Here is a 144,179-nt window from a genome sequence, read left to right on the forward strand (position 1 = left end):
ATCGTTATTGTCGCCGGCTATTGTTAATTAATGAAATTGCACTTGAAATTTTAGAAAACAAATCCACTAAGAACCTTGTACCTCACCAAAAAAAAAAAAAAAAAGAAATTCTTTTGAAAATAAATTTATGTGAATCAAGCAAAACTGGTTAAATAAATATTCCAAAATTTTGAATACTCACGATATTGCATATCTTATTAACAAGTTTCAAATGAATACATTAGAGCCATGTGTTGCCGGCATTTCAAATAAAAAATTATGCATTTAATCCATATGTCCCAGCTTTGCAGTTAGAGCTAATGCTAATATATTATCCGTTAATTCTGTAATAAAATTACCTGAGAGTCCCGCCTGAAATCTTTTTGAAAACATCTCATAATATACAATGAAACAAGTATGAAAGGTCTAAAGTCGGCCGGAGCCGACTATATTATACCCTGCACCACTTTGTATGTCAACATTTTCGATACCATAACAAATCAATTAAATGTGTTGCATGCTATATATAAAGGTTTTTGGTCCCATATACATACATTCAAATCTGGCTCGATCTGGACAAAATTTGTTAGACTTCTGAAGACTTAAAATTTAATTTGGCTATTGTCCTGAGGTGGAACACAATGTTAGTAACAAATATGGGAAACATTTAAATCTAAAACAATTTTTTTGCAACTTCGCAAAAGTGTATTTATAATTTATCGGTCGATAGATATGCATTAGAAGTATAGGAAAATTGGAGTCATTTTCTACTACTCCGGCTCCGACTCCACAGCATTGGTTTTAACAACGCTTTGTGGAAATCTCAAAATGTGGAGTTAAATTTTCGTGTGTGGTAGTTCATTCTTCCTATCAAACAGTTCACTTTTTTTTCGGTGTAGCTGCAATATTAATTCTACTTCCTGTGCAAAATTTGAAGCCATTTAGGGCAAAATACTGGCTTCTGGGCCCATATGAGCTGCAATATTAATTCTACTTCCTGTGCAAAATTTGAAGCCATTTAGGGCAAAATACTGGCTTCTGGGTCCATATGAGTTGATATCGGGCGAAAGATATGTATGGGAGCTATATCTAAATCGATTTCAACCAAATTCGGCATAGTTTACGACATTATTAATTGCAAAATTTAAAGTAAATCAAGCTGAAATTCTTGTTTCTGGCGATATATTAGTAGATATCGGGCGAAATATATATATATATATATATATATATATATATATATATATATATATATATATATATATATATATATATATATATATATATATATATATATATATATATATATATATATATATATATATATATATATATATATATATATATATATATATATAGGGTTCCATACAAAAAAACATACTTGTGGCAAACTTGAAGTCGATTGGACTAAAATTGCGAACTAGACTTTGATTACAAAAATGTGTTCACACGGACATGTCTAGATTTGGGTTCCTTTTTTACATTCCCGGTATAAAAATTGTTTTTTGCCTAATTTCCGGGATTTTCTAAAAATTTACAAAATTGTCTTTTTAAGGTTTATAAATAATAAAAAAAAATACACAAAACACTTGAAATAATAAAAATAAACTCTCTTCTTTAATTCATAAGAAAAAAAAACATTTTATAAAACTGCTTACAGTAATTGCATTAATTGTGATTCGGTCTAAAGCAGCCATTCGAGAAACTATATTTTCCATGGACTGGTTTGGTTGTAAAAATTGTTTTATACTTAAATCTGGTTTGCTCTTTTTTGAAGGAATCACATCACCAACATCCGGCTTGACTTTATGAATATTTTCCAAATGACTCGGACTCCCAGTGTCTTAGGGTACAGGGAACAGTGCGCAAAATCATTTTTCGTGGTGAAGTACTTCCAAGCTGGAGATTGTACACGATCAATGGCAATCTAAAAATGATAGCTTGTTAAAAAAGTGGCATATGTATTATTTTAAACAATTATTAATATTTACATTTATTTTTGGAAATCAATAATTTATTTTATAAGAGAACACCTATCCACTTGCTATGAAGAGAAAAACGTATTTGTATTTACAATTATAGAATAATACAAAATAATAAAAGGCAGTCAGCTGTGTTACAGTGTTGTTTTTTTTTTGCAATGAACGGAGTTGCCAATAAAAGTATATTCCTAATATTTAAAACAAAAACTCCCGAAAATTACCGATGAAAATTTCCCGGGATTATCGGCAAAAATATTGTCGGGAAAAAAATCCCGGGATTTTTTAGTCTTTCTATATTGCCAAAAACGAAATATATACATAAGAACCAATTTCGACCAAATTTTGCATGCATATCTCGAACGTTAATTCAAATTTCATCCGATCCGGCTGAAATTTGGTACATGGTGTTAGTATATGGTATCTAACAACTATTGGTCCATATCGGTCAATAATTATATATAGCCCCCATATAAACCGATCCCCCGATTTGGCTTGCGGAGCCTCTAAGAGAAGCAAATTTCATCCGATCCGGCTGAAATTTGGTACTTGGTGTTAGTATATGGTCTCTAACAACCATGCAAAAATTGGTCAACAGCGGTCCATAATTATATATAGCCCCCATATAAACCGATCACCAGATTTGACCTCCGGAGCCTCTTGGAGGACTAAAATTCATCTGATTCAGTTGATATTTGGTACGTGGTGTTAATATATGGCCTCAAACACACATGCAAAAATTGGTCGAAATCGGTCCATAATTATATATAGCCCCCATATAAACCGATCCCCATGGAACAGCAAAATTCATCCGATTCGGTTGAAATTTGGTACGTGATGTTAGTATATGGTATCCAACAACCATACAGGAATTGGTTCAGATCAGTCCATAATTATATATAACCCCCATATAAACCGATCCCCAGATTTGACCTCCGGTGCCTTTTGGAGAAGCAAAATTTATCCGATCTGGTTGAAATTTGGTTCGTGGTGGTAGTATATGATATTTAACAACCATGCCAAAAGTGGTCCGATCCCGAGATTTGGTTTTGGAGCCTCGTGGAGGAGCAAATTTCATCCGAGTCAGTTGAAATTTGGTACATTGTGCTAGTGTATGGCCGTTAACAACCATGCCTAACTGGGTCCATATCGGTCTATAGTTATATATAGCCCTCAGATACCTACACATACCTTTTTTGTCTAATATATACCACGTATGGACTAACTCACAATTTAGAAAACGATTTAAGATACCACAACCCACGTAATTCGATTGTGTCTTTCGTAAAAGTTTCTACGCTATCCATGGTGGAGGGTACTTAAGATTCGGCCTGGTCGAACTTACGGTCATATATACTTGTTATTATTGGCATAAGCGTAGGAAGGCCTCTGGGAGATTAATTATAAAATTAATCTGTGGTTGAACTTTTGATTTAGTTGAATAACTAAAGCTCCTTTATTATTTTGTTTAGTCTGGTTTAGTCAATTTAATTAAAACAAGTATATACAGCAGTAAGTTCGGCCGGGCCGAATCTTAAATACCCACCACCATGAACCAAATATTAGGGTTTCCTTTGAAATTTCAGGAGGGCTTGAGGACTTGAGGACAATTCCCGAAGATAAATTTATAGATTTCACCTATGAAGACTATATCAGATTCTGGATTTATAAGAACCATTTTTGTTTGACTTTTAGAGGAATCATTAACATCTCTTGTAAGTGTGCAAGAAAATTATAAAATAACGTCTTGATTTGAAATCTTAACTCTGTAGAAGTAAAATCTGGAAATTTTACATTGAGTTTCAAGCAATTTTCATGACCAGTGCGCCTTCTACACCCTCAAGAAGTGAAGTTGGTCTATGTTATATGGAGGCATTACCAAATGGACCGATAAAAACTTAATCCGATACACGTTTTTGTGAGCCTAAAATACCAGAATATTTAAAATTTCAGGCAAATCAGATAAAACTACGGTTTCTAGAAACCCAAGGAGTTAAACGGGAGATCGTTCATATGGGGGCTATACTAAAATATGGACCGATACTCACCGTTTCCGGCACACCTCTTAATGACCCGAAAATACCTCTAGATTTCCAATTTAAGGGAAATAGGATAAAAACTTGGGATTCTAGAAACGCAAGAAGTAAAATCGGGAAATCGGTCTATATCGGGGCTATACCAAAATATGGACCGATACTCTATAAGCCCAAGACCCCAAATCGGGAGGTCGTTTTATATGGGGACCATACCAAAACAAGGACCGATACTCACAATTTTTGGCACACGTATTTGTGGTCCTACAATACCTCTAGATTTCCAATTTCAGGTATATTGAATAAAAACTGCGGTTTCTATAAGGCCAAGAAGTAAAATCGGGAGATCGGTCTATATGGGGGCTATACCAAAATATGGACCGATACTCACAATTTTTGGCACACGTATTTGTGGTCCTACAATACCTCTAGATTTCCAATTTCAGGTAAATTGAATAAAAACTGTGATTTCTATAAGCCCAAGAAGTAAAATCGGGAGATCGGTCTATATGGGGGCTATATCAAAACGTGGACCGATACTCACCAATTTTGGCACACCTCTTTACGGTCATAAAATACCTCCAGATTTTAAATTTCAGGCAAACTGGTAAAAACTTCGATTTCTATAAGCCCAAGACCCCAAATCGGGAGGTCGGTTTATATGGGGACTATATGAAAACCTGGACCGATAAAGCCCATCTTCGAACTTGACCTGCCTGCAGACAAAAGACGAGTTTGTGCAAAATTTTAGCACGATTGCTTCATTATTTAAGACTGTAGAGTGATTACAACAGACAGACAGACAGACAGACAGACAGACGGACAGACGGACATCATTATATCGTCTTAGAATTTCTCCCTGATCAAGAATATATATACTTTATATAGTCGGAAATCGATATTTCGATGTGTTACAAACGGAATGACAAACTTATTATACCCCCGTCACCATTCTATGGTGGTGGGTATAAAAATAGTAATTGATACTATTCTTTCATAAATTAATATCTTAATAATGCTGCAAAAAAGCATAGCCAAAAAGAAGTGAAAATCTTCTTTTTGGGTCCGGAAGTGGTGCAAAATTGGCGGAGATGCGATGAATGTAATATGAAATTGTCATACAACGAATGTCCACCGTTTCAACAGCCGTTGCAATGAATTTGCATCACTTCTTAAGTTGTGATCCAAATTCAGTGTTTCGAATGTGAATTAAAAAATGTTGTTTTGTTTACCCAAATAATTAATTTTTATATTTTTTATGATTTTTAATGCATTCTAACGCTTGTTTGAAACGTTTTCCCTCGAATATTTTCAAAAATTCTATAAAAATTTCTATAATGAATTTAGCATATTTGTGGCAATTTGAATAATTTGTACCATTTTATTTATTCTTACCTTTTTTTAAAAGAAAAAAAAATTACGCATTAAAATATGAAAAATTGAAGTAAAAAAACTTCCTGTGCAGTTAAAATAATTAACTTCTTTGTGAGGTCATTTTTGGAAGTGCTTTTAAAGTTGTGACATTAGAACAACTCCCAATTTTTTTGCTGGAAAAGTGTGGAACTACTTTTAGTTGATTTATTATAAATTAATTGTCGAGTTATTTTGATGCCTATATTGTTATTCATTTTTGTGAAATAAAACATTAATTGAACCTATAAGTTCAGTCTATAAATTTTCAGCTAGGGGGCTATAGCCCCCCCTAGGAAAATTGTCTAGCTACGCTAATGATTATTGGGCTTCTATAAACTGTATTTATTACCCGATTTGCCTGAAATTGGAAGATATTTTGGGACCCCAAATATGTGTGCCGAAAATTTAAATATACTGGAATTTTAGACCCTCAAAAATCTGTATCGCATTTATTTTTACCATCCATCGATATAGACCGATTTAACTTGGACAAACGAAATTCCCCTTACGTGTAAGGTAACAGGTTGGCTGATAAGTCCCCGGTTGGACACATAGATGGCGTTGCTAGTATTAAATGCATATTATTTTTATATGGTACCAACTTTCAAATGATTCGTGTCAAAATTTGACGTCTGTAAGTCAATTACTTTGTGAGATAGAGAGTCTTTTGTGAAGCAACTTTTGTTATTGTGAAAAAAAAAATGGAAAAAAGGAATTTCGTGTATTGATAAAATACTGTTTCCTGAAGGGGAAAAATACGGTGGAAGCAAAAACTTGGCTTGATAATGAGTTTCCGGACTCTGCCCCACTGAAATCAACAATAATTGATTGGTATGCAAAATTCAAGCGTGGTGAAATGAGCACGGAGGACGGTGAACGCAGTGGACGCCCGAAAGAGGTGGTTACCGACGAAAACATCAAAAAAATCCACAAAATAATTTCGAATGACCGTAAAATGAAGTTGATCGAGGTCATATTATTCATCACTATTTGGATATGCGGAAGCTCTGTGCAAAATGGGTGCCGCGCGAGCTCACATTTGACCAAAAACAACAACGTGTTGATGATTCTGAGCGGTGTTTGCAGCTGTTAACTCGTAATACACCTGAGTTTTTCCGTCGATATGTAACAATGGATGAAACATGGCTCCATCGCTACACTCCTGAGTCCAGTCGACAGTCGGCTGAGTGGACAGCGTCCGGTGAACCGTCTCCGAAACGTGGAAAGACTCAAAGTCCGCTAGCAAAGTAATGGTCTCTATTTTTTGGGATGCGCATGGAATATTTTTTATCGATTATCTGGAGAAGGGAAAAACCATCAACAGTGACTATTATATGGCGTTATTGGAGCGTTTGGATGTCGAAATCGCGGCAAAATGGCCCCATATGAAGAAGAAAAAAGTGTTGTTCCACCAAGACAACGCACCGTGCCACAAGTCATTGAGAACGATGGCAAAAATTCATGAATTGGGCTTCGAATTGCTTCCCCACCCACCGTATTCTCCAGATATGGCCCCCAGCGACTTTTTCTTGTTCTCAGACCTCCAAAGGATGCTCGCAGGGAAAAAATTTGACTGCAATGAAGAGGTGATCGCCGAAACTGAGGCCTATTTTGAGGCAAAACCGAAGGAGTACTACCAAAATGGTATGAAAAAATTGGAAGGTCATTATAACCGTTGTATCGCTCTGAATAATAAAAACGAATTTTGACAAAAAAATGTGTTTTTCTTTGTTAGACCGGGGACTTATCAGCCAACCTGTTATCCTCCTTTTCGCTCTAGGACGCTTAGTTTAGGAGATATGAGCAAAAGAACTGTTTTATATAAAAATTTATTTGTTTTTAGTATTTGGGTGGAATTTTTGATTTTTTGTGGGTGGTCACGAATTAACCTCCTTTTCGCTCTAGGACGATTAGTTTAGGAGATATGAGTAAAAGAAGTTTTTCATTTAAAAATTTGATTTTTTTTAAGATATCGATGGAATTTTTGATATTTTTTTGGTGGTCACGAATTAACCTCCTTTTCGCTCTAGGACGCTTAGTTTAGGAGACATGAGCAAAAGAAGTTTTTCATATAAAAATTTCATTTTTTAGGATTTGAGTAGAATTTTTGATTTTTTGGACTTTGATTAGAAAAATGTTATCACAGATAGACGGACGGACATGGCTAGATCGTCTCAGGGGCTGACCCTGAGTATTATTGCCAAAGACACCCTGTGTATATTTCGCCTCCTTGTGGGTGCTGCCATAAAAGCGTAGATAGGCCTCTGAGGGGAGGGCTTAGACTCCCAGGATGTGAAAACCTTATTTATTTATTACTTTATTTATTATAATTACAAATTATAATAAACTTATTTATACGGGCACTAGAGGCTATCGGCCTAAACCTAGATAGGGGCTATAGCTCGCGATAAACCCCCCCCCCCCCACCAGCTAACTTTTATAGAAACGCCAATGGGTGCTGCAAACATATGCACTAACTTATAATACCATGTGACCAAAATTGACTAATCGAACTTTTGTATTTATTTCTAACACTATGAGACGGATTGCATCTAAGGAAGATTGTAGACGAGTTCCTACTCTCGAATAGGTTTTTCAAAAAACAAAATCTCTTCCTTATCAAATCAAATATCAAACTACCATATTTAAAGAGATAATTCTTGGCCCATGATCAAGGCGATTAATTGAACACGTGCTTGTTTATCCGCATTGCATGTGCTTGTGTTGAAGTCAATTTAAAATTTGCGTCTTGCGAATTTTATGACAATAAATGATAGTATTTCTTTTCTTCCCGATGAATTTAGAATATCGTCTCTGAAATGATGCAACAACTTTCTCATTGGCCAGTAATTTGGGAGACCTTGAAATTATTTCGTTGCGTTATTATGTTGATTGAATTAAAAAATGTCCAAAAAACGAATTCATTTGATAATGAAACCAAACGACGTATCGTCTGGAAGTCATATTGCTAAACACAATTGAGAAAAACAATTTGGCACACTACAAACAGGAATGATCGAAGATAATGATGAAGATATACGAGTATGAATGGACAAATATTACCATGAGAAATTTTGTACTAATGGGATTAAAACCCGGTTTGGATATTTCATGATTTTTAAGAGATATAAAAAATATATTTTCATCAACTTGGTTGATTGCTGTCAATAGCGAAAATGTTATGATTCCTTAACTAAAAATGGTTTTCATAAAATGTTGTGTGGTTATATAGAGCCACACAATTTCGGTCATCCGCGGAGATCAAAATTAATAACTTCTTTCATGCATATATAGAATATTTCATAAAAATTGAGCCAAGAAAACGTTTTGATTGACATATCGAAATTTTTCCATTAAGAAAATGAAAATGTTCATTAATAGCATGAACATTTTCATTACAAAATAAAAAATTCATAACAATAACGAAACATTTCATTATAACATATTTATGCAATTGTTTTATTGGTTCAATTTTAATGAAAAATTTCGTTGATACTACGAATTGGTAGAAACCATTGAAGGACACGTTTTGTCGTAGTTTAAGTTTGTGACATTTTAACGTTTAACATTTTCCTTCAAATTTAACTCTTAGTAATTCCTGTGACGTCATTTCTCTATGTGTAAAATTTCTTCTGTGCATTCAAATAAATTCATTGTGAATTTGTATTATTCAGTCATAAGAGTATTGTGCAAATAATTATTGCCGAAATTTTTAGTCACGCATTTGACCATGATCTATTCCGTTTTTTTTTGTAGGTCATATGAGTTTTATCACTTATCTTTTATTGAAAGACAGAACCTAGATAAAATATGTGGTTCAAGGTAGTGCAATTTTTTAATCTATAAAATTTTAGTATGTTAATTTACACCTAAATTTCTACACAAGTAGAGTGCAAGAGACACTTAAAATAAATTGAATAAAAAATATTTCTATTGTAATTGGTTATCAGGAAGGCATTTAATTGCAATTATAATAATAGATTATGTACAAGGTGTGATCACAAATAATCGTCATATTATTATTTTATACACTAAACCACACAATGGTCAGAGTGTATTAACTTTGATCTGCCAAAAAATGTGCCTAACAGAAATATTGATTCTAGACCCCATAAAATATAAACCAATCGACTCAGAATAACATTCTGAGGTGATCTAGCCCTTGGTGTCCGGCGACCTAGCCCTTGAGATCCCGGTCGCAATTATATACCGATTTTGATGAAATTTGGTGCAGGGTCTTTTTTGGCATACGAACGCAATTGAATTTGGAAAATGTCGGATCAAATTTGGATATAGCTCCCATATATTTGTATAGATTTTTTTTGTATATAAAATATTGTAAAAATTTTATTTCTATAGAAAAGTTTGTCAAATTTTTATTTCTTTAGAAAATTTTCTCAAATTTTATATTTATAGAAAATTTTCTCAAAATTTTATTTCCATTGAAAACTTTGTCCACAATTTTTTTCTATACAAAATATTTCTATAGAAAATGTTCTCAAAATTGTATTTCTATTGAACATTTCCTCACAATGTTATTGCTATAGAAAAAATAAAAAGTTTTCTCAAAATTCAATTTCTTTAAACAAATTTCTGAAAATCTCATTTCTATAGAAAATTAAAAAAAAATATTTCTATAGAAAATTTGTCAAAATGTCATTTCTATAAAAAATTTTCTTAAATTTGCATTTCTATGGAAAATTATATCGAAATTTTATTCCTATAGAAAATAGTCTCAAGATTTTATTTCTATAGAAAATTGTGTCAAAATTTTATTTTTTTAAAAAATTGTCTCAAATTTAATTTCTTTAAACAAATTTCTGAAAATTTCATTTCTATAGATAATTAAAAAAAAAAATTGTTTCTATAGAAAATTTGTCAAAATGTCATTTCTATAAAAAATTTTCTTAAATTTGCCTTTCTATGGAAAATTATATCGAAATTATTTTTGTATAGAAAATAGTCTCAAAATTTTATTTCTATAGAAAATTGTGTCAAAATTTTATTTCTTTAGAAAATTGTCTCAAATTTTTTTTTTCTATAGAAAATTGTCTCAAAATTTTATTTCTTTAGAATATTTGCTCAAAATTTTATTTCTATAGAAAATTTTCTCAAAATTTTATTTCTATATATACTTTTATAAAAATTCTATAGAACATTTTTTCAAAGTTTTATTTCTATAGAAATTTTTTTCCAACAGAAAATTTTATCAAAATTTTATTTCTATAGAAAATTTTATCAAAATTTTATTTCTATAGAAAATTTTATTTTTATAGCAAAATTTATCAAAATTTTATTTCTATATATACTTTTATAAAAATTCTATAGAACATTTTTTCAAAGTTTTATTTCTATAGAAATTTTTTCCAACAGAAAATTTTATCAAAATTTTATTTTTATAGAAAATTGTCTCAAAATTTTATTTCTATAGAAGTTTTTATCAAAATTTTATTTCTATAGAAAATTTTATTTTTATAGCAAATTTTATCAAAATTTTATTTCTATAGAAAATTTTATTTTTATAGCAAATTTTATCAAAATTTTATTTTCATAGAAAATTTACTTAAAATTTTATTTTTATAGAAAATTTACTCAAAATTTTATTTCCATATTGTCCACAATTTTTTTCTATATAAAATATTTTCAAAATTCTATTTCTTTAGAAAATATTTTCAAAATTCTATTTCTTTAGAAAATATTTTCAAAATTCTATTTCTTTAGAAAATATTTTCAAAATTCTATTTCTTTAAAAAATTTTCTCACAATTTAAATTCTGTAGGAAATTTTCTCAAAATTTTATTTCTATAGAAAATGTTCTCAAAATTATATTTCTATTGAACATTTCCTCAAAATGTTATTTCTATAAAAAAATTAAAATTTTTTCTCAAAATTTCATTTCTTTAAAAAAATTTCTCAAAATTTCATTTCTATAAAAAATTAAAAAAAAAATATTTCTATAGAAAATTTGTCAAAATGTCATTTCTATAAAAAAAATTCTTAAATTTGCATTTCAATGGAAAATTATATCGAAATTTTATTTATATAGAAAATTGTGTCAAAATTTTATTTCTTTAGAAAATTGTGTCAACATTTTATTTCTTTAAAAAATTGTCTCAAAATTTCATTTCTTTAAACAAATTTCTGAAAATTTCATTTCTATAGATAATTAAAAAAAAAAAAATTGTTTCTATAGAAAATTTGTCAAAATGTCATTTCTATAAAAAATTTTCTTAAATTTGCCTTTCTATGGAAAATTATATCGAAATTATTTTTGTATAGAAAATAGTCTCAAAATTTTATTTCTATAGAAAATTGTGTCAAAATTTTATTTCTTTAGAAAATTGTCTCAAAATTTTTTTTCTATAGAATATTGTCTCAAAATTTTATTTCTTTAGAATATTTGCTCAAAATTTTATTTCTATAGAAAATTTTCTCAAAATTTTATTTCTATATATACTTTTATAAAAATTCTATAGAACATTTTTTCAAAGTTTTATTTCTATAGAAATTTTTTTCCAACAGAAAATTTTATCAAAATTTTATTTCTATAGAAAATTTTATTTTTATAGCAAAATTTATCAAAATTTTATTTCTATATATACTTTTATAAAAATTCTATAGAACATTTTTTCAAAGTTTTATTTCTATAGAAATTTTTTTCCAACAGAAAATTTTATCAAAATTTTATTTTTATAGAAAATTGTCTCAAAATTTTATTTCTATAGAAGATTTTATCAAAATTTTATTTCTATAGAAAATTTTATTTTTATAGCAAATTTTATCAAAATTTTATTTCTATAGAAAATTTTATTTTTATAGCAAATTTTATCAAAATTTTATTTTCATAGAAAATTTACTTAAAATTTTATTTTTATAGAAAATTTACTCAAAATTTTATTTCCATATTGTCCACAATTTTTTTCTATATAAAATATTTTCAAAATTCTATATCTTTAGAAAATATTTTTAAAATTCTATTTCTTTAGAAAATATTTTCAAAATTCTATTTCTTTAGAAAATATTTTCAAAATTCTATTTCTTTAAAAAATTTTCTCACAATTTAAATTCTGTAGGAAATTTTCTCAAAATTTTATTTCTATAGAAAATGTTCTCAAAATTATATTTCTATTGAACATTTCCTCAAAATGTTATTTCTATAAAAAAATTAAAATTTTTTCTCAAAATTTCATTTCTTTAAAAAAATTTCTCAAAATTTCATTTCTATAGAAAATTAAAAAAAATATATTTCTATAGAAAATTTGTCAAAATGTCATTTCTATAAAAAAAAATTCTTAAATTTGCATTTCAATGGAAAATTATATCGAAATTTTATTTATATAGAAAATTGTGTCAAAATTTTATTTCTTTAGAAAATTGTGTCAACATTTTATTTCTTTAAAAAATTGTCTCAAAATTTCATTTCTTTAAACAAATTTCTGAAAATTTCATTTCTATAGAAAATTTTAAAAAAAAATTGTTTCTATAGAAAATTTGTCAAAATGTAATTTTTATAAAAAATGTTCTTAAATTTGCATTTCTATGGAAAATTATATTTCTATAGAAAATCGTCTCAAAATTTTATTTCTATAGAAAATTGTGTCAAAATTTTATTTCTTTAGGAAATTGTCTCAAAATTTTATTTCTATAGAAAATTTGTCAAAATGTCATTTCTATATAAAATTTTCTTGAATTTGCATTTCTATGGAAAATTATATCGAAATTTTATTTCAATAGAAAATAGTCTCAAATTTTTTTCTATAGAAAATTGTGTCAAAATTTTAATTCTTTAAAAAATTGTCTCAAAATTTCATTTCTTTAAACAAATTTCTGAAAATTTCATTTCTATAGAAAATTAAAAAAAAATTGTTTCTATAGAAAATTTGTCAAAATGTCATTTCCATAAAAAATTTTGCTTAAATTTGCATTTCTATGGAAAATTATATCGAAATTATATTCCTATAGAAAATAGTCTCAAAAATTTATTTCTATAGACAATTGTGTCAAAATTTTATTTCTTTAGAAAATTGTGTCAAAATATTATTTCTATAGAAAATTGTCTCAAAATTTTATTTCCTTAGAATATTTTCTCAAAATTTTATTAATATAGAAAATTTTCTGAAAATTTTATTTCTTTATATACTTTTATAAAAATTCTATAGAACAATTTCTCAAAGTTTTATGACTATAGAAATTTTTTTCCAACAAAAAATTTGATCAACATTTTGTTTTTATAGAAAATTTTATCAAAATTTTATTTTTATAGAAAATTTTCTTAAAAATTCTATTTTTATAGAAAATTTTCTTAAAAATTCTATTTTTATAGAAAATGTTATCAAAATTTTATTTTTATAGAAAATTTTATCAAAATTTTATTACTATAGAAAATTTTATCAAAATTTTATTACTATAGAAAGTTTTCTTAAAATTTTATTTCTATAAAAATTTATTTTTTTTTCTTTAGAAAAATATATATAAAAATTTTATTTCTATAGGAAATTCTATCAAAATTTCATTGCTATAAAAAATGTTGTCAATTTTTTCGGAAGTAGAGGATGCCGATGAGGCATGTGGTAATTCCGAAACGTGTGTCCATCCAATCATCTTGCAGTCTATAGGGCTTAGCCCAAATAAATGTGACAAACATTATCTTCCTCTGTTGGTTAAGCTTTTACTCCTTGTTTAGTCATTGCATGGTTTTAGGCTGAAATCCAAAACAACTAAAATTGTATTTCTTTGAAAATTTTCTTAAAATTTTATTTCTATAGAAAATTTTCTTAAACTTTTATTTCTATTGAAATTAGTTTTAAAAATTTTATTTCTACAAAATATTTTATCAATAATTTATTTCTATAGGAAATTTTATCAAAATTTATTTCTATTGAAAATTTTATTTTTATAGACAATTTTCTCATAATTTTATTTCTATAGAATGTTTTATCAACATTTTATTTCTATAGAAAATTTCCTTAAAATTTTATTTCTATAGAAAATTTTCTCAAATATTTGTTTCTATAGATACTTTTATAAAAATTTTATTTCTAAAGAAAATTTTCTTAAAATTGTATTTCTATTTTTATCAAAATTTTATTTTCATAGAAATCTTTATCAAAATTTTATTTCTATAGGAAATTTTCTTAAAATTTTATTTTTATAGAAAATTTTCTCATAATTTTATTTCTTTAGAAAATTTTCTCAAAATTTTATTTCTATAGAAAATTTTCTCAAATATTTATTTCTATAGAAAATTTTCTCAAATATTTATTTCTATAGATACTTGTATAAAAATTTTACTTCTATGGAGAGTTTTCTTAAAATTTTATTTCTATAGAAAATGTTCTTAAAATGTTATTTCTATTGAAATTTTTCTTAAAATTTTATTTCTACAGAAAACTTTTTCAAAATTTTATTTCTAAAAAAAATTTTCTCAAAATTTCATTTCTATACAAAAATTTCTTAAAATTTTATTTCTATTGAAATTTATTCAAAATTTTACTTCTTCAGAAAACTTTTTCAAAATGTTATTTCTAAAAAAATTTTCTCAACATTTCATTTCTATACAAACATTTTTTAAAATGTTATTTCTATATAAAATTTTCTCACAATTTTATTTCTTTAGAAAATTTAAAAAAAATATATATATATTTTTAGAGAACATTTTAACAAATTTTTGTTTCTATAGAAAATTTTTACAAACTATTGTTATTACTATAGAATATTGAAGTATCTCTTAGTTAAAGAGGAATATTTTTCAAAATCTAGCAGAATAACAAGAATTCCTCTAATTTACCAAACCGTAAAAAATCTACCATTTTCGGTGGAATTATATTAACTGTGGCAACCGAGGTCTCATGCCCTCAAGAATTCAAATTGGGAAATCGTTCCAAATGGTTACTATATCAAAACATAGACCGATATGTATCACATTTGGTGTATCTCGGTATGGGTCTAAAATACCTCTAGATTTAAAATTTCAAGCAAATCGGATAAAAATTGCGACTTGCATGCTCTCAAGGATTCAAATCGTGAGATCGGCCTAGTATAACGAATTTGTGGAATGAAATGCATGCAATATGATTTCAAAATTGGCCTACTTCTTAGGATTGGTAGTAAGCTCAATTATGAATTTCCGATGAATATAGTTGGAGTTTCATTTTTGTTCTGATTAAAAAAAAATTATTGGATATAATTGTAGCATAACAACCGGACGTTGACCTTGAAAATCATCCGTACAAAAAAAAAAAAAATTAAGAAAAATACCTCCCAGCTATTTCTCAATTACAAGGTCACTTTTGAGGACACGTTAAAAGTCGCAATAGCAGAAGTCCTTGAGCTACGAGTTGTGTGTGATTATGTTTCATAGAAATTTTGGCATTTGCAAAGTTTTATTGTATATGAACTGATGTGGTTCTAACCTTGAACCGGTATATATCTTAGAAGGGATGAATTATATCATACAAAAATAAATCTTCATCTAAGAAAAATTTTCTACTGCGTCATACATCAATATACGCATTTGAATTTCTATAATAAAAGCTTAAAAACAAAAGCCTCTGACCTTCGTTATCCTTGAAAGAAGCAATGAAGGAATTAAATTTCCTCTTGAGCATAACCAACTGAGCGGCTGATAGTTTATTTTTGAATGCTAAATAGAAAATGATCCTTTTGTTTATTGTTTTGTCTTTTTTTATTTTCAGGTAAAACGAAATATCCCGTATTGTATTCAACAAGATATTTGGTGGCATAGTTGAATCTACAATCAAATCTAATCTTATAAAACCCTCATCAATATTCTGGTTCCTAGAACATGACATACTTATTTACTCGTGCTACACATCTATTTTTTTGGGGGGTAGTTCATATTTCTATGGCACATGAAACCAGGCATCCAGGCAACATAAAATGGGCAACGAATTCTTAAATTAATGTTAAACCTGCAATAATATGTATATGGAATTGTGGCAATGGAATTTACTGAGATATTTGAAGCTTCCAAGGGGGGACGATAAATACGGGTATAGCGACCATATTGACAGATCTCTTGGGTATACTAACACCGCAATTTTTTTATCCGATTGGAAATAAAGTGGCATTTAAGACCCATAAAGAGTCATGTCTAATATGGTTTATATATATATGTAAGAGTTCGATATAGTATGCATTACACCGGCCTCCACATTCAAGGTCTTGAGGAGATACTTATCATCCAAATTGCCTGAAGATTAAATCTCAATGTAGTAAAGTAAGTTGCTAAAAGATATACAAATAGTACGGGGCAAGGATGGAATAGAAAATTTTTAAGAAAGTACAAAAAATGTATTTTTTTCGCGAATTTTTCACTAATTTTCCACAAAAATTCCATTGGAAGATTATTGTCAGAGCTCCTGTAGACTGAATTTTAAAGACACTAAAATTTGACTAAAATTTGGTTTGTCAACTCCTCAATTTTAAATATTTTTATTTTTGTTTTATATCCGCTTACAAAGACACAGTTGCCACAGTTGGTAGAATTCTACAAAAATTTTGTATTTTTCCTGTTTGGTAGAATTCATGGTATTTCATAAATGTTCTATAGATAAATAAAAATAAATGTTTGACAAAATTTTCCTTAAGAATAATGTTCTGACACAGCTGTCTATAGGAATACAATTTTGACAAATTTTCTATAGAAATAAAATGTTGACAAAATTTTCTATAGCAATAAAATTTTGACAAAATTTTCTATAGGAATAAAATTGTGACAAAATTTTCTATAGAAATAAATTTTTGACAACATTTTCTATAGAAATAATATTGTGACAAAATTTTCTATAAAAATAAAAGTTTGACTAAATTTTCTCTAAAAATAAAAGTTTGACAAAATTTTCTATAGAAATAAAATTTTGACAAGATTTTCTATAGAAATAAAATTTTGAAAATATTTTCTATAGAAATAAAATGTTGACAAAATTTTCTATAGAAATAAAATTATGACAAAATTTTCTATAAAAATAAAATTTGGACAAAATTTTCTATAGAAATAAAATTTTGACAAAATTTTCTATAGAAAAAAATGTTGAAAAAAAATTTTCTAAAGGGATAAAACTTTGATAAAATTTTCTACAAAAATAAAATGTTGATACAATTTTCTATAGAAATAAAATTTTGACAAAATTTTCTATAGAAATAAAATTTTGATAAAATTTTCAATAAAAATAAAATTTGACAAAATTTTCTAGAAATAAAATTTGACAACATTTTCTATAAAAATAAAATTTTAACGAACTTTCTATAGAAATAAATTTTTAACAAAATTTTCTACAGGAATAAAGATTTGACAAAATTTTCTATAGGAATAAAATTTTTACAAAATTTTCTATAGAAATATAATTTTGACATAATTTTGTATAGAAATAAAATTTTCACAAAATTTTCTAGAGAAATATAAGAAATTTTCTATAGAAATAAAATTTTGGCAACATTTTCTATAAAAATAAAATTTTGACAACATTTTCCCTAGAAATAACAGTTTGACTAAATTGTCTGTAGAAATAAAACCTTGACATAATTTTGTATAGAAATAAAATTTTCACAAAATTTTCTATAGAAATAAAATTTTGACAAAATTTTCTATAGAAATAAAATTTTGACATAATTTTGTAGAGAAATAAAATTTTTACAAAATTTTCTATAGAACTAAAAATTTGACAAAATTTTTTATAGAAATAAAATTTGAACAAAATTTTCTATAGAAATAAAATTTTGAATAAGTTTTCTGTAGATATAAAACTTTGACAAAATTTTCTATAGGAATTAAATGTTAAGAAAATTTTCTCTAGAAATAAAATGCTGACAAAATTGTCTATAGAAATAAAATTTTTACAAAATTTTCTATAGGAATAAAGTTTTGACAAAATTTTCTATAGGAATAAAATTTTGACAAAATTTGCTATAGAAATAAAACTTTGACAAAATGTTCTATATGAATAAAATGTTGACAACATTTTCTGTAGAAATAAAATTTTGATAAAATTTTCTTTAGAAATAAAATTTTCTACAGAAATAAAATTTTGACAAAATTTTCTATGGAAATAAAATTATCACAAAAATTTCTATAGAAATAAAATGTTGACAAAATTTTCTACAGGGATAACATTTTGAGAAAATTTTCTACAGAAATAAAATTTTGATAAAATTTTCTATAGGAATAAAATTTTGACAAAATTTTCTATAGAAGTAAAATTTTGATAAAATTGTCTACAGAAACAAAATTTGACAAAATATTTTCTATAGAAATAAAATTTTACAAAGTTTTCTATAGAGATAAAATTTTACAAAATTTTCTATAGAAATAAAATTTTGACAAAATATTCTATAGAAATAAAATTTTTACATAATTTTGTTTAGAAATAAAATTTTCACAAAATTTTCTATAGAAATATAATTTTGACAATATTTTCTACAGAAATTTGACAAAATTTTCTATAGAAATAAAAGTTAGACAAAATTTTCTATAGGAATAAAATTTTGACAAATTTTCTATAGAAATAAAATTTTGACATAATTTTGTATAGAAATAAAATATTGACAAAAATTTTCAATAGAAATAACAGTTTGACAAAATTTTCTATAGTAATAAAATTTTGACAAAATTTTCTATAGAAATAAAATTTTGACAAAATTTCCTATGGGATAAAATGTTGACAAAATTTTCTATAGAAATAAAATTTTGAGAACATTTTCTATAGAAATAAAATTTTAACAAAATTTTCTATAGGAATAAAGTTTTGACAAAATTTTCTATAGAAATAAAATTTTGACAACATTTTCTATAGAAATAAAATTTTGATAAAATTTTCTTTAGAAATAAAATTTTCTACAGAAATAAAATTTTCACAAAATTTTCTATAGAAATAAAATATTGACAACATTTGCTATAGAAATAAAATGTTGACGAATTTTTCTATAGAAATAAAATTTTGACATAATTTTGTATAGAAATAAAATTGTGACAAGATTTTCTATAGAAATAAAATTTTGACAAAATTTTCTATAGAAATAAAATTTTGACACAATTTTCTATAGAAATAACATTTTGATAAAATTTTGTATAGAAATAAAATTTTTACAAAATTTTCTATAGAAATAAAATTTTGACATAATTTAGTATAGAAATAAAATTTTGACAAAATTTTCTATAGAAATAAAATTTTAACAATTTTTTTTTTCGAAATAAAATTTGAACAAAATTTTCTATAGAAATAAAATTTTGACAAAATTTTCTATAGGAATTAAATGTTAAGAAAATTTTCTCTAGAAATAAAACGGTGACAAAATTTTCTGTAGAAATAAAATTTTGACAAGATTTTCTATAGAAATAAAATATTTGACAACATTTTCTATATAAATAAAATGTTTACAACATTTTTATAGAAATGAAATTTTGACGAAATTTTCTATAGAAAAAGTTTTGACACATTTTCCAAAAGAAAACAAGTAAGGAAAGTCTAGAAAAGTGGAAAGTGTATAGAAAAAGTTTTGACACATTTTCCAAAAGAAAACAAGTAAGGAAAGTCTAAAGTCGGGCGGGGCCGACTATATTATACCCTGCACCACTTTGTAGATCTAAATTTTCGATACCATATTACATCCGTCAAATGTGTTGGGGGCTATATATAAAGGTTTGTCCCAAATACATACATTTAAATATCACTCGATCTGGAAGAATTTGATAGACTTCTACAAAATCTATAGACTCAAAATTTAAGTCGGTTAATGCACTAGTGTGGAACACAATGTTAGTAAAAAAAAATATGGGAAACATTTAAATCTGGAGCAATTATAAGAAAACTTCGCAAAAGTTTATTTATGATTTATCGCTCCATATATATGCATTAGATGTTTAGGAAAATTAGAGTCATTTTTACAACTTTTCGACTAAGCAGTGGCGATTTTACAAGGAAAATGTTGGTATTTTGACCATTTTTGTCGAAATCAGAAAAACATATATATGGGAGCTATATCTAAATCTGAACCGATTTCAACCAAACTTGGCACGCATAGCTACAATGCTAATTCTACTCCCTGTGTAAAATTTCAACTAAATCGGAGTTAAAAATTGGCCTCTACGGTCATATGAGTGTAAATCGGGCGAAAGCTATATATGGGAGATATATCTAAATCTGAACCGATTTCAACCAAATTTGGCACGCATAGCTACCATGCTAATTCTACTCCCTGTGCAAAATTTCAACTAAATCGGAGCAAAAAATTGGCCTCTGTGGTCATATGAGTGTAAATCGGGCGAAAGCTATATATGGGAGCTATATCTAAATCTGAACCGATTTCAACCAAATTTGGAACGCATAGCTACAATGCTAATTCTACTCCCTGTGCAAAATTTAAACTAAATCGGAGCAAAAAATTGGCCTCTGTGGTCATTTGAGTGTAAATCGGGCGAAAGCTATATATGTGAGCTATATCTAAATCTGAACCGATTTCAACCAAATTTGACACGCATAGCTATATATGGGAGCTATATCTAAATCTGAACCGATTTGGCTGATATTTTGCAAGTTTTTCGAGACTCATAAAATATTCGGATGTACGGAATTTGAGGAAGATCGGTTGATATACACGCCAATTATGACCAGATCGGTGAAAAATATATATGGCAGCTATATCTAAATCTGAACCGATTTTTCCCAAAATCAATAGGGATCGTCTTTGAGCCGAAACAAGACCCTGTACCAAATTTGGGGACAATCAGACTAAAACTGCGAGCTGTACTTTGCACACAAAAATACATCAACAGACAGACAGACAGACAGACAGACAGACAGACAGACAGACAGACGGACATCGCTAAATCAACTCAGAATTTAATTCTAAGACGATCGGTATACTAAACGATGGGTCTCAGACTTTTCCTTCTTGGCGTTACATACAAATGCACAAACTTATTATACCCTGTACCACAGTAGTGGTGAAGGGTATAAAAAGACAAATTTTTCTTTAGAAATATAATTTTCAGTAATAAATTTTTAGCCGTCAGCCGTGACTGTAATGGGTCGCATTATGTAAGTACGAGATCAATTGCCTCTTATCTAGAAAGTGTTCGTTTGGTAGCGTAATAAAGAATCCCATGCCTATTCCGACCAAAACATTCAAGAAAATTTTGACTTACAAAATCGTGATTTTCTTTATGTATGAACTGGGGTGTTTTGTTTGTTTAAGACTTTCTAAAAATATTAAAATATTGTGTCAAAATTATTGTACCATAAATCTGATATCGACAAAAAACTATATAAACAAAAGGTACTAAATCATTCGCGAGGGTACTACCGTACTGCCCAGGGTGGAAAAGTATTGCAAGAAGTTCTATAGTACTGCATTTTCCATCCCTGGTATAGACGTTAGACTTTTCTTACTTATTATTAAAGAACATTTTTATACCCTCCATAATAGGATGGGGGTATATTAACTTTGTCATTCCGTTTGTAACACATCGAAATATTGCTCTAAGACCCCATAAAGTATATATATTCTGGGTCCTGGTGAAATTCTGAGTCGATCTAAGCATGTCCGTCCGTCCGTCCGTCTGTTGAAATCACGCTAACTTCCGAACGAAACAAGCTATCGACTTGAAACTTGGCACAAGTAGTTGTTATCGATGTAGGTCGGTTGGTATTGAAAATGGGCCATATCGGTCCACTTTTACGTATAGCCCCCATATAAAGGGACCCTCAGATTTGGCTTGTGGAGCCTCTAACAGAAGCATATTTCATCCGATCCGGCTGAAATTTGGTATATGGTGTTGGTATATGGTCTCTAACAACCACGCAAAAATTGGTCCACATCGGTCAATAATTATATATAGCCCCCATATAAACCGATCCCCAGATTTGGCTTGCGGAGCCTAAAAGAGAAGCAAATTTCATCCGATCCGGCTGAAATTTGGTACATGATGTTGGTATATGGTCTCTAACAACCTTGCAAAAATTGGTTCACATCGATCCATAATTATATATAGCCCCCATATAAACCGATCCCCAGATTTGGCTTGCGGAGCCTCAAAGAGAAGAAAATTTCATCCGATCCGGCTGAAATTTGGTACATGATGTTGGAATATGGTCTCTAACAAGCATGCAAAAATTGGTCCATATCGGTCCATAATTATATATAGCCCCCATATAAACCGATCCCCAGATTTGGCTTGTGGAGCCTCTAAGAGAAGCATATTTCATCCGATCCGGCTGAAATTTGGTACATGGTGTTGGTATAGGGTCTCTAACAATCATGCAAAAATTGGTCCACATCGGTTCATAATTATATATAGCCCCCATATAAACCGATCCCCAGATTTGGCTTGCAGAGCCCCAAGAGAAGCAAATTGCATCCGATCCGGCTGAAATTTGGTACATGATATTGGTATATGGTCTCTAACAACCATGCAAAAATTGGTCCACATCGGTTCATAATTATATATAGCCCCCATATAAACCGATCCCCAGATTTGGCTTGCGGAGCCCCAAGAGAAGCAAATTGCATCCGATCCGGCTGAAATTTGGTACATGATATTGGTATATGGTCTCTAACAACCATGCAAAAATTGGTCCTCATCGGTTCATAATTATGTATAGCCCCCATATAAACCAATCCCCAGATTTGGCTTGCGAAGTCTCCAAGAGAAGCAAATTTCATCCAATCCGGTTGTAATTTGGAACATGGTGTTAGTATATGATCTTTAACAACCGTGCCAGAATTGGTCCATATCGGTCCATAATTATATATAGCCCCCATATAAAACGTTCTCCAGATTTGACCTCCGGAGCCTCTTGGAGGATCAAAATTCATCCGATCCGGTTCAAATTAGGAACGTGGTGTTAGTATATGGTCGCTAACAACCATACCAAAATTGGTCCAATCACACAAAAATTGGTCCATATCGGTTCATAATCATGGTTGCCACTAGAGCCAAAAATAATCTACCAAAATTTTATTTCTATAGAAAATTTTGTCAAAATTTTATTTCTAGAGAAAATTTTGTTAAAATTTTATTCGGTTCATAATAAAATTTTCATCAGTGTCAAAATTTTATTTCTATAGAAAATTTTGTTCAAATTTTATTTCTGTAGAAATATTTGTCAAAATTTTCTTTCTATAGAAAATTTTGTCAAAATTTTTATTTCTATAGAAAATTTTGTGAAAATTTTATTTCTATAGAAAATTTTGTTAAAATTGTATTTCTGTAGAAAATTTTGTCAAAATTGTATGTCTACTTTGTCAAACTGAATTATATACGTATTGGATCGATCTTTTTTGATTTAATATATACCACGTATGGACTTATATACAATTTAGAAGATGGTGTTAGGAGGTTTTAAGATACCTTGCCATCGGCAAGCGTTACCGCAACTTAAGTAATTCTATGGCAGTGTTTAGAAGAAGTTTCTACGCAATCCATGATGGAGGGTACATAAGCTTCGGCCTGGCCGAACTTACGGCCGTTTATACTTGTTTGTCATCAAAAGAAATCTTCTTCAGAAAATAAAACTCTTCTTTCAGTTTATGCATATACCTTACTTCAACCAATGATTGAATGCAAGCAACATGTTCTACGACGACTATCTGTAAAAGAACCTTTTCAAGTAGGTAGTTCCTTTTTCTAAGCATAACTGGGTGAAGCTTCAAACAGTTATGCTTAGAAAAGCAATTAAGAGAGCATTGTCCCCATTTCTATTCTATGAAATGATTTCGCGTCTCCTTGAATTTCGGATTTTAGTGTACAAAAAATATTTTGTGCCGGTTTTTTTTTTGCTTGGTTCCCAAAGCTATGCTGAGGATCTCATTTCAAGCAATTCAATACTAATGAACTTCTTTTTGAACTATGAATGTTGTTATTTTTCCTTTTCTCAACAATGCCAATTCCCTTCCTTGATGTCGTCAAATGCTTCATATGAGTCATTCCATCCCCATTGTGTACGGAGGTCCCCCAGATGATGCGTCCTTTCATCATGCAATATAATCGAGTCTTGTTTAAAATCTGTTAACATGCTCTTGTTCAAGTACAAAAATGCATTAATTACTGCCTCTGTATTTTGCTATCATTTGTAAGGTTGTCATGTTTATCGGTTAATTTTTGTAGGCCTTGAGTTCATTTTATCTGAGTTTGTTTTTGTATGTCTGCTATTGTATGGCAGATGGCATGTACTAAAGTAATCACGGTGTAAAGTTTTAGTACAACGTACTTGACGATAGTAATAACTTATGTTATAGATAGTTAATGTGGAAGATGCTCAAAGTTTGAAATTTGAGCGTGTTAGTTGCTCGATATAATTGAGAAATAAAAATTAAATTATTTATTTATGTTCAATCCTAGAAATCCTATGTCATGTCCAATTCATTCAATATTACTCCGCCGTATTTCAGATTATTGTAATTGTATAAAAATCAGGGTTGTGGGGCCGACCCAACTTCAATTCCGAATCCAGCTTTTTTTTTAAGGAGTCCGACTTTGGAGTCGACTCCGAGTAATGCTGGATATCAAAAGCTTTTTGGAACCATATTTATTTGTGAAACCAAAAAATTACCAGGGTGGCTGACATTTATTGCAATTAACTTCAGGTTTCAGGCTTCGTCCATTTCTAAACCGCTCGTCTGACAGCTCACAAATTTATTCCAGTGACAGTTCATTTTATTGTTTACAAGTATACATACTGACAGCACTGTTGCCGCAGTTAATGATATTCTAACAAAAGTGATAGATTATTTATAGTTTGGTAGATTGATGTTTTGGTAGATTTTGCAAAATATTCCTCCTCATCTAAGAGTTATTTCACAAATCTCCTATGGCAATAAAGTTTTTACAAAATTTCCTATAGAAACAAAATTTACTATAAACTAAATTTTCTATAGAAATAAAATTTGAACAAAATTTTTTATAGAAATATAATTTTCTAAGGAGATAAAATTTTGACAAAATTTTCCATGGAAATAAAATTTTGACAAAATTTTCTATAGAAATAAAATTTTCTAAAGAACTAAAATTTGTCAAAAATTTATCTGGAAATAAAATTAAAAAAAAAAAATACAGAAATACAAATGGAAAAAATTGTACAGGAAACATTGTGTAGAAATAACAATTTGAAAAAAATTGTATAGAAATAAAATTTTGACTAAATTTTCTATAGAAATAAAATTTTGAAAAAATCCTATAGAAATAAAATTTTGACAGAATTTGCTATAGAGAAAATGTTTAACAAAATTTGTAAAAAATTAAAAAAAAAATGTAGAAATAAAATGTAGACATAATTTTCTATAGAAAACCAAACTTGACAATATTTTTAATGGAAATCAAAATTTTCAAAAAAAAAATTATAGAAATAATATTTTGAAAAAAATGTATAAAAATAAAATTTTGACAAATGTCCTATAGAAATAAAATTTTGACAAATTTGTCTCTAGAAATAAAATTTTCTAAAGAACTAAAATTTTGTCAAAATTTTCTATAGAAAAAAATTTTTAAATTTTTCTATGGAAATAAAATTTAAAAAAATTACGGAAATACAAATGGAAAAATAAATTGTACAGGAATAAAATATTGCAAACAAATTGTGTAGAAATAACATTTTGAAAAAAATTGTATAGAAATAAAATTTTGACTAAATTTTCTATAGAAATAAAATTTTGAAAAAATCCAATAGAAATAAAATTTTGACAGAATTTGCTATAGAGAAAATGTTTGATAAATTTTGTACAAAATTAAAAAAAAATGTAGAAATAAAATGTAGACAAAATTTTCTATGGAAAAACAAACTTCACAATATTTTTAATAGAAATCAAAATTTTCAAAAAATTTATAGAAATAACATTTTGAAACAACAAAATGTATAAAAATAAAATTTTGACAAATGTCCTATAGAAATAAAATTTTGACAAATTTGTCTCTAGAAATAAAATTTTCTAAAGAACTACAATTTTGTCAAAATTTTCTATAGAAAAAAAATTACAAATTTTTCTATGGAAATAAAATTTAAAAAAATTACAGAAATACAAATGGAAAAAATAAATTGTACAGGAATAAGATATTGCAAAAATTTTATAGAAATAACATTTTGAAAAAAAATGTATAGAAATAAAATTTTGACTAAATTTTCTATAGAAATAAAATGTTGAAAAAATCCTATAAAAAAAAATTTTGACAGAATTTGCTATAGAGAAAATGTTTGACAAAATTTGTAAAAAATTAAAAAAAATGTAGAAATAAAATGTAGACAAATTTTTCTATGGAAAAACAAACTTGACAATATTTTTAATGGAAATCAATTTTTGAAAAAAAAAATTATAAAGGGTGGTTAAATTGTAAGGGCCGATGTTGAATGTGAACCACACCTAAACGCCAAGTTTTTTTCCGAATTTTATTTGACATTTCTCTATTTCAGACTTACTCAATTTGAAGGGAGCCACCGTGGTGCAATGGTTAGCATTAGGTGGATTATCCCACCTCAGTAATGCTGGTGACATTTCTGAGGGTTTCAAAGCATCTCTAAGTGGTTTCACTGCAATGTGGAACGCCGTTCGGACTCGGCTATAAAAAGGAAGTCCCTTGTCATTGAGCTTAACATGGAATCGGGCAGCACTCAGTGACAAGAGAGAAGTTCACCAATGTGGTATCACAATGGACTCAATAGTCAAAGTGAGCCTGATACATCGGGCTGCCACCTAACCTAACCTAACCTACTCAATTTGAACCATGGAGAGATACACCATCCAACAACGTGTTAAAAGGTTCCTAGTAATGGCAACAGTGGATGATCAATTTTCGAAGAAAATCATCTTCAGTGATGAGGCACATTTTCACCTCAGTGGATTCGTCAATAAACAGAACTGCTACATTTGGACGAATGAGAATCCAAGAGTGATTGTCGAAAAACCAATGCACCCACACGCAGAGAAGAAACATGATTGCCACAATCATATTCGAAGAGCAAAATAATATGATAGCAGCTATTTTTGCGGCGACCATGTAACATTTTAACCTGCAACCATGTTGGCTCAGTGAACATGGTTCTAAGAAAAATACAATTGTCCTCATCTAAAATGTTATTATATTAATAAAAAGAATTTTGTTTCCATTAAAAGACAATGGTCACGATCTAAAATGTTATGTTATTCGTCAAAAATGTTTTTCTTCTAGTTAAAAGAACATGGTCACAACCTAAAATGTTTTGATTTTTATGAAAAAACTATTTTCGTCGTCGAAAAAAGGACGCCACTTGAGAAAAGAAAACACAAAATCAACCTTATTTATTTGTTTTTATTTATTTATAAACTAATTCATTGCTTATTTCTATTTATAATGTCGAGCAAGCAAACTTCACATATTTTTACACACTCTAGTTTGGTTCAATTTCAACAATAAGTAATCATTCCATATTTACTTCGTGCCCATCAAATGTACAAACGCAGACATAATGTAACTGCAAATAAAAATAAATTATACCATATATCAAAATGCAGAACAAAAACCAGGTACATTTTTTTCAACTACACTTTCCTTTTTTGTATTCACATAAAACCACGTGCCATTTGTGAATAAATAAATTAACACAAAACACAATAATTCCGTATTCTCCGTCCATTCCAAGAAACAATCAACACACGACTGACGCGTCGTGCAATAAAATTAAAAAATTAAATGGTCACGAAAACAATGTACATGGTCTTTATGGCCATGTAATGGTTGTATACATGTCTATACGTAAACTATAAAAATACTTTTTTCTCTGCAAAAAAGTAAAAAAATTGAATGGTCAGGTACATGATTTTCCTGACCATATAATGGTCTCCAATTCTATCATTTAAATGATAGAACATGTTTGCGGTATTTGATAACCATTCAAATGCTTATTGCCAACATATATTTTTCTCCGCTCGAAAATTATTTTTACAAAGACAAAATACATGGTTTTCGCGACAATTACATACTCTAAATAAGCATTAAATGGATGCGGCAACCATGTCCAAACATGTTTTTTCTGTGCGTGCACAAAGAGTGACTGTTTGGTGCGGTTTATGGGCTGGCGGCATCATCGGGCCGTATTTTTTCCGAAATGAGGCCGGTCAGGCAGTTACTGTGAATGGTGTTCGCTATCGTGAGATGATAACGAACTTTTTATGGCCCGAATTGGAAGATATGGATGTGGACGATATGTGGTTTCAGCACACCCAGAGAAGGAATATGATCACCTCAAACATGTTTTAAGAGCAAAATGTTATTTTTGGGTGGTGACCATGTAACATGGTTTTCGCAACCATGTTATTTTCTCGGAAACCATGTATCTGATTTCGGCAAGCTCTTGAAACATGTTTGAGGTGATCATATTCCTTCTCTTCGTGCAGGAGAGTGCCACTTGCCACACAGCTAACGAAACAATGGCTCTTTTGCGCAACAAATTCAATGGCCGTGTTATCTCACGTAATGGCGACATCAATTGGCCTCCAAGATCATGTGATTTGACACCGTTGGACTTTTTTTCTTTGGGGTTATTTGAAAGAAATGGTGTACGGCGATAAGCCAGCAACAATTCAAGAGCTAAAGGATGAGATAATTCGGCACATTAACGGCATAGAACCTCCATTATGCCTCAGCGTCATCGAAAATTTGGACCATCGGATGAAGGTGTGCCACCGAGGTCGCGACGCCCATTTGGCCGATATTTTGTTCCATACATAATTGAGTAATACCAATATATCATAATAATATAAAATTACTATAATTTCCTAAATAGTTTGTGTTTTATTCAAAATCCACATCGGACCTTGAAATTTTAATCACCCTTTATATAGCACCCACCACATTTGACGGATTTGATATAATTAGTATCGAAAATGTGGATTTTCAAAGTGGTGCAGGGTAGAATATAGTCGGCCCCGCCCGACTTTAGACTTATCTTACTTGTTTTTTACTAACATTGTATTCCATCCTAGCGCATTAGCCGACCTAAATTTTGAGTCTATATATTTTGTAGAAGTCTATCAAATTCTGTCCAAATCGAGTGATATTTAAATGTATGTATTTGGGACAAACATTTATATATAGCACCCAATACATTTGACGGATATGATATGGTATCGAAAATTTAGATCTACAAAGTGGTGCAGGATATAATATAGTCCGCCCCGCCCGACTTCAGACTTTCCTTACTTGTTTTTTGTGTACGTAATGGTAATATAATTGAATACTGGAATAGTTTGCCTTTCCAACATTTTAGAGCAGCGGCAATAAAATATTTAAGAACTCCCCCGACAAGTGTGACCAGAGAACAACGTCGGCTTCGGCCAGAAAACCCTGATTTGGTCGAGCTCTAAAGTCCAGAATCGTCTCCAAAGCTCTTGTTGACATGATGTTCATTGTCCCAGTTATGCCAAGACAACATGTCCGTTGAACCTGTTATAAAATTTCTATTTGCACCTCATCTCTAGGACTTTGTTGAATTAATATCAGTCACCCAATTCTGCTACATCTTAATAAAGTCCAAATGAAAAAGACACACTGAATCAATTGCCTCCAATTATCTGTTTTAAAATTAATTATATTAAAAAGGTACTTGCTGCAAATTCAAAACGAAAAAATTATTGACATTTAAGGCCATCTTAATTTTTTAAATCAGACAAATTTCACAGGCTATCCTCAACTTGCAAATAACCATCTATCATTTATTTCGTAGAAATTCTGGAAACATCTTAAAAGCTGACATTGGCCCAGTTTCATTTTGCAACAATTATTGATGGTTTATTGTACACAGATATTGAAGATCAGGTCGATCTTCAATATCAGCGTAGTGTAAAGTAAACATCATAATCAATGAAAAATAAAACAGCTTCATGTAACAAACTAACCATGACCTATATATAAAGAAAATTATTTATATTTCACTTTCCTAAGAAATGTTGATTTTTTTATATTTTCATTTAAACTATGATTATTTACTGTAATTATCTCCTTAAGTAATTCAATGTCTATTATTAGTCATTTTATATTATGAAGAAAAAAATGTATATTTCCCATATTGCAACTTTCATTATAAAGTCGCTTGGTCAATCACATAAATTCGCATACACACGCACAATGCTTTCTGATATGCTACTCAATTTTTGGTAATTTATTTTATCAGTGTTCATATATCGAAATTTCTCAACAAATCCCATGACAATGTTTCTTACATCATCCAATGAATGCGTGGTTAAAATCAATTGCATTGCCCCTTGCCCATATAATATTCGTATAATTCCCTTCAAAAAAACAAAAAAAAGAGAGAGAGACCATTCCCAAAAGGGTGTTTTTTGGATATTGTCAACAGTAATTCAGTTCAAAATTTTTTATTCGCAACACACATAATGAGCAAAATTCCAAAAAAATGCTAAAATTAAACACACAGAAATGCAAATGAAGCCTTAAACTGTATGAAGCTCAAGTGAGATAAGTATTAAAACAAAATAAATAAATACGAAAATATCACGGTTTGAACAAATGTTCGAACCATTATGACCAGAAAACCACATGCAATGAACTTAACTTAACGATGGACGGATTATGGATTACATAACATTTTACCAAAACCCTCGATTTTTTTGGATTTTTTTTTGTTTATGGCTTGAGAGGAATATGAATGAATTTGAATTATCGTTGGGGTTAAGGCAAACAACATCATTTTATTGAAATGGAACAAGGATGGATGTGGAAAAAGGTGTAATGCAATAGAAGATTCAACCAAATAAAATTGAAATACTACAAAGGGAAAAAATCCTAGATCAGATGACGCATACTTTTGAAACATATCTAAGGCGTTCCCATAGCTTCTCTGGGTGCAATGGAAGAAAAACAAATAAAACAAATTTTGTAATTTTGAAGGTGTACAGATAATTCTTTGAAATAGAATTCTAGCAAAAATGGTAGATTTTTACTCTCTAGTAGATTGGTAGAATTCTTGATGTTTTCTACTTCACAAATTTGCTCAAGAAAAAAATGTTTTAAACAATTTCTATAGAAATAAAATGTTTTTTGACTAAATATTTTATAGAAATAAAATTTTGCAAAAATTTTCTATAGAAATAAAATTTTGACAAAATTTTGTATAAAAACAAAATTTTGACAAAATTTTCTATAGAAATAAAATTTTGACAAAATGTTCTATAGAAATAAAATTTTGACAAAATTTTCTATAGAAATACAATTTTGATAAAATTTTTCTATAGAAATAAAATTGTGAAAAAATTTTCCATAGAAATAAAATGTTTACAAAATTTTCTATAGAAATAAAATTTTGACAAAAATTTTCTATAGAAAAAAAAAATTTGACAAAATTTTCTATAGAAATAAAATTTAGACATTTTTTATAGAAATAAAATTTTGACAAAATTGTCTATAGAAATAAAATTTTGATAAAATTTTCTATAGAAATAAAATTTTGATAAAATTTTCTATAGAAATAAAATTTTGACAAAATTTTCTATAGAAATAAAATTTTGAAAAGGTTTTCCATAGAAATAAAATTTTGAAATAATTTTCTATCGAAATAAAGTTTTGACAAAATTTTCTATAGAAATAAAATTTTGACAAACATTTTCTATAGAAGTAAAATGTTGACAAAATTTTCTATAGAAGTAAAATGTTGACAAAATTTTCTATAGAAATAAAATTTTGACAAAATTTTCTATAGAAATAAAATTTCACAAAATTCTCTGTAGAAAACTTTTTTTTATAAAATTTTCCATTGAAATAAGATTTAAAAAAAATCTTTAGAAATACAATTTTGACAAAATTTTCTATAGAAATACAATTTTTATAAAATTTTCTATAGAAATACAACTATGACAAAAATTTTCTATAGCAAAAAAATTTTAAAATTTTTTTTTTTGTAAAATTGTGACAACATTTTCTATAGAAATAAAATTTTGACAAAATTTTCTGCAGAAATAAAACGTTGACAAAATTTTCTATAGAAATAAAATTTTGACAAAATTTACTATAGAAATAAAGTTTTGACAAAATTTTCTACTTTTCCTCTGTTGGTTAAGCTACACTTGTAGTTTAGTCAATGCATGGCTTTAAGCTGAGATCAAAGACAATAATAACGATTGAAGAGAAGCCAACAATAACAAACAAAACGGATGAAGATAGAGGAAGCACGCTCGAAAACAAACCCAGCCAAATACATTCAAATCGATGATTTGAGTTTGGCAAAGGAAAAGAGATATGCTTGCAAAATTTGTTTAGGCAGTAGCCGACTATCAAACCCTTTTTCGGAAGGTTCAAGTGTAGTTCACATTGGGTTGAGTGAATTACCCGAATTTATCCTGATAATTGGTTGATAGTTTTGCTGCAAGTAGAGGATGCTGATGAGGAATATGGTAATTCCGAAACAGCTGTACATCCAACCATCTTGCAGTCTATAGGGCTTTGCCCAAATAAATTTGACAAGCATACTTTTCCTCTGTTGGTTAAGCTACACTTGTAGTTTAGTCAATGCATGGCTTTAAGCTGAGATCAAAGACAATAATAACGATTGAAGAGAAGCGCACAATAACAAACAAAACGAATGAAATAAAATTTTGACAAAATTTTCTATAGAAATAAAATTTTGACAAAATTTACTATGGAAATAAAATTTTGACAAAATTTTCTATAGAAATACAACTTTGACAAAAATTTCTATAGAAATAAAATTTTGACAAAATTTTCTATAGAAATAACATTTTGATAAAATTTTCTATAGAAATAAAATTTTGACAAAATTTTCTATTGAAATAAAATTTTAAAAAAGTTTTGTTTAGAAATTCAAATTTGACAAAATTTTCTATAGAAATAGCATTTTGACCAAATTTTCTTTAGAATTAAAATTTTGACAAAATTTTTCTATAGAAATAAAATGTTGACAAAATTTTCTATAGAAATAAAATTTTGACAAAATTTTCCATAGAAATAAAATTTTTACAAAATTTTCTATAGAAATAAAATTTTGACAACATTTTCTATAGAAATAAAATTTTGACAAAATTTTTTATGGAAATAAAATTTTGACAAAATTTTTTATAGAAATAAAATTTCAACAAAATTTTCTATGGAAATAAAATGTTGACAACAGTTTCTTTAGAACTAAAATTTCAACAAAATTTTCTATAGAAATAACATTTTGACAAAATTTTCTTAAGAAATAAAATTTTGACAAAATTTTTCTGTAGAAATAACATTTTGACAAAATTGTCTATTGATATAAAATGTTGAAAAATTTTTGTAGAAAAACAAATTGATATAGTTTTCCACAGAAATAAAATTTTAACAAAATTTTCTATTGAAATAAACTTTTAACACAATTTTCTATTGAAATAAAATTTTAACAAAATTTTCTATTGAAATAAAATTTTAACAAAATTTTTTATTGCAATAAAATGTAAAAAAAAAATTCTTTAGAAATAAAATTGTGACCAAATTTTCTATCGAATTTTTGACAAAATTTGCTATAGAAATCTAATTTTGACAAGATTTTCTACAGAAATAAAATTTTGACAAAATTTTCTATAGAAATAAAATTTTGACAAAATTTTCTTTAGAAATAAAATTTTGACAAAATTTTCTATAGAAATAACATTTGGACAAAATTTTCTGTAGAAATAAAATTTTGACAAAATTTTCTATGGAAATAAAATTTTGACAAAATTTTCTATAGAAATAAAATTTCAACAAAATTTTCTATGGAAATAAAATTTTGACAACAGTTTCTTAGAAATAAAACTTTAACAAAATTTTCTATAGAAATAAAATTTTGACAAAATTTTCTTAAGAAATAAAATTTAAAAAAAAAATGTTCTATAGAAATAAAATTTTGACAAAATCTATATATATAAAATTCAAATTATGTTTGTTTATTTGTTTGTTTGTTTGTTTGTTTGTTTATTTGTATGTTCCGGGTTGGCGCGAAAACGGCTGAACCGATTTACTTGAAACTTTCAGAGATCGTGGGGGGCACTCATGTGCTGAAAATAGGGTACCTCATTTTTTGACATATGGTCGCGGAGAGGAACCTCCCCTTTGTCCGACTTTTTGAAAATTAGACCAAAGTTGACCGATTTGCACGAAGTTTTCAAGGATAGTAGGGGGTGATCCCTAGAGAAAGATTCGCAATTTTTTTTTCGAAATTTGAGGGGGGGGGGTGGTACCTCCCTCTTAAGCGACTTTTTGAAAATAGGGCTTGCTTGAAATCGGAAACGGCTGAACCGACTTATTTGAAATTTTAAGAGAGGGTAAAGGATGATCATGTGGATGAAATAGGGGGGGGTGGGGGGTTACCACCGCCTTGCTCGATTTTTTTAGAATTGGACTTACGTTTTCAGATTTGCTTGAACGGTTGAACCGAAGGTAAAATATGATCATTTGGTAGAAAAAGGTACTCCCTTTTGTTATATCCGGTCGTGGAGAGGTACCTCCCCCTTGCCCGACTTTTTGTTAATTTGACTTACGTTCTTCGATTTGCTTAAAATTTTCAGTGAAAGTTGGGGGTGACTATGGAACAAAGATCCGCAACTTCATTTTCTGAAATTGGATCAGGGAAGGGACCCTTTGCCGGAGGGGTACCTCCCCCTTGCCAATCCTTTTTCAAGTTTCGGATTTGCTTGAAGTCGGAAACGGTCAAACAGATTTACTTGAACTTTTCAAGAATGTAAAGGGTGACCATGTGGTGAAAATAGGGTACCTCATTTGTTGGTATCTGGTCGGGGAGGGGTACCTCCCCCTTGCCCGATTTTTTTGAAAATTACATAAGTTCTCCGATTAACTTAAAATTTTCCAGGATGGTAGGGGTGGCCCCTAGAAAAGGAACCGCTAATTTATTTTTCGAAATTTAGTCGTGGAGGGGTCTCTCCCCTTTACTCTACTTTTTTTAAATACAGTACAGTAAAATACAGTGTACAGTACTACTCTTCTCGGGTTTTATTGAAATTTACACAGTAGTCGTGCAAAATGTTTTTAGGAAACTGTTCTACCTATTTTTTAAAAACGAAATAGTGCGGACACGCGTATCTTTTGATATTAAAAAAAACTATTAAATTGTGGCTTTGTTATTTTACCTTTCATAACTATTACCGATAAAGTAGTCAGTGTGAAATCAGTGTGTAGCAATAATTACCTTCGATTATTACCATTTGCATTCACAACTCTGTAACTCTGTAATAACTCTGTAACTCCTGTAATAAATTTTTAAATCATGCCAATGAAGAAGAAGGCAACTCTTACGAAACTTTCTATAAAATCGCAGAAACTAAAACAAAGATGAAATAAAGAGTCGCAAGAAGAGCGTGAGTTGCGTTTAGAAGAAAATAGAAATAGAGCAACAACTTCTAGACAAGCAGAGACAAACCAACAGCATGAAATTCGAATCCTGTCACATAGATTTCGGTCAAGCACATTGCGTACATTAGAGAAATCTGAAGAAAGTCGCCGCAGAATCCAAGCACAACGAATACGGACGTTAGCTTCTCGAGAAATCGAAACTCAGAATCAGCGCGATATTCGGCTCCAATCGCAAATGGTAAGAACTATTGCATTGAGACAATCTGAAACGCAAGAACAACGCGATACACGACTCCAATCGCAAACGGTTAGAACTCTTGCTTTAAGAGAATCGGAGACGCAAGAACAACGCGATACACGACTCCAATCGCAAACGGTTAGAACTCTTGCTTTAGGAGAATCGGAGACGCAAGAACAACGGGATACACGACTCCAATCGCAATTGGTCAGAACTCTTTCATTAAGAGAATCGGAGACGCAACAACAAAGGGATGAACGATTACGCTCCCAACTGATAAGAACTGCTGCATCGCGACAATCAGAGACACAACAACAACATGATGCCCGAGTGCGATCAGAACAAGTACGATTTTCAAATCGTATAAATTCAGAATCTGTAGAAGATCAAGCTACGCGTCTTTTATCACAGCGCTTAAGATCATCGAACACTAGATCCGCCGAAAGTTCCCAGGGAAGAGAAAGGCGACTAAGGAGAGAAAGGACTCGAATATATTCTACCAGAGCTGCCGAAAGTCTTGAAGATCGAATGGAGCGTCTTGATGAGAATCGACAGCGATCAGCGAGCACTCCAATAAAGAAATCCCCCCACACATTAAATAAATAGTGTTTGTCTTACAATGCACAATAGTTCAATATACATATTCAATTCTTCGATAAAGGTAAAAAGGCACAGCGAAGCGGGCCGGGTAAAGCTAGTTTTCTATAGAAATAAAATTTTGACAAAATTTTCTAGAGAAATAAAAAGTTGACACAATTTTCTATAGAAATAAAATTTTGACAAAATTTTTTGTAGAAAAAAAAATGTTGACACAATTTTCTATAGAAATAAAATTTTGACAAAATTTTCTATAGAAATACAATTTTGACAAAATTTTCCATAGAAATAAAAGTTTGAAATAATTTTCTATCGAAATAAAAGTATGACAAAATTTGCTATAGAAATAAATTTTTGTCAAAATTTTCTATAGAAAAAAAATTTGAACAAAATTTTCTATTGAAATATAATTTTAACAAAATTTTACGTTGAAATAAGATTAAAAAAAAAATTCTTTAGAAATACAATTTTGACAAAATTTTCTATAGAAATACAATGTTCTTTTTGTTTTGTTGTTGTTGGTTTTTTCTTTAAGCATTGTTGTTGTTTTTATTGCAGCTTAAAACCATACATTGACTAAACTACGAGTGCAGCTTAACCAACAGAGGAAAAGAATGTTTGTCAAATTTATTTTGGCAAAGCCCTATAGACTGCAAGATGGTTGGATGGATGGCACGTTTCGGAATTACCACATTCCTCATCAGCATCCTCTACTGGCAGCAAAACTATCAACCAATTATCAGAATAAATACAGGCAATTCATTAAACCCAACAATGAAACACACTTGAACCTCCCGAAAAAAGGTTTTGTATGATAGCCGGCTTATGACGAAATAAATTCAAAACAAACATATCTCTTTTCCTATGCCACTGTCAAATTTTCGGAAAAGGTGATAAAGCTCCATCAACGACAAGTGTTTATCGACGAATTTCCTGCAGGTCTCCTAAAATAACTTGTTGTTCCGGAAACCATTGATGCCGGCCGAAAATGGATCACGCTTCACCACGACAGCTAGCTCACAGATCTGCTCAAACAATTGCATTTTTGAGAACTCTAAACATCGAATATTGAGTCATCCGCCATATAGTCCTGACCGAATTACTTCTGTTTATCGAAAATTTTGTAAAATTTTTATTTCTATAGAAAATTTTGTCAAAATTGTATTTCTATACAAAATTTTGTCAAAATTTTATTTCTATAGAAAATTTTGTCAAAATTGTAGTTCTATCAAAAATTTTGTCAAAATTTTATTTCCATCGAAAATTTTGTCAAAATGTTATTTCTGTTGACATTTTTTTTAAGTTTATTTCTATCGAAAATTTTGTCAAAATTTTATTTTTATAGAAAATTTTGTTAAAATTGTATATCTATTGAAAAAATTTTAAAATTTTATTTCTATCGAAAATTTTGTTAACATTTTATATCCATCGACAATTTTGTCAACATTTGATTTCTAAAGAAAATTGTGTATTTTTTTCTTGTTTTATCGAAAATTTTGTCAAAATTTTATATCTATCGAAAATTATGTCAACATTTTATATCTATCGAAAATTTTATTTCTAGCGAAAATTTTTTCAACATTTTATACCCATGGAAAATTTTGTCACTATTTTATTTCCATCGAAAATTGTCTCTAAGTTTTATTTCCATGGAAAATTTTGTGTAAATTTTATTTCTATCGATGTAACACCCATAGTTTGCTTCACTTTGGGTCTTATATGCTAACTTCTTATGGAAACTACATACTCGAATTATACTGTGATTATGGAATAAATAAGTTTTTGTTTACGTCAAAAATAAAAATTTTGTTATTAACATGTTTTTTTTTTTTTTTTTGGTTTTTTATCAACAAACTAAAACTTTTCGGAAATACCTGCCTGTTTTCTAAACGTTTAATTGTTTTACGTGTATATTAATAATAGTATTAATAAAATTCTTCTTTCCAAAAAATTTACATAGTATTTGTGACCATGTAATTGTTCTATATATATCTGCATGAAATTAATCGAAATATTCTTTTCGCTGTAAACCAAGTCCGAAAATTTAATGATCTCAAAAACAGGTACATGATAATGGTCTCAAATTCTCAATTAAATATAAGAACACGTTTGTTTGTTACAACAATTAAATGTTCTGAATAAGCTTTAAATGGCTGCATTAAACAAGTCAAAGACTCTAACGTATCCAAACATTAAAATCCATCTTCCTTGTTTTTGGTAGAAATTGATGACAAAAATTTCCAAAATATTTCATTATGAAAACAAAAACAAATATTAACGATTCAATTCACGACACATATATTTGAAGACCTATTACAAACTAATTTAGAGGCTAATTGATTTACGGAACATGTAATCCCATTATAAAAACGTAAACAAACTTAAGGTCAAATGACTACAATTTCAACACCCTTAGTCAGTCTAGACCCAATGTAATTTCCTCTAACAAAAGTGGGTTGGGGGGAAAACAAATATCAAATTTATTCAGTGGCAATCAATTCATATAGCCCCGATCTAGTTTGGAAGAGTTCATTGATACCTGGCGTAAGGCACGTCCAATTCAATCCAAATGGTGTAAAGAAGTCAATCGTCATACAAACAACCCTAAACGAAGACAACCCAAACCAAACAATAACAAAAACAACATTTACTAATAAATTTCAAAAACCAAAACAAAAACTTTACAACTACATGTTGTAGTAGTAGGGAAAAAAATGTAAACAATTTATAAAAAAAATATGAAGCCACCCTGTCTGTCCACTCAGATAGCAACTAATCACAATGTGGTCACTTGTCCAGCTTGTACACCCTCAAAAAAAATCGCTTCTCTAACATATGTTCCAAACATATTTTGCAGGAAACACATATATTATTGGATACTGCAGAAACATTAATATGTTTGTTTTATCTGAGCGTATTATATGTTTGGAAGCATTTTGAGTCCAAAAATAGTATATGTTTGGAAGAATTCCCCAAAGAAGATTGTGCTCATTCCCTCACATAATTTTCACTACCACGAAATTTTTGAGTTCTTCGCATCTTTTTCTGTAATACAAATATGCTGTTTTTTCTTTCAAATGTCTATTCTCTTGGTTCCGAATGTATATTCTCTTTATTCTGAATACTCATTCTAATTTTCAAATTAAATAGTAATTAGACTTAAGCAATACAATTTTTATACAATTTTTGGCCTTATCATGAAACAGTTTTCCGAACCAACATACAAGCGGTTTCACAGAAATTGCTCTCATTTCATTCTATCGCTGTGTTATGTTGATATCTTTTTATTCAACCATCCCGGTTTCCATCTCTATTTATTTCTCTATACTAACTCTCTCTCTCTGGCGCTCTTTGAATAAAGTATCACAACATATATATGTTTACTCGAAATTTGTAAATTTATATATGTTTACATTCACACATATTATTTTTATGAAACATTCATGCCCCAAACATAATATATTCTAACATATTAACATATGTGTCCCAAACATTTTGTGTTAGTTTAGGAACATTACATGTTTGCACTTAAATATATTGTGTTTAAAAATTGTGCCCGAAACACATTTTGTTTATATCGGAACATATTAAAAACATATTTTTCTAACAGTGTACATTTTAGTTTTACGATGTGAACCAAACTATGAATCAGCAAAAGTTTACGAGCCGTATTTACTTAAAGTTATTTTTTCGAAATAAATCCCTCTATAGGCTATGATGTAGTGGAGTGTGGTTTGGTAATGAGTTGGAGAGTTCTCTTATGCTTTATTACTAGAAATTTCTACTCTTTACAGGTAGTGAAATAACTTTGTCTAGATCTTTGTAGCATGAAGACGAAGGAAAAATTTGGAGTTGAACGTCATCGATTATAGTCTACCTTATTCAAGTTCAATACCTGGTTGACCCTTTGTCAATATTGTCATTTTAGCTATAACCAGATATTCACTATACAGTAATAATTCTCAAACTTGGACACTGTGAAAACCAGGCATCTCTTAGACGTGGGCAATTATCGTGATACGTTTGCCGTATTAAGACCTTAAAATTTACCTCTCATAACTGACTGACATTTTAGCGACCATGTTTGTCAAGTTCTGGGAGGTTTCACAGTACATATATGGGAGGAATCTATATGAAGATATATCTAGACGAGAAACATGATTAGAATTAAAAAAAAAGTATATACGGCCGTAAGTTCGGCCATGCCGAATCTTATGTACCCTCCACCATGGATTGCGTAGAAACTTCTACGAAAGACTGTCATCCACAAATTTCAACTCACGAACCAAATTTCAACCAGATCGGATGAATTTTGCTTCTCCAAAAGGCACCAGAGGTCAAATCTGGGGATCGGTTTATATGGGAGCTATATATTATTATGGACTGATAGGAACCAATTCCTGCATGGTTGTTGGATACCCTATACTAACATCACGTACCAAATTTCAACCGAATGGGAAGAATTTTGCTCTTTCAAGGTGCTCCGGAGGTAAAATCTGGGGATCGGTTTATATGGGGCCTATATATAATTATCGACCGATATCGACCAATTTTTGCATGGGTGTTTGAGGCCATATATTAACATCACGTACTAAATTTCAACTGAATCAGATAAATTTTGGTCTTCCAAGAGGCTCTGGAGTTCAAATCTGGTGATCGGTTTATATGGGGGCTATATATAATTATTGACCGATATGGACCAACTTCTGCATGATTGTTAGAGACCATATGCTAACACCATGCACCAAATTTCAGCCGGATCGGATGAAATTTGCTTCTGTTTGAGGCTCCGCAAGCCAAATCGGGGGATCGGTTTATATGGGGGCTATATATAATTATGGACCGATGTGAACCAATTTTTGCATGGTCATTAGAGACCATATACGTACATCATGAACCACATTTCAGCCGGATCGGATGAAATTTGCTTCTCTTAGAGGCTCCGCAAGCCAAATCTGGGGATCGGTTTATATGGGGGCTATATATAATTATGGACCGACATGGACCAATTTTTGCGTGGTTGTTAGAGACCATATACTAACCCCATGTACCAAATTTCAGCCGGATCGGATGAAAATTGTTTCTCTTAGAGGCTCCGCAAGCCAAATCGGGGGATCGGTTTATATGGGGGCTATATATAATTATGGACCGATGTGGACCAATTTTTGCATGGTTGTTGGAGACCATATACTAACACCATGTACCAAATTTCAGCCGGATCGGATGAAAGAATTTGATAGACTTTAGGAAAATTAGAGTCATTTTTACAACTTTTCGACTAAGCAGTGGCAATTTTACAAGGAAAATGTTGGTATTTTGACCATTTTTGTCGATATCAGAAAAACATATATATGGGAGCTGTATCTAAATCTGAACCGATTTCAACCAAATTTGGCGCGCATAGCAACAATGCTAATTCTACTCCCTGTGCAAAATTTCAACTAAATCGGAGTTAAAAATTGGCCTCTGTGGTCATATTAGTGTAAATCGGGCGAAAGCTATATATGGGAGCTATATCTAAATCTGAACCGATTTCAACCAAATTTGGCACGCATAGCAACAATGCTAATTCTACTCCTTGTGCAAAATTTTAACCAAATTGGGGTAAAACTCTGGCTTCTGGGACCGTATTAGTCCATATCGGGCAAAAGATATATATGGGAGCTATATCTAAATCTGAACCGATTTCAATAAAATTTGGCACACTTGACTATAGTACTAATTGTTTTTCTTGTGCAAAATTTTAAGCAAATTAGGGTAAAACTCTGGCTTCTGGGGCCATATAAGTCCACATCGGGCAAAATATATATATGGGAGCAATATCTAAATCTGAACCAATTTCTTCCAAAATCAATAGGGATCTATTCTGAGCCAAAACACATACTTGTGCCAAATTTGATTGATCGATTGGACTAAAACTGCGACCTAGACTTTGATTAAAAAAATGTGTTCACGGACAGACGGACATCGCTATATCGACTCATGAGCCCACCCTGAGCATTTTTGCCAAAGACACCATGTGTCTATCTCGTCTCCTTCTGTGTGTTGCAAACATATGCACTAACTTATAATACCCTGTCCCACAGTGTGGAGCGGGGTATAAAAATAACTAAAAGTAACATAATCATGACCATTCTAACCATACATAAGATCATTCTTACAATTTTTGGGAATCGAAAAACATTTTCTTTTGATTTTGTTCATACTGAACTAATATATAAGGTCATGGTACGTTTAGTTCATAAAATGTTTGAGACATACTTAAAAAAAGAACGCTTTCCTTGGGCTGTGGAAAATTTCGAAAATATAATAAAATTTACTACAAGCTAATATTTTTTCGCAATACAAATAAGTTCGTTAGTTTAACTACGAACGTTTTTTTAATGTACAATAATTTCGTACACGAAACTGTAATTAAAGAAACATATTTGTTTTCGAGCAATAGTAGTACACATTTTTTGGCAAATTCTACGTCAGAGAAATTTACATCCAACAAATGGTTCGGTACACTTTTCAAATAGGTTTTGGAAATTTCCATATTTCATTTGTGCTTACTGTGTTTTATACCTAATAAAATTCAGAATATTTAAATTCATTGCTAAAATTGCGTAAAATAATGGATTTTAATGTATCAGCTCAAAAGAACTTCTTTGGAAGTTACATTTAGGTACACCTATAGTAGAGTATACCAGGAAGTATATTAAAAGAAATGACAGGATGAAGTACAACTTTACAACGTTTTTTGCTGGGACATTAAACTGAACTGTTTGGTTGATATTTAGTGGTAAATTGTTTTTATTTTTTTTTTTGCATTTTAAGGTTTATAATGAATTCTTTGTTTTGAACGATTGATAATTATGTGCACATTGATAACAAACTTAAGTAATCAATGAAGTGCGTACTTTTTCTTAGAAATCAAAATAACTGGCAGATGCTAGACCCACATGGAATGCAATCAGTGACGCCATATAATGCAAAAAACCCCTGACATTTGTGCGAGATAAGCAAATTTTTGCGTTCTTCGAACCATTGATTGGTAATGGACACAACACCGATTTAAAGCAAACTAAAATTTTATAATTAAAAATTACGCATTAGTATTAGTATTAGTATTAGTATCAGGCAGTCAGAGTAATCTAACTGACAGGAAGCAGGAGCAAAATCAACGAATATAAGTTCCGTTCGAGAACCCGATAGTTTTTATAACTATCACAAATTTTTACTGGATGTCGTTCGTTTACTCCAAAAAGCCAGCAAAAGAGAGCCGCAGTAGTAAGGGCCAAATCATGATCATTTTTACCACCATTTAAGAAAAAATATCATTAATTTTAATAAAATTGAACTAACTGGTATGAACAAATTTTGTAATATGTATAAGTAAAAATTTCGTTACTGACACGAAAGACTAACCACATCTTTGTAATTTCCAACTATATCATAGTACACCACATTAAGTAAATATTTTAACTAATTTTGTTTTGTTATTGAATTTATTCTGATAATTGGTTGATAGTTTTGCTGCAAGTAGAGGATGCTGATGAGGAATGTGGTAATTCCGAAACGTGCGTCCATCCAACCATCTTGCAGTCTATAGGGTTTTGCCCAAATAAATTTAACAAACATTCTTTTCCTCTTTTAAACTGAAATTAAAAACAATAAAAATGATATTTTAACTAATTTTAAAGAGTCGAAGGAAATGCAAAAGAGTTAAAAATAATTAAAAATTAATTACGATTACACAAGCATGTACAATGTACATGTTCCGCAATTACAACAAAATTAAAAAAAAAAAACAAAAGTCAAATAAAAACTTATGGGTTCCCATTAAAAAATTAATTGAAACTATTAATTTTTGTAATTGATTTTTATTTATCGAATCAATTAAAATTTATTGAATCAATTAAATGTGTAATTTTATATTTTTAAAAATTCAATTAAAATTTTTTTGGAAATATTTTGGTGAAAGTTTTTTCTGTGTAGTAGAAAACCTTCACGATATTAACGACATATCATTAAAATTAAGCCAATGTGATAATTTCGTTGACGAAACGAATTTTCTGTTAATTAGCAAAACGATTCGTAATATTAAAGAATAATTTCATTATGAAAATGTTCTTTTATATCAATAAAAAAAATTTCGTTGGCTTAATTTTAATGAAATTTTCTTTGTTCGTATATTTCCTAGTTACGAAAAATCGGATAAAATTTGTGGTGTCTAGGATATCGATCTATAAGTACATATCGATGTAAACCAAATTCGGCAAAGGCCTTTCGATATCTAGAAGCCCAAGAAGTCAGATCAAGAATAATTTTATATGGGGGATTTACCAAAATATGAATTGATTATATTGAGAACAACTATCTATGAGCTTTAGATTTTAAATTTCAGGCAAATCGGATAAACATTTGCGGTTTTATAGAATCCCACAAAATAAAGTTGTGAGAATAGTCTAAATGGAGGCTTTAGCTAACCATGTTTCGAAAAGTCAAATCGGTCTATATGGGGGCTATACCGAATCAGGGCCCGATGCCCCACCACATTTGGTACACTTGAAGGCTGTAGTGTGATTGCAACAAACAGATAGCCGGACATGGTTATATCGTCATCTAATTTCTCTCTGATTCTGAATGTATTTTTTAACGGTATGGGAATTTTACTATACCCCTATTCTATGCTGGTGGGTATAAAAGGCTACCACGAATACGGTAGGAGTACATTTTTTTGGGTGAATCAGGGCTATACCGTGCTTAAACTTAAATATTATTTATTTATTTAAAGCACTAGCTACAAAGGCTATCGGCTTACAAACTTAAATAAGTTATTTGCCCTACTTGAGGCCTGTATTTAAAAAATATAGAATTAAACAAAAAGAAAAAAGAGGATTTTAATTTTTATATAGATTCCATTTGTATAAAGTGATCTACATGATTTTGTAAACGTCCGGAAATATGATGTTCGTTTTAAGATTCTGTACTTAAAAGGTAACATAGCAACATATGAACTTTGTCATGAACTCTTCGCTCTCAACCTAAATTAATGAAATTTCCAAACCAAACATAGAGCTTCTAATGTTTGTGGCAAATCAACTGGTATTGCAGGGTATAACGAGACCAATCCATACCAAATTAAAGTTGTCATATTAGAGGGTCTTAAAAAAAATTTCTCATGTTATGCTTCAAATATTTTACAACAATAGTAAAGTCCCCTCTGGTCAATGTGGATAGGTCAATGGACATGGAAATTAGAGTAACCTTGAAAAGCCTATAATCGAAAAAAATTGGACATCTTCAGGTTACACCAAAAACATTATACACATGTCAATGTCATTAAAAAATAAGACCCGCAATGAAACGCCAATAAAAGGAGGGGGTTTGTATTGATCTGAGAAAAATGTGACAATGAATAATAGATTTGTTTTTATTTGGAGTGTATGAACACATATTGTGGACATGATAAAAAAATTGATTTTATTTATAAGAACAATTAAAACAACATTTTAAATATTTACAATTTTCCTTTTCGATGAAGTAGAAGTTTATATCCATGTGGATAGCTTACTTGCCAAAATCCGCATTTTTTGTTTTCTTTTCGAGTATTCAAGCCAGCTGCAAAATGTCTATCAAATTAACCCGGCTAAAATTCATTCATAAAAACTTAATCTTATAGTAAACAAAACAGGCCTAATAATATCATCCAATACCCAGAAACAGAGATCAAGCAATTTTACCGACTTGTTAATGGTCTTTGACCCTCCTTAGTTATATCTTAAATCGCATGCGCCATGTACAAGATTATATTCCTATGTCCATTCATTGAGGGAGTTTGAATAGTTCGTTTACTATTTCATAAATATTTTGTCGATATCGTAAATAGTAATTTGATCATTTCGATTATATAACTGACATTTAAGTGTTAGACTATAGGCCATTATCATGGGGGAACTACTTCAGTGGGGTCTTAGCAAGAGTTCTCATAAGAAACACTTGGGTTATATAATACAAGAAAGGGAAAAAATTGTGAAATTGGGCGGAATTGACCTCTGCCAGTGCTAATAATGGAACTGGGTAAAATATTATTGACGTGATCACAAACAATTTTTGGGTTATATTATGGATACTCCTTTTGTTAAATTAGGATTTAAAATCGTCCTTGACTTGGCTGCACGGACGATAGACTGTTTTTCTTATGTTTGGGTGTAAAAATTATATATTTATAAGTCTAGTTTTTAGCACATTATATTTAAGTGCAATCATATAATGTTCATGAACTAGTACAACATCCCAGCAAAGCAAGCGTCACCAAAGAAAATGTTCTTTTTGGATCCGGAAGTGGTGCAAAATTGACGCAGAAGCGATGAATTTAACATGGTCTTGTCATAGGACGGAAGTCCTCCATTTCAACAGCCGTTGCACTGAATTTGTATCACTTTTTTAGGTGTGATCCGAATTCAATGTTTTGGATGTAAATTAAAAAATTCTATGATATTTTGTCAAATACACTGAAAAAAAAGCATGCCCGGTTCCAAAGATTTTGTATTTACTTTAAAAATTTTGGTATTGATTCCGAGCCAAAGAAGCGGAGAATACAAGTAAGGATACAATTCTCTTTTAAATTTGGGTTTATGTACTTGCTTCTAGGAAGCAAATTTTAATTTTTCGCTTTATCTGATTTTTTTTCTTCATATGCTATCAAAGTCCTTTAAAAACGAGTTAACGACAACTTTATTTTCAAAATTAAGACTCGACTTCCAGTAGAAATTATGCTAGTTTTCAAGTAAGAAACGTCTTTAAAATAAAGTGTTGAAAAACATGTCCTATTTTTGAACGATTTTTTGCTTTGTACTCAAGATGCAAAAAGACAACAAATTTAAAGACAATTTCATTAAATTTAAAGAATTTAAAGAATTTTTCTGAATTATTAAAGTCAAGTTGACCTTAGCCCAAACATTTTTTCTTTCATGTTATGATACCCATTTTTAAGTGAAATCACTTAATTATAAGGACAATACGACTTCATTGAAAAGTTTATCGACTTTTGGACAAGGAAAAAAACTTTATATTAGAGAAATGCGGCTTCTATGCTAAGCAAAATTTGCATTCGTATTTTAAAGACATGAAATCTTTGACCTCACGACAATATTTTTTTCAGTGTAAATAAATTTTATAATTTTTAATGGATTCTAAAGCTTGTCGGAAACGTTTGACCTCAAAAATTTTTTTTTACAAAATTTAAATGATTTGTACCATTCTATGAATTCTTTCTCTGTTTTTAACCCATTTGAAACAACAAAAGTTAAAATTACCCATTAAAAGTATGAAAAAACCAAGTTATAAAAAATTGAATTAAAAGAACTTCCTGGGTAGTTGAAATAAAGAACATCATTGGGAGTGCATCTCCTGGAAGTGCTTTTAAAGTTGTGTGTTTGGAAGAACTTCCAATTTTTTTTTGCTGGGATGTTTGGGACATATATGTTAATACGTTAGAACATATTATCCCAGCGGCGTAGTTCATGTGCTTGGAAGGCCTTTTTCCAGGCCTGTCTAGGCATTACAGAGGCCTGCTTAGGACATTACACCTTCCTTTCCATTTAACATAGGGTGAGATTGGAGGGCAAGGCCTTCTTTGTAGCTTACATAAAAGGGCGTTCACCAGCCCTCTAAACAGAAGGAGTTCTACAGGGGTGTATATAAGAATCCCTACATAATTACTGAAAATAAAACCACACCTTCGCTCCTTCTTATTGCAGGCATGTTGCAGCGCTACGTCAAGAAGGTGTTCTGTAGTACAGGGCGGTCTTCCCTATACGTGCTCAAAAGAATGACTTTCTCATTACTAGACATAGTTATTGTTTTAATTCAGATTTATTGTTACAATAAGAAGTTTCGAGTTCAAAGATAGATAAATAAATAGATAATTAATATAAAATTAAAGAAAAAAATATACAAATTTTTAAGTCAGGACTTCTTTCGCCACATTTGTTGTTGAGATCTGGAAAAATTTAAATTCAAGAAATTATAGAAAAATAATGGCCCTTTTTGGGAAATTGAAGGCAATCCAATTATGTTATTTGTATTATTATTATATTTGTAAGTGGGATTTTATAAAACGAGCGATTGACTTAGAAAGGCACTGAAAATGCATTGTAATTATAATTAAATAGCTCCTTCTGCATAACTTTAACACCCATGCTGTAAGTTTAACTTTTCACAATTTCACAAATTTAAAAACACAAAACAAGGAACGCGTCTGTACTTCACAAAATCAAAACTGAACGAACGAATGGCGTGAATTGGCGTCCGCAAAATTATTATGCACTTTTATTATCGTTTATTAACATATGCAAAGACAATTAATGAAAATATTTTCTGACATAAATATTTTCTGTCATAATATGAAATAACCGCTTGACTTCCAAAGGCATTACAAATGCATTCTAATTATAAATGAATAGGGATGTAAACAATTTTAAAGCTCTCTTTTAAACGAGAGCACAAGACAACTCTCTTCCTACATCATTTTAACACCCATGCTATACAACTTCTATAAAGAAGGCAAAGAGAATGTCCGGGCGTATAAAATGAAAAAGTAAATGAAACGCAATGCTTAATTACAGGTCTAATTTTAGAATGCCTACGATGAATGTAAAATCAGCACACATGCATGTCTTATAAACACAACTCCTTCCAATTTAAGGCATTTAACATGCCTGAATTTGTAAGGTCCTTCTCGATTCCGCCGCTGGGTATGTTTGGGACATTACATTTTTTTTAAATATAATGTCTCTGGGTGCAAATATATATCAATTTAGCAATTTCATATAAACATGTACCCAGAAAAAAGTGTTTTCGAAACTAAAGGAAACAAGTATATACGGCCGTAAGTTCGGCCAGGCCGAAGCTTATGTACCCTCCACCATGGATTGCATAGAAACTTCTACTGAAGACTGTCATCCACCGTAATATATACCACATAGTCCATACGAGGTATATATTAAACTAAAAAAGGCCATTTAAATACGTATATAATTAATTTTAAAGTTTCTATAGAAATAAAATTTTGACAACATTTTCTATAGAAATAAAATTTGGAAAAAATTTTTCTATAGAAATAAAATTTTGACAAAATTTTCTACTGAAATAAAATGTTGACAACATTTTCTATAGAAATAAAATTTGGAAAAAATGTTCTATAGAAATAAAATTTGGAAAACAAATTTTCTATAGAAATAACATTTTGACAACATTTTCTATAAAAATAGAATTTTGGTAGATTATCTTTGGCTCGAGTGGCAACCATGATTATGAACCGATATGGACCAATTTTTGTGTGATTGGGGATCGGCTATATATAACTATAGACTGATATGGACCAATTTTGGCATGGTTATTAGCGGCCTTATACTAAGATTTCAACCGGATCGGATGAATTTTGCTCCTCTAAGAGGCTCCGGAGGTCAAATCTGGGGAACGGCTTATATGGGGGCTATATAATTATGGGCCGATGTGGACCAATTTTTGCATGGTCATTAGAGAACATATACCAACACCATGTACCAAATTTAAGCCGGATCGGATGAAATTTGCTTCTCTTAGAGGCTCCGCAAGCCAAATCGGGGGATCGGTTTATATTGGGGCTATATATTATTATGGACCGATGTGGACCAATTTTTGCATGGTTGTTAGAGACCATATACTAACACCATGTACCAAATTTCAGCCGGATCGAATGAAATTTGGTTTTCTTAGAGGCTCCGCAAGCCAAATCGGGGGTTCGGTTTATATGGGGGCTATATGTAATTATGGACCGATATGGACCAATTTTTGCATGATTGTTAGAGACCATATACTAACACCATGTACCAAATTTCAGCCGGATCGGATGAAATTTGTTTCTCTTAGAGCAATCGCAAGCCAAATTTGGGGGCTATACGCAAGCCGTTTATATGGGGGTTATACGTAAAAGTGAACCGATATGGACCAATTTTTGCGTGGTTGTTAGGGACCATATACTAACACCATGTAGTTGAAATTTTGCACAGGGAGTAGAATTATCATTGTAGCTATGCGTACCAAATTTGGTTGAATTCGGTTCAGATTTAGATATAGCTCCAATATATCTTTCGCCCGATATGCACTTATGTGGACCCAGAAGCAGAGTTTTATCCCGATTAGCATGAAATTTTGCACAAGGAGTACAATTGGTAGTATAGTCATGTGTGCCAAATTTGATTGAAATCGGTTCAGATTTAGATATAGCTCCCATATATAGCTTTCGCCCGATTTACACTCATATGACCACAGAGGCCAATTTTTAACTCCGATTTAGTTGAAATTTTACACAGGAAGTAAAATTAGCATTGTTGCAATGCGAGCCTAAACATTGTGTTCCACCTTAGTGCATTAGCCGACTTAAATTTTGAGTCTATAGATTTTGTAGAAGTCTATAAAATTCTGTCCAGATCGAGTGATATTTAAATGTATGTATTTGGGACAAACCTTTATATATGGTATCGAAATCTTAGATCTACAAGGTGGTGCAGGGTATAATATAGTCGGCCCCGCCCAACTTTAGACTTTCCTTACTTGTTAAAGGGTAATTTATTTATTTATTTTTTTTTTTTTTTGGTTTCAAATAGATTGAAAACAGAGCAAGAAATTCAAAAGTCAAATGTTTTATACAAGCATTAGAATGCATTAAAAATCGTAAAAAATTATAAAAATTATTTATTTGGCAAAATATTACAAAATTTTTTAATTCACATCCAAAAGAATAAATTATTAGAAGCTCAAAAAGGTATGCTTAGGGTGACACATAATATGTTTGTTAGGGAGCCACCGTGGTGCAATGGTTAGCATGCCCGCCTTGCATACACAAGGTCGTGGGTTTGATTCCTGCTTCGACCGAACACCAAAAAGTTTTTCAGCGGTGGATTATCACACCTCAGTAATGCTGGTGACATTTCTGAGGGTTTCAAAGCTTCTCTACACCCAGAAAAAAGTGACCCCTTCTTTAAGTTAAAATGAACTCATTGTGAAGAAAGTTGAACTTCGTATAGCGCCAAAGACATTTTTATTTTTTTGAACGATGTGATTTTCGTTGAAATTAGGTAGAATGCATTCCATATATTAGTTAACATTTTCCTATATTTATGTACCCTTATACTACAGAATGAGAAAATTTAACTGAATTGAATTCATATATGGAATGATTTTATTGAGCTTTTTTCATTCATTGGGACAAATCTTACTTATTTGTGGTAAACCTTTTTACTTCAAACTTACAACTGCTTACCTTCGTTTTTAAATACAATTTTATTTATTTATCTAGGCAAGTTTTTCTTCAATAAAATACACGTTTTATTAATATATTAAATATATCTATTAAGAATCAGCAGCATCGACTGGCCTTGAAATATTAGTTTATTATTCCACTATTTCCAATTTCCATGTAATGTCAACAACTGTAAAACGCATTTTTTCTTCTTCTTCTTGTACCTTTCACTTTTAATAAGTTGCGGCGTAACGATACCTACAAATATATAAAAATACCTACAAATATAAAAAAAAAAAAACATAAACCAATTTTTTTCCCAAAAGGTTAGCATCACTGAATGTTACCTGTTAATTGAAGATTCCAAAACGAAGACGAATGAAGGGGTTCTTATTCTGTTTTCTTTCTTGATACACCATCACGACCGTATTTTTTGCTCACTAATTTAAAATACCAAATATTTTATATTTTTATTTATTATATTATTTTACTATATTATTTTTTAACAATCCCTCCGTATACCATAACAACGCGATTCCAACTAAAAAACAACCCACGTGCAAACATATCGATTACAACGATGACAGGTATCGATTACAGGTAGATAAAAGAAATATAGGAAAATTTCCTATATTCTAACAAGTGTGTCTCCTTAAGTTTTAAAAGGATTGAATACTTCTTAGTACGAATGAACTAAAATATTTTTCTATGCCAAGTGTTATTCGTATGTATGATAAGCTTTCTATAATAAAGGAAGTCAGAATTATCATTTTATAAGAAATTTAACTAAATTTGAGGAAACTTGGTTCATATTTTGTTTATTTTTTACGAATGCTCTGTTGTCAGTGAATAACGTTTTTTCAGTATTAGTAAAATTCCATGGCTTATTCTAGTTAATGAACTATTCCTAACTGCTTTCAGGTTAGGATTTTTTTTCTGAAGCAAGTAAATTTTATTATTTTAAGCAAAAATTTAACTAAATGGAAATAAATTGGCTAAACTAAATTTATGAACATTTTTTTCTTTAGTTCCGAAGGCACTTTTTTCTAGGTGTAAGTGGTTTCACGTTGTGCAACGCCGTTAGGAATCGGCTATAAAAAGGAGGTCACTTGTCATTGAGCTTAACATGGAATCGGGCAGCACTCAGTGATAAGAGAGAAGTTCACCAATGTGGTATCACAATGGACTGAATAGTCTAAGTGAGCCTGATACATCGGGCTCCATCTAACCTAACCTACTATGCTTGAAGAGTACAAATTCTGAAAATGTATATGCTGGAAGCAGAATATGTTTGGGGTATATGTTACTGAGCCGACTTAAATTTCGAGTCTATAGATTTTGTAGAAGTCTATCAAATTCTGTCCAGATCGAGTAATATTTAAATGTACACTGAAAAAACAGTGAACCCACCAGGAAAGATAACATCGAAAATTTTAGAAAATTTTAACTAAACGGTATTACAAGCGCTGGCATCACTCCGATATGGCAAAAATAAGTAAATATTTTTCGACAAATTCAAGAAAATTTATTAGACATAACTAAATTTTTTCAGTAGTTAAAGAAAATTTTGTAGTTTTAAGAGAAATCTTGGAGTTCAAAATTGCAAGAATGTCTTTAGTGACATACGAAGTTCATGATGGACACATTTTTGGTAAAATTTACAAATTTAAAGAAATAATGAACTATTTTATAAGAAATACGAAATTGGGAAATCTTTATGCTTTATTTGTGTATAACTTTTTCCCGTTTTTTAGTTCATTTAACTAACATACGCAAAAAATTATTTGACTAATGTAAACTTTTTCCAAACATAATGATTCTATGAACTAATATAAAGTTAATATGGCTTTAGTGAAATAGAGAGTTCACTTTTTTTTGAGTGTATGTATTTGGGACAAACCTTTATATATGGTATCGAAATCTTAGATCTACAAAGTGGTGCAGGGTATAATATAGTCGGCCCCGCCCAACTTTAGACTTTCCTTACTTGTTAAAGGGTAATTTATTTTTTTTTTTTTTTTGGTTTCAAATAGATTGAAAACAGATTAAGAATTAAAAAAATGAAACAAGTTATTCAAATTGCGAATTTTTAAAAATATTTGAAGTCAAATGTTTTACACAAGCATTAGAATACATTAAAAATCGTAAAAAAAATTATAAAAATTATTTATTTCGCAAAATATTACAAAATTTTTTAATTCACATCCAAAATCATCAAATTACACACTAAAAAGTGATTCAAATACAGTACAACGGCTGTTGAAATGGTGGAAATCCGCCATATGACAAGCCCGTATTAAATTAATCGCTTCTGCGTCAAATTTGCGCCACTTCCCCGCCGGATCCATAGAGAACATTTTCACATTTTTGGCGACACTTTTGGTTTGTTGGGATTGTGGACAAATTTCTTTAAAACAATGAAATTTTAATTAAAAAGTCTATAATGCTTCCAATTTGGAATTTTTCCATTAGTTTTTGAAAATTTGCATCCCTCCGTTAAATACATATATCTTTGAACTTATACCAATTTTCCTCAAAGAAACTCATTCTCATTCATTTGAAGAAATCTCCCTTAACTGAAAATTTGAGTCCTTAGATTTAGGATAAAAACGCTTCAAATATGCCTAAGAAGTTTTATTTTGAGGATTTTGGTTTAAAATAGTTTGGAATTAAGAAAACATGTTTTACATTGAAATATCTGTTATAATTTGGATATTAAATTAATATGTCGCAAAAAGAGAATGAACATTCGATAAATGAGATCTGCATATAAATTTTAATTTTGCTGATCCTAGATTTAAAGCTAGATTTAAAGCTAAAAAATTAATACCATAATCCTTAAGGGAATGCCAAAATCTTTGGATCTAATTTAAACTTTTTTTTTGAGTACATGGAAATAATAGACGAATTTATTAGAATTTATTAATATACAACAAAAATGTCTTGTACTGGAACTTCAACGAAATTTCGGCATGAAACCAATAAGTTGCCATAGGTCAAGAATTCGTTTTTCAAAAATATTAAAAAAGAAATTTAAAAACATATATTGATTACAAATACAATACTATAGCGACTACGATTTACTCATACAAACGCTATTGATTAGGGAAAAAGTAAAAGTGCTAACGAACTCTAGCAACCACCCCACGGTTAACAGGGTGGCAGTCATTGACACAAAATACGCCAACGATCTTTGTCGGCATCAATAGAAACAAAAAAGCAAGATTCTCATCATCGATTCCACCAACAGCGTTCATTCACATCGACTTAATATTTGCCTTTGCCGTTTGATTTCGGTTTGTTTTGCTTGCCGGAAAATAGACAATCATAACAAACCCAGCAGCACAATCCCTACGTTTCAAATACGTAGTAGTAAAAATACTAGGGGGGTAGTAAAAATACTATGGTAATAGAGGGGCACTTTTGGAATTGTGGTGGGGGGAGGGAAGAAAATCATTTTGCGTAGTAGTAACCTTGTCGTAGTAACAAGAAATCTTTATCACCTGCTTGAATGCCTAGATGCTGAATCTGTTATCACCGAAACATGTCCATGGATAGGTCTTTTTGTGTGTTTATTTTGGCGCACGCAACAACGTCCAAGAACAACAATAGAAGGCGCGACAAAACTATTTCGCAAAATACCAATTCCCAATCCAAGTTCAATGAAATCGAAATGATTAGGTGGCAAAATAAATCTCTTGTCTTTTAATACGAGCGGTGGTTCATTCTACTCGACTACGGTGTGTTGTTTTCGCTTTTGGTCATTGACATTTGGCTGAAGGGTTTCTCAAACGGGAAACCTGTGGGTAAGTATGTAACGGGTAGGGCTTTAGGGAAATTTTCAAAATAAAATATGTTAAAGATTCTATTTAGAGACTTGATAAGGAGTTCTCAGCAGCGGGTATTCCTCTCATCCATATAGACCCTGATCCTGGGTCTCTGAGTCGATATAATCAAAGTCTAGGTCGCAATTTAAGTCCAATTGCCTTCAAATTAGGCACATGTTCCTAATTTGGGTCAGAATAGAACCCTATTGATTTTGGAAGAAATTGGTTCAGATTTAGATATAGCTCCAATATATGTTTCGCCCAATGTGCACTAATATGGACCCGGCAGCCAGAGTTTTATACCGATTTGCTTGAAATTTTGTACAAACATAACACTTAGTCGTATAGTCCAGTGTGCAAAATTTGATTGAAATCGGTTCAGATTTAGATATAGCTCCCATATATATATATATATCTCTTTCGCCCGCTATGGACTTGTATGGCACCAGAAGCCAGTCTTTTGGCCGAATTTGGTTGAAATTTTGCACTAGGAGTACAATTAGTAATATAGTCAAGTGTGCAAAATTTGATTGAAATCGGTTCAGATTTAGATATAACTCCCATATATATCTTTCGCCCGATATGGACTAATATGGTCCTAAATGCCAGAGTTTTGGCCCAATTTGGTTGAAATTTTCACAGGGAGTAGTTTAGCATTGTAGCTATGCGTGCCAAATTTGGTTGAAATCGATTCAGATTTAGATATAGCTCCCATATATATCTTTCGCCCGATATGGACTAATATGGTCCTAGAAGAGTTTTGGCCCAATTTGGTTGAAATTTTGCACAGGGAGTAGATTTAGCATTGTAGCTATGCGTGCCAAATTTAATTGAAATCGGTGCTGATTATATTAAGCTTCCATATATAACTTTCGCCCGATTTACACTCATATGACCACAGAGGCCAATTTTTTACTCCGATTTAGTTTAAATTTTCCACAGGGAGTAGAATTAGCATTGTACACACACAAAAAAAAATTAGATTCAATCACAAAATTAATTGATCCAATTAATTTTTAATTGAAATGTCCTCAATCACAAAAATGATAGTATCAATTAAAAAATTAATTGAAGGTCAATTAAAAATTAATTGATTCAATTAAAAAATTAATAGATACTATTAATTTTCGTGATTGATTTTTGTTTCAATTAAAAAATTTGTTGATTCAATTAAATTTTAAATTGAATATTTTTTAAAACTCAATTAAAATTTTAATTGGAAAATTTTTCGTAAAATTTTTTTCTGTGTAGCTATGCGTGCCCAATTTGGTTGAAATCGGTTCAGATTTAGATATAGCTCCCATATATATGTTTTTCTGATTTCGACAAAAATGGTCTGCTTAGTCGAAAACTTGTAAAAAGAACTGTAATTTTCCTAGACTTCTAATACATATATATCGAGCGATAAGTTTCCTTAAAATTGCTTCAGATTTAAATGTTTCCCATATTTATACCCTTCACCACTACTGTGGTACAGGGTATAATAAGTTTGTGCATTTGTATGTAACGCCAAGAAGGAAAAGTCTGAGACCCATCGTTTAGTATACCGATCGTCGCAGTTTAAGTCCGATCGTCCTCAAATTTGGCATAGGGTCGTTTTTTGGGACAAAGACAATCGCTATTGATTTTAGAAAAAATCGGTTCAGATTTACATATAGCTGCCATATATATTTATCCCCGATCTTGTCATAATTGGCGTGTTTATCAACCAATGTTCTTCAAATTCAGTAGATCCGAATATTTTATGAGTCTCGAAAATCTTGCAAAATATCAGCTAAATCGGTTCAGATTTAGATATAGCTCCCATATATATCTTTCGTCCGCTTTAGACTCATATGACCACAGAGGCCAAAGTTTACTATCGATTTACGTGAAATTTTGCACAAAGAGAAGTATTCATATTTTACCAATGCTTGGTAAATTTGATTGAAATCGGTTCAGATTAAGATATATCTCCCATATATATCTTTCGACCGATTTGAACTTATATGGCCTCAAAAGCCAGAGTTTTGCCGTGATATAGTTAAAATTTTGCACAAGGAGTACGTTTAATAGTATCGGTATGTGCAGCAAATTTGGTTGAAATTGGTCGCAAACCTCAATTAATTTTTGTGTTCAAGCTATTTATTTTTTATTTATTGTATTATTATTATTTATGTATTCATAATTATTTGAATAAATTTTCTTGTAAGTTTATAGGAGTTTCTACTTTCTTATTCGATTTTATTTTTAGTTGAATTGTTTTTCAATCTTAATTATAGTTGGATATTTTTAATAAGCCAATGATGAGTGCATATTGTAACGTGGTTTTCTTCGAGGGCTGTGGAAGGCCAATGGCCGTCCAGGCTTACCTTTTAAGGATCCACAAACCTTAAATAATAACACACTACCTTTATTCCTTTGCGGGTTTTTACTAACAATTCTTATTTATATACAATACAATTGTGGGTAAGGCAATGAGTGAGCTGAAGGGGCGGCGACGACTTGTGGGGCTTCGACTATGAAGAACTCTGGGCTGTTGGACGATGACGAGGATCTGTTGAAATGGTGCGAAGCTAGCTGGTGACGATGATGAATGGGCAGTGTTGATGATGATGAAACGGTGTCGGTGGATTGGCTGGTGACGATGATGGATCGGTGTCGGTGATAGGACGAGGTGATGACGGCGAATGGCGCGGTGTCGGCTGGTGTCGATGATGAAGCGATGCAGTGGTAGTGGTGTCGGGAGAACGGTGTGACGTTGACTGGTGACAATGGGAGACGGTATAGTGCTGTCATGTTGGCCGACGATGTTCGTGTACGGAGGTAGCGATGGTGTCGGGGCGACGGTGTTAGGTTACGTGGCAGCCCAATGTATCAGGCTCACTTAGATTATTCAGTCCATTGTGATACCACATTGGTGAACTTCTCTCTTATCACTGAGTGCTGCCCGATTCCATGTTAAGCTCAATAACAAGGGACCTCCTTTTTATAGCCGAGTCCGAACGGCGTTCAACATTGCAGTGAAACCACTCAGAGAAGCTTTGGAACCCTCAGAAATGTCACTACTGAGGTGGGATAATCCACCGCTGAAAAACTTTTTTGTGTTCGGTCGAAGCAGGTATCGAACCCACGACCTTGTGTATGCAAGGCGGGCATGCTAACCATTGCACCACAGTGGCTCCCGTGTGCGTAGATGATGACGTTGTCGGGCCGATGGCTTTCGTGCGCGGGGATGACGATTGTGTCGGACCGACGGTGGTCGTGTATGAGGATGACGATGGTCTCGGGCCGATAGTGTTCGTGTGCGGAGATGACGATTGTGTCGGACCGACGTTGCTCCTATACGGGGATGACAATGGTGTCGGGTCGATGGTGTTCGTGTTCGGTGGTGTTCGGGAAAAGGATTCGGCTATACTAGCACTTGAATGATGCGACCGAATCGCGTAAGAGGACGAACCGCGTAAGCAGCCGAACTGCATAAGCGAACGAATCACGTAAGCGGATGAACCGCGTTAGGAGGGGTGCTAGTTTAGCCTTAGAGAGGAAGGGGGGATAGGAGAAAGTAGTGGGGAGTGCTGGTTAATTACAAGGTTTGGATGCGAACGGATCGCGTTAATTACAATCGGAATGCGAACGAATTGCGTTAGGATGAATCGGGTATTGCTATCGGAAGTTCGGCTGCGGTCGTTGCCACTCGCTTTACTATTCGTTAAGCCTCGCTTGATTCATGCCATCGTTGCGACAGACCCTCATTCTTAAGTCGGCAGTACTACCAACTAAATGGGAATTACCAACGTATAATTCAAAAACGTTGGGCGATGAAAGTAACCTCCATTCGATACCACTTGTACTTTATGCAAGTAATGACAACTGTTGCAATGAAGCAAAGCAAACAAGTGGGTACAGTGGTACGAAGGGGAAAAATGGGGAAATTAAATGAGGTACATTGGTACGAGGTCTAAATTAATTAAATCGAAAAAAACAATATGTACGAGCAATAGGCTCGTTATGTTATATGGGATCTATTTCTCAATCTGAACCGATTTCGATGTAATTTTGCACATACAGTTAGTTCTATAGAAGATTACATTTGGCCAACTTTGAGTACTATCGGTTGACAAATAAGGGTTCTATAGCCAAATTTAGAAAAATTGGACGGTACATATATATGGGAGCTATAGCTAAATCTGAACCGATTTCGATGATTTTTTGCACATATAGTTAGTGCTATAGAAGATTATATTTAGCCAACTTTGAGTAAGATCGGTTGATAAATAAGGGTTTTGTGGCCAAATTTGGGAAAATCGAGCGATACATATATATGAGATCTATACCTAAATCTGGACCGATTTAGATAAAATTTTGCATACTTAAAGAGTGATGCAAAATATTAATTTGTGCCAAATTCGACGACGCTCGGTGAGTAATAAATCGCAACGTAACCAAATTTGTCAAAATCGGACGATACATATATATGGGAGATATATCTAAATTTAATCCGATTTCTTCAAAATTCAATAGCGTTCGTCCTTGTACCCAAAAAACTCCGTGTACCAAATTTGATCAAAATCGGTTATTAATTGCGACTGGAATTCTGTGAACAACAAATACATGGACAGACGGACGGACGAACGGACGGACACCAAGTGCTAGATCGAGGTGATTCTGAGTCGATCGGTATACCTTTTATGGGGTCTAATATCAATATTTCTGGTAGGCACATTTTTTGGCAGATCAAACTTATTATACCCTGACCACTATGTGGTTTAGGGTATAATGAGGGGTACTTGTGATCTGGCTGAGAGCGTTAAGCTCTCGTTATTTGCCTCGTTAGCGCCTTTTTTAGTTTCTTGGTTGATTTAAAAAACTCTGTTAAAAAAATTTGAATTTAAAATTTAAAAAATGTGAAAGGGGTAGACAGTTGTCAAAGGAAATTTCATATAATCTCGAGTATCTCAATTACTCTTTTATAAAAGCGAGACAGTTAAATAAACAAACACAATTTTATGAATAAGATTTAAGATCATATTTGTTTCTCCTGTAAAGAGTAAACAACAAAAACAATTTTCTTAGAGATCACAACATTTTTGGTGTAGATCATCTTATCTTTGTTGACCATTATCATAACTAACTGGATTGATGAAAGTGAGAATGACATCTTTTCGCAGTGAAGAGTTGCCAAGTTGTGTTATTTTTGAATAGAAGAATATTAAAAATTACCCAACGAAGTATTATCAGTCTTATCTCTGAATTAAATTCATTCAGTTTCATATTCGTTTTGCATATTTCAAGTTTTCTTTTGTTTTGATTCTGGTCACAAAATCCTAATAAAGATAATTCGGATCATTCCAAAAAGTTCGACGCCATTTCATAAGAACGCTGAAGTGACCTCGCAGATAATTGCGAGGTCACTTCATGAAGATAAACTCAGATTAATGTTATAAAAGAAATCAGGTGCTTATATGTTTTTTTTTATAATTTGGCGCCACATTCGAATTGTTATGGAATTGCAATGGTAAAAAATTCTGAATTCTGGCGCCAAAATGCATTCAAATATTTTTGAATTGATAGCATAATGTTCCTAACATTCATAATTAATACAAAATTTTATGTTGGCTTTCATTATCATAGATCACCTTGCAATGATATTTTTTGCTATTTATATAAAATAATTTTAAATTCACGCTTATAGTCAACGTAACAAAATTAAAAATACGGTATACCATATGCGGTAATCATATTTAAAATATTTATTTCCTCAAATTTCTGTTGGAGAAAAATTTTCACCATGGTGAAATTTGTGAGACGATCTTACCATGTTCGTCCGTCTGGCACGAATCTTGTGTATTTGTTGTAAATTCCATGAATTGTCGTTTACATGAGTACAGCTTTTTATTACTTAAATATATTGAAATAATTTACCTTAAATTTTCTGGAAACATCGACTGAAATCCTAAAGCGTAATTTGCTGGTTTGTTTATCCGTATGGTCTTGCCTTACATATTAAATTCTATTTACGTTCATATAATAAAAGTCTTCTCTAATAGTTCTATACTTCTTCCTAAATACTTACACAGATATTTTAGTTTTGTATTTCAATAATGACTATTTCGAAATTTCCATAAAAATAAACAACTCGAATTTCACTTGAGTAATTCATAAATAATATGGTTTTCCCACACGTATTTCATTTACAAAAAAAAAAAAATGTAATAAGAATATCTACAAAACAATGTTTAATGACTGCATATCCCTTATTTGTTGTGGTACAACTTCATTAATGAACGAAAACATAATTTTGCCAATTCTGCATAAAAACGCATTCGCAAATCATGGTAACAGCGGAACCAGCTAAAAAACAATAGCAAACTGCCCAAGCGACAATGACAAAACGGAAAATCACTCCCAGAGTTAATGACTTTTTGAATTATAGAAATGTAAAATGCTATTTAATGGGTGGTTGCCGTGTGTGTTTCATGGGCTTGATACTCAAAATGCGTTCTATGCACTGAACTTTAAAAATCATATTCATTGACAATGGGAAAATGTTTAATAGCACGTGGTTCTGTTCGAAATAGAGATGTGCCCGTGAGTATTATTTCTCTCACGAACACGCGCTCTTATGAAATAATAAAAACTCACAACATTCTCACACGCACTCGATGTTATTGGCAGCAGTCACGCAGACTCAATATATATAATAAAGAAATCCGTACTCACTCACGAACAACTTATAAAAAATCGATTCAGATTTAGATATTGCTCCCATAAATATCTTTCGCCCGATATGCACTTATATGGACCCGGAAGCCAGAGTTTTATCCCGATTAGCTTGAAATTTTGCACTAGGAGTACAATTAGTAATATAGTCATGTGTGCCAAATTTGATTGAAATCGGTTCAGATTTAGCTCCCATATATATGTTTTTCTGATTTCGACAAAAATGGTCAAACTACCAACATTTTCCTTGTTAAATCGCCACTGCTTAGTCGAAAAGTTGTAAAAATGACTCTGATTTTCCTAAACTTCTAATACATATACATACATTTGACGGATGTGATATGGTATCGAAAATTTAGATCTACAAAGTGGTGCAGGTTATAATATAGTCGGCCCCGCCCGAGTTTAGACTTTCCTTACTTGTTTTTTACTAAAATTGTGTTCCACCCTAGTGCATTAGCCAACTTAAATTTTGAGTCTATAGATTTTGTAAAAGTCTATCAAATTCTGTCCAAATCGAGTGATATTTAAATGTATGTATTTGGGACAAACCTTTATATATAGCACCCAACACATTTGACGGATGTGATATGGTATCGAAAATTTAGATCTACAAAGTGGTGCAGGGTATAATATAGTCGGCCCTGCCCGACTTTAGACTTTCCTTACTTGTTTTTTTTTTTTTTTAATGTGGTACTTATTTTTTGTATTTATGTATTTAGTGACATAATTCATGGTATTATGGTTTTATACTTTTTCATAAAATAAATAAATAAAAGTATTTATTGTATTATAATTTATTTGTTAATAATTATTTTATCTTTCGATTAAACAATTTTCATGAAATTTTATTTTAGATTTTCAAGTTTGTAATTGCAAATATTTTTGAAGCTAATTAAAATTTTTTTTATTAATATTTTAATAAAACACATAAAAAAATTCAAACATTTTCTTAAATAACTTAATTTTTTAATTTGAAAAAAGTGTAATTGTATCAGTTAATTTTTTAATTGGTTACGTCTTCAACTTCAATCAATATTTTAATTTGAAATATTTTTGTAATATTTTTTTCTGTGCACTCACGAGTGGAATATATTTATTCATGTATACTCTCGATCAGAAGAAAGCACTTACGCAAATTTAAGGGAGTCTCATATACGTTGGCGCGACTCACACAAAATCTCCTGACCAGCGGAAATTCCCCTCAATCAGGAAAATTGCCATAACTCACCATTGACTCGTATGTCACGTCAGAAATTTACCTTTTCAAAATATTTAGTTTCGTACTATTCATGGGTTCATTGTTGACTCAAATCTAAAGAAAAGTCCTACTATAATTATAATCGGAAAACCAATAAGAAAGTATAAACTCTTATAAAATTACAGGAATATTTTTCATTTAAAGGAAAAATAATTATTAATAAATAAACAATAACACTATACATAAATTGCTGCTTACCACAATTAAGAAATTTATTAAAAGTGCCGAAAAAATCAATTATTGAAATTGATACTGTCACTAATCGGGAGTGAAGCAACTTCAATTAAAATCAAACCGTAAAAAATGTTTGTGTATGTAGTCAACCCTAGAATTATCATAATAATTATTCAGTTGAGCCTGATTGAAAATGTGAGCATGATGAACATTTTTCTGAAATTTATTACTCACACACTCTCACGAACAGATTGTGTTTGCGATTTATGTTCACGCGTCTTTTTGATTGGTTAACCACCCTCTTGGAAACATTTACGCTGTCAGCGTGAGCCATGTCACCTTTAGTTCGATATAGACATATACTCGGGAATAATATACTCGTATCATTCACTCACTCACAACAACTTCAAGAATCGAAAACAATTTCATTAAGGTTCAGAAAAATTAACATTATTTTTCTTTCTGTGTGCGGTTCTCAAGTTTCATCTTGATAATATTTTTAGCAATCGGAACTATGAATTTTTAAAAAATATTAATTTTCAGCAATGAACACTCTTGTAAGTTGATACATGTCAACAAAATATATCCGTAACAAAAATATGAAATATTAAAGGCAATGGAATATGATGACCTAGGCAATGGGCCGAGAAATGCGTCGTTATCATGATATTGGGATATGTTGATTGGTAGTGGCAACTAGCGCAATGTACCAAATTTCAACCGGATCAGATGAATTTTGCACCTTCAAGAGGCTCCGGAGGTCAAATCTGAGGATCGGTTTATATGGGGGCTATATATGTTACACTTATGAACCGATATGAACCAAGTTTTGCATGGTTGTTAGAAACCATATAATAACACCACGTACTAAGTTTGAATCGCATCGGATGAATTTTGCTCGTTTAAGGGGCTCCGGAGGTCAAATCTGGGGATTGGTTTATATGGGGACTATATATAATTATGGGCCGATATGGACCAATTTTTGTATGGTTGTTAGAGACCTATACTAACACCATGTACCAAATTTCAGCCGGATCGGATGAAATATGCTTCTCTTAGAGGCTCCGCAAGCCAAATCGGGGGATCGGTTTATATGGGGGCTATATACAATTATGGACCGATGTGGACCAATTTTTGCATGGTTGTTAGAAACCATATACCAACAACATGTACCAAATTTCAGCCGGATCGGATGAAATTTGCTTCTCTCAGAGGCTCCGCAAGCCAAATCTGGGAATCGGTTTATATGGTGGCTATATATAATTATGGACCGATGTGGACCAATTCTTGCATGGTTGTTAGAGACCATATACCAACAACATGTACCAAATTTCAGCCGGATCGGATGAAATATGCTTCTCTTAGAGGCTCCGCAAGCCAAATCTGGGAATCGGTTTATATGGTGGCTGTATATAATTATGGACCGATATGGACCAATTTTTGTATGGTTGTTAGAGACCATATACTAACATCACGTGCCAAATTTCAACAGAATCGGATGAAACTTGCTTCTCTTAGAGACTCCGCAAGCCAAATCTGGGGATCGGTTTATATGGGGGCTATATAAATATAATTATGGACCGATGTGGACCAATTTTTGCATAGTTATTAGAGACCAAATACTTACACCATGCACCAAATTTCAGCCGGATCGGATGAAAAAGGCTTTTTTTAGAGGCTCCGCAAGCCAAATCGGGGGATCGGTTTACATGGAGGCTATATATAACTATGGACCGATGTGGACCAGTTTTTGCATAGTTCTTAGAGACCAAATACTTACACCATGCAACAAATTTCAGCCGGAACGGATGAAATTAGCTTTTCTTAGAAGCTCCGCAAGCCAAATCTGGGCGATCGGTTTATATGGGGGCTATATATACCCAGCAAAAAATTTGGAAGTTCTTCCAAAGGCACAACTTCAAAAGCACATCCAGAAGATGCACTCCCAATGATGTTCTTTATTTTAACTACCCAGGAAGTTCTTTTAATTCAATTTTTATAACTTGGTTTTTTTCATACTTTTAATGGGTAATTTGAACTTTTTTTGTTTCAAATAGGTTAAAAACAGAGTAAGAATTCATAAAATGGTACAAATCATTTAAATTTTTTTCGACAAAAATGTTAAATCCAATCTGAAAAAATTGTGAATTTTTGAAAATATTTGAAGTCAAACGTTTCCGACAAGCGTTAGAATCCATTAAAAATTATAAAAATTTATAAAAAATATTTATGTGACAACATATCACAGAATTTTTTAATTTACATCCAAAACATTGAATTCGGATCACACCTAAAGAAGTGATGCCAATTCAGTGCAACGGCTTTTGAAAGGGAGGACTTCCCTCCTATGACAAGTCCATGTTAAAGTCATCGCTTCTGCCTCAATTTTGCACCACTTCCGGATATAAAAAGAACAATTTCATTACTTTTTTGGCGACGCTTTTTTTGCTGGGTAATTATGGACCGATGTGGACCAATTTTTGCATGGTTGTAGAGATTATATACTAACACCATGTACCAAATTTCAGCCAGATCGGATAAATATGTTTCTCTTAGAGGCTCCGCAAGCCAAATCTGGGGGGTTCGTTTATATAGGGGCTATACGTGAAAGTAGTCCGGTATAGCCCATTTTCAATACCATCCGACCTACACCAATAACAACTACTTGTGCCAAGTTTCAAGTCGATAGCTTGTTTCGTTCGAAAGTTAGCGTGATTTCAACAGGCGGACGGACAGACAGACGGACGGACACACGGACGGAAATGCTTAGATCGACTCAGAATTTCACCAATATTTCGATGTGTTACAAACGGAATGACAAAGTTAATATACCTCCCATCCTATAGTGGAGGGTATAAAAGTTGGCAATCGTTTTCTTAACTGATTTTATTTTGTAATTTGAATAAAATATTAATTGTATCAGTTAATGTGCTAATTTATTACGTTTTCAACATCAATCAATCTTATAAAATATGTAAATTTTTTTTTTATTGTTTTCCGGTGCATACATTATTACATTGTATGGTCATCCACTGAAACAGGAAATATCGAAATTACAATTTATAAATATTTATTAAAGTGCTTGATACAAATTGTAGATCTTCTTTCTTTATTTCATAGGCCATCACCTTTCTTTTTGTCTTCATAGAATATTCAATTTTCCCCACATCTATAAATAAACCAAAAATTGCAGATAAAGATTTGCTCTAATTTGTTTTTGGGTTACATCCTCAATTCATTGAAATGTAGGTCAATGTAACGAACAAAAGAAACCAAACCTCAATCCCCATTTGCCTTCGTCAATTCCAAAATCCAAGTTGAAATGAATCCCATGAAAATGAAATGCAATCAATCGCAAGATAAGACTGACAAAACATATCCCAAGCATGGCTTACTATTTGACATTTGCATCCTCATATTCCATGAGTTGCTTAATATTTCCACCACAAAAAAATACCCCAAAATTGTATATGGAATGATACTGTATTGAAATTATCATAAAATCACATCGATGTCAATGCAAGTAAATTTGATTTACACTGAGAGAGAAAGTATTGGGGAAGTATTATAACGAAACAATAAAATTTGGAACGGGGGAATAAGGTTCACCATGGTGGAATGATTAGCTTGCCCGCATTGCATACAAAGGGTCGAAGGTTCAATACGCCGTTCGGATTCGACTATAAAGAGGAGGTCCCTTACAATTGAGCTAAACATGGAAACGGACTGCACTCAGAGAAGAGAGAAGTTATCACAATTGACTGAATAGTCCTAAGAAGCCATTGTGCCTTATCTTGGGAATATACATGAAGATTCTGCAATGATCTGCATTTTATTTCTATAGAAAATTTTGTCAAAATTTTATTTGTATAGAAAATTTTGTCAAAGTTTTATTGTTGTTGTTTTTTGATTTCAGCTTAAATAAAACCATGCATTGACTAAACTACAAGTGTAGCTTAACCAACAGAGAAAAAGAATGTTTGTCAAATGTATATGGGTAAAGCCCTAAAGACTGCAAGATGGTTGGATGGACGCACGTTTCGGAATTACCACATTCCTCATCGGCATCCTCTACTTGCAGCAAAACTATCAACCAATTATCAGAATAAATTCAGGCAGTTCATTAAACCCAACAATGAACCACACTTGAACCTTCCGAAAAAAGGTTTTGCATGATCATTTTTTTTTCTATAGAAAATTTTGTCAACATTTTATTTCTATAGAAAATTTTGTCAAAATTTTATTTCTATAGAAAATTTTGTCAAAATTTTATTTCTATAGAAAATTTTGTCAAAATTTTATTTCTATAGAAAATTTTGTCAAAATTTTATTTCTATAGAAAATTTTGTCAAAATTTTATTTCTATAGAAAATTTTGTCAAAATTTTATTTCTATAGAAAATTTTGTCAAAATTTTATTTCTATAGAAAATTTTGTCAAAATATTATTTATATAGAAAATTTTGCCAAAATTGTATTTCTATAGAAAATTTTGTCAACATTTTATTTCTATAGAGAATTTTGTCAACATTTTAGTTCTATAGAGAATTTTGTCAACATTTTAGTTCTATAGAAAATTTTATTTTTATTTATTTTACAAACCAAGTTATGACAATGTGAGAACATATGTGTGTATATAATAAATATAAATGTGTAGAAAATAGTATAAAAATAAATTAATTAATAAATATAGATATGTATAAAATAGTATAAAAATAAATTAATTAATAATATGAAGTATGACAAAACATTTTAGGTTCCCAATATAATTAAAAGAAGACAAAATGAATTTTTGTCAAAATTTTATTTCTATAGAAAATTTTCTCAAAATTTTATTTCTATAGAAAATTTTCTCAAAATTTTATTTCTATAGAAAATGTTCTCAAAATTGTATTTCTATAGAAAATGTTCTCAAAATTTTGTTTCTATAGAAAATTTTCTCAAAATTTTATTTCTATAGAAAATTTTGTCAAAATTTTATTTCTATAGAAAATTTTGTCAAAATTTTATTTGTATAGAAAATTTTGTCAAAATTTTAGTTCTATAGAAAATGTCAAAATTTTATTTCTATAGAAAATGTTGTCAAAATTTTATTTCTATAGAAAATTTTGTCAAAATTTTATTTCTATAGAAAATGTTGTCAAAATTTTATTTCTTTAGAAAATTTTCTCAAAATTTTATTTCTATAGAAAATTTTGTCAAAATTTTATTTCTATAGAAAATATTGTCAAAATTTTATTTCTTTAGAAAATTTTCTCAAAATTTTATTACTATAGAAAATTTTGTCACAATTTTATTTCTTTAGAAAATTGTATCAAATGTTATTATGTCAAAATTTTAGTTCTATAGAAAATTTTGTCAATTTTTTTTTCTATAGAAAATTTTGTCAAAATTTTAGTTCTATAGAAAATTTTGTAAAAATTTTTTTTCTATAGCAAATTTTATCAAAATTTATAGAAAATTTTGTAAAAATTTTATTTCTATAGAAAATTTTGTAAAAATGTTGTTTCTATAGAAAATGTAGTCTAATTTTTTTTTCTATAGAAAATTTTGTCAAAATTTTATTTCTTTAGAAAATTTTGTCAACATTTTATTTCTATAGAAAATTTTCTCAAAATTTTATTTCTATAGAAAATTTTGTCACTATTTTATTTCTTTAGAAAATTGTGTCAACTTTTATTTGGTCAAAATTGTATTTTATAGAAAATTTTGTCAAAATTAGATTTCTATAGAAACTTTGTCAACATTTTATTTCTATAGAATATGTGGTCAAAATTTTATTTCTATAGAATATTTGTCCAAATTATATTTCTATAGAAAATTTAGCCAAAATTTTATTTCTATTAAAAATTTTGTCAAAATTTTATTTCTATGGAAGGTTTTGTCAAAATTTTATTTCTATAAAACATTTTGTCAAAATTTGATTTCTGTAGGAAAATTTGTCAACATTTGATTTCTATAGAAAATGTTTTCAACATTTTATTTCTATAGAATATTTGTCCAAATTATATTTCTATAACAAAATTTGTCCAAATTATATTTCTATAGAAAATTTTGTCAAAATTTTATTCCTAAGAAAAATTAGTCAAAATTTTATTTCTATACAAAATTTTGTCAAAATTATATTTCTATGGAAAAGTTTGTCCAAATTATATTTCTATAGAATATGTTGTCAAAATTTGATTTCTATAGAATATTCGTCCAAATTATATAGAAAATTTTGTCAAAATTTTCTTGGTAAAATTCTATCAAAAATCTAAAATTTTTGGTAGATTTTTACCAATTGTGGCAACCATGAGTGCAATACCTAAGGCTTCAATTTGTCAACTCCTGCACTTTCTAGACCTCTGGTGAAGTGAACTACTCAGACATCTTGTTTGAATACGATCAAGTCAAACTCGTGCGGGAGTTTTTGGAAAATCACGAAAACAAAATCATACTCACGAAGGTGGGCGAAATACTACTCACTTGCGGATCTTTATCATTGACAGCCTATGTTGATAGAATTTGGGCCTGAAAAATAAAGGGTGGTTTTTTAGGTATTATCTTTTTGACGTGCTCTGTTAAGAAAGTTCATCGCGTTCTTTTTCCATTTTATGGTTTGAGCTCATATATACATAAATAAGCAGAATTGTCAGCTTTGGAGTGAAGATGAGGAAGAAAGGTAACGCCGAACCTGCTAGTGCGGAAGCAAGCTTATCGCCGAAACAATTAGTGCGGTGTGGTTAAGTTCCTATACTTAGTGTAAAACGACCGGAGCCACCGTGGTGCAATGGTTAGCATGTCCGCCTTGCATACACAAGGTCGTGGGCTCGATTCCTGCTTCGACCGAACACCAAAAAGTTTTTCAGCGTTGGATTATCCCACCTCAGTAATGCTGGTGACATTTCTGAGGGTTTCAAAGTTCTCTAAGTGGTTTCACTGCAATGTGGAACGCCTTCCGGACTCGGCTATAAAAAGGAGGTCCCTTGTCATTGAGCTTAACATGGAATCGGGCAGCACTCAGTGAAGACTTTAATTGGAACAATTTCCATGAAATTGTTACCTGTGTTGCTACTGCATACTCAGCCCCATACTGCATCGTTGCCTGATAATGGGTAGTGGATATGCATTCATTGAGTGTGGTAATAAGTATAAATACAGTGACCCCAGAAAGTACACATACGATGACAATATTAGGGTTGTTTTCTTTTATCACGCACACTCACGACGGAGAAATCTTATTCACGTACACTCACGCATGATATTTTGCGGTAGGACTCACGCTCACGCACGATCACGAAAAGAAAATTTGTACTCACGAAAATCGTTTTAATGTCGTGACTCAAGAAAAATATCGTGACTTACGAAAAATATCGTGACTCACGAGAAACCTCGTGACTCACGAATAATTTTATGAGTAATTTACCTATAGAACCTGACTGAAAATATGAGTATGATTAAAATCGAAAAACTTTTAACACTTAGGATGTCACTAAAATTATAAATGAATTGAACTCGTAAGCATTTTATGTTCGTAAACGGGATGAGGGTGTTTTTCCGAAATTCGTTACTCACGCACACTCACGAAGATATTTTTTTTCGTGACTCACGCTTACGCACGACATTTGGTTGGTTAATCACGCTCACGTACAGTCACGCCATTACCATCAACGTGACTCACAACTCACGCGTGAGTCACGAAAATTTTCGTGAGTCACGACAATTTCGTGTCACTCCTCTATTGTATGGGCTATCCAGAACATCGTTGCATTGGTGTTCTATCCGGAACATCTCATCAGTGCAAGTCGCGCCGATGTTGTCAGATTGAATTTTGATATAGTGACGCTCCCTCGATTCAATAGCAATTTACTGTGACTAATTTATCGAAAAACATGAAATTCAATCGCAGCAGTAAATATTTATTAGTATTTGAGTATTTCATGACAAACAAAACAAAACTAAATTTTTCAAGTGTATGCTCACTCAATTCGAATACCGCTTTCTCGCATCCAAACATAAAGCAAACTGTCAATGTCCCATTCGCAAGTTGCCAAGTCAATGAAATTGTATACGAAAGGGAAAGCCCATTGTTCTCTGGCGAAATTTGAAGAATTGTTGACGCCTTGGTTTCGATGGACCGGCAATGTTCGCGTGTTTATTGACTCTTCAACAAATGTTTGTCGACTCTGCAAAATGCTATATGAGCTGAACTCGTCTTCATGTGAAAAATTATCAATTTTTAGGCAAAGGAATATCTCATGAGCCTTATATTTTAGCGTATATAAGGTTTGAGATTTGTGATTATGCTCTAATGCACTTTGAGTTTGCAGTCTGTACGAGTGCACCTCAATAGGTTGGTGTTGAATATTCCCAATATCACCCATACATTTACAAATAAAACAAAAAAGGTATTTAGAAGCTGTAAGTTTAATTGGAATATAAAAAAAATAAAAAAAAAGGAGTCAAATGTTTCGTATATAAGTCAAAGGTGAGAAACACAATAAAATAAGATCTGGCTTAAATTCATTCTATGGGCGGTTCGAGACTGAAAAATTTTTGTTCTGATCATTGTAACAAATCTTCGAACCCGTTAGGTGTAATTTCGCTTTCCTATAAAATCGAGTTTTTAGACTTATGGTGTTTTGTCATAATTCCACAGATATTAAATTTCAAGGATTGGTTTTCAATTAAAAGGAGATAAAATGGGAGATAAAAAGATTGTTAGGTTAGTCAAAATGTATATTCTATATATAACACTGATATAAATGCATTTAATTTTTTAACAATTTAATTTGTATACCCTGTGCCACACTGTGGAACTGGGTATTATAAGTTAGTGCATATGTTTGCAACACCCAGAAGGAGACGAGATAGACACATGGTGTCTTTGGCAAAAATGGTTAGGGTGGGTCCCTGAGTCGATATAACCATGTCCGTCTGTCTGTCTGTGAACATATTTTTGTGATCAAAGTCTAGGTCGTAGTTTCAGTCAAACCTACTTCAAATTTGGCTCAAATTTCTGTTTTGGGGCAGAATAGAACCCTATTGATTGTGGAAGAAATCGATTCAGATTTAGATATAGCTCCCATATATATGTCGCCCGATATGCACTTATATAGATCCAGAAACCAAAGTTTTACCCTGATTTACCCTGGGTCCCTGAGTCGATATAACTATGTCCGTCTGTCCGTCCGTCCGTCCGTCTGTCTGTGAACACATTTTTCTGATCAAAGTCTAGTTCGCCATTTAAGTCAAATCGTCTTCAAATTTGACACATGTTCCTAGTTTGGGTCAAAATAGAACCCCATTGATTTTGGAAGAAATCGGTTCAGATTTAGATTTAGCTCCCATATATATCTTTCGCCCGATATGCACTAATATGGACCCAGCAGCCAGAGTTTTATACCGATTTGCTTGAAATTTTGTACAAACATAACACTTAGTAGTATAGTCAAGTGTGCAAAATTTGATTGAAATCGATTCAGATTTAGATATAGCTCCCATATATATCTTTCGCCCGATTTGCACTTATATGGACCCAGAAGTCAGACTTTTATCCCCATTAGCTTGAAATTTTGCACAAGGAGTACACTTGGTAGTATAGTCATTTGTGCCAAATTTGATTGAAATCGGTTCAGATTTAGATATAGCTTCCATATATATTTTGCGGCCGATATGGACTTATATGGAACCAGAAGCCAGAGTTTTGGCCCAATTTGGTTGAAATTTTGCACTAGGAGTAAAATTAGTAATATAGTCATGTGTGCCAAATTTGATTGAAATCGGTTCAGATTTAGATATAGCTCCCATACATATGTTTTTCTGATTTCGACAAAAATGGTAAAAATACCAACATTTTCCTTGTAAAATCGCCACTGCTTAGTAGAAAAGTTGTAAAAATGACTCTAATTTTCCTAAACTTCTAATACATATATATCGAGCGATAAATCATAAATAAACGAAGTTTCCTTAAAATTGCTTCAGATTTAAATGTTACCCATATTTTTTATACCCTGCGCCACACTGTGGAACAGGGTATTATAAGTTAGTGCATCTGTTTGTAACACCCAGAAGGAGACGAGATAGGCACATGGTGTCTTTGGCAATAATGCTCAGGGTGGGTTCCTGAGTCGATATAACCATGTCCGTCTGTCCGTCCGTCCGTCTGTCTGTGAACACATTTTTGTGATCAAAGTCTAGGTCGCAATTTAAGTCCAATCGCCTTCAAATTTGACACTAATTTGGGTCAGAATAGAACCCTATTGATTTTGGAAGAAATCGGTTCAGATTTAGATATAGCTCCGATATATATCTTTCGCCCGATATGCACTAATATGGACCCAGCAGCCAGAGTTTTATACCGATTTGCTTGAAATTTTGTACAAACATAACACTTAGCCGTATAGTCAAGTGTGCAAAATTTGATTGAAATCGGTGCAGATTTAGATATAGCTCCCATATATATTTTTCGCCCGATATGGACTAATATGGTCCTAAAAGCCAGAATTTTGGCCCAATTTGGTTGAAATTTTGCACAGGGTGTAGATTTAGCATTGTAGCTATGCGTGCCAAATTTGATTGAAATCGGTTCAGATTTAGATATAGCTCCCATATATATCTTTCGCCCGATATGAACTAATACGGTCCCAGAAACCAGAGTTTTACCCCAATTTGGTTACAATTTTGCACTAGGTATACGATTAGTAGTATAGTCAAGTGTGCAAAATTTTATTGAAATCGGTTCAGATTTAGATATTGTTCCCATATATATCGTTCGGCCGATTTACACTCATATGACCACAGTGGCCAATCTATTACTCCGATTTAATTGAAATTTTGCACAGGGAGTAGAATTAGCATTGTAGCTATGCGTGCAAAATTTGATTGAAATCGGTTCAGATTTAGATATAGCTCCCATATATATCGTTCGCCCGATATGGACTTATATGACCACAGAGGCCAATTTTTTACTCCGATTTAGTTGAAATTTTGCACAGGGAGTAGAATTAACATTGTAGCTATGCGTGCCCAATTTGGTTGAAATCGGTTCAGATTTAGATGTAGCTCCCATATATATGTTTTTCTGATTTCGACAAAAATGGTCAAAATACCAACATTTTCCTTGTAAAATCGCCACTGCTTAGTCGAAAAGTTGTAAAAATGGCTCTAATTTTCCTAAACTCGTAATACATATATATCGAGCGATAAATCATAAATAAACTTTTGCGAAGTTTCCTTAAAATTGCTTCAGATTTAAATGTTTCCCATATTTTTTTACTAACATTGTGTTCCACCCTAGTGCATTAGCCGACTTAAATTTTGAGTCTATAGATTTTGTGGAAGTCTATCAAATTCTGTCCAGACCGAGTGATATTTCAATGTATGTATTTGGGACACACCTTTATATATAGCACCCAACACATTTGACGGATGTGATATGGTCGGGCCCCGCCCGACTTTAGACTTTCCTTACTTGTTTTTTACTAACATTGTGTTCTACCCTAGTGCATTAGCCGACTTAAATTTTGAGAGATGATTTTGTAGAAGTCTATGAAATTCTGGCCAGATCGAGAGATATTTAAATGTATGTATTTCGGACAAACCTTTATATATAGCCCCAAACACATTTGACGGATGTGATATGGTATCGAAAATTTAGATCTACAAAGTGGTGCAGCGTATAATATAGTCGGCCCCGCCCGACTTTAGACTTTCCTTACTTGTTTAATAATGGGCTCAATATTAGTGGCATACTAACCCCGTAGGTGCAATATCAACTACAGCCAGTGTTGCTAGAAGTAAGGGAAATTCCCTATATGTAGGTTTTTTCTAATATTTGGCGCCTTGTAGGGAAGTTGGGCCACAATGTAGGGACATTTTCACTCAACACAATTTGTAATAATTTTTACATTTTGATGGCTCTAGAAGAGGAAATTAGAAGCTGGCAAGGCTTGATCTTTAACAATGTGTGGTAACAACAGTTACCACTAGTGCAAAAAAAAAAATCAAGATTACCACAAATCTACCAAACAAATATTTCTATAGAAATTTTTGTCAAAACTTTATTCCTGTAGGAAATTTTGTCAACATTTTATTTCTATAGAAAATTTTGTCAAAATTGTATTTCTATAGAAATTTTTTTCAAAATATTATTTCTATAAAAAATTTTCTCAAAACTTTATTTCTATGGAATTTTTTTTTCAAAGTTTTATTTATATAGAATTTATTATCTAAATTTTATTTGTATAAAGAAAAACTCTCAAAAAAAATTGTTTATAGAAACTTTTTCAAAAATTTTATTTCTATAGAGATTTAACAAAAAAAAAGTACTGTTTTTGGTAGAATTCTACCACGGTTGCGGTGGTAATACAAATTTATTTTCTACGTTATATACGTTGTATTTTCAAGTTTTAAAATAATAAAGTACTTAGAACCATTTTTATTTTGTAAAATTTTTTTAAATATTACGAAAAATATTGTAGGAAAATTGTTTGGGAATGTATGGGAAAGTAGGGAACTTTTTTTGTCCTTGTAGAGTAAACCCAACATTTACCCTGACAACACTGACCATGAGCTATAGTCAGATTGTGACAAAGCACCCATAAACATGTACCCCTTAATTTTCTTAAATATGCAACTGCGGTTTATCTCCCACACCTATATCAATATTACCCCACAATTACTTATGATTACTAATTCAGTAAGGGTGGTTTAGGGTATGATATAGTCGGCCCCACCCGACTTTCTACTTTGGCACATTTTAACGCTAACGCTGTTCCAGACTTTATGATTTTCTCTTTGTGTTTTTAATGTAGTATTTTGATATATTTACCTACCTATTTAGGTGTAGCGTAATTATTTACAAAATTAAAAATTTTCCGTATTGTAAACAATTCTGCGAATTATCACTGTCAATTCATACAAAATAAATTCCACAGAATAAATTGGATGGCAATGACATGTTATTGTCACCAGAAACCCTCTCTCTCTCTCTACAGTGAAATAAATGTATATAATTAGTACAAAAATAGATAATGTCATAACAACAATTCGTGAGATTGCAGTGCAAAGCTTTAAAGAATTTAATACAAGTCTTAAAAATTGCTGTTGGCTGTTTTAATGAAAAATTAAATTTTTATCTTAAATCTATAGTTTAAATCAGGGATCCGGAGCGGTCCATTTTTTTCGCTCCGCTCCGCTCCCGCTCCGGAGAAAAAAAACCGCTCCGCTCCGAGAAAAAAAAATCGCTCCGCTCATCTTCGAGAAAATTATAGTACAAACATTGTATTATTTGTTCAATTGAGTTTTATTTTATTTAGAAAAATCGGGCGGTACATATATGGGAGCTATAGCTAAATCTGAACCGATTTCGATGATTTTTTGCACATATACTAGTTAGTGCTACACGCAAAAAAATAATTCTTTCCTCCCAAACGAAATTTTAGACAAACAAAGTTCGTTTCTCATTTGCTTTTCGCTGTAAGGAAGTGTATTTGGAAGAAAAGTATAAACTTTTTGTGATAAACGTTTATTCTTTTCCAGGATTTCATAAAGACAAACTCAAAAAAAAAAAACATTGTTTTCTTTCTATTGTATTTTCCCTCACATCTTTCTTACATCCACGAGGTTTTTTAGTTCTTAACACCTTTACCTGTAATACCAACAATGTAGAAGAAATTATACGATTTTATAAATTTTTAAAATTTTTTTACCTTTCGCCTGGACGGAGAATCGAACCGCGGACCATGCACTTTGTAAGCCAACACACTAACGACTGAGCTATGTACCTGTTATGGTCATCAATAGATAAATATCCATATAAGTTATATTTATATAGCATAGCTTGCGGCGCCCACGAACCGAATAAACAAAGTTTATTTAACAGAAACAAACATTTAGTTTGGCACCGTGGAGCAGTGGTTGCTACGTCCGACTTGCATGCCAAGGGTCGTGGGTTCGATCCCTGCTTCGACCAAAGTTTTTTTTTGTTTTTTGTTTTTTTACATATATTCCAGATACGTTCAGAAGATTCCGAAAAAATGTTCATTATTACATTGTAGTATATTAAATTTTGAACTGTAAAATGTGTCTTATTAAAGACTAAAAGTCAGAAAAGAACAGTGTTTGATATAAACGGAATGGACTGTGTTGCTGTTTCAAAAATAACTTTTTTTATTGAAAAAATAAAAATTTTGTAACAAACGAATTTTTTTTCGTGATAAAAGTTTAAAATTTTCGAAGCAATTCAAAAAACTCTAACAAAAGAAAAACGTTTTCGGTACACGTTTTCCAAACGTTTTTTTTCTTTGCGTGTATAGAAGATTACATTTCGCCAACTTTGAGTAAGATCGGTTGATAAATAAGGGTTTTATGACCTAATTTGGCAAAATCGGGCGATACATATATATGGGACCTATATCTAAATCTTAACAGATTTCGATGAAATTTTCAGACTTAAAGGATGATACAGAAGATTATTTTGTGCTAAATTTGACGACGATCGGTTAGTAAAAAAGTGCAACGTGACCCCATTTGTCGAAATCGGGCAATACATATATATGGGAGCTATATCTAAATTTGATCCGATTTCTTCCAAATTCAATAACGTTCGTCCTTGTTCCCAAAAAAACTCCCTGTACCAAATTTCATCAAAATCGGTTAATAATTGCGACCGAAATCCTGTGAACAACAAATACATGGACAGACGGACGGATGGACAGACGGACACCAAGCGCTAGATCGACTCAGGAGGTGATTCTTAGTCGATCGGTATATATTTTATGGGGTCTAAAATCAATATTTCTTGTAGGCACATTTTTTGGCAGATCAAACTTGTTATACCCTAACCACTATGTGGTTTAGGGTATAATGACTTTAAAACAATGTGTTGAAACATTTTATTAATTTTGAAGATTTTTTCAGAAATATTAAATCCATTTTGACTTCATTAAAACGAAATTTGCATTCATGTTAGGATACACATTTTTATGTCGAATCATTTAGCTATAAGGATAAACAGACTTCATTGAAAAGTTTAGAGACTTTTAGACAAGGACTGAATAGTCTAAGTGAGCCTGAATCTTAATCGGGCTGCCACTTTAACCTAGACAAGGAAAACTTTTTTTCAGAGAAATACGTCTTCTATTCTAAGCAAAATTCGTATTTGAAGCGTGTGAAGTATTTGGCCTCCCGACAATATTCTTTGCGGTGCACCATCTACTATTTAATATGTGATAGAAACCAAATTTATGAAAATGGACCAAAATGGACCAAATTCTGTTTGGTCTGACCATCGGACCAAATTTAAAAATTAGAAATCTTTTGGACCAATTTTGGTCCGATCGGACCAAAACGGCAACGCTGATTGGAATTGAAAGTCTATACACAGAGTAGAAGTAACTACTCTCCGAAAGTTTTTTTTTTTTGTTTTGCAACAGACGTAGAGAAGAGGTTTTGTTATATTTGTAATGTGTGTGTATGTTTATGTTTGCAACAACCTCCATCGACATCAGTCCGTGGTATACCTACGAATATTCTTACTCAGATCTAGTGTTACCTAATTTCGCTTTTTTCCCCTTTATTGTATAATAAATGTATATGCACACATTTTTCAACCAAAATTGAAACTATCCATAATTTTAATTAAATTTTCGAGAACTAATTTCAGAAATAAGAGAATGCTAGGATATAGTACAATAGTAAAGCAAATATGAATGTCCTTACACTGAAAAAAAGCATGCCCGGTTCCAAAGATTTTGTCTTTACTTTAACAGTTTGGGTATTAATTCCGAGCCAAAGAAGCGGAGAATACAAGTAAGGATACTTTAAAGACGTAATTCTCTTTTAAATTTGGGGGTTATGTACTTGCTTCTAGGAAGCAAATGTTAGTTTTTAATTTTTTTAGATTTTTTTCGTCAGTTGTTATCAAAATCCTTTAAAAACGAGTTAACGAGTTATTTTTTTTTCCATATTAAGACTCGACTTCCAGTAGAAATTATGCTATGTTTCAAGAAAAAAACGTCTTTAAAATAAAGTGTTGAAAAACATGTCTTATTTTTTAACGATTTTCTGAGATGCAAAAAGGAAACAAATTTAAAGACAATTTTATTAATTTTAAAGAATTTTTCTTAATTATTAAAGTCACGTTGACCTTACCTCTTTCATGTTATGATACACATTTTTAAGTAAAATCACTTAATTATAAGGACAGTACAACTTCATTCAAAAGTTTATTGCCTTTTGGACAAGAAAAAAAACTTTATTTTAGAGAAATACGTCTTCCATGTTAAGCAAAATTTGCATTCTTATTCTAAGGACATGGAATCTTTGACTTCACGACAATATTTTTTTCAGTGTAGAAAACTAAAAAATTAAATATAAATAAGATCGTTTAATTGCATTTATTTGACGTTAATTACAACCATCTTTGTAGTAATACGGGATGAAATTGATTGAAAGTACTGTTGTTACTTTTACAACACATACTAGAGATATATTTTGACATTTGCCGTTTTTGAAAACAATTACTAAAAAACACGTTGTGTTTTCCCCAATGTACGTACGTACAAAAATACATATCGTACATTTTAAACGTTTGCTCACACTACGCTAAGTACTAGCTAAATTTGAAATTACCTACACAGTGTAATTTCAAAGTTACACATTTCATTCAAGTAATATTTTATTCGGAGCGGTTTTTCATTTGGAAACCGCTCCACTCCCGCTCCGCTCCGGATTTTAGAAATGCCGTTCCCGCTCCTCTCCCGTTCCGGCTAAAAAAGGGCTTGCTCCGCTCCGCTCCGGATCCCTGGTTTAAATATTTCAGGACAATTTATTTAAATCAAAAATGTGTTGTTTTACTTTAAGGAGAATTAGCCTTAGTTCAAAGACATTCGACTTTAACGGAGGGACGTAAATTTACAAAATTTGTGTCCTAAATTTAATGAAATAAATTTTTGAAACAAAAATTATAAACTTTATTTTAATTAAAATTTCATTATATTAAAGAAATTTGTCTTCAATATTTTTTAAATTTCACATCTTAAACTGTAGGTTGCGTAATCTTTAATATCACGTAAATATGTTTTTCAGTGTATGTTCGTGGGTATACAAATACGAAGATATGTTACATATGAATTTTTATTAAATTTTCCTGTGTTAAAATTTTTTGAAAATTCAACATTTAGATTTTTTTGGTGTTTTATAGAAAATATTTTTTTAATTTTAAATGATAAAAAAATCCACTATTCAATAAAAATAACGTAGACATTTTATGACTTACAAAACCGATAAAGAAATTCACTATTCAAGAATTATGTCGTAGTAGATTCGAAATATCGATACAAAAATTCACAATTTTATAAAAAACATTTTAACACGGTCTCCTAAAATTTTCGATAGTTAGAGTGTGTCCAATTTTGAGAAGTTAATTTTAATGTGTTAATATAGCAAACGTCTCACGACAAGTGTCCACTTTTAAGAGGTGTCCGGTTTCCAGAGTGTCAGACTTTGAGAGGTTTCACTGCATTTCACAAAAATATCGTACGGTATTTACGATTTTCGATAACAAAAAAAAAATGGAAGTAGTCTTCATGACATATATAACTTACTTGATTCACTCATTCCATATCGAATTCAAATCGACGGCAGCTGGTAAATCGATTCCAATCCAATATATTTTTTCTGTGAAACTGATAATAATCATTTTATACCCTCCAACATAGGATGGGGGGTATATTAACTTTGTCATTTCGTTTGTAACACATCGAAATATTGCTCTAAGACCCCATAAAGTATATATATTCTGGGTCGTGGTGAAATTCTGAGTCGATCTAAGCATGTCCGTCCGTCTGTCCGTCCGCCTGTTGAAATCACGCTAACTTCCGAACGAAACTAGCTATTGACCTGAAACTTGGCACAAGTAGTTGTTATTGATGTAGGTCGGATGGTATTGCAAATGGGCCATATCGGTCCACTTTTACGTATAGCCCCCATATAAACGGACCCTCAGATTTGGTTTGCGCAGCCTCTAAGAGAAACATATTTCATACAATGCGGCTGCAATTTGGTACATGGTTTTGGTATATGGTCTCTAACAACCATGCAAAAATTGGTCCACATCGGTCCATAATTATATATAGCCCCCATATAAACCGATCCCCAGATTTGGCTTGCGGAGCCTCAAAGAGAAGCAAATATCCTCCGATCCAGCTGAAATTTGGTGCATGATGTTGGTATATGGTCTCTAACAACCATACAAAAATTGGTCCACATCGGTTCATAATTATATATAGTCCCAATATAAACCGATCCCCACATTTGGCTTGCGGAGCCTCTACGAGAAGCAAATTTCATCCGATCAGGTTGAAATTTGGAACATGGTGTAAGTATATGGTCTCTAACAACCGTGCCAGAATTGGTCCATATAGGTCCATATATATATATATATATATATATATATATATATATATATATATATATATATATATATATATATATATATATATATATATATATATATATATATATATATATATATATATATATATATATATATATATATATATATATATATATATATATATATATATATATATATATATATATATATATAGGCCCCATATAAACCGTCCTCCAGATTTGACATCCGCAGCCTCTTGGAGGAGCACAATTCATCCGATCCGGTTCAAATTTGACTTGCGGAGCCTCTAAGAGAAGCAAATTTCATCCGATCAGGTTGAAATTTGGACCATGGTGTAAGTATATGGTCTCTAACAACCGTGCCAGAATTGGTCCATATAGGTCCATAATTACCGTTCTTCAGATTTGACCCTCAAATGTGGAACGTGGTGTTAGTATATGGCCGCTAACAACCATACCAAAATTGGTCTATATCGGTCTATAGTTATATATAGCCGATCCCCAATCACACAAAAATTGGTCCATATCGGTTCATAATCATGGTTGCCACTCAAGCCAAAAATAATCTACCAAAATTTTATTTCTATAGAAAATTTTGTCGAAAATTGTATTTCTATAGAAAATTTTGTTAAAATTTTATTTCTATAAAAATTTTGTTAAAATTTTATATCTATAGAAAATTTTGTTAAAATTTCATTTCTATAGAAAATTTTGTTAAAATTTCATTTCTATAGAAAATTTGGCAAAACTTTTTTTCTATAGAAAATTTTGTCAAAATTTTATTTCTGTAGAAAATGTTGTTAAAATTTTATTTCTATAGAAAATTTTGTCAAACTGAATTATATACGTATTTAATCGGTCTTTTTAATTTAATATATACCACGTATGGACTTACTTACAATTTAGAAGACGGTGTTAGAAGGTTTTAAGATACCTTGCCATCGGCAAGCGTTACCGCAACCCAAGTAATTCGATTGTGGATGGCAGTGTTTAGAAGAAGTTACTACGCAATCCATGGTGGAGGGTGCATAAGCTTCGGTCTGGCCGAACTTACGGCCCTATATACTTGTTTCAATTAATTTGTAAAGGTTGAAAGGGCAGGATTTTTTCCAGGGAACCATTAGAAAATACATACCATTGAAATCTATAACAATTTATGCAGAAACGAAATACAGTGAAACCTCTCAAACTTAGACACTCTGATAACTGGACACCACATAAAAGTGGACAATTGTCGTGAGACGTTTACAATATTAACATATTAAAATTAACCTCTCAAAATTGGGCACTTCCTAATTATGGACAAATTTTAAGAGACTGTGGGTGTCCACTTCTGAGAGGTTTCACTGTAAATACAACCTCCCCAATGAACGATGTTGTTACATTTCTATAAAACAATTGACTTATTAATTATTTAACAAGAAATTAATTGCGAGTATATTTGCATTCATATTAAATCATTTTCCCTTAAATATACAAATATATCCATACATTCGCAACAACAATATTCACCGGGGAATAATTTCTGTGAAATTAAATTCAATCAATTTGTCATAATTGATGGCAATAATTGATTGCAAATCAAAATGAGTTGTATTTCAATTACAATGTAAATGAAAACGTGTAAAGTGTCACAAGGTGTGAAGCGTGATATATTCATTCAAATTGCCAATTAACAAACTCACACACACACACTCACACGGTAATATATACATATGTATGTGTCACATTCAATTCGCATGCATTTCAATGCGAATGTATTGTACTCATTTTTATGTCCTAACATTTGGGTAGTACTTACGATCAAAACCTCAATAAAAAATCAATTACAATGACAACAATTTAATGCGACATAAAATCATATCCATTTATGTTGGGTTTTTGTTAATGTTGAAGAACAGAAATATACAAAGAGGAAATATGTACAGGGAAAGTTCGGCCTGGCCGAATCCTATGTACCCACCACCATCATAGATTCCATTGATAACAGTCGTTCACAATCTTCTCACTACCACGGTTACCTCTCGTGCCAAAAATATTGTACAAAAAATCTACCTCTATCTCTATCGGCATAAGCCGGCTATCATGTAAAACATTTTTACGGAAGGTTCAAGTGTGGTTCACTGTTGGGTTTAGTGAACTGTATGAATTTATTCTGATAATTAGTTGATAGTTTTGCTGCAAGTAGAGGATGCTGATGAGGAATGTGGTAATTCCGAAACGTGCGTCCATCTTGCAGTCCTCTGTTGGTTAAGCTACACTTGTAGTTTAGTCAATACATGGTTTTAAGCTGAAATCAAAAACAGCAACAAAAATCTACCAATTAAAAAAATCTTATTTTGAAGTTTTTGATCAAATTTTTGTGGTCTATGATTTTTTTTTGCGTAAAGAAGTATTGCAATATAATGTAATGATCACTCCTATTAGAGACAATTTTTTGGGTGTATAAATATCACTTTAATTGAACCAACAAGGGAATTTTACTACCTCTACGAAAAGGGAGAACTTACTTACAATTGGCTTTGATCGCATTACCTACCATAAAATTTTGGAGATATTTATTTCTATAGAACATTTTATCAAAATTTTATTTCCATAGAAAATTTTGCCAAAATTTCATTTCTATAGAAAATTTTGTCAAAATTTTATGTCTGTAGAATATTTTGTCAAAATTTTATTTCTATAGAAAATTTTGAAAAAAATTAATTTGTATAGAAAATTTTGTCAAAATTTTATTTCTATAGAAAATTTTGTCAAAATTTTACTTCTATAGAAATTTTATTTCTATGGAAAATGTTGTCAAAATTTTACTTATGTAGAAAATGTTGCCAAAATTTTATTTCTATAGAAAGTTTTGTCAACATTTTATTTCTATAGAAAGTTTTGTTAAAATTTTAGTTCTATAGAAAATTTTTCAAAATTTTATTTCTATAGAAAATTTTTTAAAAATTTTATTTCTATAAAACATTTTGTCAAAATTTTAGTTCTATAGAAAATTTTTTCAAATTTTTTTTCTCTATAAAACATTTTGTCAAAATTTTAGTTCTATAGAAAATTTTGTCAAAATTTTATTTCTATAGAAAATTTTGTCAAAATTTTATTTCTATAGAAAATTTTGTCAAAATTTTATTTCTATGGAAAATTTTGTCAAAATTGTATTTCTATTTTATTTCTATAGAAAATTTTGAAAAAAATTAATTTGTATAGAAAATTTTGTCAAAATTTTATTTCTATAGAAAATTTTGTCAAAATTTTACTTCTATAGAAATTTTATTTCTATGGAAAATGTTGTCAAAATTTTACTTCTGTAGAAAATGTTGTCAAAATTTTATTTCTATAGAAAGTTTTATCAACATTTTATTTCTATAGAAAGTTTTGTTAAAATTTTAGTTCTATAGAAAAATTTTCAAAATTTTATTTCTATAGAAAATTTTTTAAAAATTTTATTTCTATAAAACATTTTGTCAAAATTTTAGTTCTATAGAAAATTTTTTCAAAAATTTTTTTCTATAAAACATTTTGTCAAAATTTTAGTTCTATAGAAAATTTTGTCAAAATTTTATTTCTATAGAAAATTTTGTCAAAATTTTATTTCTATAGAAAATTTTGTCAAAATTTTATTTCTATGGAAAATTTTGTCAAAATTGTATTTCTATAGAAAGTTTGGTCAAAATTTTATTTCTATAGAAAATTTTGTCAAAATTTTATTTCTATGGAAAATTTTGTCCAAATTTTGTTTCTATAGAAAATTCTGTCAAAATTGTAGTTCTATAGAAAATGTTGTCAAAATTTTAGTTCTATACGGAAAAACATATTTACGTGATATTAAAGATTATGCAACCTAAATTTTAGGATGCGAAATTTACAAAATATTAAGGACAAATTTCTTTAAAATAATGAAATTTTAATTAAAATGTTTGAAATAAAATTATAAACTTATATTTATTTCAAAAATTTTTTCTTTTAATTTAGGACACAAATTTTGTAAATTTGAGTCCCGCCGTTAAAGTCGCATGTCTTTGAATTAAGGCTAAATTTCCTTAAAGTAAAGAAAGATTTTGTCCTTAAATTAACTGAAATATTTAGACTTTATATTTAAGACAAAAACGCTTCAAATATAGGCTAAGACTTATTTGGAGGATTTAGGGTCATTGGTTTAAAGTTTTTTGAAGTTAAGAAAACATATTTTACTTTGAAATGTCCGTTATAATTTGGATTTTTAAACTGGCATTTGTTTGTACGTGAGTACCTTTATTATTAAACCGCGTAAAGAGAATGATCATTTGATAAATGAGATCTGTATCCTAATTTTAATTTTATTGGTCCTAGATTTAAAACCAGATAGGTCGCAAAAAAATTCTTAAAAATTTTCTTTGGCTCGGAATCAACACCAAAATCCTTAAAGGAAGGTCAAAATCTTTGGATCCAAGTAAACTTTTTTTGATTGTATATAAAATTTTGTCAAAGTTTTATTTCTATAGAAAATTTTGTCAAAATATTATTTCTCTAGAAAATGTTGTCAAAATTTTATTTCTCTAGAAAATGTTGTCAAAATTTAATTGCTACAGAACATTTTGTCAACATTTTATTTTTATAGAAAATTTTATCGAAATTTTATTTTTGTACAGGAATATTTTGAAAAATCTACCAAAATATCAAGAGTTCCACCAATGTACCAAACAGTAAAAAAATCTACCGGTTTTAGTAGAATTCTACGAACTGTGGCAACCATGATCACTACATCTAATTATGGACCGATATTGATCATATTTATGCTTTCTTACGGGTCAATATGAAAACCATCCCAGAAAAAAAAGTATATCCGGCCGTAAGTTCGACCAGGCCTAATCTTATGTAGCATCCACCATGGATTGCGTAGTTTACTATAGTAGTTTACTATTAAAGGCTGAAATCCACAATTGAATTACTTGGGTATCTTAAAACTTCTTAACGTCGTCTTCTAAATTGTCCATATGGGATATATGTTAGATAAAAACGACAAATACCTATATAATTCATTTATGGACCAGTACATGTTATACATAAAATTGGTTCGTAATAGACTCCCCTATTACGAACCAATTTTTGCACGATTTATATGTGATCTATATATAATTATGGACCGATATGGACGAATTTACAAATTTCAACCGGATCGGATAAAATTTGGTCCTCCAAAAGGTTCCGCTCGTTCCGGTCGTTTTTATGGGGGCTATATATAATTGTTTACCGATATGGACCAATTTTTGCATGATTGTTAGAGGTGATATACTAACACCACCTACCAAATTTCAAACGTATCGGATGAAATTTCCTCCTCCAAATGGCTTCGCAAGCCAAATGTGGGGATCGGTTTATGTGGGTGCCATATATAATTATGGGCCCATATGTATAAATTTTTGCATGTTTGTTAAAAGTGATATACTAGCACCACGTACCAAATTTCAACCGGATCGAATGAAATTTGCCTCTCTAAGTTGCTTCGCAAGTCAAATCTGGGTGTCGGATCAATTTATGCATGGTTTTTAGAGGTAATATACTAATACCACGTTCCATATTTCAAAAGGATCGGATGAAATTTGCTCCTCCACGGCTTCGCAAGCCAAATCTGGGGATCGGTCTATATGAGGGCTATATATTATTATGGGCCGATATGGATAAATTTTTGCATGTTTGTTAAAGGTCATATACTAAAACCACATACCAAATTTCAACCGGATCGGATGAAATTTACCTCTCAAAGTGGATCCACAAGGCAAATATTGGCATCCACAAATCTTTGGATTAAAAATATTTTCTAATGTGAACTAATAAAAAAAATCCACTATTCAACAATTTGGTCGTAATAGGTTTGTAAGTTTAATATCAATAAAAAATAAATCGACAATTTGATAAAAATATCCTAAGCAATTTATCAACATTAAAAAATCATAATTTCGATAAAAATGTCGTAAGCATTTGATCAATTATATTTAATGAAAATATCCGCCAGTTGATAAAAATATCGTCATCAATCGATCGATTTTTTATCGACCAACTAATTGACAAAATCATAACAATTTCTTTACAAAAAAAAAGAATATTTTTTTATCAGACATATTTAAGAAGTTTATTAATAAAATTCTCGTATAATTGGCCGTTGATATCTCAACTTTTTTTATCAGAAATTATTTTCAAATTTTATTGATAGAATTCTCGTACATTTCGGCGTTGATATCCCAACACAATTTTTTTTTTTAAATACAAAATCTATAAAGAAATTCAAAATATTAATGCAAAAATTTATTAAATTTTGTATAATTTTCTTGATAAATATTTTAACTAATGCGTATTTTTTTCTGTGTACCTAAAAGGTGTCCGATATGGCCATTTGCAATACCATCCGACCTACATCAATAAAAACTACTTGTTCCAAGTTTCAAGTCCATAGCTTGTTTCGTTCGGTTTTCAACAGACGGACGGACGAGCATCGCTAGATCGACTCAGAATTTCACCTCGACCCAGAATATATATTTGGATCCATAACTTGTGACCCGGAAGTAGTGAAAACTTGGATCATCTCTCTATACCGATAGATTTTGGTTGGAACGTTCAAAATGCAAAAAATACAAATATATTTATATGCAAATATGTTTTTGATTAATTGGTCAACATTTGCGGTGGCGACATCGAATACCAAAATGGTCGGCAGCAGCTTAAATCGGCGGATTCTTCTCTGGCACCATCCTCAGCTGCTTCTATTCAGTATAGATGTGCTCTCAATTCTAGATTCCCGGTCATTTTTCCCACAGCCCTCTCCTGACTGTCCTCCTACTCCTGACTTTATTCCCAACAGTAACATCGCATGTTAGTATACCACTACGTATATAATTGAAATATCTTTAGTATCGTTATATACCTTTTTATTATACCTTGCTATAGGGTATAAAAACCACAATTCCCATTAAAAGAACATTGGGATAGTCCTTTGTGTCTGTACGATTGTTTATGGATTTGTCTGAGTTTTGTAAGTAAATCACGTCCCGCTGAGTATGATGACACCGGTGTTTCCCCATTAATATCACAGGATGATGATAAATAAAAGTGATAACCTCTATGCCATAAGTATGACATTTTCATTTCGCTTTCCCACAAAATGTAATGACATCCAGGGAAATCGGTTCGCTAGGGTATGGGTGGAATAATAATAATGAAAATTGAATGCTTGACCACGTACACTTCAATAAGTCCTCGTATTTTTGCAAAAGCTTCCGGAAGGAAGCATTATTTTATTGTTTAAAAATTGAAAATGCAAAAGGAATCAGCGAATTTTTGTAAATGCAATGCTATACAGAAATTATATGCAGAGACGACAGTGAGGTAGGGCGCATTGTATTTTCTTCCTTTTCATGAAGTTCTTTTCATGATCTCGACTCGATTGGACTAAACATGCGATCTAAATTTTGATTACAAAAATGTATTACAGACAGACAGATGGACTCATAATAAGGTATTAAAGAAAAGTAAATTTTAGAAGCCCATTGTACACCAAATTAAGGTAAAATCTCTTCAAAATAAATAAATTAAAATTATTTATTTTAATGAATGAAAACGTAATGGTCACAATTTTATATGAAAACAACATACGGCCGTAAGTTCGGCCAGGCCGAATCTTACCCTCCACCATGGATTGCGTAGAAACTTCTACGAAAGACTGTCATCCATAATCGAATTACTTGGGTTGTGGTATCTTAAAACTTTTTAACATCGTTTTCTAAATTGTGAGTTAGTCCATACGTGGTATCGGTTTATATGGGGGCTATATATAATTATGGACTGATATGAACCAATTCCTGCATGGTTGTTGAATTTACTAACATCATATACTAACATCACGTACCAAATTTCAACCGAATCGGATGAATTTTGCTCCTCCAAGTGGCTCCGGAGGTCATATCTAGGGATCGGCTTATATGGGGGCTATATATAATTATGGACCGATTTCGACCAATTTTTACATGGGTGTTTGAGGTCATATATTAAAACCACGTACCAAATATCAACTGAATCAGATGAATTTTGGTCTTCCAAGAGGTTGCGGAGGTCAAATCTGGTGATCGGTTTATATGGGGGCTATATATAATTATGCACCGATGTGGACCAATTTTTGCATGGTCGTTAGAGACCATATACTAACACCATGTGCCAAATTTCAGCCGGATCGGATTAAATTTGCTTCTCTTAGAGGCTCCGCAAGCCAAATCGGGGGAACGGTTTATATGGGAGCAATATATAATTATAGACCGATGTGGGCCAATTTTTGCATGGTTGTTAGAGACCATATACTTACACCATGTGCCAAATTTCAGGCGGATCGGATGAAATATGCTTCTCCGTTTATATGGGGGCATTACGTAAAATGGACCGATATGGCCCATTTGCAATACCATCCGACCTACATCAATAACAACTACTTGTGCCAAGTTTCAAATCGATAGCTTGTTTCATTCGGTAGTTAGCGTGATTTCAACAGACGGACGGATGGACGGACATGCTCAGATCGACTCAGAATTTCACCACGGCCCAGAATATATATACTTTATGGGGTCTTAGAGCAATATTTCGATGTGTTACAAACGGAATGACAGAGTTAAAATACCCCCATCGTATGGTGGAGGGTATAAAAAAACCTACCTTTGGCTCGAGCCCTGATTGTCTGTCTGTCTGTTCCACACGCAGTAACTGACGCCTTTATTGATGTTGATTGCAAAACTCAATTAATTTCTTGAATTAAAAACGTGACTATTTGTAATTACTATCTCATCTGACCTTGTTTGAAATAAATTGTTATTTAAAAATTAAAATAATTCCATCACTTTAGTGACTTAGTCTTCCTAGTTTAATTGAAAAGTTAATTGTATCAATTAATTTATTAAGAGAAAAAAAATCAATCAACATTTTAATTGGAAATATTTTGGTGCAATTTTTTCCGTGTACAATTAATCTCATTACCATTCGGTAATGACTCTCACTTACATCAAATTGATTTTACAATGGATAATTGTCCGCCGCCAAAAATACAAATTTATATCGGCTTAATCGACAAGCCGCCGCCGTCAGAGCCAAAAATTTAGTGTCAGCTTCTGGTATAGCCCCCATATAAACCGAACCCCACATTTGTCTTGAGGAACCTCTGGGAGGAACAAAATTTCATCCGTTCCGGTTGAAATTTGGTATGTGGTGTTAGTAAATGCCCTCTAACATCCACGCTAAAATTGGCCCATATTGGAGCTTGATTATATATAGCCCCCATATAAACCGATTTCAGGATTTGGCTTGCGAAACCTCTTAGAAGCGCAAGTTTCATCCGATCCGGTTGAAATATGGTTTGTGATGTTAGTCTATGCCCTTTAACAACAATAGGTTAGGTTAGGTGGCAGCCCGATGTATCAGGCTCACTTAGACTATTCAGTTCATTGTGATACCACATTGGTGAACTGAGTGCTGCATGATTCCATGTTAAGCTCAATGACAAGGGACCTCCTTTTTATAGCCGAGTCCGAACGGCGTTCCACATTGCAGTTAAGAAGCTTTGATAATTATATATATAGTCCCCATATATATCGATCCCCCGATCTGCGGCGGTACCTGGTGATACATGGCGTAAGCCATCATGCAAAAATTGGGCCATAATTATATAGAGCCCTTATCCCCAGATTTTACTTCTTGAGCCTCCTGGACAAGCAAATTTCAACAAATCCGGCTAAAATTTGGTACTAATCACGCAAACAAGGGGTCATATCAGTTTATAAATACCCAGCAAAATTTTTTGGAAGTTGTTATAAAGTCACAACTTTTTTAAAGTTTTAAAGCGTTTCCAAAAATGTCCTCCCAAAGATGTTATTAATTTTAACTACACATGAAGTTCTTTGTATTTAATTTTTTATAACTCGCTTTTTTAATTTAAACTTTTTTTGTTTTAAATAAAATAAAAACAAAAGAAGAATTAATAAAATGGTAAAAATCATAAAGATTTTGTCGAAAAAAATGCTAAATGCATTCTAGAAAAATCGCGAATTTTTGAATATTTGAGGTCAAACATTTCAGACAAGACATTAAAAATCATAAAACATTATAAAAATTATTTACTTGGTAAAATATCACAAAATCTTTTCATTTACATCCAAAACACTGAATTCGGAAATTCAGTGTAGCGGCTGCTGAAATGGTGGACAACCGTCCTATGACAAGCCCATGTCAAATTCATCGCTTCTACGCCAATTTTGCATCACTTCCGGATTCAAAAAGGACATTTTTGCGACCCTTTTTTTTGCTAGGTATATATAGTCTCCATATAAATCGACCCCCATATTTCACTTCTAGCCAGGGATCCGGAGCGGTCCATTTTTTTCGCTCCGCTCCGCTCCCGCTCCGGAGAAAAAAAAAACCGCTCCGCTCCGAGAAAAAAAAATCGCTCCGCTCCGCTCCTCTTCGAGAAAATTATAGTACAAACATTGTATTATTTGTTCAATTGAGTTTTATTATACCCTGCTCCACACTGTGGAACAGGGTATTATAAGTTAGTGCATATGTTTGCAACACCCAGAATGAGACGAGATAGACACATGGTGTCTTTGGCAAAAATGCTCAGGGTTGGCTCTTGAGTCGATATAGCGATGTCCGTCTGTCCTTATGTCCGTGAACACATTTTTGTAATCAAAGTCTAGGTCGCAGTTTTAGTCCAATCCAGGGATCCGGAGCGGAGCGGAGCAAGCCCTTTTTTGCCGGAGCGGGAGCGGAGCGGGAGCGGAGCGGGAGCGGCATTTCTAAAATCCGGAGCGGAGCGGGAGCGGAGCGGTTTCCAAATGAAAAACCGCTCCGCTCCGAATAAAATATTACTTGAATGAAATGTGTAACTTTGAAATTACACTGTGTAGGTAATTTCAAATTTAGCTAGTACTTAGCGTAGTGTGAGTAAACGTTTAAAATGTACGATATGTATTTTTGTACGTACGTACATTGGGGAAAACACAACGTGTTTTTTAGTAATTGTTTTCAAAAACGGCAAATGTCAAAATATATATCTAGTATGTGTTGTAAAAGTAACAACAGTACTTCCGATCAATTTCATCCCGTATTACTACAAAGATGTTTGTAATGAACGTCAAATAAATGCAATTAAACGATCTTATTTATATTTAATTTTTTAGTTTTCTACACTGAAAAAAATATTGTCGTGAAGTCAAAGATTCCATGTCCTTAGAATAAGAATGCAAATTTTGCTTAACATGAAAGACGCATTTCTCTAAAATAAAGTTTTTTATACCCATCACCATAGAATGGTGACGGGGGTATAATAAGTTTGTCATTCCGTTTGTAACACATCGAAATATCGATTTCCGACTATATAAAGTATATATATTCTTGATCAGGGAGAAATTCTAAGACGATATAACGATGTCCGTCTGTCTGTCTGTCTGTCCGTCTGTCTGTCTGTTGTAATCACGCTACAGTCTTCAATAATGAAGCACTCGTGCTGAAATTTTGCACAACCTCGTCTTTTGTCTGCAGGCAGGTCAAGTTCGAAGATGGGTTATATCGGTCCAGGTTTTGATATAGTCCCCATATAAACCGACCTCCCGATTTGGGGTCTTGGGCTTATAGAAATCGTATTTTTTATCCAATTTGCCTGAAATTTGAAATCTGGAGGTATTTTATGACCGTAAAGAGGTGTGCCAAAAATGGTGAGTATCGGTCCATGTTTTGGTATAGCCCCCATATAGACCGATCTCCCGATTTTACTTCTTGGGCTTATAGAAACCGCAGTTTTTATTCAATTTACCTGAAATTGGAAATCTAGAGGTATTGTAGGACCATAAAGAGGTGTGCCAAAAATTGTGAGTATCGGTCCATGTTTTGGTATGGTCCCCTTTTAAAACGACCTCCCGATTTGGGGTCTTGGGCTTATAGAAAGCGTATTTTTTATCCAATTTGTCTGAAATTGGAAACCTAGGGGTATTTTCGGACCATAAAGAGGTGTGCTGAAAATGGTGAGTATCGGTCCATATTTTGGTATAGCCCCCATATAGACCGATTTCCCGATTTTACTTCTTGGGCTTCTAGAATCCGAAGTTTTTATCCTATTTGCCTGAAATTGGAAATCTAGAGGTATTTTCGGGTCATAAAGAGGTGTGCCGAAAACGGTGAGTAGCGGTCCATGTTTTAGTATAGCCCCCATAAGAACGATCTCCCGATTTAACTCCTTGGGTTTCTAGAAACCGTAATTTTTATCTGATTTGCCTGAAATTGTAAATATTCTGATATTTTAGGCTCGGTCCATTTGGTAATGCCTCCATATAGACCGACTTCACTTGAATTGCTTGAAACTCAATGTAAAATTTCCAGATTTTACTTCTACATATTTAAGATTTCAAATCAAGACGTTATTTTATAATTTTCTTGCGCACTTACAAGAGATGTTAATGGTTCCTCTAAAACTCAAACAAAAATGGTTCTTATTAATCCAGAATCTGATATAGTCCTCATAGGTGAAATCTTTAAATTTATCTTCGGGAAGTGTCCTCAAGTCCTCAAGCCCTCCTAAAATTTCAAAGGAAACCCTAATATTTGGTTCATGGTGGTGGGTATTTAAGGTTCGGCCCGGCCGAACTTAGTGCTGTATATACTTGTTTTCTTGTCCAAAAGGCAATAAACTTTTGAATGAAGTTGTAATGTCCTTATAATTAAGTGATTTTACTTAAAAATGTGTATCATAACATGAAAGATAAAATTTTTGACTTTAATAATTAAGAAAAATTCTTTAAAATTAATAAAATTGTCTTTAAATTTGTTTCCTTTTTGCATTTTGCCTACAAAGCAAAAAATCGTTAAAAAATAAGACATGTTTTTCAACACTTTATTTTAAAGACGCTTTTTACTTGAAACATAGCATAATTTCTACTGGAAGTCGAGTCTTAATATGGAAAAAAAAATAACTCGTTAACTCGTTTTTAAAGGATTTTGATAACAACTGACGAAAAAATCTAAAAAAATGAAAAATTAACATATGCTTCCTAGAATGCTTCCTTTAATGAAGTCAAAATGGATTTAATATTTCTGAAAAAATCTTCAAAATTAATAAAATATGTCAACACATTGTTTTAAAGTCATTATACCCTAAACCACATAGTGGTTAGGGTATAACAAGTTTGATCTGCCAAAAAATGTGCCTACAAGAAATATTGATTTTAGACCCCATAAAATATATACCGATCGACTCAGAATCACCTCCTGAGTCGATCTAGCGCTTGGCGTCCGTCCGTCCATCCGTCCTTCTGTCCATGTATTTGTTGTTCACAGGATTTCGGTCGCAATTATTAACCGATTTTGATGAAATTTGGTACAGGGAGTTTTTTTGGGCACAAGGACGAACGTTACTGAATTTGGAAGAAATCGGATCAAATTTAGATATAGCTCCCATATATATGTATTGCCCGATTTCGACAAATGGGGTCACGTTGCACTTTTTTTACTAACCGATCGTCGTCAAATTTAGCACAAAATAATCTGTATCACCCTTTAGGTCTGAAAATTTCATCGAAATCGGTTCAGATTTAGATATAGGTCCCATATATATGTGTCGCCCGATTTTGTCAAATTAGGTCATAAAACCCTTATTTATCAACCGATCTTACTCAAAGTTGGCGAAATGTAATCTTCTATAGCACTAACTATATGTGCAAAAAATCATCGAAATCGGTTCAGATTTAGCTATAGCTCCCATATATGTACCGCCCGATTTTTCTAAATAAAATAAAACTCAATTGAACAAATAATACAATGTTTGTACTATAATTTTCTCGAAGAGGAGCGGAGCGGAGCGATTTTTTTTTTCTCGGAGCGGAGCGAGGAGCGGAGCGGTTTTTTTTTCTCCGGAGCGGAAGCGGAGCGGAGCGAAAAAAATGGACCGCTCCGGATCCCTGGTCCAATCGACTTCAAATTTGGCACAAGTATGTGCTTTGGCTCAGAATAGAACCCTATTGATTTTGGAAGAAATCGGTTCAGATTTAGATATAGCTTCCATATATATATTTCGCCCGATATGGACTAATACGGTCCCAGAAGATAGAGTTTTATCCCAATTAGGTTGAAATTAGGGGTACAATTAGTAGTGTAGTCAATTATGCCGAATTTTATTGAAATCGGTTCAGATTTAGATATGGCTCCCATATATAGCTTTCGGCCGATTAACACTCATATGACCACAGAGGCCAATTTTTAACTCCGATTTAGTTGAAATTTTCCACAGGGAGTAGAATTACCATTGTAGCTATGCGTGCCAAATTTGGTTGAAATCGGTTCAGATTTAGATATAGCTCCCATATATATGTTTTTCTGATTTCAACAAAAAGAGTCAAAATACCAACATTTTCCTTGTACAATCGCCACTGCTTAGTCGAAAAGTTGTAAAAATGACTCTAATTTTCCCAAACTTCTAATACATATATATCGAGCGATACATCATAAATAAACTTTTTCGGAGTTTCCTTAAAATTGCTTCAGAGTTAAATGTTTCCCATATTTATACCCTTCACCACTACTGTGGTACAGGGTATAATAAGTTTGTGCATTTGTATGTAACGCCAAGAAGGAAAAGTCTGAGACCCATCGTTTAGTATACCGATCGTCTTCGAATTAAATTCTGAGTCGATTTAGCGATGTCCGTCTGTCTGTCTGTCTGTCTGTCTGTCTGTCTGTCTGTCTGTCTGTCCGTCTGTCTGTCTGTTGATGTATTTTTGTGTGCAAAGTACAGCTCGCAGTTTTAGTCCGATTGTCCTAAAATTTGGTATAGGGTCCTGTTTCGGCTCAAAGACGATCCCTATTGATTTTGGAAAAAATCGGTTCAGATTTAGATATAGCTGCCATATATATTTTTCACCGATCTGGTCATAATTGGCGTGTATATCAACCGATCTTCCTCAAATTCCGTACATCCGAATATTTTATGAGTCTCGAAAAACTTGCAAAATATCAGCCAAATCGGTTCAGATTTAGATATAGCTCCCATATATAGCTTTCGCCCGATTTACACCTATTTGCCCACAGAGGCCAATGTTTTGCTCCGATTTAGTTGAAATTTTGCACAGGGTGTAGAATTAGCATTGTAGCTATGCGTGTCAAATTTGGTTGAAATCGGTTCAGATTTAGATATAGCTCCCGTATATAGCTTTCGCCCGATTTACACTCATATGACCACAGAGGCCAATCTTTTACTCCGATTTAATTGAAATTTTGCACAGGGAGTAGAATTAGCATTGTAGCTATGCGTGTTAAATTTGGTTGAAATCGGTTCAGATTTAGATATAGCTCCCATATATAGCTTTCGCCCGATTTACACTCATATGACCACAGATGCTAATTTTTTGCTCCGATTTAGTTGAAATTTTGCACAGGGAGTAGAATTAGCATTGTAGCAATGCGTGTTAAATTTGGTTGAAATCGGTTCAGATTTAGATATAGCTCCAATATATAGTTTTCGCCCGATTTACACTCATATGACCCCAGAGGCCAATTTTTAACTCCGATTTAGTTGAAATTTTGCACTGGGAGTAGAATTAGCATTGTAGCTATGCGTGCCAAATTTGGTTGAAATCGGTTCAGATTTAGATATAGCTCCAATATATAGCTTTCGCCCGATTTGCACTCATATGACCACAGAGGCCAATTTTTTGCTCCGATTTAGTTGAAATTTTGCACAGGGAGTAGAATTAGCATTGTTGCTGTGCGTGCCAAATTTGGTTGAAATCGGTTCAGATTTAGATATAGCTCCCATATAAATGTTTTTCTGATTTCGACAAAAATTGTCAAAATACCAACAATTTCCTTGTAAAATCGTCACTGCTTAGTCGAAAAGTTGTAAAAATGACTCTAATTTTCCTAAACTTCTAATACATATATATCGAACGATAAATCATAAATAAACTTTTGGAAAGTTTCCTTAAAATTGCTTCAGATTTAAATGTTTCCCATATTTTTTTACTAACATTGTGTTCCACCCTAGTGCATTAGCCGACTTAAATTTTGAGTCTATAGATTTTGTAGAAGTCTATCTAATTCGGTCCAGATCGAGTGATATTTAAATGTATGTATTTGGGACAAACCTTTATATATAGCCCCCAACACATTTGACGGATGTGATATCGTATCGAAAATTTAGATCTACAAAGTGATGCAGGGTATAATATAGTCGGCCCCGCCCGACTTTTGACTTTCCTTACTGGTTTTTTACTAACATTGTGTTCCACCCTAGTGCCTTAGCCGACTTAAATTTTGAGTCTATAGATTTTGTAGAAGTCTATCAAATTCTGTCCAGATCGAGTGATATTTAAATGTATATATTTGGGATAAACCTTTATATAGCCCCCAACACATTTGACGGATGTAATATGGTATCGAAAATTTAGATCTACAAAGTGATGCAGGGTATAATATAGTCGGCCCCGCCCGACTTTAGACTTTCCTTACTTGTTTTATTTACAAAAATCGGGTGGTACATATATGGGAGCTATAGCTAAATCTGAACCGATTTCGATGATTTTTTGCACATATAGTTAGTGCTATAGAAGATTACATTTAGCCAACTTTGAGTAAGATCGGTTGATAAATAAGGGTTTTATGACCTAATTTGGCAAAATCGGGCGATACATATATATGGGACCTATATCTAAATCTGAACCGATTTCGATTAAATTTTCAGACTTAAAGGGTGATACAGAAGATTATTATACCCTCCATCATAGGATGGGGGTATATTAACTTTGTCATTCCGTTTGTAACACATCGAAATATTGCTCTAAGACCCCATAAAGTATATATATTCTGGGTCGTGGTGAAATTCTGAGTCGATCTAAGCATGTCCGTCCGTCCGTCCGTCCGTCCGTCCGTCCGTCCGTCCGTCCGTCCGTCCGTCCGTCCGTCCGTCTGTTGAAATCACGCTAACTTCCGAACGAAACAAGCTATCATCTTGAAACTTGGCACAAGTAGTTGTTATCGATGTAGGTCGGATGGTATTGAAAATGGGCCATATCGGTCCACTTTTACGTATAGCCCCCATATAAAGGGACCCTCAGATTTGGCTTGTAGAGCCTCTAACAGAAGCATATTTCATCCGATCCGGCTGAAATTTGGTATATGGTGTTGGTATATGGTCTCTAACAACCATGCAAAAATTGGTCCATATCGGTCCACTTTTACGTATAGCCCCCATATTAACGGACCCCCAAATTTGGCTTGCGATTGCTCTAAAAGAAGCAAATTTCATCCGATCGGGCTGAAATTTGGTACATGGTGTTGGTATATGGTCTCTAACAACCATGCGAAAATTGGTCCATATCGGTCCACTTTTACGTATAGCCCCCATATAAACGGACCCCCAAATTTGGCTTGCGATTGCTCTAAGAGAAGCAAATTTCATCTGATCCGGCTGAAATTTGGTACATGGTGTTGGTATATGGTATCAAACAATCGTGCAAAAATTGGTCCATATCGGTCCATAATTATATATAGCCCCCATATAAACCGATCCCCAGATTTGGCTTGTGGAGCCTAAAAGAGAAGCAAATTTCATCCGATTCGGCTGAAATTTGGTACATGGTGTTGGTATATGGTCTCTAATAACCATGCAAAAATTAGTTCACATCGGTCCATAATTATATATAGCCCCCATATAAACCGATCCCCAGATTTGGCTTGCGGAGCCTAAAAGAGAAGCAAATTTCATCCGATCCGGCTGAAATTTGGTACATGATGTTGGTATATGGTCTCTAACACCCATGCAAAAATTGGTTCCCATCGGTCCATAATTATATATAGCCCCCATATAAACCGATCCCCAGATTTGTCTTGTGGAGCCTAAAAGAGAAGCAAATTTCATCCGATCCGGCTGAAATTTGGTACATGCTGTTAGTATACGGTCTCTACCAACCATGCAAAAATTGGTCCACATCGGTCCATAATTATATATAGCCCCCATATAAACCGATCTCCAGATTTGGGTTGCGGAGCCTCAAAGAGAAGCAAATTTCATCCGATCCGCCTGAAATTTGGTACATGATATTGGTATATGGTCTCTAACAACCATGCAAAAATTGGTCCACATCGGTTCATAATTATATATAGCCCCCATATAAAACGTTCTCCAGATTTGACCTCCGGAGCCTCTTGGAAGAGCAAAATTCATCCGATCCGGTTCAAATTAGGAAGGGGGGGGATTTAGTATATGGTCGCTAACAACCATACCAAAATTGGTCCAATCACACAAAAATTGGTCCATATCGGTTCATAATCATGGTTGCCACTAGAGCCAAAAATAATCTACCAAAATTTTATTTCTATAGAAAATTTTATTTCTATAGAAAACTTTGTCAAAATTTTATTTCTAGAGAAAATTTTGTTAAAATTTTATTCGGTTCATAATAAAATTTTCATCATTTTCAAAATTTTATTTCTATAGAAAATGTTGTCAAAATTTTATTTCTATAGAAAATTTTGTTCAAATTTTATTCGGTTCATAATCATGGTTGCCACTCGAGCCACAAATAATCTACCAAGATTTTATTTCTATAGAAAATGTTGTCAAAAGTTTATTTCTATAGAAAATTTTGTTAAAATTTTATTTCTGTAGAAATTTTTGTCAAAATTTTCTTTCTTTAGAATATTTTGTCAAAATTTTTATTTCTATAGAAAATTTTGTGAAAATTTTATTTCTATAGAAAATTTTGTTAAAATTTTATTTCTGTAGAACATTTTGTCAAAATTTTATGTCTACTTTGTCAAACTGAATTATATACGTATTGGATCGATCTTTTTATACCCTCCATCATAGGATGGGGGTATATTAACTTTGTCATTCCGTTTGTAACACATCGAAATATTGCTCTAAGACCCCATAAAGTATATATATTCTGGGTCGTGGTGAAATTCTGAGTCGATCTAAGCATGTCCGTCCGTCCGTCCGTCCGTCCGTCCGTCCGTCCGTCCGTCCGTCCGTCCGTCCGTCCGTCTGTTGAAATCACGCTAACTTCCGAACGAAACAAGCTATCATCTTGAAATTTGGCACAAGTAGTTGTTATCGATGTAGGTCGGATGGTATTGAAAATGGGCCATATCGGTCCACTTTTACGTATAGCCCCCATATAAAGGGACCCTCAGATTTGGCTTGTAGAGCCTCTAACAGAAGCATATTTCATCCGATCCGGCTGAAATTTGGTATATGGTGTTGGTATATGGTCTCTAACAACCATGCAAAAATTGGTCCATATCGGTCCACTTTTACGTATAGCCCCCATATTAACGGACCCCCAAATTTGGCTTGCGATTGCTCTAAAAGAAGCAAATTTCATCCGATCGGGCTGAAATTTGGTACATGGTGTTGGTATATGGTCTCTAACAACCATGCGAAAATTGGTCCATATCGGTCCACTTTTACGTATAGCCCCCATATAAACGGACCCCCAAATTTGGCTTGCGATTGCTCTAAGAGAAGCAAATTTCATCTGATCCGGCTGAAATTTGGTACATGGTGTTGGTATATGGTATCAAACAATCGTGCAAAAATTGGTCCATATCGGTCCATAATTATATATAGCCCCCATATAAACCGATCCCCAGATTTGGCTTGTGGAGCCTAAAAGAGAAGCAAATTTCATCCGATTCGGCTGAAATTTGGTACATGGTGTTGGTATATGGTCTCTAACAACCATGCAAAAATTAGTTCACATCGGTCCATAATTATATATAGCCCCCATATAAACCGATCCCCAGATTTGGCTTGCGGAGCCTAAAAGAGAAGCAAATTTCATCCGATCCGGCTGAAATTTGGTACATGATGTTGGTATATGGTCTCTAACACCCATGCAAAAATTGGTTCCCATCGGTCCATAATTATATATAGCCCCCATATAAACCGATCCCCAGATTTGTCTTGTGGAGCCTAAAAGAGAAGCAAATTTCATCCGATCCGGCTGAAATTTGGTACATGCTGTTAGTATACGGTCTCTACCAACCATGCAAAAATTGGTCCACATCGGTCCATAATTATATATAGCCCCCATATAAACTGATCTCCAGATTTGGGTTGCGGAGCCTCAAAGAGAAGCAAATTTCATCCGATCCGCCTGAAATTTGGTACATGATATTGGTATATGGTCTCTAACAACCATGCAAAAATTGGTCCACATCGGTTCATAATTATATATAGCCCCCATATAAAACGTTCTCCAGATTTGACCTCCGGAGCCTCTTGGAAGAGCAAAATTCATCCGATCCGGTTCAAATTAGGAAGGGGGGGATTTAGTATATGGTCGCTAACAACCATACCAAAATTGGTCCAATCACACAAAAATTGGTCCATATCGGTTCATAATCATGGTTGCCACTAGAGCCAAAAATAATCTACCAAAATTTTATTTCTATAGAAAATTTTATTTCTATAGAAAACTTTGTCAAAATTTTATTTCTAGAGAAAATTTTGTTAAAATTTTATTCGGTTCATAATAAAATTTTCATCATTTTCAAAATTTTATTTCTATAGAAAATGTTGTCAAAATTTTATTTCTATAGAAAATTTTGTTCAAATTTTATTCGGTTCATAATCATGGTTGCCACTCGAGCCACAAATAATCTACCAAGATTTTATTTCTATAGAAAATGTTGTCAAAAGTTTATTTCTATAGAAAATTTTGTTAAAATTTTATTTCTGTAGAAATTTTTGTCAAAATTTTCTTTCTTTAGAATATTTTGTCAAAATTTTTATTTCTATAGAAAATTTTGTGAAAATTTTATTTCTATAGAAAATTTTGTTAAAATTTTATTTCTGTAGAACATTTTGTCAAAATTTTATGTCTACTTTGTCAAACTGAATTATATACGTATTGGATCGATCTTTTTTGATTTAATATATACCACGTATGGACTTACATACAATTTAGAAGATGGTGTTAGGAGGTTTTAAGATACCTTGCCATCGGCAAGCGTTACCGCAACTTAAGTAATTCGATTGTGGATGGCAGTGTTTAGAAGAAGTTTCTACGCAATCCATGATGGAGGGTACATAAGCTTCGGCCTGGCCGAACTTACGGCCGTATATACTTGTTTTGTGCTAAATTTGACGACGATCGATTAGTAAAAAAGTGCAACGTGACCCTATTTGTCGAAATCGAGCAATACATATTCAATAGCGTTCGTCCTTGTGCCCAAAAAAACTCCCTGTACCAAACTTCATCAAAATCGGTTAATAATTGCGACCGGAATCCTGTGAACAACAAATACATGGACAGCCGGACGGACACCAAGCGCTAGATCGACTCAGGAGGTGATTCTGAGTCGATCGGTACATATTTTATTGGGTCTAAAATCAATATTTCTGGTAGGCACATTTTTTGGCAGATCAAACTTATTATACCCTAATCACTATATGGTTTAGGGTATAATGACTTTAAAGCAATGTGTTGAAACATTTTATTAATTTTGAAGATTTTTTCAGAAATATTAAATCCATTTGACTTCATTAAAACGAAATTTTCATTCATGTTAGGATACACATTTTTATGTCGAATCACTTAGCTGTAAAGACAAACAGACTTCGTTGAAAAGTTTAGAGACTTTTAGACAAGGAAACAACTTTATTTCAGAGAAATACGTCTTCTATTCTAAGCATAATTCGTATTCGCATTTTAAGCATGTGAAATATTTGGACTCCCAACAATATTCTTTGCGGTGCACCATCTACTATTTAATATGTGATAGAAACCAAATTTATGAAAATGGACCAAATTCTGTTTTAAAAATTAGAAATTGTTTGGACCAATTTTGGTCCGATCGGACCAAAACGGCAACGCTGATTGGAATTGAAAGTCTATACACAGAGTAGAAGTAACTACTCTCCGAAAGTTTTTTTGTTATGCAACAGACGTAGAGAAGAGGTTATATTTGTAATGTGTGTGTATGTTTATGTTTGCAACAACCTCCATCGAAATCAGTCCGTGGTATACCTACGAATATTCTTACTCAGATCTAGTGTTACCTAATTTCGCTTTTCCCCCCTTTATTGTAAAAATACATTTTCGAACAGCGTTTTTAAGAAATGTTCGTTCTCAAAAAAAGTAGATAACATGCAATAATACAAATCAAGTCATTAGTTTTCAATGTGAGAAAAAATTAAAATAAATGTATATGCGCACATTTTTCAACCAAAATTGAAACTATCCTTAATTTTAATTAAATTTTCGAGAACTAATATCACACAGAAAAAAAAGTGTCTCGTAAATTTAAGAAAATTTTTACAATAATTTATTACAAGAATTTTCCAGAATTTTAGTTCATTTTTCGCATCTTCAACGAAAATTAACTACTCGGAAGGAAATTTTACAAATTCTAAGTAGCAATCGTTTAGTTCATGGCCTAAAAAATACGATGGAAATTTCCTTAAAAAATTTCTTAACTGGTAGTTAAAAATTCGTTTGTCATGCTATAAAACTACTTGTGAAATGTAAAGTATTTTGTAAATAATAAGTGCAATTTACTATAAGATTTTTTTGTATGAGAAAATATTTTTTTACGAAAAATGAACTTGAAAGTGGATAGCAATTTCTTACTGACAATTCCTATTGTTAACAATTGTTGGTAGAAAATTACCCAATGAAATATTTTTAGTTCACATGTAATTAAATTTATAGACATTTTCGTCAAAAATGGTAGATAACATTTCATGAAGTTTTTGCAAATTTTAAGTTAAACGTTTCATCGTTCATAAACTGGTGTGCCTTTACGAATATTATTCTTAGAGTAAATTGTCAGCAGATGCTATGAACTAACGCATAGTACAGAGATCTTTATCGGCATAGTGGAATGTGATTAATGTAAAGATGATGTTACTTGAGTTTTGTTGTGTATACATGAGCGTGGGGTTGTTTTTATTTTTGTCCATTTAGTGGTTTGTGCGTGTGTTTGTTATTCGCGGATGGTTTATTTGGCTGGATGAGGTGTTGTTTTCAATAAAGGCACATGTGTTTTTGTTGTTGTAGGAATGTTTTGGCTTTGCTTGGTTTTGTTTGTCATGCTTCAGTTGTATAGTTGGCGTTGGCGTGGGCTGTTGCATTTTTTAAGTAGGTATGCAACAAGGGAATATAAAGGCATGGAATATTTTGGATTTTTGAGATTTATATTGGTGTTTGTGTATTAAACCTTTTAAATGAAAGTTATTAATATTTTATCGGTAGTTTAGAAAAAAGTTATTATGAATATTTAGGAAAATATGTTGAAATTGAAAGTGTATTGAAATTTTCATTATTCTATATAAAAAATTAATATTCAATTCCAGATGAATGTGAAAAATTTTTGTTATATCTCAGCGTATAGTTTATTCATAAATTGGTAAGTATCTTTCTAATATGACTTTCTTTTAAAAAGAATATTTTTTATGTATATTATTATTTGTTAATTAATTTTTTTGGAAACCAGTTTAATGTTTTTCTTTGTTGTAAAAACAATATTTAATTTCAGAGCAACTCCAGATGGATTCGAACAAATAAAAAATAGAGAATTGGTAAGTTTTCTTTTAAAAATTGGCTGTATTTCAACTAGAATATTTACGTTTTTGTGACCTTTTTATCATCAAAATTACAGGTTTTTAATGTCTTATTTTAGTATTTCAAATCAATCAAATTTTTTGGAAACCAATGTAATATTTTTAATGTAAAAAAAAAGATTTAATTTCAGAATAACCCCTTAAAAATTTGGACAAATTTTTAGAACTCCTTTGCCTGTAATTTAATAGTGAATTGGTAAGGATTCTTTAACTGTCTTTTAACCCTCGACAGTCATCCTTATTTTTTGTACATTAACGTCATCCTTCGTCATTTTGACTACGGCTGATTTCAAGACGCTATAATTTTCATCGTGAGCGAAAAAGTGAACCAAACTTGAGTTTATTTTCTTATTCAATTTAGTTTTAAGTAGTATAAAACAAAAATTCATAAAACGGTCGAATTAGTATAACTTAAATTTACCATTTCCCAATAGACTAAAATGCATTTTAAATCGAAAATGAAATTACGTGTCGTCATTTTGACGAATGATGACTGTATAGGGTTATCAAGAATATTTGGTTTTTTATGCATATTATTATTTTTTTCATTAGATTTTTTGAAAACCTATTTTATAATTTTATTTAATATTTAATTTCAGAGTAACCCAAATAAATTTGGACAACTTTTTATATTTCCCCTCAGCGTACAATTTAATAGAGAATTGGTAAGCTTTATATTAAAACTTTGGCTTTCTTTCAACTAGAATATTTATTTTATTATATCCTTCACATCGATAACAACACAGTTTTATGAGTTTATTTAGAATACTTCATTATTTCTCTAATTGTTTCAGGTACAAATTTTATGAGATACGTTTTCCAAAGAAAAGTTGAATTCCTTACTCCATTTGATAAAATGCCCCTAAATATGGTAAGTTACAAGCTAAAATGAAGAATTAAAAATTATATTTCATTACATGGTGTTAATTTTTAACAATTTTCATTATTGTTACCATTTTTTCCAGCAAGATATGTGAAAAAACTTCCTACGATGAATAAAAAAAGGATAAGTCAAAATGTCCAAACAGCAGGTTCAAATGAACTACTCTCTGTTCCACGTGGTCATAATTTTTATTCACAAAAAACATTGTATTAAGAACTTTCATCATAAGTTTTTATAATGAAGTACTTTTGCTTAAAGAAAGTTTAATTTTAATGTATGAAAATTTTCATAATAGTAGAACGGTTTGTTGTTCCTTTAATTATTTAATTTCTCTGTACTGTGGAATGATTGATTTAAAAATAGTTTAGTCGTCGACATTTTAAAGAGACTGATAACCAATTTTTATTATCAGGTTTCCCTAAAAATAAGCAAGTAAACCAAAATAATACTGACTTCTTAACTTGGTAGGGGTATATAAATCTTATGGTGTTGTAAAAATGAACTAAAATACAATGTTATAGATGAACTACAATTTAAGAGAATTGTAAACTAGACAAGTTGAAAAAAATCTTAAGGGCTAAATCATGGTCAATATTACTACAGTTTAGTTCATTTTGCAATAGAAAAGGGTTCACTGTTTTTTCAGTGTACAAGTATCCTTACTTCAATTTTATTGCTGAATTTCTAGTAAAAACACGGTAAAAAGAAATCCTTTATATTAACCTTTAATGAACAACTTAGTTATATGCTTTTAAATTTAATGTTTGTTTTTTTTTTTTTTTATTGTGAAAAAGATTTGTTAAAATATTTTGTGCCATTCCAAATAAAAAACGTTTACCAAATATTTGGAAAACTTCTTGAGTTACCAGAGAAAGAATAATATTTTTTTGTCCTTAATCACGAAATTAATATTTCCAATATATGAGTTTTTCAATCACAGAAATAACAGAATCACGCACCAACGTCAACTAAAAAATATTTGATTGAAATTTCTTCAATCGTAGAAGTATAGAATCAATCAACAATGTCAGTTAAACATTAATAGATCCATTTAAAACAAAAATATTGATTATTATAATTGATTATTGTTTTAATTAAGAAATTAGTGGAATCAATGGTTCACATCGAATTTGTTATTATTATTGTGCTGAAAAAATAATTAAGTTGCAATGGTAAAATCGAAATTCCAAATGTAATTTATAAAAACAACAACAACAAAAATCGTCTCGAATTTAGCAAAGACATACTAGGGTGTAACGCAGTCAGGTCTAATGAACATACGACTCTATTCTTCGTTTTTTTTTGTTCTTTTTATACCCTCAACCATAGGATGGGGGGTATACGAGTAACTTTGTCATTCCGTTTGTAACACATCGAAATATTGCTCTAAGACCCCATAAAGTATATATTTATATATTCTGGGTCGTGGTGAAATTCTGCGTCGATCTAAGCATGTCCGTCCGTCCGTCTGTTGAAATCACGCTAACTTCCGAACGAAACAAGCTATCGACTTGAAACTTGGCACAAGTAGTTGTTATTGATGTAGGTCGGATGGTATTGCAATTGGTCCATAGCCTCATAAAGAAGCAATTTTTTTCCGATCCGGTAGAAATTTGGTATGTGGTGTTAGTATGTGGTCACGCTAAAATTGGTTCATATAGATCCATAATTATATATAGCCCCCATATAAACCGATCCCCAGATTCGACCTTCGAAGCCTCTTGGAGGAGCAAAATTCATCCCATCCGGTTGAAATTTGGTACGTGGTGTTAGTGTATGGTCTCCAACAAGCATGCAAAAATTGGTCAACATCGGTCCATAATTATATATAGCCCCCATATAAACCGATACCCAGATTTGGCTTGCGGAGCTTCAAAGAGAAACAAATTCCATCCGATCCGGTTGAAATTTGGTACGTGGTGTTAGTGTATGGTCTCCAACAAGCATGTAAAAATTGGTCCACATCGGTCCATAATTATATATAGCCCCCATATAAACCGATACCCAGATTTGGCTTGCGGAGCTTCAAAGAGAAACAAATTTCATCCGATCCGGTTGAAATTTGGTACGTGGTCTTAGTGTATGGTCTCTAATAACCATGCAAAAATTGGTCCACATCGATCCTTAATTATATATAGCCCCCATGCAAGCCGATCCCCAGATTTGGCTTGCGGAGCTTCAAAGAGAAGCAAATTTCATCCGATCCGGTTGAAATTTGGTACATGGTGTAAGTATATGGTCTCTAACAACCATGCAAAAATTGGTCCACATCGATCCTTAATTATATATAGCCCCCATATAAACCGATCCCCAGATTTCACATCCGGAGCCTCTTGAAGGAGCAAATTCATCAGATCCCGCTGAAACTTAGTACGTGATGTTAGTATATGGTGCCAATAACCATGCAAAAATCGGTCCATATCGGTTCATAATTATATACAGAAAAATCACGATTGCCACTCGAGCCAAAAATAATTTACAAAATTTTGTCAAAATTTTATATTTCTATAGAAAATATTGTCAAAATTTTATTTCTATAGAAAAATTTGTCAAAATTTTATTTCTATAGAAAATTTTGACAAAAATTTATTTATATAGAAAATTTTGTCAAAATTTTATTTCTATAGAAAATTTTGTCAAAATTTTATTTCTATAGAGAATTTTGACAAAAATTTATTTATATAGAAAATTTTGTCAAAAATTTATTTCAATAGAAAATTTTGTGAAAATTTTATTTCTGTAGTAATTTTTCAAAATTGTATTTCTATAGAAAAGTTTGTCAACATTTTATATTTCTATACAAATTTTTGTCAAAAATTTATTTCTATAGAAAATTTTGTCAAAATTTTTCTATAGAAAATTTTTGCCAGAATTTTATTTCTGTAGAAAATTTTGTCAAAATTTTATTTTTATAGAAAATTTTGTCAAAAATTTATTTCTATAGAACATTTTGTGAAAAATTTAATTCTATAGAAAATTTTGTCAAAATTTTTCTATAGAAAAATTTTGCCAGAATTTTATTTCTGTAGAAAATTTTGTCAAAATTTTATTTTTATAGACAATTTTGTCAAAAATTTATTTCTATAGAAAATTTTGTGAAAATTTTATTTCTATAGAAAATGTTGTCAAAATTTTATTTCTATAGAAAATTTGTCAACATTTTATATTTCTGTGCAAAATTTTGTCAACAATTTATTTCTATAGAAAATTTTGTCAAAATTTTATTTCTATAGAAAATTTTGCCAGAATTTTATTTCTGTAGAAAATTTTCTCAAAAATTTATTTCTATAGAAAATTTTGTGAAAATTTATTTCTATAGAAAATGTTGTCAAAATTTTATTTCTATAGAAAATTTTGTGAAAATTTTATTTCTATTGAAAATTTTGTCAATATTTTATTACTATAGAAAATTTTGTCAAAATTTTTTTTCTATAGAAAATGTTGTCAACATTTTATATTTCTGTACAAAATTTTGTCAACAATTTATTTCTATAGAAAATTTTGTCAAAATTTTATTTCTATAGAAAATTTTGCCAGAATTTTATTTCTGTAGAAAATTTTGTCAAAAATTTATTTCTATAGAAAATTTTGTGAAAATTTATTTCTATAGAAAATTTTGTCAAAATTTTATTTCTATAGAAAATTTTGTGAAAATTTTATTTCTATTGAAAATTTTGTCAAAATTTTATTACTATAGAAAATTTTGTCAAAATGTTATTTCTATAGAAAATTTATGAAGTATTTCATAGTTGGAGAGGAATATTTTGCAAAATCTCTCAAAACATCAAGATGGATGGTACCTAAGATTCGGCCTGGCAGAACTTACGGCCGTATATACTTATTTTTGTGTTCTTTTTGAATTTCATTTTAAACATGAATAAAGTTCACAGTAACATGTTATATAGGAAAATACCGTGAGAAAATAATATTAAGTGTGAGAACAATGACAATATGGGTATATAACAATCATAAGTCTAGTATTTCAAGTCATACCGAACGATTCGGTATGACTTGATTGTCAAAGCATTTTTAATATTAATGGCGCATTTGGAATAAATAGATTTTCTACTAAATTTTTGGAATTACTCAAATTTTAATAGACTAGGTTAATAACCCCTATTCTATGAATCTATTTGAATAGATTGCATTACCAAGTGAGGAAATCGGTAAAAGTTTGTAGATAGTATAGACAATTTCTATCTACAAACTTTTGCCGGATTGAATTAGATTGAAGTTTTTAACTGACATATAGGAAGTAATGTCTATATCCATTGGCGTAGCTAGGGAGTCCTGCGGGCCTTACCCACCCTTAGTAAAAGTTTAACCCCTCCAGAATATTTATCGGTAGATTTATATACGCCGCCAACGTTTTTATTTACACAGTTTAAAGGACATCAAGTGATTTTTGTATAGATACACCCTCAAAAAATTGTTTCTGTAATATATACCCCAAACACATTCTGCTTCAAGCATATTTATTTTCAGGATTGGTTCAAACAAAATAGTGTTTGTATTGTTCAAACATATTATCTTTCACCATAGGCAAACACTGGTAGAAAAAAACTTTAATGAAATTTTCTTGTGTGGATATACTTTTAAGGCGCCAATTGTTTACTTCCATTATTTTACTTGCAGCATACTCTCTAGGTCTCTCTTTCTAAACACATATATGTTTATAGGCTATTTCTAAATTAATGCATCTAAGTATATTATATTTACAAAAAAAATGTATGTCCCAAACATGTTATGCTAGTTTATGAGTTCCAAATATATAATTTTTACACCCAAACATATGAAAAACAGCATTTTTCGTCCGTGTACCTGTCTTTCTGACTTAAAAAAATGCAGAATATTAGGTTGAAAATAGAAACTTCAAAAAAAAAAAAGCTTTCCACTGACCAACCACCAGCAGCAGCAGTAATGTAAAATCCATTGAAAAAATTTCTGAAAGGGCGCAATTGATATCTCAGCACAATTCAGTTTGGATATAAAGGCCCTGGGCTCGATGGGGCCTAGTCAATTCTCTTTAATATTTGTTTAATTGTATTTACCACGCCAATTTTTTTGATTTGAAATTTTGTAAGTTTTAATTAAAAAAAATAATTGGGATCTTCTACATCAATTAAATTTTTAATTGAATCAATTAAACAATTAATTCCAATTTGCTAATGAAATTAATTTATTTAACAAGAATTTTTAATGCCTAATTAATACTATCACTTTCGTGAAGTTAAGCAATTACAAAATTAATTGAATCATTTCATGATTGAATTAGAAAAAAGTTTCAGTGTACACAGAAAAAAATCAGATCCCATCAAGAAATTAGGTTAGGTAGGTTAGGTTAGGCGGCAGCCCGATATATCAGACTCACTTAGACTATTCAGTCCATTGTGATACCACAGTGGTGATACCACATTGGTCAAGAAACAGTATATAATACAATAATCTTCAGGAAAAAAATTTTAATTATCTTATGTTCAAAATTTTCCCAAAAAACTTCAAATCCCCGCTAAGGTGTAATTTTTGATTTTATTGTAATTTCATTTCGTTTCATTTTTATAGAGTTTATATTCTTTTGTGTGTGCTACATTGGATTTGGAACAATTGGAATTGAAAAAGCCAAACTGCATATTTTCAAGTCCCCGCTAAAGTGTATTTATACCCTTCACCACTACTGTGGTACAGGGTATAATAAGTTTGTGCATTTGTATGTAACGCCAAGAAGGAGTAATCATTGACCAACCTTTTAGTATACGGATCGGCTTAGAATTAAATTCTGAGTCGATTTAGCGATGTCCGTCTGTCTGTCTGTCTGTCTGTCTGTCTGTCTGTCTGTCTGTCTGTTGATGTATTTTTGTGTGCAAAGTACAGCTCGCAGTTTTAGTCCGATTGTCCTAAAATTTGGTATAGGGTCCTGTTTCAGCTCAAAGACGATCCCTATTGATTTTGGAAAAAATCGGTTCAGATTTAGATATAGCTGCCATATATATTTTTCACCGATCTGGTCATAATTGGCGTGTATATCAACCGATCTTCCTCAAGTTCCGTAAATACAAATATTTTATGGGTCTCGAAAAACTTGCAAAATATCAGCCAAATCGGTTCAGATTTAGATATAGCTCCCATATATAGCTTTCGCCCGATTTACACTCATATGACCACAGAGGCCAATTTTTTGCTCCGATTTATTTGAAATTTTGCACAGGGAGTAGAATTAGCATTGTAACTATGCGTGCCAAATTTGGTTGAAATCGGTTCAGATTTGGATATATCTCCCATATATAGCTTTCGCCCGATTTACACTCATATGGCCACAGAGGCCAATTTTTAACTCCGATTTAGTTGAAATTTTGCACAGGGAGTAGAATAAGCATTGCTGCTATGCGTGCCAAATATGGTTGAAATCGGTTCAGATTTAGATATAGCTCCCATATATAGCTTTCGCCCGATTTACACTCATATGACCACATAGGCTAATTTTTAACTCCGATTTAGTTGAAATTTTGCACAGGGAGTAGAATTAGCATTGTAGCTATGCGTGCAAAATTTGGTTGAAATCGGTTCAGATTTAGATATAGCTCCCATATATATGTTTTTCTGATTTCGACAAAAATGGTCAAAATACCAACATTTTCCTTGTAAAATCGCCACTGCTTAGTCGAAAAGTTGTAAAAATGACTCTAATTTTCCTAAACTTCTAATACACATATATCGAGCGATAAATCATAAATAAACTTTTTCGAAGATTCCTTAAAATTGCTTCAGATTTAAACTACCATTTTTTTACTACCATTGTGTTCCACCGTAGTGCATTAGCCGACTTAAATTTTGAGTCTATAGATTTTGTTGAAGTCTATCAAATTCTTCCAGATCGAGTGATATTTAAATGTATGTATTTGGGACAAACCTTTATATATAGCCCCCAACACATTTGACGGATGTGATATGGTCTCGAAAATTTAAATCTACAAAGTGGTGCAGTGTATAATATAGTCGGCACCGCCCGACTTTAGACTTTCCTTACTTGTTTTTGTTTGTGTTTTTACTTTTTTTATTAAATTACTACCACATTTAATAGTCCAAAACATAAATTTTCCTTTAAAACGATCAAATAGCGTATTTTCTAAGCATGGCCAAAAAATAACTATATAGCAAAACATGGATATATGAGCCCGAGATGCTCCTAAAGAGTACTCTTTGTGGAACAATTTTCGTTTTTTTGCCAAATTATCACAGACTGATTTTAATTAATTTGCTACACTGCATCTTTTATTAGGATATTATATTAAAGGATATAACATTTGTCTTCAGCATTGGCTTTCTTCATATCTTTCTTTTACAATTTCTTTAAAATTAACTCACGTTAAACAAAACAAACACTACAAAATCAAAAAGACGGTCGCGATGGCACAATTTCAAGATGACAAAACTTTTGAAATGGCCCATGAGAAACGTTTAAATACCAAAATGCAAGCGGAAGTGAAATAGTCGATTAAATAATACCAAAATGGCCAATAAACTTTTCACCACTTGAAAAAGATGTGAAGAACAAAGACTCTTCACTGGGGTTTATTTTTTTTTATTCTGTTACCAATGAAACCTTAAGTTTGACATGTTCTTTACCGCATTCCAAACTAGAATTCATAATGGGCCAATGCAGACATACTAGCACGTATGAAAGATTCATAGGTGAAGAACATTTGCATTCTGATTTCATGTTTTGGTTATGTTTTTTTTTCATTATTTAAATCATAATAATGCAAATGCAATTATTTGAGAGAATTCTTATCGAAATTATTACAAGTAAAATAATTTAAAAATATTTTATATAAAAAAAAAAAATATTGAGAAAAAAAATAAGATAATCCTAAGACGTAAATTATGGGTAACTTTATTCTAAAGAAATATTAAACTTTAACAAATGTTCAATACATGTTCATGAACAAAATAATGCTTTTTGACAGTACCTTGAACAAGCCTTCATTACCAACACTAACCTTCTTCGCCAACACTAATTCATAATGTGAGAGTTGAATGTTTGGTTGTGGCAATACCGTAATTGATAGACTTCGGTGAAATTGGTACATAAGATTTGACCCAGAAAAAAGCGACTCTTTCTTTAAGTTAAAATGAACTCATTGTGAGGAAAGTTGAACTTCGTATAGCGCCAATGACATTTTTATTGTTTTGAACGATGTGATTTTCGTTGAAATTAGGTAGAATGCATTCCATATATTAGTTAACATTTTCCTATATTTATGTACCACTATACTACAGAATGAAAACAAATTTACTGAATTGAATTCGTTCCATGGTTTTATTGAACTTTTTTTCATTCATTTGGACAAATCTTGCACATTTGTGGTAAACCTTTTACTTCAAAATTAGAACAGCTTACCTTCGTTTTTAAATACAATTTTATAAATTGCCTATATAACTTTTTCTTCAATAAAATACATGTATTATTAATATATTAAATATATTTATTAAGAATCAACTGCATCGACTGGCCTTGAAATATTAGTTTATTATTCCACTGTGAAACGTAATTTTTTTTATACCCTCCACCATAGGATGGGGGTATATTAACTTTGTCATTCCGTTTGTAACACATCGAAATATTGCTCTAAGACCCCATAAAGTATATATATTCTGGGTCGTGGTGAAATTCTGAGTCGATCTGAGCATGTCCGTCCGTCCGTCTTTTGAAATCACGCTAACTTCCGAACGAAACAAGCTATCGACTTGCAACTTGGCACAAGTAGTTGTTATTGATGTAGGTCGGATGGTATTGAAAATGGGCCATATCGGTCCACTTTTACGTATAGCCCCCATATCAACGGACCCCCAAATTTGTATTGCGATTGCTCTAAGAGAAGCAAAATTCATCCGATCCGGTTGAAATTTGGTACGTGACGTTAGTATATTGTATCCAACAACCATGTAGGAATTGGTTCATATCAGTCCATAATTAGATTTGTCCTCCGGAGCCTCTTGGAAGACAAAAATTCACCTGATTCAGTTCAAATTTGGTACGTGGTGTTAATATATGGCCTCAAACACCCATGCAAAAATTAGTCGAAATCGGTCCATAATTATATATAGGGGCCATATAAACCGATCCACAGATTTGATCTCCGGAGCCCCTTGTAAGAGCAAAATTCATCCGATCTGGTTGAAATTTGGTACGTGACGTTAGTATATTGTATCCAACAACCATGCAGGAATTGGTTCATATCAGTCCATAATTATATATAGCTCCCATATAAACCAATGCCCAGATTTGTCCTCCGGAGACTCTTGGAGGAGCAAAATTCATCCGATCTGGTTGAAATTTGGAACATGGTGTTAGAATGTGGTCTCTATAACAAACACGCAAGAATTGGTCCATATCGGTCCATAATTATATATAGCCCCAATATAAACCGTCCCCCAGATTTGATCTCCGGAGCCTCTTGGAGGAGCAAAATTCATCCGATCCGGTTGAAATTTGCAACGTGGTGTTAGTATAAGGCCGCTAATATACATGCCAAAATTGGTCAATATCGGTCTATAGTTATATTTAGCCGATTCCCAATCACACAAAAATTGGTCCATATCGGTTCATATTCATTCACTCGAGCCAAAAATAATCTACCACAATTTTATTTTTATAGAAAACATTGCCAAAATGTTATTTCTATAGAAAATTTTGTCAAAATTTTATTTCTATAGAAAATTTTGTCAAAATTTTATTTCTATAGAAATTTTTTTCCAAATTTTATTTCTAAAGAACATTTTGTCAAAATTTTATTTCTATAGAAAATTTTTTCCATATTTTATTTCTATAGAAAAAATTTTCCAAATTTTACTTTTATAGAAAATGTCAAAATTTTATTTCTATAGAAACTTTAAACTTAATTATATACGTAATTAATCGGCCTTTTTTAGTTTAATATATACCACGTATGGACTATGTGGTATATATTACGGTGTTAGGAAGTTTTAAGATACCTTGCCGTCGGCAAGTGTTACCGCAACCCAAGTAATTCGATTGTGGATGACAGTCTTCAGTAGAAGTTTCTACGCAATCCATGGTGGAGGGCACATAAGCTTCGACCTGCCGAACTTACATATTATATTTTGGTTATATTTCTTTCTTTGTACTTTATATCTAAGACACGGTTGCCACAGTTGGTAGATTTTAACAAAAATGGTAGATTTTTTACTCTTTGATGTTTTGAAAGATTTTGCAAAATATTCCTCTTCAACTAAGAGGTGCACATCAATTTTCTATAGAAATAAAACTTTGATTTTTTTTTATAAAAATCAAATTTCGACAATTTTTTTCTATAGAAATACAATTTTTGACAAATATTTCTATAAAAATAAAATTTTTGACAAAAATTTCTATAGAAATATACTTTTGATAAAATTTTCTATAGAAATAAAATTTTGACAAAATTTTCTATAGAAATAAAATTGTGACAAAATTTTCTATAGAAGTAAAAATTTTGAGAATTTTTTTTAGATGTAAAAATTTTCTTTAGAAATAAAATTTTGGCAAAATTTTCTATAGAATTAAAGTTTGGACAAAATTTTCTACGAAAATAAAATTGACAAAATTTTCTATAGAAATAAAATTTTGGACGAACTTTTCTACAGAAATAAAATCTTGGACGAAATTTTCTATAGAAATAAAATTTTGGACAAAATTTTCTATAGAAATAAAGTTTTTGACAAAATTTTCAATAGAAATAAAATTTTGGACAACATTTTCTATAGAAATAAAATTTTGGACAACATTTTCTATAGAATTAAATTTTGACAAAAGTTTTTATAAAACTAAGGTCTGGACAAAATTTTCTTTAGAAATAAAATGTTGGCAAAATTTTCTATAGGAATAAAGTTTGGACAACATTTTATATAGAAATAAAATTTTGACAACATTTAGAAATAAAATTTTGAAAATTTTTTTCTATAGAAATAAAATTTTGAAAAATTTTTTCTATAGAAATAAAATTTTTGACAAAAATTTTATATAAAAATACAATTTTTGACAAAAATTTCTATAGAAATAAAATGTTAACAAAATTTTCTATATAAATAAAATTTTGACAAAATTTTTGTATAGAAATAAAATTTTGACAACATTTTCTTTAGAAATGAAATTTTCACAAAATTTTCTATAGGAATAAAATGTTGGCAAAAGTTTCTATAGAAATAAAGTTCGGACAACATTTTCTATAGAAATAAAATTTTGACAAAATTTTCTATAGAAATTAAATTTTGACAATATTTTCTATAGAAATAAAATTTTGACAAAATTTTCTATAGAAGTAAAAATTTTGAGAATTTTTTTTAGATGTAAAAATTTTCTTTAAAAATAAAATTTTGGCAAAATTTTCTATAGAAATAAAATTTGAACAAAATTTTCTATAGAAATAAAATTTGAACAAAATTTTCTATAGAATTAAATTTTGACCAAATTTTTTATAAAACTGGACAAAATTTTCTGTAGAAATAAAATGTTGGCAACATTTTCTATAGAAATAAAGTTTGGACAAATTCTTTTTAGAAATAAAATTTTGACAAAATTTTCTATAGAAATAAAGTTTGGACAACATTTTGTATAGAAATCAAATTTTGACAAAATCTTCTATAGAAGTAACAATTTTTAGAAAATTTACTTTAGAAATACAATTTTGGACAAAATTTTCAATAGAAATAAAGTTTTGCATAAAATTTTCTATAGACATAAAATTGGAAAGTTTGGACAACATTTTATATAGAAATAAAATTTTGACAACATTTAGAAATAAAATTTTGAAAAATTTTTTCTATAGAAATAAAATTTTTGACAAAAATTTCTATAAAAATACAATTTTTGACAAAAATTTCTATAGAAATAAAATTTTAACAAAATTTTCTATATAAATAAAATTTTGACAAAATTTTTGTGTAGAAATAAAATTTTGACAACATTTTCTTTAGAAATGAAATTTTCAAAAATTTTTCTATAGGAATAAAATGTTGGCAAAAGTTTCTATAGAAATAAAGTTCGGACAACATTTTCTATAGAAATAAAATTTTGACAAAATTTTCTATATAAATTAAATTTTGACAATATTTTCTATAGAAATAAAATTTTGACAAAATTTTCTATAGAAGTAAAAATTTTGAGAATTTTTTTTAGATGTAAAAATTTTCTTTACAAATAAAATTTTGGCAAAATTTTCTATAGAATTAAAGTTTGGACAAAATTTTCTATCGAAATAAAATTTTGGATGAAATTTTCTATAGAAATAAACTTTCGGACGAAATTTTCTATAGAAATAAAATTTGAACAAAATTTTCTATAGAAATAAAATTTGAACAAAATTTTCTATAGAATTAAATTTTGACCAAATTTTTTATAAAAGACTGGACAAAATTTTCTTTAGAAATAAAATTTTGACAAAATTTTCTATAGAAATACAGTTTGGACAACATTTTATATAGAAATAAAATTTTGACAAAATTTCTATAGAAGTAAAATTTTGACAAAATTTTTTATAAAAATAAAGATCGAAATGTTCTATAGAAAAAAAATTTCGGCAACATTTTCTATAGTTATAAAACTTTGACAAAATTTTCTTTAGAAATAAAATTTTGACAAAATTTTCTATAGAAATAAAATGTTGAAAAAATTTTCTATAGAAATAAAATTTTGTATAAAATTTTCAATAGTAATAAACTTTGGATAAAATGTTCTACATAATTAAAATTTTGACAGAATTTTTAGTAAAAATAAAATTTCCAATAGCAATAAAATTTGGACAAAGTTTTCTATAGAAATAAAATTTTGACAAAATTTTCTATAGAAAAAATTGAAAAATTTTTACTATCCTATGGTGGATGCTATACAAATGTTTTTTGTTTCTCCGTGTATATGTTAGGTTTTTACCATTTCGTATAAATTAAGTTTTTCAATTGTTTATTAAGTATTTCCAATTCCTTCTTCACATTCATGATGTTTAGATTAGAAATGCGATGTACCCTGGTATAACATGAATACAAAATAATGCAATTAATTTTCTTGACTATATTTTATAGAATTAAAATTCAGGTAATAATTCCAGGTTTATAAAAAAAATGCAAAACTTATTTTTATTAGAAAATATTTATTTAAGACAAATTGTATTGTTTTATTGTCATCTTAAGACAATGATGCATTGCAATGTATTCGAAACAATCGAGGCTTGAATATGAATGATTTTGTAGATTTGCAAACAATCTAAAAAAAATAAATAAATGTGTTTATATTTCCAAAGATATGTGTATGGAGTTTCTAATTCTCAATTCCTTAATTTGTTTCGCATTGTTTTTTAACAAATTAGATTGCACTTAAGACGTTAATATTTTTTTTGTCACTAAAATAAATTATTCAACAATAATAATACGAAACGATATCTAAAATGCGATATTTTTGTAGAGATCTATTGTTTGCTGGTTCCTTTTTTATTTTGTGTGCTCAACCCACGATTCTAGCATAAGTCTGATGACAGTATCATTGGCGATGACAACATTTCTCTTGTCAAGGTCTTGGCTATACACACAAAAAAGCACACGATCATTCAAGCCATTATTATCATTGCAATAATCATCATGATCATTGTCAATGATGATCATCGTTATTGTCGCCGGCTATTGTTAATTAATGAAATTGCACTTGAAATTTTAGAAAACAAATCCACTAAGAACCTTGTACCTCACCAAAAAAAAAAAAAAAAAGAAATTCTTTTGAAAATAAATTTATGTGAATCAAGAAAAACTGGTTAAATAAATATTCCAAAATTTTGAATACTCACGATATTGCATATCTTATTAACAAGTTTCAAATGAATACATTAGAGCCATGTGTTGCCGGCATTTCAAATAAAAAATTATGCATTTAATCCATATGTCCCAGCTTTGCAGTTAGAGCTAATGCTAATATATTATCCGTTAATTCTGTAATAAAATTACCTGAGAGTCCCGCCTGAAATCTTTTTGAAAACATCTCATAATATACAATGAAACAAGTATGAAAGGTCTAAAGTCGGCCGGAGCCGACTATATTATACCCTGCACCACTTTGTATGTCAACATTTTCGATACCATAACAAATCAATCAAATGTGTTGCATGCTATATATAAAGGTTTTTGGTCCCATATACATACATTCAAATCTGGCTCGATCTGGACAAAATTTGTTAGACTTCTGAAGACTTAAAATTTAATTTGGCTATTGTCCTGAGGTGGAACACAATGTTAGTAACAAATATGGGAAACATTTAAATCTAAAACAATTTTTTTGCAACTTCGCAAAAGTGTATTTATAATTTATCGGTTGATAGATATGCATTAGAAGTATAGGAAAATTGGAGTCATTTTATGAAGTGTTTTTAAACTTTTGATTCGCCGGAGTCGAGCAAAATTTCTACTACTCCGGCTCCGACTCCACAGCATTGGTTTTAACAACGCTTTGTGGAAATCTCAAAATGTGGAGTTAAATTTTCGTGTGTGGTAGTTCATTCTTCCTATCAAACAGTTCACTTTTTTTTCGGTGTAGCTGCAATATTAATTCTACTTCCTGTGCAAAATTTGAAGCCATTTAGGGCAAAATACTGGCTTCTGGGCCCATATGAGTTGATATCGGGCGAAAGATATTTATGGGAGCTATATCTAAATCGAGTTCAACCAAATTCGGCATAGTTTACGACATTATTAATTGCAAAATTTAAAGTAAATCAAGCTGAAATTCAGGGAGCCACCGTGGTGCAATGGTTAGCATGCCCGCCTTGCATACACAAGGTCGTGGGTTCGATTCCTGCTTCGACCGAACACCAAAAAGTTTTTCAGCGGTGGATTATCCCACCTCAGTAATGCAGGTGACATTTCTGAGGGTTTCAAAGCTTCTCTAAGTGGTTTCACTGCAATGTGGAACGCCGTTCGGATTCGGCTATAAAAAGGAGGTCCCTTGTCATTGAGCTTAACATGGAAAGCTGAAATTCTTGTTTCTGGCGATATATTAGTAGATATCGGGCGAAATATATATATATATATATATATATATATATATATATATATATATATATATATATATATATATATATATATATATATATATATATATATATATATATATATATATATATATATATATATATATATATATATATATATATATATATATATATATATATATATATATATATATATATATATATATATATATATATACATACAACATACATACAAAATTGTCTTTTTAAGATTTATAAATAATAAAAAAAAATACACAAAACATTTGAAATAATAAAAATAAACTCTCTTCTTTAATTCATAAGAAAAAAAAAACATTTTATAAAACTGCTTCCAGTAATTGCATTAATTGTGATTCGGTCTAAAGCAGCCATTCGAGAAACTATATTTTCCATGGACTGGTTTGGTTGTAAAAATTGTTTTATACTTAAATCTGGTTTGCTCTTTTTTGAAGGAATCACATCACCAACATCCGGCTTGACTTTATGAATATTTTCCAAATGACTCGGACTCCCAGTGTCTTAGGGTACAGGGAACATTGCGCAAAATCATTTTTCGTGGTGAAGTACTTCCAAGCTGGATATTGTACACGATCAATGGCAATCTAAAAATGATAGCTTGTTAAAAAAGTGGCATATGTATTATTTTAAACAATTATTAATATTTACATTTATTTTTGGAAATCAATAATTTATTTTATAAGAGAACACCTATCCACTTGCTATGAAGAGAAAAACGTATTTGTATTTACAATTATAGAATAATACAAAATAATAAAAGGCAGTCAGCTGTGTTACAGTGTTGTTTTTTTTTTGCAATGAACGGAGTTGCCAATAAAAGTATATTCCTAATATTTAAAACAAAAACTCCCGAAAATTACCGATGAAAATTTCCCGGGATTATCGGCAAAAATATTGCCGGGAAAAAATCCCGGGATTTTTTAGTCTAGATCGACTCAAGAGTCCGTCCTGAGCAATATTGCCAAAAACGAAATATATACATAAGAACCAATTTCGACCAAATTTTGCATGCATATCTCGAACGTTAATTCAAATTTCATCCGATCCGGCTGAAATTTGGTACATGGTGTTAGTATATGGTATCTAACAACTATTGGTCCATATCGGTCAATAATTATATATAGCCCCCATATAAACCGATCCCCCGATTTGGCTTGCGGAGCCTCTAAGAGAAGCAAATTTCATCCGATCCGGCTGAAATTTGGTACTTGGTGTTAGTATATGGTCTCTAACAACCATGCAAAAATTGGTCAACAGCGGTCCATAATTATATATAGCCCCCATATAAACCGATCACCAGATTTGACCTCCGGAGCCTCTTGGAGGACTAAAATTCATCTGATTCAGTTGATATTTGGTACGTGGTGTTAATATATGGCCTCAAACACACATGCAAAAATTGGTCGAAATCGGTCCATAATTATATATAGCCCCCATATAAACCGATCCCCAGATTTGACCTCAGGAACCCCTTGGAACAGCAAAATTCATCCGATTCGGTTGAAATGTGGTACGTGATGTTAGTATATGGTATCCAACAACCATACAGGAATTGGTTCAGATCAGTCCATAATTATATATAACCCCCATATAAACCGATCCCCAGATTTGACCTCCGGTGCCTTTTGGAGAAGCAAAATTTATCCGATCTGGTTGAAATTTGGTTCGTGGTGGTAGTATATGATATTTAACAACCATGCCAAAAGTGGTCCGATCCCGAGATTTGGTTTTGGAGCCTCGTGGAGGAGCAAATTTCATCCGAGTCAGTTGAAATTTGGTACATTGTGCTAGTATATGGCCGTTAACAACCATGCCTAACTGGGTCCATATCGGTCTATAGTTATATATAGCCCTCAGATACCTACACATACCTTTTTTGTCTAATATATACCACGTATGGACTAACTCACAATTTAGAAAACGATTTAAGATACCACAACCCACGTAATTCGATTGTGTCTTTCGTAAAAGTTTCTACGCTATCCATGGTGGAGGGTACTTAAGATTCGGCCTGGTCGAACTTACGGTCATATATACTTGTTATTATTGGCATAAGCGTAGGAAGGCCTCTGGGAGATTAATTATAAAATTAATCTGTGGTTGAACTTTTGATTTAGTTGAATAACTAAAGCTCCTTTATTATTTTGTTTAGTCTGGTTTAGTCAATTTAATTAAAACAAGTATATACAGCAGTAAGTTCGGCCGGGCCGAATCTTAAATACCCACCACCATGAACCAAATATTAGGGTTTCCTTTGAAATTTCAGGAGGGCTTGAGGACTTGAGGACAATTCCCGAAGATAAATTTATAGATTTCACCTATGAAGACTATATCAGATTCTGGATTTATAAGAACCATTTTTGTTTGACTTTTAGGAGGAATCATTAACATCTCTTGTAAGTGTGCAAGAAAATTATAAAATAACGTCTTGATTTGAAATCTTAACTCTGTAGAAGTAAAATCTGGAAATTTTACATTGAGTTTCAAGCAATTTTCATGACCAGTGCGCCTTCTACACCCTCAAGAAGTGAAGTTGGTCTATGTTATATGGAGGCATTACCAAATGGACCGATAAAAACTTAATCCGATACACGTTTTTGTGAGCCTAAAATACCAGAATATTTAAAATTTCAGGCAAATCAGATAAAACTACGTTTTCTAGAAACCCAAGGAGTTAAACGGGAGATCGTTCATATGGGGGCTATACTAAAATATGGATCGATACTCACCGTTTCCGGCACACCTCTTAATGACCCGAAAATACCTCTAGATTTCCAATTTAAGGGAAATAGGATAAAAACTTGGGATTCTAGAAACGCAAGAAGTAAAATCGGGAAATCGGTCTATATCGGGGCTATACCAAAATATGGACCGATACTCTATAAGCCCAAGACCCCAAATCGGGAGGTCGTTTTATATGGGGACCATACCAAAACAAGGACCGATACTCACAATTTTTGGCACACGTATTTGTGGTCCTACAATACCTCTAGATTTCCAATTTCAGGTATATTGAATAAAAACTGCGGTTTCTATAAGGCCAAGAAGTAAAATCGGGAGATCGGTCTATATGGGGGCTATACCAAAATATGGACCGATACTCACAACTTTTAGCACACGTATTTGTGGTCCTACAATACCTCTAGATTTCCAATTTCAGGTAAATTGAATAAAAACTGTGATTTCTATAAGCCCAAGAAGTAAAATCGGGAGATCGGTCTATATGGGGGCTATACCAAAATATGGACCGATACTCACAATTTTTGGCACATGTATTTGTGGTCCTACAATACCTCTAGATTTCCAATTTCAGGTAAATTGAATAAAAACTGTGATTTCTATAAGCCCAAGAAATAAAATCGGGAGATCGGTCTATATGGGGGCTATACCAAAATATGGACCGATACTCACAATTTTTGGCACACGTATTTATGGTCCTACAATACCTCCAGATTCCAATTTCAGGTAAATTGAATAAAAACTGCGGTTTCTATAAGCCCAAGACCCCAAATCGGGAGGTCGGTTTATATGGGGACTATATGAAAACCTGGGACCGATAAAGCCCATCTTCGAACTTGACCTGCCTGCAGACAAAAGACGAGTTTGTGCAAAATTTTAGCACGATTGCTTCATTATTTAAGACTGTAGAGTGATTACAACAGACAGACAGACAGACAGACAGACGGACAGACGGACAGACGGACATCATTATATCGTCTTAGAATTTCTCCCTGATCAAGAATATATATACGTTATATAGTCGGAAATCGATATTTCGATGTGTTACAAACGGAATGACAAACTTATTATACCCCCGTCACCATTCTATGGTGGTGGGTATAAAAATAGTAATTGATACTATTCTTTCATAAATTAATATCTTAATAATGCTGCAAAAAAGCATAGCCAAAAAGAAGTGAAAATCTTCTTTTTGGGTCCGGAAGTGGTGCAAAATTAACGGAGATGCGATGAATGTAATATGAAATTGTCATAGAACGAATGTCCACCGTTTCAACAGCCGTTGCAATGAATTTGCATCACTTCTTAAGTTGTGATCCAAATTCAGTGTTTCGAATGTGAATTAAAAAATTTTGTTTTGTTTTCCCAAATAATTAATTTTTATATCTTTTATGATTTTTAATGCATTCTAACGCTTGTTTGAAACGTTTTCCCTCGAATATTTTAAAAAATTCTATAAAAATTTCTATAATGAATTTAGCATATTTGTGGCAATTTGAATAATTTGTACCATTTTATTTATTCTTACCTTTTTTTAAAAGAAAAAAAAAATTACGCATTAAAATATGAAAAATTGAAGTAAAAAAACTTCCTGTGCAGTTAAAATAATTAACTTCTTTGTAAGGACATTTTTGGAAGTGCTTTTAAAGTTGTGACATTAGAACAACTCCCAATTTTTTTGCTGGAAAAGTGTGGTACTACTTTTAGTTGCTTTATTATAAATTAATTGTCGAGTTATTTTGATGCCTATATTGTTATTCATTTTTGTGAAATAAAACATTAATTGAACCTATAAGTTCAGTCTATAAATTTTCAGCTAGGGGGCTATAGCCCCCCCTAGGAAAATTGTCTAGCTACGCTAATGATTATTGGGCTTCTATAAACTGTATTTATTACCCGATTTGCCCGAAATTGGAAGATATTTTGGGACCCCAAATATGTGTGCCGAAAATTTAAATATACTGGAATTTTAGACCCTCGAAAATCTGTATCGCATTTATTTTTACCATCCATTGATATAGACCGATTTAACTTGGGTGTAACCTCACCCAAAGAAAAAATATTTTTCTCCGGAATGAAATTTTAGACAAACGAAATTCCCCTTTCGTGTAAGGTAACAGGTTGGCTGATAAGTCCCCGGTTGGACACATAGATGGCGTTGCTAGTATTAAATGCATATTATTTTTATATGGTACCAACTTTCAAATGATTCGTGTCAAAATTTGACGTCTGTAAGTCAATTACTTTGTGAGATAGAGCGTCTTTTGTGAAGCAACTTTTGTTATTGTGAAAAAAAAATGGAAAAAAGGAATTTCGTGTATTGATAAAATACTGTTTCCTGAAGGGGAAAAATACGGTGGAAGCAAAAACTTGGCTTGATAATGAGTTTCCGGACTCTGCCCCACTGAAATCAACAATAATTGATTGGTATGCAAAATTCAAGCGTGGTGAAATGAGCACGGAGGACGGTGAACGCAGTGGACGCCCGAAAGAGGTGGTTACCGACGAAAACATCAAACAAATCCACAAAATAATTTTGAATGACCGTAAAATGAAGTTGATCGAGGTCATATTATTCATCACTATTTGGATATGCGGAAGCTCTGTACAAAATGGGTGCCGCGCGAGCTCACATTTGACCAAAAACAACAACGTGTTGATGATTCTGAGCGGTGTTTGCAGCTGTTAACTCGTAATACACCCGAGTTTTTCCGTCGATATGTAACAATGGATGAAACATGGCTCCATCACTACAGTCCTGAGTCCAGTCGACAGTCGGCTGAGTGGACAGCGTCCGGTGAACCGTCTCCGAAACGTGGAAAGACTCAAAGTCCGCTGGCAAAGTATGCGCATGGAATATTTTTTATCGATTATCTGGAGAAGGGAAAAACCATCAACAGTGACTATTATATGGCGTTATTGGAGCGTTTGGATGTCGAAATCGCGGCAAAATGGCCCCATATGAAGAAGAAAAAAGTGTTGTTCCACCAAGACAACGCACCGTGCCACAAGTCATTGAGAACGATGGCAAAAATTCATGAATTGGGCTTCGAATTGCTTCCCCACCCACCGTATTCTCCAGATATGGCCCCCAGCGACTTTTTCTTGTTCTCAGACCTCCAAAGGATGCTCGCAGGGAAAAAATTTGACTGCAATGAAGAGGTGATCGCCGAAACTGAGGCCTATTTTGAGGCAAAACCGAAGGAGTACTACCAAAATGGTATGAAAAAATTGGAAGGTCATTATAACCGTTGTATCGCTCTGAATAATAAAAACGAATTTTGACAAAAAAATGTGTTTTACTTTGTTAGACCGGGGACTTATCAGCCAACCTGTTATCCTCCTTTTCGCTCTAGGACGCTTAGTTTAGGAGATATGAGCAAACGAACTGTTTTATATAAAAATTTATTTGTTTTTAGTATTTGGGTGGAATTTTTGATTTTTTGTGGGTGGTCACGAATTAACCTCCTTTTCGCTCTAGGACGATTAGTTTAGGAGATATGAGCAAAAGAAGTTTTTCATTTAAAAATTTGATTTTTTTTAAGATATCGATGGAATTTTTGATATTTTTTTGGTGGTCACGAATTAACCTCCTTTTCGCTGTAGGACGCTTAGTTTAGGAGACATGAGCAAAAGAAGTTTTTCATATAAAAATTTCATTTTTTAGGATTTGAGTAGAATTTTTGATTTTTTGGACTTTGATTAGAAAAATGTTATCACAGATAGACGGACGGACATGGCTAGATCGTCTCAGGGGCTGACCCTGAGTATTATTGCCAAAGACACCCTGTGTATATTTCGCCTCCTTGTGGGTGCTGCCATAAAAGCGTAGATAGGCCTCTGAGGGGAGGGCTTAGACTCCCAGGATGTGAAAACCTTATTTATTTATTACTTTATTTATTATAATTACAAATTATAATAAACTTATTTATACGGGCACTAGAGGCTATCGGCCTAAACCTAGATAGGGGCTATAGCTCCCCCCCCCCTAGCTAACTTTTATAGAAACGCCAATGGGTGCTGCAAACATATGCACTAACTTATAATACCATGTGACCAAAATTTACTAATCGAACTTTTGTATTTATTTCTAACACTATGATACGGATTGCATCTATGGAAGATTGCAGACGAGTTCCTTCTCTCGAATAGGTTTTTCAAAAAAAACAAAATCTCTTCTTTATCAAATCAAATATCAAACTACCATATTTAAAGAGATAAGTCTTGGCCCATGATCAAGGCGATTAATTGAACACGTGCTTGTTTATCCGCATTGCATGTGCTTGTGTTGAAGTCAATTTAAAATTTGCGTCTTGAGAATTTTATGACAATAAATGATACTATTTCTTTTCTTCCCGCTGAATTTAGAATATCGTCTCTGAAATGATGCAACAACTTTCTCATTGGCCAGTAATTTGGGAGACCTTGAAATTATTTCGTTGCGTTATTATGTTGATTGAATTAAAAAGTGCCCAAAAAACGAATTCATTTGATAATGAAACCAAACGACGTATCGTCTGGAAGTCATATTGCTAAACACAATTGAGAAAAACAATTTGGCACACTACAAACAGGAATGATCGAAGATAATGATGAAGATATACGAGTATGAATGGACAAATATTACCATGAGAAATTTTGTACTAATGGGATTAAAACCCGGTTTGGATATTTCATGATTTTTAAGAGATATAAAAAATATATTTTCATCAACTTGGTTGATTGCTGTCAATAGCGAAAATGTTATGATCCCTTAACGAAAAATGGTTTTCCTAAAATGTTGTGTACTAATCTAAAAAGTGTGGTTATTGAGAGCCACACAATTTTGGTCATCTGCACAAATATTGCAATCGCAGAGATCAAAATTAAAAACTTTCTTCATACACACAATGAATATTTCATAAACATTGAAATTTTTTCATTAAGAAAATGGAAATGTTCATTAATAGCATGAGCATTTTCATTACTAAATAAAAAATGCATAACAATAACGAAACATTTCATAATATTTATGTAGTTGTTTTATTGCTTCAATTTTAATGAAAAATTTCGTTGATACCACGAATTGCTAGAAAATATTGAAGGACACGTTTTGTCGTAGTTTAAGTTTGTGACATTTTAACGTTTAACATTTTCCTTCAAATTTAACTTTTAGTAATTCCTGTGACGTCATTTTTCTATGTGTAAAATTTCTTCTGTGCATTCAAATAAATTCATTGTGAATTTGTATTATTCAGTCATAAGAGTATTGTGCAAATAATTATTGCCGAAATTTTTAGTCACGCATTTGACCATGATCTATTCCGTTTTTTTTTTGTAGGTCATATGAGTTTTATCACTTATCTTTTATTGAAAGACAGAACCTAGATAAAATATGTGGTTCAAGGTAGTGCAATTTTTTAATCTATAAAATTTTAGTATGTTAATTTACACCTAAATTTCTACACAAGTAGAGTGCAAGAGACACTTAAAATAAATTGAATAAAAAATATTTCTATTGTAATTGGTTACCAGGAAGGCATTTAATTGCAATTATAATAATAGATTATGTACAAGGTGTGATCACAAATAATCGTCATATTATTATTTTATACACTAAACCACTTAATGGTCAGAGTGTATTAACTTTGATCTGCCAAAAATGTGCCTAACAGAAATATTAACCCCATAAAATATGAACCAATTTTTACAATATAAAATATTGTAAAAATTGTATTTCTATAGAAAATCTAGTCAAATTTTTATTTCTTTAGAAAATTTTTTCAATTTTGATTTTTATAGAAATAAAGAAAATTTTCTCAAAATTTTATTTCCATAGAAAACTTTGTCCACAATTTTTTCTATACAAAATATTTTCAAAATTCTATTTCTTTAGGAAATATTTTCAAAATTCTATTTCGTTAAAAAATGTTCTCAACGTTTAAATTCTGTAGGAAATTTTCTCAAAATTTTATTTCTATAGAAAATATTCTCAAAATTGTATTTCTATTGAACATTTCCTCAAAATTTTATTTCTATAAAAAAATTAAAATTTTTTCTCAAAATTTCATTTCTTTAAAAAAATTTCTCAAAATTTCATTTCTATAGGAAATTAAAATAAAATAGAAATATTTTTTTTTAATTTTCTATAGAAATGAAAATTTGTCAAAATGTCATTTCTATAAAAAATTTTCTTAAATTTGCATTTCTATGGAAAATTATATCGAAATTTTATTTCTATAGAAAATAGTCTCAAAATTTTATTTCTATAGATAATTGTGTCAAAACTTTATTTCTTTAAAAAATTGTCTCAAATTTAATTTCTTTAAACAAATTTCTGAAAATTTCATTTCCATAGAAAATTAAAAAAAATTGTTTCTATAGAAAATTTGTCAAAATGTCATTTCTATAAAAAATTTTCTTAAATTTGCATTTCTATGGAAAATTATATCGAAATTATTTTTCTATAGAAAATAGTCTCAAAATTTTATTTCTATAGAAAATTGTGTCAAAATTGTATTTCTTTAGAAAATTATCTCAAAATTTTATTTCTTTAGAAAATTGTCTCAAAATTTTATTTCTTTAGAATATTTGCTCAAAATTTTATTTCTATAGAAAGTTTTCTCAAAATTTTATTTCTATATATACTTTTATAAAAATTCTATAGAACATTTTTTCAAAATTTTATCAAAATTTTATTTCTATAGAAAATTTTATTTTTATAGCAAATTTTATCAAAATTTTATTTTCATAGAAAATTTACTTAAAATTTTATTTATATAGAAAATTTACTCAAAATTTTATTTCCATATTGTCCACAATTTTTTTCTATACAACATATTTTCAAAATTCTATTTCTTTAGAAAATATTTTCAAAATTCTATTTCTTTAAAAAATTTTCTCAAAATTTAAATTCTGTAGGAAATTTTCTCAAAATTTTATTTCTATAGAAAATGTTCTCAAAATTGTATTTCTATTGAACATTTCCTCAAAATGTTATTTCTATAAAAAAATTAAATTTTTTTCTCAAAATTTCATTTCTTTAAAAAAATTTCTCAAAATTTCATTTCTATAGAAAATTAAAAAAAAAAAATATTTCTATAGAAAATTTGTCAAAATGTCATTTCTATAAAAAAAATTCTTAAATTTGCATTTCAATGGAAAATTATATCGAAATTTTATTTATATAGAAAATTGTGTCAAAATTTTATTTCTTTAGAAAATTGTCTCAAAATTTTATTTCCTTAGAATATTTTCTCAAAATTTTATTAATATAGAAAATTTTCTGAAAATTTTATTTCTTTATATACTTTTATAAAAATTCTATAGAACAATTTCTCAAATGTCTATAGAAATTTTTTTCCGAAAAAAAATTTGATCAACATTTTGTTTTTATAGAAAATTTTATCAAAATTTTATTTTTATAGAAAATTTTCTTAAAAATTTTATTTTTATAGAAAATGTTATCAAAATTTTATTTTTATAGAAAATTTTATCAAAATTTTATTACTATAGAAAGTTTTCTTAAAATTTTATTTCTATAAAAATTTATTTTTATAGAATTTATATATATAAAAATTTTATTTCTATAGGAAATTCTATCAAAATTTCATTGCTATAAAAAATGTTGTCAATTTTTTCGGAAGTTTCAAGTGTGGTTCATTGTTGGGTTTAGTGAATTTCCCGAATTTATTCTGATAAATGTTTGATAGTTTTGCTGTAAGTAGACGATGCCGATGAGACATGTGGTAATTCCGATCATCTTGCAGTCTATAGGGCTTAGCCCAAATAAATGTGACAAACATTATTTTCCTCTGTTGGTTAAGCTTTTACTCCTAGTTTAGTCATTGCATGGTTTTAGGCTGAAATCCAAAACAACTAAAATTGTATTTCTTTGAAAATTTTCTCAAAATTTTATTTCTATAGAAAATTTTCTTAAACTTTTATTTCTATTGAAATTAGTTTTAAAAATTTTATTTCTACAAAATATTTTATCAAAAATTTATTTCTATAGAAAATTTCATCAACATTTATTTCTATAGAAAATTTTATTTTTATAGACAATTTTCTCATATTTTTATTTCTATAGAATGTTTTATCAACATTTTATATCTATAGAAAATTTCCTTAAAATTTTATTTCTATAGAAAATTTTCTCAAATATTTGTTTCTATAGATACTTTTATAAAAATTTTATTTCTAAAGAAAATTTTCTTAAAATTGTATGTTCTTAAAATGTTATTTCTATTGAAATTTTTCTTAAAATTTTATTTCTACAGAAAACTTTTTCAAAATTTTATTTCTAAAAAAAATTTCCTCAAAATTTCATTTCTATACAAAAATTTCTTAAAATGTTATTTCTATTGAAATTTATTCAAAATTTTATTTCTTCAGAAAACTTTTTCAAAATGTTATTTCTAAAAAAAATTTCTCAACATTTCATTTCTATACAAAAATTTTTTAAAATGTTATTTCTATAAAAAATTTTCTCACAATTTTATTTCTTTAGAAAATTTAAAAAAAATATATATTTTTAGAGAACATTTTAACAAATTTTTGTTTCTATAGAAAATTTTTACAAACTATTATTATTACTATAGAATATTGAAGTATCTCTTAGTTAAAGAGGAATATTTTTCAAAATCTAGCAGAATAACAAGAATTCCTCTAATTTACCAAACAGTAAAAAATCTACCACTTTCGGTGGAATTATATTAACTGTGGCAACCGAGGTCTCATGCCCTCAAGAATTCAAATTGGGAAATCGTTCCAAATGGTTACTATATCAAAACATAGACCGATATGTATCACATTTGGTGTATATCGGTATGGATCTAAAATACCTCTAGGTTTAAAATTTCAAGTAAATCGGATAAAAATTGCGACTTGCATGCTCTCACCAATTCAAATCGTGAGATCGGCCTAGTATAACGAATTTGCGCAATTAAATGCATGCAACATGATTTCAAAATTGGCTTACTTCTTAGGATTGGTAGTAAGCTTCATTATGAATTTCCGATAAAGATAGTTGGAGTTTCATTTTTGTTCTGATTAAAAAAAAATTATTTGATCAATTGATTTCATATTTGAATATTTTTCAAGATCAATTAATGCTTTAGTTAAAAAAAGTAAAGTCCTCCTATCGGATGCAAGATATTATGAGGAGTACTAAGCTTGTGATATAATTTTAGCATAACAACCAGATTTTGACCTTGCAAATCATCCGTACAAAAAAAAACTTTAAGAAAAATACCTCCCAGCTATTTCTCAATTACAAGGTCACTTTTGAGGACACGTTAAAAGGTTTTATTTTACTTTTTGGTAAAAATAATATTGAGTCGCAATAGCAGAAGTCCTTGAGCTACGACTTGTGTGTGATTATGTTTCATAGAAATTTTGGCATTTGCAAAGTTTTATTGTATATGAACTGATGTGGTTCTAACCTTGAACCGGTATATATCTTAGAAGGGATGAATTATATAATACAAAAATAAATCTTCATCTAAGAAAAATTTTCTACTGCGTCATACATCAATATACGCATTTGAATTTCTATAATAAAAGCTTAAAAACAGAAGTCTCTGACCTTCGTTATCCTTGAGAGAAGCAATGAAGGAAATAAATTTCCTCTTGAGCATAACCAACTGAGCGGCTGATAGTTTATTTTTGAATGCTAAATAGAAAATGATCCTTTTGTTTATTGTTTTGTCTTTTTTTATTTTCAGGTAAATCGAAATATGTATTCAACAAGATATTTGGTGGCATAGTTGAATCTACAATCAAATCTAATCTTATAAAACCCTCATCAATATTCTGGTTCCTAGAACATGACATACTTATTTCCTCGTGCTACACATCTATTTTTTTGGGGGGTAGTTCATATTTCTATGGCACATGAAACCAGGCATCCAGGCAACATAAAATGGGCAACGAATTCTTAAATTAATGTTAAACCTGCAATAATATGTATATGGAATTGTGGCAATGGAATTTACTAAGAAATTTGAAGCTTCCAAGGGGGGGGGGGGGGGGGGGACGATAAATACGGATATAGCGACCATATTGACAGATCTCTTGGGCATACTAACACCGCAATTTTTTTATCCAATTGGAAATAAAGTGGCATTTAATACCCATAAAGAGTCATGTCTAATATGGTTTATATACATATGTAAGAGTTCGATATAGTATGCATTACACCGGCCTCCACTTTCAAGGTCTTGAGGAGATACTTATCATCCAAATTTCCTGAAGATTAAATCTCAATGTAGTAAAGTAAGTTGCAAAAAAATATACAAATAGTACGGGGCAAGGATAGAATAGAAAATTTTTAAGAAAGTACAAAAAATCTATTTTTTGAGCGAATTTTTCACTAATTTTTAACAAAAATTCCATTGGAAGATTATTGTCAGAGCTCCTGTAGACTGAATTTTAACGACACTAAAATTTGACTAAACTTTGGTTTGTCAACTCCTCAATTTTAAATATTTTTATTTTTGTTTTATATCCACTTACAAAGACTACCGTAGTATTGCAATCACTGTTGCCACAGTTGGTAGAATTCTACAAAAATTTTGTATTTTTACTGTTTGGTAGAATTCATGGTATTTCATAAATGTTCTATAGTTAAATAAAAATAAATTTTTTACAAAATTTTCCTTATAAATAAAATTCTGTCAAAGCTTTCTATAGGAATCAAATTTTGACAAATTTCTATAGATACAAAATTTAGACAAGATTTTCTATAGAAATAAAATTTTGAGAAAATTTTCTTTAGAAATAAAATTTTGACAAGATTTTCTATAGAAATAAAATTTTGAGAAAATTTTCTCTTGAAATAAAATTTTGACAAAATTTTCTATAGAAATAAAAGTTTGACAAAATTTTTTATACAAAATTTTCTACAGAACTGAAATTTTGAAAAAATTTTCTATAGAAATAAAATTTTAAAAAAATTGCTATAGAAATAAAATTTTGAGAACTTTTCCATGGAAATAAAATGTTGACATAATTATCTATAGAAATAAAACTTTGGCGAACTTTTCTATAGATATAAATTTTTGACAAATTTACTATAGAAATAAAATTTTAAGAAAATTTTCTATAGAAATAAAAATTTGAGAAAATTTTCTATAGAAATAAAATTTTGACAAATTTTCTATAGAAATAAAATTTTGAGAAAATTTTCTATAGAAATAAAAATTTGAGAAAATTTTCTATAGAAATAAAATTTTGACAAAATTTTCTATAGAAATAAAATTTTGACAAAATTTTCTATAAAAATAAAAGTTTGACTAAATTTTCTCTAAAAATAAAAGTTTGACTAAATTTTTTATAGAAATAAAACTTTGATAAAATGTTGTATAGAAATAAAATTTTGACAAAATTTTCTCCAGAAATAAAATTTTGACAACATTTTCTATAGAAATAAAATTTTGACAAAATTTTCTATAGAAATAAAATTTTGACAAATTTTCTATAGAAATAAAATTTTGACAAAATTTTCTATAGAAATAAAATTTTGACAAAATTTTCTATAAAAATAAAAGTTTGACTAAATTTTCTCTAAAAATAAAAGTTTGACTAAATTTTCCATAGAAATAAAATTTTGATAAAATGTTCTATAGAAATAAAATTTTGACAAAATTTTCTCCAGAAATAAAATTTTGACAACATTTTCTATAGAAATAAAATTTTGACAAAATTTTCTATAGAAATAAAAATTTGAGAAAATTTTCTATAGAAATAAAATTTTGAAAAAATTTTCTATAGAAATAAAATTTTGACAAAATTTTCTATAAAAATAAAAGTTTGACTAAATTTTCTCTAAAAATAAAAGTTTGACTAAATTTTCTATAGAAATAAAATTTTGATAAAATGTTCTATAGAAATAAAATTTTGACAAAATTTTCTCCAGAAATAAAATTTTGACAACATTTTCTATAGAAATAAAATTTTGACAAAATTTTCTATAGAAATAACATTTTGAAAAAATTTTCTATATAGAAATAAATTTTTTACAACATTTTCTATAGAAATAAAATTTTGACAAAATTTTCTATAAAAATAAAAGTTTGACAAAATTTTCTATAGGAATAAAATTTTGGCAAATTTTCTATTGAAATAAAATTTTGACATAATTGTGTATAGAAATAAAATTTTGACAAAGTTTTTTATAGAAATGAAATTTTAACTAAATTTTCTATAAGAATAAAGTTTTGACAAAATTTTCTATAGGAATAAAATGTTGACAAAATTTTGACAAAATTTTCCATAGAAATAGAATTTTGACAAAATGTTCTATGGGAATAAAATGTTGACAAAATTTTCTATAGAAATAAATTTTTTACAGGAATAAAATTTTGACAAAATTTTCTACAGAAATAAAATTTTGAGAAAATTTTCTACAGAAATAGAATTTTGAAAAAATTTTCTACAGAAATAAAATTTTGAGAATATTTTCTATAGAAATAAAATGTTGACAAAATTTTCTATAGAAATAAAATTTTGACAAAATTTTCTATAGAAATAAAATTTGACAAAATTTGCTAGAGAAATAAAATTTTGACAAAATTTTCTATAGGTATAAAATTTTGACAAAATTTTCTATAGAAATAAAATTTTGACAAAATTTTCTATGGGAATAAAATGTTGACAAAATTTTCTGTAGAAATAAAATTTTAACAAAATTTTCTGCAGGAATAAAGTATTGACAAAATTTTCTATAGGAATAAAATGTTGACAAAATTTTCTACAGAAATAAAATTTTGAGAAAATTTTCTACAGAAATAAAATTTTAACTAAATTTTCTATAGGAACAAGTACATACGGCCGCAAGTTCGGCCAGGCCGAATCTTATGTACCCACCACCATGGATTGCGTAGAAACTTCTACGAAAGACTGTGATTTAGTCCATACATGGTATATATTAGACAAAAAAGTTATGTATAGTTAAGTCTACAAATAATAACGAATCGATATGGACTTTTTGTACGTAGAGAGCAAGAATTTAAATATGGGGGTCGCTTATATGGGGCCTATATACAATTATGAACTTGATATGGACCAATTTTTGTGTGATTGGGGATCGATTTATCTGAGTGCCATATATAACTATAGACCGATATGGACCTAGTTAGGCATGGTTGTTAACGACCATATACTAGCACAATGTACCACATTTCAACTCACTCGGATGAAATTTGCTCCTCCAAGAGGTTCCAAAACCAAATCTCGGGATCGGTTTATATGGGGCTATGTACAATTATGGACCGATATGGACCACTTTTGGCATGGTTGTTAAATATCATATACTACCACCACGAACCAAATTTCAAGCTGATCGGATGAATTTTGCTTCTCCAAAAGGCACCGGAGGTCAAATCTGGGGATCGGTTTATATGGGAGTTATATATAATTATGGACTGATAGGAACCAATTCCTGCATGGTTGTTGGATACCATATACTAACATCACGTACCAAATTTCAACCGAATGGCAAGAATTTTGCTCTTCCAAGGGGCTCTGGAGGTCAAATCTGGGGATCGGTTTATATGGGGCCTATATATAATTATGGACCGATATCGACCAATTTTTGCATGGGAGTTTGAGGCCATATATTAACACCACATACCAAATTTCAACTGAATCAGATGAATTTTGGTCTTCCAATAGGTTCCGGAGGTCAAATCTGGTGATCGGTTTATATGGGGGTTTTATATAATTATGAACCGATGTGGACCAATTTTTGCATGGTTGTTATAGACCATATACTAACATAACGTACAAAATTTCAGCCGGATCGGATGAAAATTGCTTCTCTTAGCGGCCTCGCAAGCCAAATCGGGGGATCGGTTTATATGGGGGCTATATATAATTATGGACCGATGTCGACCAATTTTTGCATGGTTGTTAGAGACCATATACTAACACCATGTTCCAAATTTCAGCCGGATCGGATAAAATTTGCTTCTCTTAGAGGCCTCGCAAGCCAAATCGGGGGATCGGTTTATATGGGGGATATATATATAATTATGGACCGATGTGGACCAATTTTTGCATGGTTGTTAGAGACCATATACTGACACCATGTACCAAATTTCGGCCGGATCGGATGAAATTTGCTTCTCTTAGAGGCCTCGCAAGCCAAATTTTGGGGTCCGTTTATATGGGGGCTATACGTAAAAGTGGACCGATATGGCCCATTTGCAATACCATCCGACCTACATCAATAACAACTACTTGTGCCAAGTTTCAAGTCGATAGCTTGTTTCGTTCGGAAGTTAGCGTGATTTCAACAGACGGACGGACGGACGGACGGACGGACATGCTCAGATCGACTCAGAATTTCACCACGACCCAGAATATATATACTTTATGGGGTCTTAGAGCAATATTTCGATGTGTTACAAACGGAATGACAAAGTTAATATACCCCCCATCCTATGGTGGTGGGTATAATAAAGTTTTGACAAAATTTTCGATAGAAATAAAATTTTGACAAGATTTTCTATAGAAAAAAAAATTATCATAAAATTTTCTATAGAAATAAAGTTTTGACAAAATTTTCTATAGAAATAAAATATTTGACAAAATTTTCTATATTAATAAAATTTTGACAATATTTTTTATAGAAATAAAATGTTGACGAAATTTTCTATAGAAAAAGTTTTGACACATTTTCCAAAAGAAAACAAGTAAGTAAAGTGTCTAAAGTCGGGCGGGGCCGACTATATTATACCCTTCACCGCCATGTAGACCAACATTTGTGTTACCATCTCAACTACTTCAAATTTGCTGGGAGCTATATAAAGGTTTGTATTTCCAGATACAAATACTTTTAATGGAGACAATTTTTTGTACTTCTACAAAATCTCTAGAATTAAAATTGAAATCGTCTAACGCCCTGGAATGAAACACAATGTTAATAAAAACATATGGGAAATATAAAGCGAGAGAAATTTTGAGGCAATTGTACAGAAGAGCATTTGCGATTTATCAGGCGATACTTATGTATTCGAGATATAGGACAATTTGAGTAACATATACAATTTTTGATACTCAGCAGTGACGATTTTACAAGGATATTGGTTAGATCTTGCCAAGATATGTGGTCAAGTGTGGGTTGTGATATATTATTTGGTCAAGTCGGGCGACTTGGAGCCTTATTTAAATTTCAACCGTTCTGTGGAAAGTCTGGCATTACAGTGTGTAGGATATGACTAAGATATGGGGAAATTATCACATAATTTTGTGTAAAATGTGGGAATTTTGGCCATATTTGTAAAACCGTTAAAACGAATATATGGAGGCTTTATCTAATTCTGAACCAAATTAGATCAAACTTGACACACTTAAATATCATATTAAATATATTCTCCGTGGAAACTATGCAGTCAATTGGAGGAAAATCCCATTGAAAATGGGTCTAAAATATGAAATAGTCTACCATATTTTCCCAACTCTGGTGTACATATAACGAGAGCTATATATAATCTGAACCGATTTCGATTAAATTTGACATGTATAGTTAGAAAAATAATTCTGTTATCTCTGCAAAATTTCATGTAAATGGGAGTTTAACTTTGGCCCCCGTAGTCATTTGAGTATAAATCGGGCGAAAGATATATATGGGAGCTATATCTAAATCTGAACCAATTTCAACCAAATTTGGCACACTTACCGATACTGTTAAACGTACTCCTTGTGCAAAATTTAAACCAAATCACGGCAAAACTCTGGCTTTTGAGGCCATATAAGTGCAAATCGGACGAAAGATATATATGGGAGCTATATCTAAATTTGAACCGATGTCAACCAAATTTGGTACACTTATCGATTATTAAACGTACACCTTGTGCAAAATTTGAACTAAATCACGGCAAAACTTTGGCTTTTGAGGCCATATAAGTGCAAATCGGACGAAAGATATATATGGGAGCTACATCAAAATCTGAACCGATTTCAATCAAATTTACCAACCATTGGTAGAATGTCAATTCTACTCTTTATGCAAAATTTCACGTAAATCGGTAGTAAACTTTGGCCTCTGTGGTCATATGAGCCTAATTCGGACGAGAGATATATATGGGAGCTATATCTAAATCTGAACCGATTTGAATCAAATTTACCAAGCATTGGTAGAATGTCAATTCTACTCTTTATGCAAAATTTCACGAAAATCGGTAGTAATCTTTGGCCTCTGTGGTCATATGAGTCTAAATCGGACGAAAGATATATATGGGAGCTATATCTAAATCTGAACTGATTTAGCTGATATTTTGCAAGTTTTTCGAGACTCATAAAATATTCGGATGTACTGAATTTGAAGAACATCGGTTGATAAATACGCCAATTATGACCAGATCGGTGATAGATATATATGACAGCTATATCTAAATCTGAACCGATTTTTTCCAAAATCAATAGCGATTGTCTTTGTCCCAAAAAACGACCCTTTGCCAAATTTGAGGACGATCGGACTTAAACTGCGGCCTGTACTTTGCGCAATAATACATGAACAGACAGACAGACGGACAGACGGACAGACGGACAGACAGACAGACAGACAGACAGCCAGCCAGACAGACAGACAGACAGACAGACGGACATCGCTAAATCGACTCAGAATTTAATTCTAAGACGATCGGTATACTAAACGATGGGTCTCAGACTTTTCCTTCTTGGCGTTACATACAAATGCACAAACTTATTATACCCTGTACCACAGTAGTGGTGAAGGGTATAAAAAGACAAATTTTTCTTTAGAAATATAATTTTCAGAAATAAATTTTTACTAAATAATATTTTTTTGGTAAGATATTCTCCAAATGTTGGTAAAAAATTTTTGTCTCAAGTGTCAGCCGTGACTGTAATGGGTCGCATTATGTAAGTACGAGATCAATTGCCTCTTATCTAGAAAGTGTTCGTTTGGAAACGTAATAAAGAATCCTGGCCAAAACATTTTTAAAATTCAAGAAAATTGTGACTTTTACAAAATCGATCTTTTCTTCATGTATGAGCTGGGGTGTTTTGACGAATTTGTAACAGAGTGTAACATAAGTTTGTTTAAGACTTTCTAAAAATATGGTGTCAAAATTATTGTACCATAAATTTGATATGGGCAAAAAACTGTATACACAAAATGTACTAAATCATTCGGGGGGGTACTACGGTACTGACTCCTTGATGAAAAATTGTTGCAAAAAGTACTATGGTACTGCATTTTTCATCCCTGGTATAGACTTTAGACTTTCCTTATTTATTTTCAAAGAACATATTTTGTCATCAAAAGAAATCTTTGCTTCATTCCTCAGAAAAGAAAACTCTTCTTTCGGTTTATGCATATACCTTACTTCAACCAATGATTGAATGCAAGCAACGTGTTCTACGACGACTATCTGTAAATGAAACTTTTCAAGTAGGTAGTTCCTTTTTCTAAGCATAACTGTTTGAAGCTTCACCCAGCAATTAAGAGAGCATTGTCCCCATTTCTATTCTATGAAATGATTTCGCGTCTCCTTGAATTTCGGATTTTAGTGTACAAAAAATATTTTGTGCCGGGTTTTTTTTTGCTTGGTTCCCAAAGCTATGCTGAGGATCTCATTTCAAGCAATTCAATACTAATGAACTTCTTTTTGAACTATGAATGTTGTTATTTTTCCTTTTCTCAACAATGCCAATTCCCTTCCTTGATGTCGTCAAATGCTTCATATGAGTCATTCCATCCCCATTGTGTACGGAGGTCCCCCAGATGATGCGTCCTTTCATCATGCAATATAATCGAGTCTTGTTTAAAATCTGTTAACATGCTCTTGTTCAAGTACAAAAATGCATTAATTACTGCCTCTGTAGTTTGCTATCATTTGTAAGGTTGTCATGTTTATCGGTTAATTTTTGTAGGCCTTGAGTTCATTTTATCTGAGTTTGTTTTTGTATGGCAGATGGCATGTACTAAAGTAATCACGGTGTGAAGTTTTAGTACAACGTACTTGACGATAGTAATAACTTATGTTATTGATAGTTAATGTGGAAGATGCTCAAAGTTTGAAATTTTAGCGTGTTAGTTGCTCGATATAATTGAGAAATAAAAATTAAATTATTTATTTATGTTCAATCCTAGAAATCCTATGTCATGTCCAATTCATTCAATATTACTCCGCCGTATTTCAGATTATTGTAATTGTATAAAAATCAGGGTTGTGGGGCCGACCCAACTTCAATTCCGAATCCAGATTTTTTTTTAAGGAGTCCGACTCTGGAGTCGACTCCGAGTAATGCTGGATATCAAAAGCTTTTTGGAACCATATTTATTTATGAAACCAAAAAATTACCAGGGTGGCTGACATTTATTGCAATCAACTTCAGGTTTCAGGCTTCGTCCATTTCTAAACCGCTCGTCTGACAGCTCACAAATTTATTCCAGTGACAGTTCATTTTATTGTTTACAAGTATACATACTGACAGCACTGTTGCCACAGTTAATGATATTCTAACAAAAGTGATAGATTTTTTATAGTTTGGAAGATTGATGTTTTGGTAGATTTTGCAAAATATTCCTCCTCATCTACGAGTTATTTCACAAATCTCCTATGGCAATAAAGTTTTTACAAAATTTCCTATAGAAACAAAATTTACTATAAACTAAATTTTCTATAGAAATAAAATTTTAACAAAATTTTTTATAGAAATATAATTTTGACAAAATTCTCTAAGGAGATAAAATTTTGACAAAATTTTCCATGGAAATAAAATTTTGACAAAATTTTCTATAGAATTAAAATTTTCTAAAGAACTAAAATTTGTCAAAAATTTCTCTGGAAATAAAATTAAAAAAAAAAATACAGAAATACAAATGGAAAAAATTGTACAGGAAACATTGTGTAGAAATAACAATTTGAAAAAAATTGTATAGAAATAAAATTTTGACTAAATTTTCTATAGAAATAAAATTTTGAAAAAATCCTATAGAAATAATATTTTGACAGAATTTGCTATAGAGAAAATGTTTAACAAAATTTGTAAAAAATTAAAAAAAAATGTAGAAATAAAATGTAGACATAATTTTCTATAGAAAACCAAACTTGACAATATTTTTAATGGAAATCAAAATTTTCAAAAAAAAAATTATAGAAATAATATTTTGAAAAAAATGTATAGAAATAAAATTTTGACAAATGTCCTATAGAAATAAAATTTTGACAAAAATGTCTATAGAAATAAAATTTTCTATAGAACCAAAATTTTGTCAAAATTTTCTATAGAAAAAAATTTACAAATTTTTCTATGGAAATAAAATCTAAAAAAATTACAGAAATACAAATGGAAAAAAATTTTACAGGAGTAAAATATTGCAAAAAAATTTTATAGAAATAACATTTTGAAAAAAATTGTATAGAAATAAAATTTTGACTAAATTTTCTATAGAAATAAAATTTTGAAAAAATCCAATAGAAATAAAATTTTGACAGAATTTGCTATAGAGAAAATGTTTGACAAAATTTGTAAAAAATTAAAAAAAAATGTAGAAATAAAATGTAGACATAATTTTCTATAGAAAAACAAACTTGACAATATTTTTAATGGAAATCAAAATTTTCAAAAACAATTTATAGAAATAATATTTTGAAAAAAATGTATAGAAATAAAATTTTGACAAATGTCCTATAGAAATAAAATTTTTACAAAAATGTGTA

At 30.9% G+C, this 144,179-nt stretch overlaps 1 long non-coding RNA gene across 1 annotated transcript; it reads right to left on the minus strand.

The window, feature by feature from the left end:
- Nucleotides 1-1,565: 1,565 nt before the first annotated feature.
- On the minus strand, nt 1,566-114,120 carry LOC142228442 (uncharacterized). The gene is made up of 2 exons (XR_012720166.1): nt 114,065-114,120; nt 1,566-1,903 (listed from the first exon to the last, which is right to left on the minus strand). It is a non-coding gene; the product is annotated as an uncharacterized LOC142228442 (long non-coding RNA).
- Nucleotides 114,121-144,179: the final 30,059 nt, after the last annotated feature.

This window comes from Haematobia irritans, chromosome 3 (genome assembly GCF_050003625.1).
Source record: "Haematobia irritans isolate KBUSLIRL chromosome 3, ASM5000362v1, whole genome shotgun sequence".
Taxonomy (NCBI): Eukaryota; Metazoa; Arthropoda; class Insecta; order Diptera; family Muscidae; genus Haematobia; species Haematobia irritans.